The 144179-nt window shown below is 35.8% G+C and overlaps 10 protein-coding genes, 1 long non-coding RNA gene and 1 pseudogene across 13 annotated transcripts; 10 read left to right on the top strand and 2 right to left on the bottom strand.

Annotated features, from left to right (window-relative positions):
• Positions 1-3591: 3591 nt before the first annotated feature.
• LOC142639937 (protein AGENET DOMAIN (AGD)-CONTAINING P1-like) lies at positions 3592-3999 on the top strand. The gene has a single exon (XM_075814062.1). The coding sequence runs from the start codon at positions 3592-3594 to the stop codon at positions 3997-3999; it is 408 nt and encodes a 135-aa protein (XP_075670177.1).
• A 1003-nt stretch (positions 4000-5002) lies between these two features.
• On the bottom strand, positions 5003-10488 carry LOC142637898 (protein CONSERVED ONLY IN THE GREEN LINEAGE 160, chloroplastic). The gene is made up of 9 exons (XM_075811861.1): positions 9910-10488; positions 9286-9335; positions 9100-9178; positions 8927-9022; positions 8600-8680; positions 8377-8468; positions 7711-7803; positions 5867-5935; positions 5003-5326 (listed from the first exon to the last, which is right to left on the bottom strand). Exons 1-9 carry the CDS (start codon positions 10222-10224, stop codon positions 5188-5190), a joined length of 1014 nt encoding a protein of 337 aa, XP_075667976.1. The 5' UTR covers positions 10225-10488; the 3' UTR covers positions 5003-5187.
• A 14010-nt stretch (positions 10489-24498) lies between these two features.
• On the top strand, positions 24499-25037 carry LOC142638590 (heavy metal-associated isoprenylated plant protein 28). The gene is made up of 2 exons (XM_075812626.1): positions 24499-24574; positions 24682-25037. Exons 1-2 carry the CDS (start codon positions 24508-24510, stop codon positions 25035-25037), a joined length of 423 nt encoding a protein of 140 aa, XP_075668741.1. The 5' UTR covers positions 24499-24507.
• Positions 25038-28970: 3933 nt separating this feature from the next.
• On the top strand, positions 28971-30385 carry LOC142638011 (uncharacterized). 2 transcript variants are annotated; one of them, XR_012844956.1, is made up of 4 exons: positions 28971-29070; positions 29153-29207; positions 29351-29417; positions 30054-30385. It is a non-coding gene; the product is annotated as an uncharacterized LOC142638011 (long non-coding RNA). The 2 variants fall into 2 exon arrangements; XR_012844957.1 differs by having other exon boundaries at positions 30049-30385.
• Positions 30386-42996: 12611 nt separating this feature from the next.
• LOC142637891 (protein DETOXIFICATION 19-like) lies at positions 42997-53348 on the top strand. Its single transcript, XM_075811854.1, has 7 exons — positions 42997-43281; positions 50897-51441; positions 51853-51939; positions 52028-52084; positions 52428-52666; positions 52762-52880; positions 53038-53348. Exons 1-7 carry the CDS (start codon positions 42997-42999, stop codon positions 53167-53169), a joined length of 1464 nt encoding a protein of 487 aa, XP_075667969.1. The 3' UTR covers positions 53170-53348.
• A 28603-nt stretch (positions 53349-81951) lies between these two features.
• LOC142639936 (14-3-3-like protein C) lies at positions 81952-96607 on the top strand (annotated as a pseudogene).
• A 1293-nt stretch (positions 96608-97900) lies between these two features.
• On the top strand, positions 97901-104164 carry LOC142640439 (14-3-3-like protein D). 2 transcript variants are annotated; one of them, XM_075814539.1, is made up of 7 exons: positions 97901-98271; positions 99684-99990; positions 100083-100170; positions 100991-101100; positions 101194-101342; positions 103592-103647; positions 103787-104164. In XM_075814539.1, exons 1-7 carry the CDS (start codon positions 98208-98210, stop codon positions 103787-103789), a joined length of 777 nt encoding a protein of 258 aa, XP_075670654.1. In that variant the 5' UTR covers positions 97901-98207; the 3' UTR covers positions 103790-104164. The 2 variants fall into 2 exon arrangements, with proteins under 2 accessions (XP_075670654.1, XP_075670655.1); XM_075814540.1 differs by having other exon boundaries at positions 97957-98271; positions 103595-103647.
• Positions 104165-107031: 2867 nt separating this feature from the next.
• Positions 107032-117338, top strand: LOC142638835 (bifunctional riboflavin kinase/FMN phosphatase-like). Its single transcript, XM_075812896.1, has 10 exons — positions 107032-107194; positions 107301-107490; positions 112037-112167; positions 113667-113736; positions 114081-114146; positions 114820-114971; positions 115055-115132; positions 115495-115631; positions 116632-116724; positions 117003-117338. The coding sequence occupies exons 1-10, from the start codon at positions 107113-107115 to the stop codon at positions 117132-117134; spliced, it is 1131 nt and encodes a 376-aa protein (XP_075669011.1). The 5' UTR covers positions 107032-107112; the 3' UTR covers positions 117135-117338.
• Positions 117339-120570: 3232 nt separating this feature from the next.
• On the top strand, positions 120571-127757 carry LOC142638834 (ubiquitin-conjugating enzyme E2 35-like). The gene is made up of 8 exons (XM_075812895.1): positions 120571-120843; positions 120962-120989; positions 123374-123460; positions 123765-123823; positions 126472-126513; positions 126602-126675; positions 126995-127092; positions 127352-127757. Exons 1-8 carry the CDS (start codon positions 120808-120810, stop codon positions 127387-127389), a joined length of 462 nt encoding a protein of 153 aa, XP_075669010.1. The 5' UTR covers positions 120571-120807; the 3' UTR covers positions 127390-127757.
• A 1068-nt stretch (positions 127758-128825) lies between these two features.
• On the bottom strand, positions 128826-130769 carry LOC142641562 (uncharacterized). Its single transcript, XM_075816009.1, has 3 exons — positions 130592-130769; positions 130449-130493; positions 128826-129720 (listed from the first exon to the last, which is right to left on the bottom strand). The coding sequence occupies exons 1-3, from the start codon at positions 130727-130729 to the stop codon at positions 129283-129285; spliced, it is 621 nt and encodes a 206-aa protein (XP_075672124.1). The 5' UTR covers positions 130730-130769; the 3' UTR covers positions 128826-129282.
• Positions 130770-132680: 1911 nt separating this feature from the next.
• On the top strand, positions 132681-134641 carry LOC142639935 (uncharacterized). Its single transcript, XM_075814060.1, has 3 exons — positions 132681-133196; positions 133413-134516; positions 134606-134641. Exons 1-3 carry the CDS (start codon positions 132681-132683, stop codon positions 134639-134641), a joined length of 1656 nt encoding a protein of 551 aa, XP_075670175.1.
• Positions 134642-141954: 7313 nt separating this feature from the next.
• LOC142639933 (uncharacterized) lies at positions 141955-142347 on the top strand. Its single transcript, XM_075814059.1, has one exon. It carries the CDS (start codon positions 141955-141957, stop codon positions 142345-142347), a length of 393 nt encoding a protein of 130 aa, XP_075670174.1.
• Positions 142348-144179: the final 1832 nt, after the last annotated feature.

The raw sequence follows: 144179 nt of genomic DNA, 5'->3' as shown, positions 1-144179 counted from the left end.
AACAACATGTGATGGGATATCTTCCATCCATACTTGAAATTTTGGTATGCGTATAGCATGTTTCGCCAAATTATGAGCTACACTATTGCCACTTCTCTTAATGTGAGAATACGACAATCTTACAAAATTATTTACAAACAACTTCACATCCTCTACCAATAAACCCAATGGGGACAGATTATGGTCCTTTGCCTTCAAAGCTTGAATCAGACCAAGCGAGTCCCCTTCGAGTATGGCATTTTAGAGACCTAGGTCGTACTCAAATTGCAATGCCACTGTTAGATTAATCAATGTTTTCCATTAAAGCACTAATCCACCACCCCTTCCCACTCTTGGAACAACCCATCTATGATCAAAACCATTACTTCTTTGAATAAACTCTAGCCTTGCATCGTCTGTAAGCATCTCGGCTAAAAACACCACAACAGGATCTTTTGCTCGAATAATTTCAACGAGCTCCCTCCCTATATGCAAGTTCCCAAACCCATGACAATTCCATACTAAACAACTAATTGCTTCTAGCAGGGTTGAACATCAGCTCTAGCCACTACAAAAGGTGTGTTGTCTTCACTTAAATCCGCCTAATATATTTTGCTGACAAACCAAAGTGGTCTACTTCTGATTCTACTTCTCTCTTTTTCCCATGAAGTTGAGAGCTTTTTGCCGTTTTGTCCTTATGCTGGTTTCTTTCTCTGCGAATCTAGGTAGGTATTACACGGGTGGCTGATTTTTTTTAGCCCTAACTTAAATGCTCTCTTCACTATTGTCTGTTACTTCTTGTGACTGCTTCAATGTTCTTCCTCTACCAGAACCTGAATTCCGATCTGAATCTCCATCATCCGATACACCTAAACTCATCTTCTTCTTTGCGGCGTAGAACCTAGGGACCATAATTGAGCTTTTCCTTGCAGCAACGAACGATGGAGCTCTCAAGTGTGGTCCAAACTCACGTTGCTCTGGTGTAAGTGTGCCCTCACTATCAATCCACAACTCACAATCTCTATCATCGTGGGTAAGTCGCCCACACCAATAGCATAGGTTTGGCAGCCTCTCATACTTGAATGAGATCCACATCTACTTACCTCCTGCCCCTATAGATATCAATCTTCCACGGCACAAAGGCATGGACAGATCAATAGAAGCCTGAATACGAATGAAGTGACCACCATAAAAAATCTTTGGATTAGTCGGCGCGAAAACCTCCCCCAATACACTACCAATTTTCTTTGCCGCCTCAATGGTCATATATTTAATCGGAATTCCATGAATCTGAACCCATAGCTTTGTTTTCTCAAATTTTATATCTTGCAGTAGGGACTCATTCTCATATCGACTCATTACCACCAGGTGTTTGTCAAAACTCCATGGTTCACCGTCTAAAATTCTTTCCACATCGTCCTTTTTCTCAAAGGTGAAAAGAATTTTGTGGTCTCCAAATCTCTGCATCTTGAAACGTCTCTGGCTCTCCAAAGTGGGGTAAAGGTCTTAGCAATAACTTCCATGTTAATGGCTTGCTTAGTTAGAAACTTTGCAGCAATGGAGAATGTCTCAATGTTGTCCCCATCAAGTAAGCAGCAACCCGACCCTTCTCTATCTGAAAGAGTAAGCCAATTCCATGATTTAGCCAGATCATCCATCCTCACACTTACTCAAAACTGTTTCCCAAACCCCCGAAAAAGAACCCAACAAGCCTAGAAATAACAAAGTTATTCCCATGATACTAATGCACCTTCATTGAAGGGACACACTAATTCTACTGTGTAAAAGAAGTTAGAGAGGAAACCCACTTCTAAACACAGATAAACTCGGCTCCTACTGAATTATTGGTTGACACAAGAGGCCATTCTATTTGCATTAACTATATTAAAGTTAATGCAACTCTTTTAGCCTGTTTTTTTAGTTGTTCCTCCACCTGACTTCCTAGTCTATGTTATGTTAAATATAAATGTCTCTTTAAAATCCATCACTAGTTGGGAATTTTGTTACGTTTCGAGGAACTTAAAACTTTTTGGCCCATAACATTTTACTTCTTGGGCAACATTTTGTAAATGGAATGGGTCTAGGCCGTTTCTCTTCCTTCTTGATACAATTGTTTTTAATTACAGAAAAAATTACAGGTTTATTGATTTTTGTGAAATTTATTATGTATCCAATGCTTTATTATTAGTATTTATATTTTTGATTAAAAGTTCAAATATTATTCACACCTTACAATCTACTAACCGACTATCTTATTAAAAAAAAAAAAACTACTAACTGACTATACTTTTTCCTTTTTAAATATTTAAGAATAAACCACAGTTCAACTTTATTTATATATTTATTTTTTTTTAGAGTTCTTTCATTTTTGGGACCGTTTTTAAAAGAGGCAATTTTTAGAGTAACAGTGTGAGGGAGGGAAATATAGTAAGTTAACACACATTTGAAACGAATTAAGAAAATAGCATCTCGAGTTTTAGAAACTCAAGTTTCATTTTAAAACTCGAGTCCCAAACACTCGATTTGTACTTGATGACTTGGACAAAAAATGCCAGGAACGCCACATAGATCTCGAGTCTTAAAGACTCGAGTTCTAACAACATACAGACATCGAAGAGACCTAGCAAAAGAAGAGAGATGAAGCCCAGTAGAAGAACAGAACGAAGATGATGAAGAAGAAAGAAACCCAGGAAGATTGAAACCCAGAATGATCTGAACGAAGATGATGAAGAAGAAAGAAACCCAGGAAGATTGAAACCCAAAACGATGAAGATTGAAACCTAGGAAGATTGAAACCCAAAACGATGAAGATTGAAACCCAGAACGATCTGAACGAAGATGATGAAGAAGAAAGAAACCTAGGAAGATGAAGAAACCCAGAACAATCTGAACGAAGATGATGAAGAAGAAAGAAACCTAGGAAGATGAAGAAACCCAGAACAATCTAAACGAAGATGATGAAGACGAAAGAAACCCAGGAAGATACGATCTGAACGAAGATGCTGAAGAAGGATTTGAATGAAGATGATGAAGATGAAGAACCCCAGGAAGATGAAGAAACCCAGGGAAAATGAAGAAGAACGCTAGGTCTGACTGAGATGACGAAGGATGATCTGAAAGGGAAAATGGTGGAACTCGAGATTCTAAAGCTCGAGTTCTACGGGAAAGCGAAAAATGGTGGAACTCGAGTTTCTAAAACTCAAGTTCTACGTGGAACTTTTTCCACATCAGATTCTACCTCTTGGGTCTCGAGTTTTAAAAACTCGATTTCTAATTAAACTCGAGATGCTAGTTTCCCAGTTTCTTTTGCAACAAGACAACTAACTATATTCTTAGAAAATTAACATTAAATAGAAAAAAAATTCGTTTTTAAAAATTCAAAACAATGCATGGTCAAATGTTTCCTTGTACCAATAGGAATACCGAATACTAAACCGACTTAAGCTCAACAGGAACACCACCGACTTAATATTTGATTAAATCTATAAATATCACCACAGTCCAGTCCATTCCCATTCACATCAATCCTTACTATCCTTAATTTAATTCAAATTCTCTCCACTTCTCTGTTCTCTCTCTGTTTCATGAAGTGATTCTCTGTGTGGTTCAAGAATGGCGTTGATCTTGACGGGTGATGAAGTTGAAGTTTGCAGCAAGCAAGTTGGTTTTGTGGGTTCTTACTACGCAGCCACTGTGATCAACAACTATGGCAACCAATCCTATGCCGTGCGCTACAAGAACTTGGTCTCAGAAGACGATGAATCTCAGCCACTCATTGAGATTGTCTCCGCAGACGAGGTCAGGCCCATGCCACATACTGTTTCGGCTACTGAGTTTTCTCTATATGTTGATGCTTATGATAATGATGGCTCGTGGATTGGCACGATATCTGGGAAGCAAGACTCCGATCACTACTATGTGTTCTTCGACACATATGGGGTTGAAATTCAATATCCACTCTCTCGCTTGAGGCCTCATCGTGAAACCAATGGCATGTGGGTTACAAAGAAAAGGGTCTAATGGCAATATTTTGTTCTCTCATCTGATGAGTGCTACTGGGTTTTAATTTAGGGGAGTTTCTTTAATTAGGTGAATATGTAATGTAATCTTGCTGTAGTTTTGGGTCTTCTTTGGTGTAAATGTTTTTCTATTCTAGTTCTCTTCGGTCTTCTCAGGAAAATATGTAATTCTTTTGCTTTTTAATGAGAAAATATGATTTCGTTTTCCTTTTGGTGTCTATGGTCTTTATTTATTTATATTTATTTATTTTCTTAATACTCAGTTTTCGCTTATATCTTGTACTCTTGTATCTTGATGCACTTTACATGATATATATTGGTCTTTCTGAATCTGATCGAAATACAAAAGTTCATTAATCTGATATCTTGATCCAATCTGGTATGTTGAGTAGCTTTCATCCCAAGAAATTAATCCAAAGGTAACAAGACCAAATAATTCAAATATTACAAATTTTCTTTTAGTTGGGTGTTGTGTTAAATGGGCTTAATTACGCTTACTCAACTTTTGTATCCATCCATCTCAATGATTTTTTCTTTTTGTCGTTTCTTTTTTTGGTTTTGGATACATGGGATGGTGGGTATGACCTTTTGAAATCTGTCAAGTGACAATATCATACATCATCGAGAAGATCAAGATTAATAAGAAAATTTCCGCTGAACATGATAGTATCAAATCTTGGGGTCGTCCTGATAACATACAAGGTTTAATTGTATATTACGAAAAATTTACACACAAAATTCTGCTGTATTCAGAAAAGCATTTGAAATCAGCAGCAATCATGAGTAAATGGATATGATGATTCTCCCATTGATCCAACTAAAATGTCACTTCCTAGCAGCCTAATAAAAATGACATATCACGTTATTAATCAAAAAAAAGTGCACTGAGCGTTCAGATGCTATGATCTTTGTAGGTTATGGTCTGAAAATACACCAAATTTACGTAAGTACCAAGTTAAATCTAAAGCCATAAACATGCCGAAGGAGGATGAGTTTCAGGGATATTTGGTGCAAATCCTTTTTCTTTTTTTTTTTTCCATTAATTATCTGAAATTTGAAAAGTTGGAAATACAAACTATATAGCTCAATAAGATGAGGTTGAAAGAATTTGGCTGTAAAATTGTGCCATGAAATTTTGTAACATCAGATAAATAATAGAACTCCCAATGATGTATGAAGTGGATCTATCTTAAACTTCGCTCTTTCCCCCAACAATGTCAATTGCCTCCTCTATAGCTTGAAAGAAAGTTGCAATCTTGTAAGTGAAAAACCCCACTAACATTGGTATCAATTCTAACTGCATATATCCATATTCTGGAACAAGGATCCTACACCAAAAAATAGCTTTGTCAGAGGTATAGTTGCTAAACTCATGCTCAGACCATAGCAAAACAGCTTCTCTGAAAAATAATACTGAAGTTATCCATGGGGAAACATATTACATTAGTTACAGAAGCTAACAAGCAAACTAAATACTAAAATCACTTCAAATCGCAAAGTATTTCATCTTTGATAGCTAAGGTCCAGTGAAATTGATAACTTAATGCTTGAAAGCCTGAAAATCGACATTGTGAAGGGCCACAAATGTGAAGAACAAGCCTTAGAGTAAGTGCAGTGAAAATGAAGCAAAATAAGAAAATGAAGAACAAGTTAAAAATTAGTCAAAAATTACAATTTTCTTAATTGGTAAATTATATATGCACCCTTGACTTCACCCTCCATCTTAGTCTTATAAGGAGAGGAGGTGCCATTTAAGCTAGAACTCATTGCTACAAACATAAGTTGGGTTACAGAGAAAACAGTCCATCTGCTTCAAAAATAACAGATGAAGCATCATTCCGAACAGAGATGCAACCAAAGGCACTTACCCATTCCACCGGTTATAGATCATGACCAATACAACAGGAACCAAAAGCCTAGGCTGTGCGATTGCTCCCCTGCCAAAAAAGAAAGAAAGTATAGTACGCCAAATACCAGAAAATTCAGTCGACATTATTTAATAAATAAAATAAAAGGATTAGGACGAATATGAATCCACTTCCATTTGTTAACCATGGGGAACTATTAAGAGTATGCAAAATTGGTGTTCAATTAATGTCTTCATAAATGGCTGTCAACTGCACATCTAACATGGGTACTACTGAGCAATGCCCACTCTTAGATAGCATCACACTTGATTCCAATTATAAAAAAAAAACATAATAACCCACTAGAGTATTCTTGATAAGGGAAACTGCTACACTATAAATTTCATATTTTTCTCAATCACCATCATTTGACCCCAAAAATATGCACAAAAAGTTGCTTGGCATGACTCCAATATTTGATATGGAAAAAAAAAATCTGAGAACACAAGATGGCCATGGCCCAACCAATTAACTATTAACATATTGAATCCTCACCAACTGAAACCATGGAATGCACTTCATTCAAGTTCATACAAACATGTTATAATCATTCAAGTTCATAAAAACATGTTATAATTCCGTTCTTTTAACAATGTACAAACACACTTATGCCATCTTGAATACAGTCAAGAAATATACATGCAAATTGGCCAAATTTGCCAAATAGCACAATTTTAGCAATATTTTAGGAAAAAAGCGCCTTGACAAAGTTTTTTAGTTATGTAGCACATTTTTGGAACTTGAGTTTGACAAATTGTAGTTCCAAGCAGCTTGCGTGGCACGTCAAGCAGTGGAGCCCATATTGGAACTCGAGTTTCAAAAATGTGCTACATAAACTTTGTTAAGGTGCTTTTTTCCTAAAATATTGCTAAAATTGTGCTATTTGGCAAATTTGGTACATGCAAATTCAACCAACTGAAATCCTACAGCAACAGCGATATACAGGAACAAGCCTAAATCATGCCCATATGTGTATAAGTCCTCCAAGTCACTCTTTAAAGTTATATCTATTCAAATATATATTAAAAAAAAATCAAAAATAAAAAATAAAATTTTTTTTTAAAGAAAAAACCTCAAATTGTGAGTAAGTTTCTTTGTAAATGCAGGTGAAACGTTCAAATCAGAAGCATTAACTTTTACAATGCATTAATAAAGCCACTAGTTAAGAGCACTATGCTGTAATAAGATACTGGAGCAATCTCCCTCAATCACATTGGAAGACTCCATCTCAATGCATACTTACAAAGGCTACAACACTTGGCTTTTACAGTATTAGTTCTAGATTAAAAAAAAAAAAGAGAGAGAGAGAGAGAGAGAGAGAGAGAGAGATAAAACCTAACTATTTTAGCAAAATAGATTATATAAAAAAAAAAAAAAACATGTATAATGTTTTCCAGGGGAGGGCGATAGGTAAGCAGGAAGCACATGACACCTGCACTTATAAATTGACCATCATCAAAGAATGTGGGGCATTACTAGCAGCCAGCAGCCCAGCTGGCATCTTCATGTGAAAATTCAATATGCCATCAAATAATTTGCCACAAGTTGCTATTAAAATCTGAGCAAATTTTAGAATATCATAAAACAAAAATAATTGCACATGCTTTGAGAAAATAGACAAAATATATTCAGACGAATTGAAGTATGCATATTGAATTTAAGGAATTCAAATTATCAATAAAATTTTGGCATGAATTTTATAGAAGGTACAGTATCAAGCATGCAATGTGATGCAACATGTATGCTATAAGATAATGAACAAATATATAAATAACATCTAGCGTCAAGAAGTTGCATGCACATACTTGACGACCCCCCTTGCTCCATCTGCCATTGAATCCACACTACTCCCCAGCATACGCATATACGCCAAAGAACCAAGCAACCCAGCGCCAAAGCTGAATACATGAAAGGATAGCAGAACATCAACTGTTATGAAGAGTGAATAATCTTTTCAATACTCCTGTTTAATATCATCAGATGTTATGAGAGATAGTCAATGCCAAAATGAACTATCCTTCACTGTGAGATTGCATTAGTGTTATCATGAAAATTGACAAATTGTGGGCTAACAACTTCAATGTTCAAAAGGAACTTTGGTAACTTATTCTACTGGTAGAAATAAAATAAAGTGTTAGGCACAAAAATTTTGAGGACCAACCATTTGGAACTAACACAAAGAAAAGCTACTTGTAGAAATCATTTTCAAGTGCACTTGCAGAAAAGCCGCTTGTGGATGCCTAAAAAATAAAACTGAGATGCACAGTGCACCATCTCTTGTGGAAATTAGTGAATAAAACAAAATTGGCTTTCTAATTTAAAGGTTTCAGTAGAGAACAGTCAGGGTTAAAATTAAACTTACGTAATTAAATTTCCATAAAGTATCTGGATTAACAAACAACTGGCTTACACATTAAGATTTCAAATCTTTTTTCCTATTTTTCTTTTTCATAAGGCTAAAATGTGCATACCTTGCAGCAATTTCAGGGGAATAAGACATGTACGCAGAGACTAAACCAATTCCACCTATACCCAAAGTGAGAATCTGTAACCTCTTCTTTAACTGCAGAAGCAAAAACATAGGATTTGAAAAAGAAGAATAATCAGAAATTGTTAAAGCAAAGAACACAACGAGTACACAAACGTTGACAAATGCAAGATGGGGTGACACTCCCACATACTGCAACTAAGTACCTTAAAATACTGTTCCCTTGACTGAGCAGCCAACACTTCTGGGTCCCCACGAGGTTTCCTTATTTCCCGAAACATCACATCCTACAGGTTAGCACTAAATCAGAACTTCAAAGATACAAAGCATCCTCACCAATATTACTTGGTCCAATAAATACATTTAAAAGCTTTTCTTCTTCCTAAAGCAAATATCAAACTCTTTTATTTTCCAAAAGCTAGAATACTCTTTAAATGATAAGCAATTAGCTTGAAATCAGAAGGAATTTCATGCAATAATGAAGAATGGAAGTTCTCTGAATTTTAACAAAAAAAATGATACAAATGACTTACACTGCCTCCAGTTGCAGCCTTGGTTGCTCTATCCCACTTCTCTTGCTCACGCCGTGTTGGCACCAGTTTCCATCTAGGTGACTTGCGGCCAACACTCTGAGAAAAGTAATTGTAAATGCACAAGTTCGCTGAGATAAATAACTCAAGTAAAATTTTCCAGACGTTTATCATACTTGAGCTGTAGCCTCAACTTGCTCTTCTAATGCAGGCTTCAAAGGAGCTGTGAGTTCTTTGCTCAAATCAACTTCCAAACTAATGCCCATATTTTTAATCACATAAATGGAAACAATTACAATTTCATAAATAAAAACCAAAGGGTAACTGAAGTAATTCCAAAGAATGATGAGTTGAAAACAAACCTGTCAAGGCTCATGACTCTGTTTAAACTTAGAAACCCAGATGGCTTTTCCTGTATACACGAAAGCAATTTATTCACCAATGAAAACCAAATTTTCATTCACAAAAACTGTGCTTGGTTGCTGAGAAAACCAAGGCAAAGAATCTTAAAGTCCAATATAGTCTGCTTGTTGGTTCCAAAGAAAATAAAAGTTTTGCACTCAGATTAATTCAAATGACTAGGTTAAATAAACTTCATTCTGCAGGATACCAAGTCAGTGAATAATACAAAGTTTCAGTTCTCCTTTTCTTTCTTTTGCCCAATCTTCTCAGTAACCAAACTAAACAAAAATTCAAAGTAACTACAAAATCACATTGTTTATAGAATAAAAAAGCTCATAGTTTTGAATTCAAATTAAGCATTCCGTACACAGAAATCTATTACCAATTTAACAAAATAGCCCAACCGGAGGGGAACAAAACCAAATAAGCCCATTAATCTTCAAACAGCCAAATTCTATACTCCAGAATTAAATTCAACAACAAAGCCACAAAATTCAATCAAGAAAGAGACAAATACACTCAAATAAAGGAAAACCCAGATGTCTAGTAACCAAGAGCAAAGGCTAATACAACAAAAATACTACCTTAGTAGGAGTGGCCTCAGCAGAAGACTCAGGGTCCTGAATCAGTCTTTGATAGCGAGCCATGAAGTCCTTGTTCCACAAAAACTCATCAGAACTCAAAGGGTCTTCTTCCTCGCCTCCCCAGTACTTTCTGAGCTTAGTCGTGGTGGGTGGGCCAGCGTAGTCACCTGGAGCCACCCCAGTGGACCATTTGAGAGGCTTCTTCTTGGGGAGGATGACCTTGGTCTGCCTGGGGTCTGGTACAGATGGAGTTGGAGAGTCCTGAGATATGGGTGTGGCTGTAGAGGTCACTGACATGTAGTTTAGAACTACCATTGTTGTTGGTGATGATAATTAATAAGGAGCTTGCTTGAAGTTTAGGTGCTAGTGAAGAATCAGGAAATGTAAAGTTAAAGAGGAAAAAATATCTGAGTTTTTGAAAGTGTTTGTTAATGTGATTTTTGTGCTTGATAGTTTTCCACATATGCTTTGTGTGATCATGTGTCTGTGTTTCACAAAGACATCAGCTTTGGTTGGAAAAATTTATGTTTGTTTGTGGGTAATTAAATTCACGGACAGGTGAGTCTGATATTATTATTGTCACTGGTAGCGGTTACTGGGTAACGGGTACAATTACAAAGCCAAGGAGTGATACAGGAAGTTCTAAAACAGATAATGTTCGATTTTACTACGTTTGACTGTTAAAATCTAATACAAACTTGCAATTGTTTTTGGGCCCATAGGTACAAATATGAAATAACCCAAGGAAGATATCGTCAGAATACACACTTGGATCAATTTCTTTTTAATGAATAACTTTGTTACTTTTGAAACCTTCAACTTTCATCTATACACTCTTAAACTATATGGTTTGAAATTTAATTTTTCTTTTTTAGATTAAATAATTTAAGATTTCAATTGAGTTTGATTTTTATTAAGCCAATATTTTGAGAGCCTTATTAGAGGTGGGAGAAATAGTGTGCAACTCACTTAATCACTTATATAGATATTAAATTTGTTATGAAACCAGTTAATATAATAATATAATTTTGGATGCTTTTTTTTTTTTTTAAGGGAGACATGGGAGCTTTAGGCCTAGATTTAGAGTCGACCCTGTTTCAGGTTAACCATTAAGGTGTTATTGACTTATTTCTTCCATTTCATATTTTTATTTTTTTAATAGTGTATTGGCTTTAAAATGAAATGTTAATTAATATTTCAGGTTAAGGTGTATTTTTTTTAAAAAAAGTAGTGTTTCTTGTTTTGTTTGGGGTTTATTTGAGTTATTTGGTCCTTATTTTTTTCTTTTTTTTAAAAAAATCTTGATAAAAGGTAAAGCTTCGTTGAACCAAAATTACAAAATACAACCAGAATCCATCAAGACCTTATCAGAGAGTCTTGGAGTTTCATCAAAAAAAGAAAAAGAAAAAAAAAAAAAAAAAAAGAGTCTTGCAGAAAAAAGGGAAGAATATCTCATTCAAAAGTATCTCTCAAATGCCCAATTACAGAGCACAGGAGCGGGCATCCAATTAACCCAACGAAAAGAAATTCTTTTATATTTGAATTATTTGATCTTGTTGTTTTTTATTACATGGGATGAAAGACACTCCCAAAAAATTAAAAGGGCTTGCGATGAAAGTTGCCCCCCAAAAATAGTGGCAAAAAATAGAATAATTTTTTAATTTAAGTGTTTTGTTTATCTTCAGAAAAGACAATATATAATTACATCATGTCAATGCTTATACCAAACTTTGAGTGGAAAAAAAGAGACCATAGCAAAAATTGGTTTACCAACTTGTGGGTCAGTTACCATTAAAAAAAAAAAAAAAAACTTGTGGGTCAGTTAGTTCAGTTGGTAAAGTCTCTAATGGTTGTATAAGAGATATGGGGTTCAATCTCTGTTTACACCAAAAACTGATTGGTGTCTTGGTCTAATAATAAAGAGCTATTATCAGGAGCAAACGCCATAGGTTGGAACTCTCTCCAAAAAAAAAAAAAAAAAAAGGAACAACCAACTTATATCATGTAAGTGCATAAAGAGTACAAAATTTAAGCCGAAAAAATTGAGTAAAAAAACAGACCATAGATATTACAAAGCAAAAAAGAATTACATATTTCTCACTAAAAAGAAAATGAATTACATATTTTCATGAGAAGATTGAAAAGAAACCAACTAGAAAAAACATTTACGTTCAAGAATACCCAAAAAATTCACATTTACATTCAAGATTCGCCTAAAGAAACTCCCATATTAGTAAGACCCAAAAATATAGCAAGATTATCTTCCCCTTAAGAATATTCTGCCAAATTAACGTGACCCCTAAGAGAGAGAAAATTAATAACACCCAAATTATAGCAAGATTATCTCAAGTTTAATTATACATTTCCCAAAATAACTCTCCTAAATTAAAACTCAGCAGTACTCAGTACTCAACTCAACAGATGAGAGACGAGTCCAAATCTTCTGTACCACTTTTTCTGCTCCACTCTATACTCCACTAATAAAAACTTGTCACGTGTTCACCTAATTAATTAAATACTACTATTAATTAATAATCGTAGCATTAATAAGTCAATAATGATAGTATTTAATTAATTAGATGAACACGTGGCAAGTTTTTATTGGTGGAGTATAGAGTAGAGCAGGAAAAGTGGGACAGAAGATTTAGACTCGTCTCTCATCTGTTGAGTTGAGTACTGAGTACTGCTGAGTTTTAATTTAGGAGAGTTATTTTGGGAAATGTATAATTAAACTTGATTTAAGATCAACGCCATTCTTGAACCACACACAGATTCACTTCTTGAAACAAAGAGAGAAGAGAGAAGTGGAGAGAATTTTTTAATTAAATCAAGAATAGTAAGGATTGATGTGAATGGGAATGGACTGTAATGTGGTGATATTTATAGATTTAATCAAATATTAAGTCAGTGGTGTTCCCCTTGAGCTTAAGTCGGTTTAGTATTCGGTATTCCTATTGATACAAGGAAGCACATTTGGGTATGTTTTGTTTTGTATTTTTTAAAATGGTTCCAAAAATAAATAAATAAATAAAACTCTAAAAAAGAAATTTTAAATTTGAATACGAATTAGGGGACTAGAGTGGATCAGTGGACTATGGTTTATTCTTATATTCTTAAAAAGAAAAAGTAGAGTCGGTTTAGTAGCTGATTCGTAGGGTGTGAATAGTATTCTAACTTTTAATTAAAAATATAAATACTAATAATTGCATTAAGAATAAAGGGGAATCAGGCCTAGATCTCTACCTTTTGGGTCCATCCCATTACAAAATGTTGCCCAAGAAGCAACGTTATGGGCCGAAAAATTTAAGCACTTAGCAACATTTAACATAACAATGACTTAGTGGAAGGGAACTATAGTCTATAGAGCCTCAATAATTGTGCTTGAATGACCTTCAAATTAAATGTTAAACTGTGTACAAATGAAGATTCACATACAGTTTTTCCGCTCTCTCTCTCATGGTTTCCTTGATTTTCACCATTGTTGAAGATGTATGTGCTTGAATTCTAACATGGTATCACAGCATAGCTAGTTGAGAGCTTTTGTTTTGGTACTCTCTGAATTTGCTAGTTCACTTTTTTTTTCTTTTTTTCTTTTTTTTTTTGTATTTTTCTTCCAGTGCTTAGTATTAGATCAAGTAGAAATTCTTCTTCTATACTCTCTCTTGATTCTTGCACTTTTTCTTTCCCTTTTGTTTTGCTTTCTTTTGCAATTCTTAGCAAATTGATCAAAACTTAGGGTTTCAGTAATTGAATTTTCATCTGGATCTTGATTTGATCCGTGAAATTTGATTTCTATTCTTGTGAAAAGAATGTTAGGGTTTCTTCAATTGAATTCTCCATCTGAATCTTGGCTTGATCAGTGGATTTAGATTTTATTCTCGTTTTGAGAATCTTGAGGCTTTAGTTGCTGTTCTTATTGAATTTTGGTTTAGAATCTATCAATCTTGATTGAAGTGTATTAGTTCTTGATTAGATAAATTCTGATTTGAATATATGGGTGATAGTACATCAAGTACTTCCATTCCAACCATTTAGCCATGGGAAAATTCCTCTAGTCCATATTTCTTGTCTAACAATAACAATCCTGGTGTGTCACTTGTTGTTCAGCACCTCACTGAAAAGAACTATAGCACTTGGAGTAGAGCTGCTCTTGTTGCCTTGGATGCTAAGTCCAAAGTATGCTTTATTGATGGTTCTATGCCAAAGCCTCAGTCGATTGATCATCCTTGCTACACTGCTTGGTGCAAATGTAATGGCACTATCCTAGCTTAGTTGTTCAACTCCATCTCAAAGGATCTTCAAACTAGTGTAGTTTACTTCAAGATAGCTAGGGAGGTTTGGCTAGATTTTCAACACAATTTTTCTTAGGAAAATGGGCCTCGCATCTTTGAGTTGAGAAAGGAAGTTTGTTCTTTGGTTCAAGAAGATCTTAATATCAATAGGTATTACACCAAATTTAAGGGATTATGGCAAGAACTCTCAGATTATAGGATTTGTTCTTGTGGTCATCAGGTAGAAGATTGTGTCATGTCTTTCTTAATGGGCCTCAATGATACCTATACTAATGGACCCCATTCCTTCTTTGAGCAAAGTGTTTTCTCTTTTGCTTCAAGATGAGAAGCAGAGGAAGGTAGGAAAGAAAATCAACACTGAGTCTTCTACTCTGGTAGTCAAGACTAATGGTTCTGCTAAAGGTTTTAACAAGGCTAAATTTGGGAGACCTCAATGTACTCATTATAAAATTTTGGGTCATGTAACTGATAAATGCTACAAGTTACATGGTTACCCCCTGGTTATAAGTTTAAGACCAAGGGTCCACAAGCTAGTTCCTTTGCCAACAATGTTGTAGCAGCTGAAACCACTTTTGATGAAAGTGTGAATCTGACTCGTTTAGAATATGAGTTTGCTGAATTCTCACAACCACTTTGGTACTCAAGCACCACTAGAAGGAGGTTCTGACACACACCAAGTTGCCAATATCATCACTCAGTCTTCTATTGGTCTTCAAGGACATGAGGTTTTAGGTATGTAGTCTACTCCTTCCTTAGGATATTCTATTTTCTCTTCAAATGCTATTACTAATCATATTAGTTCCACTAATTGGATTCTTGATAGTGGTGCTATAGATCATATGGTTCATTCCATTCAATTTCTTTACTTCTATAACTTCCATAGTTCAAATTTTGTTAGATTACCTAATGGAAATAGGGCTAAGGTCACACATATTGGAATTGTGAAAATTTCTCCTACACTACTCTTAGAAAATGTGCGTTGCATTCTTAGTTTCTCCTTCAATTTGATTTCTAGCAGTAAACTAACTCAAAATCCATCTTATTGTTGTATCTTTCTTTCATAATTTTGTCTCATTCAGGACTTACAGCTTTGGAAGATGATTGGGTTGGGTAAGAAGCAAGGAGGTCTCTACATACTGCAAAGCAACTCTTATGTTTCACTGCGAGCATCTATTTTTGTTGTTCTTTCTAAACTTTCTAAGTTTTCTTCTTTCGGTTTCAACTCATGTATTTTTGAAGTTGATAAGACTAGCCTATGGCATTATAGGTTAGGCCATCCTTCCCCCACAAAGATTAGTCTTGTTATAATCTCTTGTACCAAATGTCATTACATGCAATATTAATAAAAGCTTTGATTGTTTTGTTTGTCCTCTTTCCAAACAAAAAATGTTGCCTTTTCACTCATTTGTTTCTTCTTCCTCGTCTTGTTTTGACTTGATTCATGCTGACATTTAGGGGCCTTATTCTACTCCTTTAAATGGATCTAAGTATTTTCTTACTTTAGTGGATGATTATAGTAGATGTACTTGGGTCTACTTAATGAGACACAAATCTGAAACTTCCTACTTGATTCAATCCTTTTATAATATGATTTTCACATAGTTCAAGGTCCCTATCAAGATCATTAGATCTGATAATAGACTTGAATTTGCTTTAAACTCCTTTTATGCCTCTAAAGGTATCATACATCAGCTTAGCTGTGTGGAAACTCCACAACAGAATTTAGTGGTTGTAAGAAAGCATCAGCACCTTCTTGCCATTGCAAGAGCATTGAGATTTCAAGCAAATCCTCCTTTAAAGTTTTGGGGAGATTGTGTTCTCATTGCAACTTATCTCATTAATAGAATACCTAGTCCTCTTTTGCATGATGTTACACCTTTTTCAAATGTTATTGGGTCATACTCCTTACTACAGTGACCTTAAATCATTTGGTTGCCTTTGTTATGCTTCCACATTGGCTAGAGACAGGTCCAAATTTGATCCCAAGGCAAAGGCATGTGTATTCCTTGGTTATCCCTTTGGTACAAAAGGTTACAAGTTTTATGATTTAGCTTCTAGAACCTATTTTGTATCTAGGGATGTTATTTTCAAGGAATCCATTTTCCCTTTTAAACACTGGTTTGTAAAAGCCAATTCCATTCTTTCTTCCACACCTTCTCATTCAATGTTTCCAGAACAACTTGTTCTTCTAGAGTCTTATCCACCACCGGTTTCTGCAAAGTCTAGTACACCTATTGTTTCTGCAGAATTTACACCTCCTTATACTACATATATAGTAGCACCTCTTGATGAGTTTCCTAATCTTGTTCTTGTTAATTCTGACCCAAAGCACTCTACTTCTACTCCTACTGCTCCTATTTCTCCACCAGTACCTCAACCTCAAAGAAAGTCCACTAGATCTCATAAAGCCCCTTTTTATCTTCATGATTACCACTGCAACTTTGCTTCTACTCATGTGTTAGCTTTAGCTTCCCTTACTCAGCCACATGATTCCATTGCCTCTAATGATTCAGGTATTCTCTATCTTATCACTTCTACTCTAGCTTATAATAAACTCTCCACTGGTCATAGGGCTTTTGCTCTTGCGTTATCTGTTTCTAAGGAGCTTGAATCTTATGCTAAAGTCATATTGGATCCTAGATGGCAAGATGCAATGAAAGCAAAGATTGATGCTCTTCAAGTTAATAACACTTGGATTATGTGTCCATTTCCTCCTGGCAAGGTTCCTATAGGGTGCAAATGGGTGTAAAACGTGAAATTGAAGGCTGTTGGTTCTGTGGGGAGGTATAAAGCTCATTTAGTGGCTAAGGGGTTTACTCAAACTGAGGGCATTGATTTTTATGAGACCTTTTCTCTTGTGGTCAAGTTTGTGACAGTTAGAACTTTGCTAGCACTAGCTACTGTTTATGATTGGCATTTGACACAACTTGATGTCAACAATGCTTTTCTACATTGTGATGTTCATGAAGAGGTTTACATGCTTCCACAACTTGGATTTGGCATCAAGGAGGAGGTTTTTTGATTGATTAAGTCTCTATATGGACTTAAACAAACTAATTGATAATGGTTTGCAGAATTGTCTTCCATAATTGTCAATCATGGATTTGTTTAATCCAAATTTGATTAATCTATCTTCACCAAAATTCAAGGAGGTTCTATTATGATCATTTTGGTGTATGTTGATGACATATTGATTGCAAGCAATGATGTGGATGCAATGAACTCCTTCAAGCAGTTTTTGGATAATAAATTCAAGCTTAAGGACCTTGGACTTTAAAATACTTTCTTAGGCTTGAGGTGGCTAGAACTGCAAAGTGTTTGTCCTTATGTCAAAGGAAGTATACCTTGGATCTTCTTGCTGATACAGGTTTGTTGGCTAGTAAACCTACAAGCATACCTATGGAGCAGTTTGCAAAATTCAGCAACTTTATTGGTGAGCCAGTTTCAGATCCTTCACAGTATAGAAGGCTAATTGGCAAGCTTCTTTACTTAACTTTGACTAGGCTTGATATATTCTATTTAGTGCATAAATTAAGTCACTTTATGTGTTCCCCTAAGTACCCCACTTACAAGTAGCTTACAAAATTGTCAAATACTTGAAGAAGACACCAGGACAGGGTTTGTTCCTTTCTGCAGATTCAAGCTTACAATTGAAATCTTATTGTGATGCTGACTGGGCAACTTGCCTTAATACAAGGAGGCCTATTTTAGGTTTCTGTGTGTTTCTATGGGATTCATTAATTTCCCTGGAAATGTAAAAACAACAAGTTGTTTCAAGATCCTCAGTTGAATCTGAGTATAGGGCTATGACCACAATGACTAGTGAAATTGTGTGGTTGATTGCTTTGTTCAAGACCTTTGGGGTGAATCATACACAACCTGCCTACCTGTATTGTGATAGTAAAGCAGCTTTATACATTGTTGCCAATCCCGTGTACCATGAAAGAACATAACATGTTGAAGTAGATTGTCATTTTATTAGAGAGAAGATTCAAGATGGTATATCAAGACTTTCCATATTCCAACAAGGCATCAAATAGCACATTTCTTCACTAAAGCTCTTGGGAAATGACAGTTCTTTCACCTTCTTTTAAGATGAACTTGATCAATATATATACAGTTCATCTTGAAGGGGAGTGTTAAACTGTGTACAAATGAAGAATGGAAGAAGAATTGCTTAAGCTACAAGTACTTTAGAACAAATATGCTTAAATTGCAAGTAGTTTTGTATATAGAATTAGTTAAGTTTTCAATTTTGGCAGTAGTCAATAGTGTATTAGCTAGATTAGAAGTTAGTTATAGATGTTAGTTGTTTCCCACCTCTGATCCTCATATATAAAGGACAAAGCTTAGATATTTATGTATAGAAGAATTCTATTCACATACAGTTTTTCCTCTCTCTCATGGTTTCCTTGATTTCCACCATCGTTGAAGATGTATGTTCTTGAATTCTAACATCAAACAAATGAGATGTTATGCATGGCAGACAATTTCAAGGTTAAAAGAGTCCCATTAACTTTTCCAAGAAGAAGAGTGTGCAAATACCATTTTACCATTGTCTTTCCTGTAAACAATAGCTGCCATGGAGATGTTGGGTCTAATTGCTACATCAATATTGATCTTGACCCAGCCTTCAGGAGGAGGAAGTCATTTAGAGGCTAGGACTTTGGGTTTTTGAGAATTACCCATGCTTCGAGATGATCATGTAAGAATTATTAATTTGGTCGACAACTGATCTTGGATATGGTTTGTGACTTGAAAAATGGTTTGGTTTTGGATTCTCCAAATGTTGTCACAAAGATGTTGCAAAAGAGAATGAAATTGCATTTTATGAACCAATTTTTTTTTTTTTTTTGAGAATTTTTATGAATCATGTGAATGTATAATGGTATAAATAAATAAAAAATGCATGAAGACAGAAGGTCTAATATTACAAACACGGTCACAAAAAAGATTGGAACTGTCAAAAGATTAAACAAAGATAATTTGGGGGAGAAACAAAAGTTGCAATCATATTACAGTAGAGCTCCCTTCCTTGCAAAGGCACCAACATAAGTGCATAATGATTAGCAATTCCCTATGACAGTGCTTAAACTTGATTTGTGAAATTAGGCCGAACAAGTCAACAGCACCCTGCAATCATCAATAGGTGTAGCAAAATCACCATTAGCTACAGAAGTACTATTAACAAAAGAGACTACTAAACTAGCATCAAGCTCTACTACTAAATTTTGAATATTCAATTGAATACATCCACAATCCCACAATTCAGCAACAACACTAGTACGTCCAACAACTCTAGAAAACTCAACTTAATCCATATCTCTTCAACAAATCTAATGAGCCCTCCACAACACTTAAAAGAATTTTGATTCTTAAATTGTAAAAGGAGAAATCATTTGCATTAGATGCATCAAAACTAAACTACATTTTAGTCCCTTCCAATTTAGGGCCGACCACATAATAAATCTTTTTTCAATTAATTTTAGTGTCTATTTGGTTTCTCATATTGAAACTATACTTTTTTTTTTTTCAAAGTACAACTTTTTTAAAGTTCTTTATTTTTTTTTCCCCTTAGATACAGCCTTTTCAAATAGCCCATTTATAATTTTTTTTTTTTTTTAAATCTTACAAAAAATTAACTATACTAAACAAACTCTAATTAAGCTAGTAAAAAAATCTTGAAAGTCTAAACTCTATCCTGAATTTCCTTCACTTCTCATCTTTTTCTCTCACCTCTCTAGTACGTATAATAAAAAATTAAGTTGGATTTTCAGTAGAACTAAAAATAAACCAACTCAAATGTGGAAAATAATTTACTTAAATAAAAATTGATTTTTTGGCATTTGAGTGCTAGAGAAAAAATTGAACTAATTTTTTTATTTTATTTTATGAGAAACTAATTCTTATTTGATATGTTATATATGATTAATATTTATATTAAGATTTGTGTCCCACGACCGAAATTTTATTACTTAATTGTATAGTCTAGTTCCTGATCCCTAGAAAGAATTTGGGTTTTGAATACCTATCCCCCGTGCCATCTTATAAGAAAAAATATATAGGTCCCACCTTTGAAGATTGAAGGCATGGGATTGGAGATTTTATTTTTGTTATAGTCCTAAAGGAGAGCCTAAAACCACAAAATAGGAAAATCCAATTATATAATTTGGAGAGATTGGGAAATCTCTGCATTTGAATCGTTTTCTTAATCCAATATTGCTATTTCTCATTGACTAATTATCTGTCAGTAGGAATATCAAAACGCCATAGCTTTCTTTGCATGGAAAACTTTGAGTGGAAGGACAATGAGGCCGAAAGTATCAAACATGATCCGGTAAGGTCGCTATCATATGCGTTTCTCGACTTATATCCCCAGCACCAACGGTCAACTACAAGCCAATCTTTTAGTTATTCGATTATGATATACAATTAATTAATTATGTGTATACTCACTTATGAAAATATCAAATTCAACACCATTGTGGAGCACGTAAAGATGGTATCCTATTACTATGAATCAAGGAAGACGATTTCATATCATACTGACCAATACAACCAGTATATATCATACCAGTTAATAGACCTATATAGAAACACTTAAGTTTCATGTCGGTGTAAATACCGGTCATACCAGACCTGTTTCGTCCGTACCAGGATAAATACCTGACTTCAGCTGATTAATAGATACCAGACGGTATTGAACTTACACACAAAAATGCCGATTTCTCTCTCCTAACGTCAGACTGAACTGTGTCTTTCCATCTCTTTTTCTTCCTCACACTGGCAGTGGGCGACGGCGCATTGAGAAACAAGGCTGAGAGAGAGAGAGGTGAAAGTGAAACCATGGAACTGAGAGAGACAACAAGATAGATCTGTAAATGTGTGAGCTGAAGAGAGTCAAGAGACTGAAAAAAATTTGAAAGTATGAGAGATAATGAGTGTGAACTATAAAGTAGTAGCTTCCATCCAAAATACGTGTGAAGTAGAATGAAAAACCAAGGACATATTGGAACTTGGAGTGACAGGCTATTAGGCATAGGGAGTAGTGGTTGAGTGAATAAAAAAAAGAAAAACAATAAATAATATTTAAATTTTTTGTTGTGAGTAACTTTTGTTTAAACATCATACACAATAAACTTTTTTTTTTTTTTTTTTTAAGAATCATGTACAATGATTACTAAAATAATATATTAATCTTATAAAAGTTTATCCCTAAAGAAAATCTTTTAAAAGTATTTATTTTAAATATCAAAGAAAATAATTGTTGTAAATAATATATATATATATATATATATTTATATAAAGATAGGTTCAAGTTACACATGGTGTAACTCTAAATAGTTACACATTTTTTAAACCATTGAATTTAAGTAGATCCAACTATAAAAAATAGACCATTATTAATACAAATATTTTAATTAATCTCATTTATTATCTCTTATTTAATACATTCCGTACTTAATTCTAAACCCAAAAAAAATTATAGGTCTGACTCTCTCTCTCCACTACACGACTCTTTCTTTCTCTTTTGCATGTATTTCTCTCTGATTGTTGGTATGGCTGTTCAGTTTTTAGCCGGTGACATCTTTTTTCTTATAATATTGGTGTGGAATGTGATGATGCTGTGATTTCTTTGAAATCACACATGGAGGAGAGCAATTACGCTGAGAAATTAGGTTTGAGAAAGTGGATGGATGAGAGTGATGTGGCTGGAATGGTGGATAGGTACACTACTAAGTGTTACGAAACTGTTGGATCACATTGATAGTATAGCAAAGCAGTATAATATGATTGAGCTTGTCACTAGGATTAAGTATTTTGTGATAGAGACACTAGTTAATGATTCTATGAATTTGAATTCAACGTCTTTGGTTGAGTCTTTGCCTTATACTAAGAGATCTTTGAGCCTAAGGATTAGCCATAACATTGTCGCCTGTGAAACTGCTAGTTTTTCTATGACAAAGATGTTTGGATGTGTTTCAATTAGTTTTAAGAAGAAAAACTGTTTCCATTCTACCTTAAAAAATTGCCTTTGTTTGCTATGACAAAGATGCCTGTGATGTTCAGCATTTTCATTGGTAAATCACTATTTTCAATTGTAAATCAAATATTGAACGGGAGTCATTCTCATCCATCCACTTCTTCAAACTTAATTTCTCAGCATAATTGCTCTCCTCTACATGTAATTTCAAAGAAATCACAGCATCTTTACATTCCATGCCAATCTTATATGAAAAAAAGATGTATAAATTTTTTTGAGTTTAGAAATAAGTATTGGGTTTATAAATAAGTATGGAATGTATTAAATAATAGATAATAAATGAAATCAATTAGAATATTAGCATTAATGAAAGTCTCTTTTTTATTGTTGGATCTACTTAAATCTAGTGGTCTAAAAAAGGTATAACTATTTAGAGTTATATCAAGTTTAACTTGAACCCATCTCATATAAATTAGCGATAACCCAAAATGGTACACCAGTACTGAAATATATCATTTTTTTAATTAAACCGAAACGGTTTCTGGTACGAAATTGACTCTCTTACTATGAACTAAAGAGAATTGTTACATCTAGCTTCTTCTCACATGACATATCATACGACCCAGTATTCCACGTCTCTTATATATGAAAACAAACATATCTTATTTCACCTTACTTTAAATTTCTATATTGAACTACTGATTCTCAAGATGTAAAGAACAATCTTCTCATAAAAAAATTTTAAAAAAATGTAAAGCACAAAGTTGTGCATCGATCATGTTACCTTTCCTTATTCATCAAATTATTGATCGAATAATGTTTGTAAAGAAATTAAGCACCAAGTCAATGCCCATGTGTTATGTCACCTTGATTACTTGCATTATGGGACTAATAATAATTGAGGCAATATTATTCAATTTGCACAAAGTCAATGCCCATCTCTAAACGTTATAGACTTATAGCTGGTATATGTATATGGATGCCCATGCAAGAAATGGTGGCTTTCTAACACGTGGCTCCTGCCTATTGGTTAGAAAGGGCTTCATTCAAAGTAAATGCCTCCTTTGCTTCAAGTTCTCACTAATACCAGACACTTACAAGTGAAAGTCGGTGCATTAAATCATAATTTATACAGACCGGCCAAAAGGAAATAATAATAATAATAATAATAATAATAATAATAATAATGACTTGAAAGAGAACAAGAGAGAGGGAGGTGTGTATATATAGGGGAAGTCCTTTATTTGCATTTCATATTCATACTGCGAATTATATCATACACAGCAACTCAGAAAGCTTAGCAGGGATTTTAAACAGTTTACTACTAGCACTTCTAACAAGCAAAATGACGGTAAGTAAACCTATCTTTTTGTGTGTGTGTGTGTGTTTGTGTGGAAAGTTCTCTTTGTTTAATTAGTGTGTTCGATCAATTTGAAAGTGCAAATTAAAGTTTTTGTCTAATGCCCTTCAGACTTTAGCATGTATATTTATGTTCTCATATAATCCATCCATTAGTTTCGTATATCTTTTTTCTTTTTAGATAGTGTTTTCTATGAATCAATGACAACATTGTTTTTGTTATAAGAAAAAAGACAAAATTGTTTTGGTAAATAGATTTTCAAAATCTTTCAATTGTCTATTTAGTAAATATTTTCTAAACCTAGCAAGATAATAGAAAAAGAATGGCATGGCATTGAGATTTGAGAGTCACTATTAGTCCGAATTAGATAAAAAAAGATTTCAAATCTTAGCAATTTTAGTGAAAAAAAGGGAAAAAAATATGGAGATTTACATGATTTAACAATGTACCTACATTTACAATTAATAGTAAATGACAAAAATATTTACTATAAAAAATAAGGGTCCACTTAACAAGTGTTCTTAAGACATTTGTTATAAACCATTTTAAGAAATTTTTTATACCACTTACATAGAAAATATAAAAAGTTGTAAAAAAAAAATCAATTTTTTTTTTTCATTTTCTTATAAAAACTTTTAAAAATATTTTCAAAACCTATGTATTTAAGGTATCCGTTAATTTTTTCAAAAACATAATCAGTTTACAATGACCTTAGAACGCCTCCAAAAAACTCATAACTTACTTTGTTATGTTTCTTGCATTTAGACTAAAAATGAGTGTAACTTCTAATTTAGAATATGAGCCATTATCTCTAACAGAAAGTATGAGAGTACGTAAAACAGCTTGAAACCAGGACAATGTTGACAACTTGACATTGATTCATGATTCATCACGTACGTAAGGAGATTAATTAGTTAGTTCAACATTTCTTTTTCTTTTTCGTTTTTCTTCAGATCATAGAGATGCGAGTGCACATGGACTGCGCTGGATGTGAAGGCAAGGTCAAAAATACACTTCAAAAACTAAAAGGTATATAATTAAATAAGACCACTAAATCAAAATGACCATGTACTTCATGTACTTGCAACTCTTCGTATCTTTTTGACCGAAACATCTTGGGTTTTGTATGTGCGCAGGTGTGGATGACATTGAGATAGACATGGCTACACAAAAAGTGACTGTTACTGGATGGGCAGACCAAAAGAAGGTTCTTAAGGCAGTCAGGAAGACCGGACGGAGGGCAGAGCTGTGGCAATTGCCATACAATCCAGAGCACCAGGATTACACTTATCATTACTACAATCAACATAATTGCAATGGTCCACTCACATTTTATGCCCCTCAGCCTGCATCTTCCTACAACTACTACAAGCATGGATACAATGGCCAGGCTCCTAGTTACCACCAAAATCCTTCACATTCCACGATTTTTGGTTATCAGACCGGTGCTACGTTTAGTGATGAGAACCCTAATGGTTGTTCTATTATGTGATGATGCATCGGGCCTTGATGTGATAACAAATGTTTTTCACTAAAAGCAATATGTCGCGGGTTTAAGTTCAGAAATCAGTTTCTTCATATAAAATTAGGGCTAAGATTGCCTACTATAATACCTTTCAAACCCTGTAAAAGTGAAAGTTTTGTGTACTGGATACAATTTTTTTTAAAGTGTACTTTTTTCCTCTTTTGTGATTTCTTTTTTCAATTTGTTCTTCTAAGTTATAATCTCATGCAAAAGCATGGATTCCCAACAATATACAACTGAAATACAATATTATACAACGTCAAAAATACACAATTTGCAATTGCAATTATGATTTTCAAACAATGGGCTCTTAGTGCTACATCTTCTTTTCATGGATCATAAGTTTTGAGCTTTGGATTCCACCTTATGGATGCCATGCTTGTATCATTGTTCCATCACAGTGTTCCACTATCTTTTTCAAGTTTATTAACAAGGTCCCGTAGTGTAGAAAATCATTTTAGGCGATTCCACATCCATGCATGTGATGCTTCAATGCCCCATTCGATGAGTGTAAGAAACATTTTGGGGATGGGGTCGATCTCTCTTCACATAATAGTGTCAACCAAAGATCAAAGCATCTTAGCAAACGCCTTAGAGAAATCCCTAATCATTTTATTGCTTCCTTTGAGACTCCAAAAAAAGGACTTTTTTCTTTTCATTTAATTTTCCTTATTGGAACACATAAGATTCATCACTAAAATAAGAACAAAAATTATAAGATAATCACAATCTCATTCATTAATTGTAGAGTTTTGAACTAATATTTTGTAGTTCACATAAGAGTCCAAATTTTTTGTCTCAACTTATATGCTCTGGCACTTAATATTCAACCAAACAAATTAAGCCACGTGAATATTCCAAAAAAAAAAAAAAAACTCACAACGTCACCATCAAAATACCCGACAGTCACCAGACTCCACCACCAAATTAAGCCACTGCTGGAGAAGATGGCAAGGGTTTTAAAATGCTAAGATTAATTTCAAGTTTTTAATCTTAGCATTTTATTGATCAAACCACTTGAAAATATTATTATAGTGGGTACAATACCCAAAAAAAAAAAATTATATACTATAAAATATTTCATTTGATATATTTGATTTTTAACCTTCAGTATTTTGTCCCATGAATTGTCATTCTTATTAACATAGACAAAATCAAGATTAAAAAATTGGGGGTAATATTACAAAAGAATTATTTAATTAAAAATTATGGGGTTTTATATATAATAGTAAAGGATAATATTAAAGGTCATAGGGTTTTTCTTAATATTATAGGGTCTTAATATTTCGTTAAAGATAATATTAAATTAAGATAATAAATGTAATTAAAACTTAAAGCATTTCAAGAAATTTCGGGGGCCATGGATCCAATGCGACCCCTCCATACAAGTGCTGCTGTAACAAAGGCCCAATCTATGAATGCCAAACATACTTCAAGCGTTGCAACTTTACAATCGTAAACGCGATTCACTAACTAGTATCTAACTTGACCGGCACTGCAGTTATTTTCTGCCACTAAAACCCCAAAGTGAAGTCCTTCCATAGTTCAACCAAACCACTTTCCCTTTGGAACAAAATCTGCTCAATACAAATCTCTGACTTTTCAGAATAACCCGGCCCCGTTTTCTCAGACAAAAGCAAATCATGAAATCAAAGAAGACCAAAGCCAGTCGATCTTCGCCTGCACGTTCAGCCAACAAGTCTCGTTACAAGCATCGTCGGAAAGTCCCCCGAGAAAACGCATACAAAGATGATAATTATTCAGATGCTTCACTATCTGAATCAAATGAAAATGGATACGAATATGAACGACCCGCCAAAGATGATGATAATGATGATGCTTACATAGGTTCTGAATCTGAAACCAATGCACCTGGTGATCGATTTTCTTCACAATTGCGTGACCCGGATTCACAAAGCGTTAATCTTAGTACAACAGCCTTTCCAAATTCGACATCCAACTTTCCGAAAATCTCACAGCCGCCCAGTACCCCTTTGGCTTCGTACATGAACATTGCACCATTCCCAAGCTTCCATGGCAATCCTAATGAATGCCCTGTTAAGCATGTAAGCCGTTTCGCCAAAGTTTGCGTCGCCAACAATGTGTCCACCACTGACATGATGATGAGCATCTTCCCCGTTACACTCGAAGACGAGGCTGCCCTTTGGTACGACCTCAACATCGATCCGTACCCATCTCTTACATGGGAAGAAATCAAGTCCTCGTTTTTGCATGCGTATCACAAAATTCAAGTAGTTGATCAGTTGCGGTCAGAGCTTATGATGATCAATCAAGGCGACGAGGAATCAGTGCGGTCCTACTTTTTGAGATTACAATGGATATTGAAGCAATGGCCGGATCATGGAATCCCTGATGGTCTACTAAAAGGTGTGTTCATCGATGGATTAAGGGAAGAGTTTCGAGATTGGATTATTCCTCAAAAACCCGATTCGTTACATGAAGCGTTAAGGCTGGCATTTGCGTTTGAGCAAGTGAAAAGCATAAGAGCAGTGAGGAAAGAGTTGAAGTGTGGGTTTTGTGATGGGATGCATGAAGAAAGGGATTGTGAAGTTAGGGAGAGAATGAGAAAGCTGTGGAGAGAGAGCAAGGAGAAAGAAGAGCCGGTTGTTTTGGCAAAGAGTACTAGGAGTGATGATGAGTTAGGGAAGGAGTTGGTGAGGTCAGTTTCCATTGGAGCGAGCAGTAGTGTGGGAAAGAATAATGAAGGGGAAGAAGGAGGGTTTATGAATGGGAAGAAGAACCAGTTTCAGTATCGGAAGTATCAGCGTTGGATGAAGAAGCTTGAGAGGAACAATAGCCTTATTTCTGCAATTCCTGACGCAGAGTAATTTTTGTTTTGTTATGCTATGTTGTTCTTTTTTCTTTTTTTTCTTTTTTTTTTATAGGATTTGTTATGCTATGTTGTTTGTGTGTGTGTTTTTTTCTTTTCTTTTTTTATTTTTGAACGTTCATAAATCATTCTCAATATGTTTGCAGAAAATTAATATACCCCCTTTAATTTTGTTTTTTTCTAAGTTTTTCTCTTGACATCAATTTTTTTCCCATAGTATTTTGTCATGCCTGAGGAAACATGAATATGACGATGAAAAAGTTGAATGTCTGAAAAAATTCTTGTTTGGAAAACATTCTGACATTTGGGTGTACGTACTTGAGATTCACTATTATATATCTAGCTTATGGGTTCTAAAAATGTTGGAACGTTGGATAAATAAATCTAATTTCTATAATACAATGGGTACAAATGCCATCTAAGGGAATTGACACTTGTAAAATGAAGAGGAAAAAAAAAAAATGTTAATCATAGCATTGGAAGATTCCAAATAATAATAAAAATATAAGGCCATCTATTAACGAATAGAATATGTTTACATTTTAATTAAGGTCCCAACAACAATGAAGCCCCTTTATTGTCCATAGAAATAATGGGTGGCAAAATAAGCTTAAACCCACTTGCCCACCCAAATTAACCCAGCCACTTTAATTGAGCTCAAACACATACAGTTATTATTTGAGTTAAATGAATATCAACTCAGTTAGACTCATTAATGATTAGGCTTTAAATAAAAACACGTTAAGGCTCTTTTAACTAAAAGCAATAAACCTAAATTTAACCCAAAACTTACCATAAAAGAAAAAACCAGCCCTGCCCCTCTCACTCTCTCAGCCTCTCGACTCTCTGAGTCCGTTTGGATAGAACTTATTGCTGAAAACTGAAAACTGAAAATACTGTAGCAAAATAATTTTTAAATAAGTAAAAAACACTGTTCAATTCAGAAGTTACTGTTCATTGGCCTAAAATTACTGTTCATGGCCAATGAACAGTAACAAGCACGCGTTAAAAAAAAAAAAAAAAAAAAACACGGACGCAGCTGGAAAACGCTGGATCCAAACGTATTCTCTCTCTCCCCAGTCCTCAGACTAGGGTTTTCAAATTTTAAATTTTCCTTCATTTTCTTAGCCTCCATTCATGTTTTAATCGGTAAGTTTGTCGTGGTTCTTCAAATTGATTACTAATCGTGTTCGTGTTGATTAAGATTTCACAGTTTCCTTCATTTTCTCAGCCTCCATTCGATTTTCTCTTGGTTTCCCAGCTCTCAGCTGCTGTATTTTGCTCAGGTGAGCACAATCTCTATATATATATATATATATCTCTCTCTCTCTCTCTCATTTTTTACTTGCACCGGTTGAGATGGTGGTAACCCCAACTGGGTCTAATGTGGATTTTGTTGGGTCTAACTAATCTGGTGAATCCACTGTAGTTATGCACTTGGGGTGTTTGATAAAGAGTCCCAGAGCTTGAAGATTGTTCCTGTTGCCTTTGACATGGTGGAATTTTCTATTTGATTTGCTTAAAAAGTTTTAAAATTTGGGTTTTTTTGTTTACTGTTTGGTTGCTTTGAAAATGTGGGATAAGTTTGCTTATTTGCTCATTTGGTAATGTGCTGTTTGGTGGCTAATGGGTTGTGGAATGTGCAGTTGTTTACTGTTGGGTTGCTGATGAAATTTTGGAGTTTAACTTGGCTTTTGTTGTGGAAATTTGAGCTTGTTGTCTTTGAGTACTGAAGTAATTTTATTACATACTGAGTAATGGGTAGGAGGGAGTTTATGTTTGCGTTTGGTTTGGGAATTTTAATTCGGTTTAGATCATTTGAATTTGTTGATTTCAATCAAGCAAAAAGTTTTGAATCTATATTTAGATCATTTGGCTTATTGTACAGTCTCTTATGTAACATTCTACTTTCTATTTATTAGAAGCTAATTATTGAAATGTATTGTGTTGTCCATTATGTGTGATTTTGTGAATTTTGAATGCAATGTGTGGTGAGAGTTTCATTCCAATCATATAAACAAAGCTTATTTAATTATTGTTCTGCTCATATTTCTTTCAAAAAGTTTCTTAATGATTGCTGTAATTCTTATACATATTAAAGTTTAACTGGTCTATATATTCATCCAGCGCAGATGGCCATTGCTTCCCTTGCTTACCTCTACGTGTTTCTGGCAAAACCTTATGAGCTATAGGGGACCGCTTCCCTGGAAGTATTTCAGTTCTTAGAGACTATTCTGCTGACTATCCTTATGAGTTTGATGTGATGTTTAAGTTATTTATTTTTCATAAAGTCAGTGTTTTGCATAGTGGGAGCTTTGTCTATTGAGTAGACAACCTCGGGGTCTGTACAAGTTTGGATTTTGGCTTGTGGGTTTTGGAGGATAATATGACTAAGATGGTCAGATATATTGTTGTGACAAGTTTTGTACTTTATTGTATTTCATGAAATGGAACAACATAGGCTAACAAGGGTCACGAGTTTTTTTTTTTTTGAAAACTGATATAGATACTAATGTATGATTCATAAACCTTGTTGTCTTTACTCTGCTATCTGTGCTTCAGTGCAATTTAGTTTTCTGGTTTCATGTATATAGTAACTCGCATTCATGTTGAACACCAAAGCACATTTCTATGCCTATGATTCACATGGCCTAAAAGCTGATTTGTCAATGTCAAATTAACGATCACCAGATTGGTGTCTAGTTATCTTGATAGGTGTTGCTATGCATTAGGAATTTTGTACCTAATTAGCAGAACCTCCCAATATTTAGTTTGTACAATATTGGCAGGTTCATAGGAGTTAGGACCAAATCCTCAGGGACTGGATTATCTGAAACTGAAAGAGATGGGAATGGATTTTGTTAGTAAATTCTGGGAGGAGACTCTGGCTGTTGAGGTCAACTAGGCTAGAGCTGATCATGGGCCCGAAGAGGCCATTCGTATGGGCTTGCCCAAAGCCCTTTTTTTTTTTTTAGAAGATAATGCCTAGTTCTAGACTTCTAGTTGGTAAAGGATTACTCACCTTCTAGATAATATGATCACTCATAATTTGTTCTCATCATTCTAAAACCTCAATATCGGTTGAAATACACGTAAAAGTAATTTATGGTCATGAAAAATACTCTTGGTCGAGTAAGACAACCAAAAAGAATGTACAAAAGAAACAACAGTCTCCAATCTCTAATTGGTGCTTTTGCTAGTAAAATAATCCTAAACCTAAGAGCAAGCCTAGGCTGGAAAAGTTATTAAAAGAAAAGTTTGTACTTGGGGTTCTCAAAGCCTTGCAATTGGATACTAGAGGCTCCTATTGTCTGCCACCATACACTTGCACTACTAATTGCCACTTGTCAACCATTCAATTTACTAAAGTTGACTAGTTGCTTTTTTCAGTTTCCAAATACCTACTCCGTCTACCTAAACAACTAAAAATATAACAAAATACATAAAATAAGAGAAATGTAAATCTTCCATTAGTTAAATTATAATTAGCTCGGTAATTTTTTGGGTGTCGGGGTATTTTGGTCATTTTTTGAGTTTTGGGGATATTTTGGTAATTTTAAGGTTTTGGGGCTATTTTGGTCATTTTTAGATTTCGAGGGTATTTTAGTCATTTTTTGGGTTTTGGAGGTATTTTGGTAATTTTATAGTTTTAGGGTATTTGATTATTTTATAGGTTATTTTGGTAATTTTTTGGGTTTCAGGGTTATTTTGATCATTTTTTTGGATTTTGGGAGTATTTTGGTAATTTTAAGGTTTTAGGGGGTATTTTGGTCATTTTTTGAGTTTCGCAGCTATTTTGTTAATTTTAAGCTTTCGGGGGTATTTTGGTCATTTTCAAGGTTTCGGGGTTATTTTGGTCATTTTTTGGGTTTTGGGGGTATTTTGGTCATTTTTAGGTTTTAGAGATGATGAGGAATGAAGAAAAATTAAAGTACTTTAGACCGTCCATGTTAAGGTACTCCAGACCGTCCATGGTCATCCACACCAGCAGTCGTCCAAAAGAAAGCACCAAGACGAGGCTAACGTCCATGGTCGTCCATAGACGAAAACACACCCGTAACACTCGTCCTAGGAAAGCTATCAACCCCGTCTTGAAGGGGTTCGTCCACAAGAGGACCCCTGGACGAGCCCCTTACACTTGGGAATTCCTGAGTACATGTCACCACTCCGTAACATACGCATAACTTCCGATGACTGTTATATGAGAAAATATAACTCCTAAACGGTTGTGGAAGTTATCCTTAAACCCTCGCACCTCCTTAAATCCAGGGGAGGTTACAAGCCCAGTAACTGTTCCTAGGACACTATATAAATACCCATTCAAACCAGAAAAAGGTACGCTTGATATTTCTCAAAAAGTTGGAACTCCGAAAATATAGAGAGAAGACTAACTTTGCCATCGTAGGGTTCTTGGCCGGCAATCCCGGTCACCTTTGATCGCTTTTCTTTCTTTTCCAGGCTATCGAAGAAGCAAGCAGTCCTGTCAAGTCCGAAGCATCCAGCCTACTGATTTTCTTCGCATCATCAGTTGGCACCGTCTGTAGGAAAAATTATTCACAGTTCTTTTCGTTCGACTATTTGTTTTTGTTGTCAACGATTAGCCTTTCCCAGACAAAAGGTTGAATGGTTCGAACAAGATCAAGGGCTACCAGCCCAAGCCACCAAGAGAGTAGGGATGCTTCTAGTAATCCCCTTCGCAATCGTAGGTCAGCGCTTGTCATGCAATCGCCTTCTATTCAACATATACAATTCATAGCTGCCGCTATGGCAAAACTGACCCGTCAAAATTAGGAGTTGAATAGGGAGATCAGCCTTAAGAGGCAGCGCCAAGATGGGCACGCGGAAGGATGAGCCTAGAGTCAGGAAGGTGGAGGAGAAAATGTTGAGTCCGAAAATCAGACAAGAGGTACCGCTTCAAGAAGAGTGCTACACTTGGAAAGATAGATGGACCAAATGAGAAAAGCCATGGATGAAATAAGGGAGAACATGAGGCGGGCAAACCCAGTGGATGATTTAGTTCACTGAACGGACTCCCCTTTCACGGCTTCCATCAACAGTCATCCCCTACCTCCGAAATTCAAAATGCCTTCTTTGGATTCGTATGATGGAAATCGTGACCCGTGTGATCACATTGCTACTTTCAAGACGACCATGCACCTTCAAGGGGTCCCGGGCGAGATTATGTGCAGAGTTTTCCCTACCACACTTAAGGGACTAGCACGGGTGTGGTTCAACAAAATACCCCCAAACTCAGTGGGATCATTTGAAGAGTTAAGTAAGTTGTTTATCAATAATTTCATTAGAGGACAACGCCACAAGCGTTCCTCTTCTAGTTTGCTGACTATAGAGTAAGGGAAAAATGAGAGTTTGCGATCCTTTATCACCTGGTTTAATAAGGAAGCCTTGACGGTAGATGAAATGGATGACAAGTTATTGTTGGCCGCTTTCCATAATGGGGTTAATTCTAACTTGTTTATCCATAAGCTCTACGAGTAGGAACCACAAACTATGGCCGAACTCGTCCATTCAGCCCAGAATTTCATGAATGTTGAGGACGCTATTATAGCCAAGAAGAGAAAGAAAGCAGAGCGCTCGAAAGCAGGTCACCAGCGTTACTCAGATCAGGGACCTCGTCCAAAGAAGGCTCGGGTAGATGAGAGACAAGACAAGGATGGTAAGAAGGCAAGTTCCTCAATGAGAAATCAGCAATACACACCCCTGACTATGCCACTAGAGCAAGTTCTTATGCAGATCTAGGATGATCCGTCCTTGAAGTGACCAGATAAGATGAAAGGAGATCCTAACAAGTGCAATAGGAGCAAGTATTGCCGCTTTCATAAAGACCACGGGCATGACACGGACGAGTGCTTTGATTTGAAACAGCAGATAGAGAATCTCATTAGACAGGGAAAGCTAAGGAATTTCCTTGGACGAGACCAGAGAGATGAGAAACTGAAAGCTAAGGTGGAAGAGTCATCACGACCCCCACTAGGAGAGATAAGAGTAATTATCGGAGGAAACTCGACAACGCAGTCATCCAAGTCGAGGAAGACATACCTGAAGGTGGTGCAGAACATCCAGCTGTCTAGACGACCTCCTAAGACGAAGGAAGTAGACGAGCAGACCATTACGTTCACAGACGAGGACGCAGGATGACTTCATCACCCACACAATGACGCGATAGTCATCACCCTACTCATTGCTGACTACATGATCAAGAGGGTGTTGATAAACAATGGCAGTTCTGCGGACATTCTGTATTACCCCGCCTTCCAGCAAATGAAGCTAAGACGAGATCAGTTTCGACTAGTGAATTCGCCATTGGTGGGATTCGGAGGAATGAAGGTGCAACCAGTGGGCACCATCACATTACCAGTGGTCATTGGAACATATCCATAGTAGATAACCAAGGAGGTAAATTTCCTTGTTGTTGATTGTGCATCGTCATATAATGCAATTATTAGAAGACCAACTCTGAATAATTGGAAGGCGGTAACCTCTACCTACCACTTGTCCATCAAATTTCCGACCGAGCACGGAGTGGGCCAAGTACAAGGAGATCAATTGGCCGCCAGAGAGTGTTACTTAGCCATGCTGGCAATCGACGAGCATATGCAGGCAATGAGTATAGACGAGAGACGGATCGCAGCGGAACCTACTAAGGTGTTAGAAGACGTCCCTTTGGATGAGAGCCATCCTGAGAAGTTCACTAGAATTGGGGCGAGCATGGAAGAAGAGGCAAAGCATTCTTTGGTCCAGTTTTTGAAGAAAAGCCTCGATGTCTTTGCATGGAGTCATGAAGACATGCTTGGTATTGATCCAAGTATTATTACTCACAGCCTGAACGTGTGTCCTTATTTAAAACCAGTGCATCAGAAGAAAAGGGTTTTTGCTCTTGAGCGAGACAATGCCATCAAGGAAGAAGTCTAGAAGTTTGTTACCGCGGAGTTCATTCAAGAAGTTTATTATCTAGATTGGTTGGCGAACGTAGTCATGGTTTAGAAAGCTAAAGGCAAGTGGTGAATATGCGTAGACTTTACTGACTTAAACAAAGCTTGCCCCAATGATAGTTACCCATTGCCACACATTGACCAGCTGGTAGACTCGATGGCAGGTCACAAGGTGCTGAGCTTCATGGACGCCTTTTCAGGCTACAACCAGATAAAGATGGACGAAGCGGATCAAGAAAAGACCTCATTCATTACGAGCTAAGGATTGTATTGCTACAAAGTAATGCCCTTCTGTTTGAAAAACGCAGGAGCGACTTACCAAAGACTGGTTAACCATATGTTCCGTCCTCAAATCGGGCGAAATGTGGAGGTTTATGTAGATGATATGCTGGTGAAAATCCTGGACGAGGGCAATCATCTGGACGACCTTCAAGAGACTTTTAATACACTTCGGCGTTATAACATGAAATTAAATCCAAGCAAGCGTGCTTTCGGAGTTTCGTCGAGGAAGTTTTTGGGGTTCATGGTTTCACACAGAGGAATCGAAGTAAATCCAGACAAAATTCAGGCGATACTGAATATGGAACCACCGAAAAATATCAAGGAAGTCTAGTCTCTTACTGGACGAGTTACCGTCCTTAACAGGTTTGTGTCGAAAGCTGCTGACAAATGTTTGCAATTCTTTAAAGTCCTCAGGTTGGCATTTGAGTGGACAGACAAGTTTCAAAAGGCCTTCCAAGACTTGAAGACATCTCATGACAGCGCCATTGCTGAGTCCGTCTGTACCTGGAGAAGAGCTGTATTTGTACTTGGCGGTGTCCCCACACGCAATAAGCTCGGCGTTGGTCAGAGAAGAAGGGAGAATCCAAAAACCGGTTTATTACACAAGTTGTGCGATGAGAGGAGCAGAAGGACGATACCCAATGATGGAGAAGCTAGCTTTTGCCTTGATTACGGCTTCTAAGAAGCTGAGGCATTATTTCCAAGCTCATATTATCAATGTCCTCACAGATCATCCCATAAAGAAGGCAATGAACAAGTTGGAAGCTGCTGGACGATTAATACAGTGGGCTGTGGAACTTAGCGAGTTTGACATTAGGTACCTTCCAAGGAGTACAATAAAGGCGCAAACATTAGCAGATTTCATCGTAAAGTTCACCCCCAGCCAAAATGAGCTGGACAAAGACGAAGAAGTTGAAAGGTGGGTTATTAATATAGACGAATAGTCCACACTATACGCATGAGGGATTGGAGTCATACTAAAGTCCCCAAAGGGTGACAAGCTAGAGTATGCAGCCCGTCTACAGTATCAAACCACCAACAACGAGACTGAGTACGAAGCTCGACTCAAAGTATTGGAATTGGCTAAGTCTTTAGGGGCGGAGTCAATAATAGTCAGAGGAGATTCTCAGCTAGTCATCAACCAAGTAAATAGAATGTGTGATACCAAGGAAGATCGGATGAAGAAATACCTCAGTAAAGTGAAACGACTTGCACGAAAGTTTTTAGCAGTAAGTTTTGTTCAACTCCTTAGGGAGGAAAATATGGAAGCAGATGCCTTGGCGAAAGCTGCTTCGACAGGAGGAGTTACAAATGAGTACGACAACGTTCAATATATGTCAAGCATAGACTTTCCGGACATACAGCAGATAGGAGGGGGAGAAAATTGGATGAGTCCAATAGTAATCTATCTTAAAGATGGAAAGCTTCTAGAAGATAAGGACGAAGCTAGGAAGTTGAGAGTCAGGGCAGCCAAATACGTCCTCATAAACGAAGTGTTGTACAAGCGAGGTTTTTCCCAACCTTACCTAAGATGCTTGGCTCCAGACGAGTCAAACTATGTTTTGGGGGAAGTTCATGAAGGAGCATGTGGAAATCATTCAAGAGCAAGATCACTAGTCCATAAGGTCATCCGTGCAGGCTACTATTGGCCTACAATGCAGGCAGATACTAAGGCCTATGTTAAGGTCTGTGACTAGTGTCAACGCTATAGCAATGTCCCAAGACAGCCGTTAGAGTACCAGACCCCAATGATGGCCCCATGGCCCTTTGCACAGTGGGGACTGGATATCTTGGGTCCCTTCTCTATAGGAACCAGACAAATGAAGTTTTTGGTAGTAGGGATTGATTACTTTACCAAGTGGGTAAAGGCCGAACCTCTTGCAACAATCACTCAGCAAAATGTTAAAAATTTTGTATGGAAGAATATTCTATGTAGGTTCGAAGTACCCAGGGTACTAGTATCAGATAACAGACGTCAGTTTGACAACGCACCCTTTAGGGACTTTTGCAAACATTTTGGAATCAAGAATCACTATTCCTCACCCTTCCATCCATAGGTGAATGGACAAGCAGAAGTAGTGAACCGATCCCTGCTGAAAATCATCAAGACTCGGCTCGAGGGGGCAAAAGGGATATGGCTAGACGAGTTACCAAGTGTTCTTTGGGCCTACAGGACGACTGTACGAACTCCGACAGGAGAGACCCCCTTTAAGCTAGCCTATGAAAGTGAAGTCGTCATACCAGCAGAAGTTCATATGGCTAATCATCGAGTGATGAAGTATTAGGAGAGAGAGAATGGGGAACAACTTCGTCTTGACCTCGATTTTATTGACGATGTAAGAATGGATGCGGAGCAAAGGATAGCAAGATACAAGAATCTTATGGCTAGGTAGCATGATACCATGGTAAAACCTAGATGATTTAGTGTTGGGGACCTTGTTCTCAAAAGAGTCTCCCTAGCAACTAGGAATCCGGCTCATGGAAAATTGGGACCCAATTGGGAAGGACCCTACAAGGTAATCAACTACAAGAGGCAGGGGTTATACTACCTGGAGGCCCTGGACGGACGGAAGTTAGAGCACCCCTGGAATGTGGAACACTTGAGGAGGTACTATCAGTGATGAACTTGGACGAAATAATCCAGGGACGAGGTTGATACTATGGATAACTACAGCCACGATCTATGTGTTTACTTATACCTATTGCTATGTTCTTATTACTACTATAGTGTGTACTAAGAATAAAAAGTGCACTAGTTCTTAAACTTTTGCACCGTCTACAGACCAGTTTGTAAAAGACGAGGTTATGTATTTTCTTAAGAGTTTTAATAAGGCACCAGCTTCTAAGTGTGCCATATTTGTGGACAATGTTCATGCAATAATATGGTTTGGATTTCTGATATACTTAATCTAGTTTCCATAATGATACCCACAAGGGGGGCAAAAGCTTAAGACGAATGAAAATCTCTAGACGCAGGAATATAACGTTCATAAGCTTTCCTTGAAATGAGGATAAAAAAAAGCTAAGGCATACTCATCTAAGCTTTCCTTGAAATAAGATAAAGCAAAAAGAAAAAAGCTAAGGCATACTTGTCTAAGAAGTAGATAGATAAGAAAAAGGCATACGTTGAAGCATAAAGTTTCAAAGACAAGCATCTAGCCAAGACGCCTTAAAGTCTTAGGACGAGTAAAACATTATAAGCCTCTTGCAAGGAGACGAGTGATAATTGCCCAAAGGCCGAGGTAAAATACTGGCACAGTCATCATTGTCGTCCTAAGACGAGTTACACTTGTAAAAATTTGACTAGCTAACAAAGACGTCCATGCCTAGGTGGGTCGTCCATAAGAAAATCACATGGACGACCATTCAACACTTAGAACACTGTTTAAGAGCCAATGAAATAATGGTGAAAATAGTGGATAAACTCATCCATACAATAAATAATGGATAAAAGTAAATATTCATTAGTCTAAAGAGGGTAGACGACCACCGTCCAAAAACACTTATAAAATAAGCCTTAAAAGGCAATTGTTAATAAACTCGTCCAGAATACTCTGGACGAGATAATTGTACTCAAATACATCTTAAAAAGGGTCCAAAAAAATAACGGACCAAAAGAAAGGCAGAATAACAATAGCACTCTAATTTAAAATTTTTGTCTTCAAGAAGGGGGGGCATCGACGTTGGGGTCATCCTGAGATGGTTTGGTGGTGGCATCATCCTCAATATTAACATCATCTGAGCCTGTTTGGAGGAGGGAACTTGTAGCAATGCTAAGGTTGAGTTTAATGGTGCTAAAGTCAACCTTAGGAAAGTTTTCTATAGCATCCATTCTAAAATCTTCAAACCCTGCTGCATAGTTCGTGTCCAACAAGTCGGTGAACTCCTTAAACGCTTTGAACTCCTCCACTGCGTCGTCTTTAGCCTTCTTGAGAAGGAGACTCAGCTCGTCGTTCTTCTTTTGAAGAAAGTCAAGACGGTCGTCCTTCTTAGCAACATCAGACTTCAGCTCCCCCACCAAAGCATTCAACCCTTTAAGCTCGTCCTTGGCCTTATTCGCCACCTCGGCCCAAGTTCTGCAGTTGTTTTTATCTCCTCTATTCTTTTTTCAAGAAGGATCCTCGTCTTGTCCATCTCCGTGGCTTGCCTGGATGCAGCTATGAACTTCGACATTGCCTACATAGAAGACAAGAAGGTTCAAGAGATAAAAATGACAATAGATAACATTGCTAAGGCAAGACGAGACAAAGGTGCTCACCTTAAAAAGATCGTGGACACCGGAATGCTCAAACTCCTTCAAAGACATGTCGTAGCACGCAGCCACGTCCTCACCTGTTACAGCCTCTTGGAATCGTTCCCAAGCCAAATCCTCATTCTCTAGTAAGTTCATAAAAATCCTCTAAGGAGGCTCGGACGAAGCAGGAGCATGGGTTTTGGACGGAGTGACACCAACAGGCGTAGACGAGTCAACATCAATGATTGTTATGGACGGCAAGGAGGAAGGAGGGTCAGACTTAGCAGTTTCGGGCCTGGACGACCCATGCTTGGTCTTCTTCACCCGATGACTGGGTAAGCTTCCCAAGTCCAAATTTTTGGACAAGCTTTTCCTCTTGTCTCCAGCAGCAGGACGAGGCTAGGCTTGAACTTCAAGTCCGATCGTCTCGTTGATCACTTCCTTCCCCTTGTTTTCTTTCATGGTTGCCATTCCTAAAAAACACATGTACACACACACACACACACACACACACACACACACACACATATATATATATGATTTCAAAATTTCAAATAAGAAAAGCACTCACGTCTATGGACAGTTTGCTTGTGCGCAAGGGCTGCAGTAGATGGATTAGGGCCAAGTCCCCACTTGTGCAAGCATCGAAGGGTCACCAACGAGTGAAAATTCCTCTCGGGGTGTAGACAAGCTCTGTGGATGCAGTCGCGGTGAAGCTTACTTAAAGAAGGACGTCTAACAGCTGAGAAAAGAGAGGAAAATTAAGGTTAGACAATTGTCTAAAGATAAAATATAACAAAAGAAATAAAAAAAAGAATGAAGGAAAAACATAACATACCTTCTTGACAAAGGTTCCCTAATTCTCCAGTATAAGGGGCAAATGCATCTCTACCAACCTCAATAGGATGCCCCGCCCAGAAACCAAAGACAAAGAAAAATTTCGTCTTCCAGTTTCTATTAGACGAAGGCAAAGACTTAATCAACCTACAGTCATTTCCCCTAGCTGTGAACTGATAAAAACCTAAAGATTGACTTATCTCGGAGGGTTTATAATAGTAGAGAAACGTTCACGGTGATAGGACGGTTCCTATCAAATACCTCCCTCCATAAGACTTGCATAGAGACAATAAGTCTCCATGCGTTGGGGTTAAACTAACAAACTCTCAAGCCCAGCCTAGTGAGTAATTCTCTAGCGAAGACATTCAAAGGTAATCTAAGACCCCCTAGCAAATAAGCTTCGTAAATACCTATTCCAAAATGGGGTTGGCAACACCATTCCCCTCGGACAGCTAACCTAGGATTCAGATCGTCTGGGATTTGGAACCAACTCCTAAGAGCATTTAACCTCTTCTCGTCCGTCTTAGAAAGGATTTCTATAGCACAGCTATACACAGTTTCTTCTTCGTCCAAAAGGGAGGATGGCGGGACACTCGTCGAGGTATCAGCTCCAGAGGCTGCCCTCATCCTAAGATTTTCCTGTAAGGTTTCAACGGGAATTCCAGGAACACCAAAGGTATATTCCTTCGTTGTGTGGCCACTACTACTACTACTATCGTTACTGGAAGTGCTATAACTAGAAGAATCATGATACTCGTCTATGGCCTTGTCTACACTGTCGCTAGATGAACAGGTAGCCATTTCAGACGTCCTAAAGCTTAAAAAGGAAAGCTTGAGAGTGAAAGTAAAGGGAATACTTGGCTCTAGAAGAAAGATACTAAGGACGCTGAGAACACTCCTAGACGAGGCGACGGACGAGAAGTGTCAAAATAGAAAATTTGAAAAAATGAGAGGGGCACGAGAGGAAAACCACTATTTATAGGTAGAAAAGTCTTGGTATTCACAACGACGAGACCAATGAGAAAACAACACGTGGCATCTGCCTCGAGGAGGTAAATCGACGCGACCAACTACCTATGAAAGCATGACACGTGGTACGCTGTCTGAAAAATAAATAAAATAGAAAATAATGATAGTAAATGTTCATGGAAAACTCGTCCTGAAGTTTGGACGATGTACTGCATGACCCCTAGAAGAAGGGGCAACTGATGAGGAATGAAGAAAAATTAAAGTACTCCAGACCGTCCATGTTAAGGTACTCCAGACCGTCCATGGTCATCCACACCAGCAGTTGTCCAAAAGAAAGTACCAGGACAAGGCTAACGTCCATGTTCGTCCATAGATGAAAACACACCCGTAACACTCATCCTAGGAAAGCTATCAACCCCGTCTTGAAGGGGTTCATCCACAAGAGGACCCCTGAACGAGCCCCTTACACTTGGGAATTCCTGAGTACATGTCACCACTCCGTAACATACGCATAACTTCCGGTGACCGTTATATGAGAAAATATAACTCCTAAACGGTTGTGGAAGTTATCCTTGAACCCTCGCACCTCCTTAAATCTAGGGGGGGTTACAAGCCCAATAACTGTTCCTAGGACACTATATAAACACCCATTCAGACCAGAAAAAGGTATGCTTGATTTTTCCCAAAAAGTTGGAACTCAGAAAATATAGAGAGAAGATTAACTTTGCCATCGGAGGGTTCTTGGCCCGCAATCCCGGTCACCTTTGATCGCTTTTCTTTCTTTTCCAGGTCATCGAAGGAGCAAGCAGTCCTGTCAAGTCCGAAGCATCCAGCCTACTGATTTTCTTCACATCATCAAGAGATATTTTGGTTATTTTATGGGTTTCAAAGGTATTTTAGTAATTTTTTAGGTTTCGGGGGTATTTTGGTCATTTTTTGAGTTTCACGGCTATTTTGGTAATTTTAAGCTTTCAAGGGTATTTTGGTAATTTTTAAGGTTTCGGGGTTATTTTGGTCATTTTTGGATTTTGAGGGTATTTTGATCATTTTTAAGTTTCGGAGATATTTTAGTCATTTTATGGGTTTCGAAGGAATTTTGGTAATTTTTTAGGTTTCGGGGGTATTTTGGTCATTTTTTGGGTTTTGGGGGTATTTTGGTAATTTTTAGGTTCTAGAGATAGTTTGGTCATTTTTTGGGTTTCGAAGGTATTTTGGTAATTTTTTAGGTTTCGAGGATATTTTTGTAATTTTTTAGGTCTTAGGGGTATTTTGGTAATTTTTTAGGTTTTAGGGAATTTCGGTCATTTTTGAAGATTTTAGAGAACTTTGGTCATTTTTACTTCAAGGGCATTTTGGTAATTTTGATAATTGGGTAATTTGGTGGGTTGAGGTTTACCCATAATAGTTAGGTTGGATTGGGTTTGGGTTGAAAGCAATTAGGTAAAGGGAAATGTTTGCAAGCACAAGGCAGTGCTTGTTAAGATTTCCTTTTTTGTGTTTCACTTTAAAAAAAAAAAGGAAAAAATTTGTTAAAATAATTGCCAAAAGAGATAAAAAAAAATTACCAAAAATTGAAATACTGACAAAAGTTGAAAAAGTCATCCAAAAAATTTCCAAAAATGTGTTATTAACGGGAACACAACCCTTAATTAAATGGGTAAATGAGTTTTAAATACCCAACATAATTATGCCCACCAACCCATTTGACACCCCATTACTCAATTCGTAACGCACCTAATAGCATTTAAGAACATTATATGGAGAAGAGGTTGTAGAAGAAAAACAAAAATTCTTAAACCAAATATGTCACCAAACACAAGTTCCGATAGTGCTGCACCCTCATTAGAGGCTAGCGATCACCATCACAGTGAAGAAGAAGAAACAAATAGAGGGTGTTGTAAGAATGTGTTGGATGTGGTAGAGGCCAAGACCCAATTGTTGTTTTCCCTACCAATGATTCTCACCAATGTTTTCACGTACTTAATAACCTTAATATCTGCCATGTTCGCCGGCCACCTTGGTAAGCTCGAGCTTGCCAGTGTAACTCTTGCAAACTCGTGGGTAGCTGCCACGGGCCTCGCTGTCATGGTAACTCTTTCTATCCTGTTCATGTCTTTCATTTCTTTTATTTATCAAGTTTTCCTACAGCAAAGATTTTATAATTTTTACCTCTTCATTAAAATATTATTTTTTAATTATTTTTTATTATCAATCTCATCTCTTCCTGTCTCTTTCTTCCCCTCTCTTTCTCTGTGTATTTCTCTTTTTCCAAACAAAAATAACCAAAACCACCCTCACCACAATAGACACCACCAGCCACCACCCCCATCAGAAACCCACTGCAAAAACCAAAACCCACTGCCAACCACCCATAACCTCAACCCAAATCAAAACCCAAAATCCACCAATTCAACCAAAAACACCAGATCAACTAAGACCCAAACAAAACAAAAAATTATCAGCAGCGATCCAACCACGATCCACGATCCAAAACCGGATCAAATCTCAGCCGCGATCCACGATCCACTGCCACCACGATCCACCGGTGAAAAGGAAAGAGAACCCATATATCACCAACCCACAAAACCACGATCACCGACCCATGATCACCATCACCACCAGCCCGAAAAAAAACCCACAAAAGCCATTACCACCCCACCCACAACTAGCACAAAACCCATCACCACCACAAAAGAGAGAAACAAATTGAAAGAAAGAAAAATAAAATTGAATAAAGAGAGAGTGATATTTTCAGCCATAGCTTTAAAAAAAAAAAAAAAAAAAAAAACTGAAGGTCCACATGACTAGAGCTATTCCTGCGATACCAACCTTACAAAGTGCAGCACGCGTTCCGTGAAGTTAATAGAGTAGCAGACGCATTGGCTAAGCTAGGAAGTGAAATGCAAGAGGATTTTGTAATCTGGAATATCTCTCCATCTGATGTAATCTCTTCTTGTGTATTCTGACTCTACTGGGGAGAACTTTTGTAGGCTTACTGCCACTAATTTAGCCATTTTGCCCTAGTTAAATGAAATTCCTATTAACCCAAAAAAAAAAAAAAAGTCCTGCGATACGAACCTCGAATAATATTTAATAAATTATAGATGGTTTTACAAGTTTAGAAAAGTTAAAAATAGTAAATTTAATTATTTAACTATAATTTTATACCTTTAAGAGTATTTCTAGCAGATTTTTCAAATTTTTATACTGTTTCATTCTTGAACAATGACTTTTACCTTTTAACTACGCACTTTTTCAAATTCACTTTCCAACAAATTCTCTATCTCATTTAAATATTATTTCTTCATTATTTTTTTAATATTTTTTTATTCTTTTTTTAATATTTTTTTTATTCTTTCTCTATTCATTCCCAACAGCTATATTTTTCAAATTCTCAACAGCTATATTTTTAAATCTCCCAACAATAATATTTTCAAAGCTACACACACAATCTGAATGAGATCCCCTGTATATGGGTAGCACACACACACAATCTGAACGAAAGTCCTGTATATGGGAAGCATGAAATTTGAACAAAATAACAAAAGCTTTAACACAATCAAAGCTTTAATACAATAAGGTTGAACATCACCCTTTTTTTTTATAAACTGCAATTTTATTAAAAGACTAAGAAGGACTACAAGCAGAGGCATCTCCCTTACAAACTGTCTCAAGTGAGGGGGGGAGATTACCATCAGAAAAACAAAAGGGGAAAATAGAGTTTAAAGCAAATTTCGCAGCTTCATATGCTGCAGAACAAAATGAAATTACGCAACTTCATGTGCTGCAGAGATTACCATCACCTTGGATATACAAATATAGTGCAATAGGATCACATTGTAGCAAAACAAAATGAATGGTGCAACAGGATCATATTGCAACAAAACAAAAATGGGTGACCCAATATATAAAACAAGTTTAAAGAGCTCTTTTAATCATATACAAAATAAGGGCATTTATGATGATAATAGTCTAAGAACGAGACCTTCGTTTTTCAAGGATTTCCATATGGCATTGATGAATATATTCTTGCTACACTGAAGACAACATACTTACATCCATCATTATCAGCTCTTTTTCTTCCTTCATCTGATTCATTCTCAATTTCTCCATTTCATTGTCCTCCTTCAGCCTTTCCATTCTCAATTTCTCCATTTCATTGTCCTTCTTCAGCTTTCCCATTCTCAATTTTTCCATTTCATATTCCTCTTTTGATCTTTTCATATCCAATTCCATTTTCATTCTTTATTTCAAGTTTTTTATCCTTAAGTTGAATTCGTGCCATCTTATGCTTCTGGTCTACAAGACGTCCTTTCTCAATACAAGTCATTTTCATCTCACTTATTTTTCTTCTTTCTTCCATCATGACATTCAATATGTCTTCTATATGTGAAGTCGTGCCTTCTCTCGACTTTTGTTTCTTCAATCTTTCTTTTTCGACCTTCGCCCCTGGTGGTCTCTCCAAGTTTATAATTGGAACCTATGGAATATCATTATCCTCTAAACTTATTGACTTTAGATTAGAAGGTGAAGATGCCTCAGATCTCCCTCTTTTTTTTGGTTGCTGATTGTTACCAATAGCCAACCATTTTGGTGAGTACTTTAATAAATTCCAGCAATGTTCACATTGAAATTTGGTATGCTGCAATACTTGATAGAGCTCTTTTGCTGCATTAAGCTGAAAAATTAACAAATAGCTTATAGTTACTATCTTGAAACAGTTGGAACAAATTAGCAAATTAACACAATTTCTTTATAAGATTTACCCTGTCTTCAATAGTCTTACCACTTTCATTCTTTGATTCAATTTGTGTCAAACACCCACAAAACTTATTGGTGCAAAGTTGAATCGTTGACCATCGGTTCATTAGAGAACTCATCGTATACTCAGAAGTGAAGGTCTTCCACTAGTGGTAATACTCCCAAATTCTTGACCAATATGTGGTTAGTGCTTTGCACTACATCTTGGTTGATGTTAAGAAATGCAGACACAAGAAGCACGTCTTCTTGTATGGAGACTTTGCTGCCACGTTGTAATTTCTTAGCTGTGGATTCAACTTGGGGTGGAGACATTTGGCTAAATACTTGAGCTTGTGGAACACTATCTTCACCACTTATATGTGAAGATCCTGACATATATTCATCATAACTATCTTCTAAAAGATTAGTGAAAGACGTGTCTCTTGGAATACTCGAATCCATTCCTAGTAACAAAAACAAAAACAAAAAAACATAGTCCTCAAATAAATGATAAATTATCACCATTTCAATCATATAATTCATTACAGAAGCTACAGTGACACATCCCCTGCCTTTTATTTTCATACCAACAAGACAATCGTAATTAAGAACAACAAGAAATATATAATTATGAAGGAAAAAATATCTATTGGTGGTAGATATTGAGGAAAGGAATACGTACTCTCTCCAAATTTGACTCTATAAATAGAGATAGGAATAGAATAGGATTCTAGCCTATTATGTACCTTAAAATAAACATAGTTCTTGAAAATTCCTTATAGAACCAATAAAGATGCCAATCCATTAAAGATTGAAACACCAATCCACTTATAATTCTACAATGTGTAAAGAATCCCTTTCATTCAGTTCATAGTTTATTGGCATCAAACTCCCAATTCTATCACAGTTTCAAGCAATTAACAATAATTTATCTCAATTACACAAAAACCATAAGGACCAAAACTACAATGATCGGCACATTCTAAAAAACTCAACCTCAAAGCTGTCCATAAATTTTCATTCTCAGCCCAAAATATTAACAGCACAAGAGATATCACAATTAAGACTGTACATTCAAAAACAATTTTCACAAAATCTCATGGAATCAAGCAACAGAAATTACCACATTCTAGAACTACACAACTCAATGCAACATGAACTCTTAGATTAGTCACTTACATTTTCATTCACAAAATTATTTACACACACACAGCTTCACATGTCAATTGCAACAAGAACTATAAGATTTTCACTACTTTTTAATTCATGGCCCACAAAATTCAATGCAACAGGAACTCATACATTTGTCAATAAATCTTTTAATTTTTAGCTATAGAAACACACATATTCATGCATTAGCAATATAAATCACATTCAGAAGCAAAAATTCACAGAATCATATGGAAATTATGACAATGCTCTTTAAAAAGAACAAAAACAAGAATTCCTAGAAAACATTTTCCAAAAACCATTCCAACCACATAGATATCAAAAACCCACCAAGCAAAAATGACAAACATGCAAAACCCAATATGAATTCAGCGATCAAACATCATTGCCATTACCAAGAATTCTTTAAAGTCAACGTAGTAGAGAACACAACTACAATCAGTGGGGTTGACCCCAACTCAAGAAAAAAAAAATTACTGGATCAAAAAATTTTGATTAGAGCTTGAAACCCATCACAATTTCAGCTACAAAAAAAACCCAGAATTCAGATTCTCAATATTTCCACACCAAAAAAAAAAAAAAGCAGAGATTGGTGGGAATCAAATGAGGAAAACGATTCTATTTTCTTTTTTGTTGTTTTTTTTGTTTGGGTTTTTTTGTTTTTCTTGGTTTGTGTGTGTAAAAGGGAATCAGATTAGTTTACTGACTCTAATAAGATTAATTAAATAGAAAAATAGAGAAAATATCAATAACAGAGTGAAAGACGGACAGAGACAAAAGAACAAAAAACCTAAACCCAAATAGTGGTGAAGAACAGTAGAAAATTATTCAAAACCACCAAATCATCAACGCATACGATAAACTAATAAATTCAAACATGACAAAAACCATATTAAATCAAAATTTTGGGTACCGATATTCAAGGTTGAGCCAATGTTTTTAGAATTCCTATCTTCATCACAGGTGGTTGAGCGAACTTCGATTGAAAGACACAGTGCGAGTGTTTTGTGAGAGAGAGCAACGGCAAGGGTTGATTTTGTGAGAGTGGAGTTTTTGAATAGAGAGAGAGCTGTGTTGATGTATTCTGAAGAGAAACCAAGAGAAGAAGTAAAAACGTTTGGATCAGAGAGAAAGAATAGTAAATTAATACCATTGGGCAATTTTTTAAGATAAAATAAGGTTATAGAATTGCTATAGTGTTCTCTAAATTAAGAGAATTATTGTAGCAACTTCAAAAAAATTTGGAAAAGTTTTGTGTATAAAGAACCTATTGGAGTGTGAATAGTAGTATTTTACTCCAAAAAATAGAGATACAACATCTGTTGGAGATGCTCTAATGTAGTGTTAAAAATATTGAGTTCATGACAGAGTCTAGGTATGTTTGATTGAAAGTAAAATATGATGGATAGAAAATAATGGAGAAAAAATAGAAGAGAAAGTAGGTTTGTGTATTGTTTGGTAAGGAGGGAAGGAAAGGAAATTTTTAGGTGGGGCCAAGCATTTTTCACCTAGGCCGGCACAAAATTTGCCTCTCTGAAATAGAGAGAAAACAGGGGTGAAAATGTCTGTTGAGAGAGAAAGACAAAAGTAACCCTCCTTTTTTGCTCTTACAATTTCACCCACCCCACCTAATTCCCACTTTCCTTGCTCTCATCATCAATCTTCTCAGACTCCTCTTTACAAGCATCTTCACACCTCAATGGTAATAATCAGAACATCTATTTTTCTTTTTTTCTTTTTCCTTCTATGGGTAATAATCTCAACTTAATTTTCTTTGTTTTTTTTTCTTTTTGTTTTGCTTAGCAATATTAATTTTCTGCCCAGTATTAACTCAAGTTAAAATCTTTGGCTTAGCAATATTAATTTTGCCCATGCTTTTTTATGATGTTGCCCACGATTTTAACTAGATCTTTTCTGCCTAGTATATATGAATTGTTGAACTTATATATTCAAAACTTTGTTGCTCACGTTTTTCTTCCCAGCAAAGTTAATACATAATACAATTTTTATTGCCCATAAAATTTATATTATATATAATAATAAAGAAAAATAATAAAAATTTGTGTAATGTAAATTTTTATATTATTTAATGAATATAAATAAATCTATTTCTTATCTATTAGGTAACAATAGCATATTAGTCAATTTATATAAACTACATTTTCTATTCTCTTTTTTTTTTTCTTCATCCAAACAAAAGAGTTTTTCACCTTATCACTTTTTCACCTCTACAACTAAACACACACACAAAAAAACAAAATTTTTTTTATCCTCTCACTTTTTCACTCCCAATCAAACAGAGCATCAATCTATTAAGAGAATGATTAAGACCAAATGAGGGTGATCATACATACCATTGAAGTGACATAATTCTTACTTTTAAATTTATTTTAATGAACAATGAAAATATTTCATGATCAAAGCACTGTGGTACAGTTGCATGAGCAGACAAAACAAGAAAACACAGAAGGAAACAAAACTATACCTGCAGCCAAAGCTGACCCACTAGGCACTAGCAAATACTAACACAGAAGAGGCCTAGACTAACAGCTAAAATCAAACACAGAGTACGGGGATGGTGATCCAAAGGGTACAAAGAACTCTGCTTTGAATATTGGTATGCTTAATGTTCATCTTTTGTACAAGACAATCTTGAATAGAACTCTCTGCACCAGCTGATCTTGAGTGCATATGAGCCTGTTTGGAAAACCAATTTAAAACCAGTTTTATTTATTTATTTTATACAAAAAGTGGTGGGTCTCATTCATGTTGAAGTTGTTTTTAGAATTTTGTTCTCATCCTTCTCTCATTGATTCTAGCAAATTCTATCAGCCACGTGTCACATGTGTAAACCATCCCACACCAGACAAGCTTACAAACAACCTTGCTGGAAATTGTGACCTTCGAGCTTATTCACAGCCCAAACCATTTCAGAGTTCCAGTCCCTAATAGACTCGTTGGTAAGACACGTTTTGTGCTCTCGGAGAGAGAGCACTCAAAAAATAATTAAGTGATCCCTTGCTTCCGGCTTGCTCCAACAGAGACCACAATCCACAGCAAGGTTATCTTTAGTGGGGAGAGCCTGTTTTGAATGGCCGACCAAATAAATAAATGAAAGAGTGCTTGGGGATATTATTTGTAAACCACACAATCTTACACCAGTTATTTTGAGGTTTGCTCAATCAAACAGCCTTCTTGTGAAGGATGAGGTTATTTGCAACAGCTTATTTTGCTTAGAATTTAAGCTAGGAAAATAAATAAAATAAAAAAGTGAATTTTTAGGAAGTGTTAGCTCGTAGCTCACTCTATTGTTAGCAGCATAAAAAATCAACTGGTCATCAACAAAACATAGGTGAAACAGATTCACTATTGTTACTTTTAGGATGGTACTTGAAACCTATCCATCCTGCTCTTTTTTGCAATATGAAACTTGTGAAAACCGTTATAATCAGTACAAAGAGGTAGGGGGACAAAGGATCCTTTTGCCTCAACCTCTTTTTCACTTCAAAATATCCAAATAAGCCACCATTTAAAGCTATAGAGTATTTAGGGTAGATATACTTGTTAGGACTCCTGCTGGAATGCCAAAGAAGATTTTGATAGAAATTCACTGCCACACTTGTTATTCTGGTTCATAGTTAAGACATATTACTGCTCCAACGGTTTTGACCGAAATTGACGTTGTCCACCTGAAACGAAACCGAACCGAACTGTGGTTTCAATTGAAGGCTAACTATTCAATGATACTCCATAGTTGACTCTTACATTATAATTATTTGTTTTTTCATTCTAGATTGGGTTAAGTGGATCACTTGAGACACTTTGCGGGCAAGGATTTGGAGCAAAAGTATACAGACTGTTGGGGATTTATCTACAAGCTTCTTGTATCATATCCTTCCTTTTCTCTATCATCATAGCCATTATCTGGTTCTATACAGAACCTATACTAATCTTACTTCATCAAGAAACTGAGATTGCAAAGACAGCCGCTCGCTATATAAGGTGTCTCATTCCTGGATTATTTGCATATGGCTTCCTGCAAAACATCTTGAGGTTTCTTCAGACACAATCTATTTTGTGGCCCCTGGTCATATCCACAGGTCTACCATTGGTTATTCATACTGGCGTTGCATATGCTTTAGTACACTGGACATCTCTCGGTTTTGTGGGAGCTCCATTGGCAGCTTCAGTTTCATTATGGCTATCAGTCCTTATGTTGGCCATGTATGTGACTTGTACAAAGAGATTTGAGCATACATGGGGGGGATTTTCAGTGGAATCATTCCAATACATTCTTCCAAGCTTGAAACTAGCCCTTCTCTCTGCAGCAATGGTATGGTAAGTGTGCTTTTAATTCTATTGTGTCCGCTATTCTAAATGATTATGCTTTTTTTTAATAATTAAAAAAAAAAACTGTGACATAGCGTATTTTGATATGAGAATATATTTTAGAATGACAAAACATAAGGCAGTCTTGTTAAGATAGATAATATGAACTAAACACTCACCAATGATTGATGAAGTGTTCTGAATTTCAGAAAATTTTCTTTATATTAGTGATATACCATGGCCAAATGAAATTCCAAACTGATCTCAAATTAAACAGGCTAAAAGAACCCGGTCCATACTGAAATTAGCGTTATGACCAAAATTACCCCAGTACATAAGTTGAGCCCTAAGACATGGTATCATAAGTACAGTCATGACCTTATAACTTTCACAAGTCCTCTAATTAGAAAATTTTGTCAATTTGGAGTACTGGGCTTTCGATATTCTGGTTCTCTTAGCGGGATTGTTGCCCAACTCAGAAACAGCCACTTCATTGATTGCTATGTGGTAAGCTTCACGGTCATTTTCCCTAGCTGTATCAGTTACAGACTTGATATTTTTGCTTTAATAATTCTTTTTTGGATTAAAACTTCAGCGTGAGTACAGATGCTATCGCTTTCATGCTCTCATATGGTCTCAGTGCTGCTGCAAGGTTAGTTTGTATAATACCGTCGTTTTAAGTTGTCTTATTCTTTTTAAGCTCTGCATTTCCTTTGACAAAACTTAAAAGGAAAATTCCTCCAACCCACTATGTATGCCATGATTGAAATAACCATCAACATGTACTTTTAATCACATGAATTTTTTAATAGTCATGTGACTTGTTAAGATGACTTGTTAAGAAGACTTAACAAGACCTGTGATTAAGTACATGTGGATGGTCTCTAAAAGCCACATAATTTGTTGGCAGAGATTCTTCAAACTAGTTTAGAGGAAAATTTTGTCTTTTCTCCGGTATGTTCCAAATATTGAAAAAATTTAACTTATTGTGACAGCACAAGAGTGTCAAATGAGTTGGGAGCAGGCCATCCCAACCGGGCAAAGAATGCCATAGGTGTGAGTCTAAAGCTCTCTCTCCTTGTTGGGGTCACACTTGCTTTGGCTATTGCATTTGGTCACAATATATGGGCTAGTTTCTTCAGTGATAGCTCTGAAATCATTAAGGAATTTGCTTCAATGACTCCTCTGCTTGCAATTTCAACACTCATTGATTCAGTGCAAGCTGTCATTTCAGGTCTGAATCATACAATTTTCTACAATACGCTCTATCTACCTCATCATTACAAATTTACATTTTCAGTTTCAAGGCTAATGGTTTTGACACTGCAGGGGTGGCCAGAGGATATGGTTGGCAGCACTTGGCTGTTTATGTTAACATGGCGACCTTCTATATCATTGGTTTACCAATTGCATGCGGCCTTGGATTTAAGACGAATCTGCAAGCTAAGGTGAGCTTATATCATGATACGGTGAACAAAGTATCTACACATCAGTTAACATGTCCGCATAGACGTACAAAATTTGATTTTTCTTCTTCACAAATTTGAGAAACAATCAACTAAAAAATTTTTGTAATGTTTCCTTTGTGTGCATTATGTTATACAGGGTTTTTGGATTGGCTTGATCTGTGGCCTCTCCAGCCAAGCTGTTGCCCTCTTTTTAATTACACTGCGAACCAAATGGGCTAAACTAAGCCTCCCCGAGAAAGATAATCTAGAAAACCCAGTTTTGGTTTAATTGAATGACAAGCTGCGGAGAAGAGATGAACAACATGGCCTGCTTAGGTGAACTAGGCTGGGTTTGGATAGCACTAAAAAGGAAAACCCAGGGCAGCTCCTTTTTTTTCTATGGGTCTCGTGCACTGTTCACGAGACTCACAAGTACGGATTTTAGCAAATTTTACTTTAAAATTAGGCCCCACGATACAATTCATACATTTAAATTTATTTTGTTATAATGTTTTCAGTTTTCAATTTTCAGCAATAAATAGTATCCAAATAGACTCCTAATAAATGACCAATGACACAGATTATGTTGCACGTGCATTTTGTAGTGACAAGTTTTAGCATGTGGTCTGGCAAATATTTCACCATATTTGACAGAGATCCCATAGAATTTAATAGATCTTTGCTGAATTTGGTGATAACCTCTATTAAGCATGGGTGTGGATTCGGATTCGGATTTTGGTGCGGGTACGGGAGTTGGCAATTTTTTAAAAAGTAGGGTGCAGGTGCAACAGACTGTGGCGATTAAAAAATTATTAAAAATAATTTTATTTATATTTTTCTATATATTGCTAAGCTTATCTTTTTATATAATGGTAAACATATACCAATTTAAGAGTAATGGTAAACATATATTAATAAATTTAAAAGCATATTCATATATATTATTATAATGTTTACACAACCCCAATTTTAGCCCAATAACATATTTATAATATTAAATTATTTTCCTTCAAAATAAAAAGTAATGAGGTGATAAAATCAAAGTATTAAAGAATAATAAAAACTAATGGGTAAAGGTGATAAAATCAAAGAATCAAAACCTGTATTTTTACTAGTTTCACAAGTTTCAACATTTTCTATCTTTTTGACTTTTCAATTTTTTCTTCTCTTAGAAGGCCACATGAAGCAAATGAATGGAGGCCGGCGACATGGTGGCAGCCCGTTTTGGTTGGAATTGGGCTGTATCGGCCATTTTGGCACCTGTTTCCGCAAGAATCGGCCTAGTTCAGCATGAATCGGCCTGAATTGGCGTGAAATTGAAAACGGGGGAAAAAAAAAGAAAAAAAAAACGCGGCATGGACACGTTGTCAATCGCATCGCGCACCGCACACTGTGTTGGGTGCGAGTGCAACGACCCTGGAGCCGCACACATACTTTCTAGGATAACCTTCACGGATCTAGTGACAGGTGCATAACTATGTACAATTGTGGGGGCCTTCGCCCCCCAGAAGTTTTAAAAATATCTCCATTATTGCTAAAAATTAGCCTCATGTCATTAGGTTTCTTAGCATTATAAAGACTATATATAATGATGGCAGTCGTATAGTTTGTGCCATCATCCTTAACAAAGAGTTTTTTATTTTATTTTATTAAATCTAAGCAAAAATGGCTATAAAATCTTGATAGGTACAAAATTCTTCTTCAATTTTTCTTTTATATTTATTTAATTTTTTTTAATGATTTTTCCATTTTAATTTATTTAACAAAATGATAGGGACTTTATTCACTAATTTTATCTAGTATATTCTGGCCTTAAATTTGTCTTTGGAATAACATTTGGAGAAGCAAATCTATAAATTGATGTACCATTGTGCTAATATAAGAATTGGTACATTCAGACTTAGAAATTCTCAATATATTACGAGTTGGATGATATTGGTTGTTTAACTTTGTTAGTATTTTGAGTGCTAATTTTAATGGAAGATGCTTTTTTTTTTTGAATATTTTTTTTATACATCTCTATAGTAAACTAGATAATGTCCCTCGCGATACGTGGATGCTTGGTAATTTCATTTGAAAATAATTTTTATTCTTTAAAGACCCATATATAATATTCATTTTGTTATATTGTATTTATGATATTTCCTATAATATTGCTAAATTCTTTGAAGTTTAATATTTTTAATTCATATTTTATAATTTTTTCTTATCCTAGAAGTAATTTCCGACTATTGAGTGGGTTTTCTTTACTAATCTATATATAAGAGATTCGAATTGCATAGTTATTAGAAATTTCTAGGAATCTATACCATAGTATAAATTTAATATTTAAAATAATAAAATAACATCTTGATAAAAGGTAGACTTTATTTCTAAAACCGAACACTTCCTCAACCACTTCATTCTCACCACCAAATCTCAAACACTTTGTTCATAATCTAAAAGAAAAAATAATAATTATTTGTGTACCAATATAAAGAGAATGTAATCAAACAAAGAAAAATTGGTTAAATATACTTCAATTCATCAATTTTAATTGCCTCTAATAGGACCTTTATATCCTTTTAAAAAAAAAAAAAAAAAGTAGAGAGAGAGAATGCTAAAATTCAAGAAAAGTATAAGCTAAAATTGGGAGAACTGATCTTGTATTATTAATTTTACACATGAGCTTTGTCTTTATATATAGAAGTAGAGCATACTAACTAACTTACAATCGTATATCAAAACCATAACAGAAAATTAAATAATTTGAAATTAATCCTAACAAACCGCAACAACTATAATCAACAACACTAACCAAAAAAAAAAGATTTAGTTGGATAAGTATCATACATAAAAGATACATGAGAAAGAACATAAAAATTATGTGAAGAACAACTTAATTGTAGCTTTGATGGAGGGAACTAACAATATGATTGTAGTTTGTACACCATTTGCACACTATTTTTAAATAATTGCAACTAAAGCTGAAATAATCTTGGTTCACAAAGAAAACTCCAAAATAATTATAATTTTTTACTTTTATGGTCGAGGATAATACCAATACTACACTAAATAGTAGTCAAGAATTACAAAGAAATGAAGAAATTGTGAGGGCTAAAACAAAATAAAAAAGCACCTAACCTATGGCATGAAGATTAAAGGTCTATTTGGATACCGCTTATTTTGTTGAAACTGAAAACTTATTGCTGAAAGTACTGTAAATAAAAGTAAAAGTTAGTTAAAATAATACAGTAGGATCCATGAATAGTATTAATAAGTGCAGTGGGGCTCATGAATAGTAGCAAAAATAAGCTGAATAGTGAAATAATTTTCATTTTTTTTGGTATCCAAACGGAGGCTAAAGGCTATGGGTAGGACCGGTAGGTATATATAAAGTAGCAAAAGTGCAAGAAATGAAAATGGTGAGTGGAAACATGAAAATTTTTGTGCTTTGTGAGAAAGAGGAAAGTCTTGAAACAATGAACCCAATAACATAAAGAGTCCTTATCTTTTAAATTTTAATTAGCCCTTATCTCTGACGTGGCACTTGAGGAATGTCTTGATACAATGAATCTAAGAGAATAAAGTTTTTTTATCTTTAGAATTTTAATTAGTCAATATCTCTAATGTGGCACTTGAGTAAAGAATTTATGTGAAAAAAAATTCATTGTCAAAGAGAGCGCCACATGGTAGAAATTCATGCTTTCTCACATGTGGTCACTACTTTTATATATACTAGTTTATGACTCGTGTGATGCACGAGAAAATTACTGAAAATGAATTCTAATGAATACTAAGCAATTATGCAAAGTACCATTTAAATTAAAAGACAAATATTAGTGAATGTTGTTATCCTTAGCTGTTTTTGTTACATCTAGAGTTTCATATCTAAGTTACTACAATACTACTTGTAGCAACTGAATATCACAATATAAGTATATTAGAAGAGGTCAAAACTTATATTATCTTCAAGCTCCCTTTAGCCTTATATAGTCCTCAACAAAATTTATTTTGTATTGAATTTGATTTCAGAGGGCTTATTCAAAATTATTTGAATTAAACCTCAGAAATTAGAAAAAAAAAATATAACATTACAACATTATAGCTGATTAATATACAAATAAACTACCAATTTAATATGATAAATCACTATTAGTAATTTAGTAAGCAAAAATTAACAAAATTAAAGTTGTTACCCATTTAACCTAAAACTTTTCATATTCTAAAGTTGTCAAACACCTATTAACAAATAGCTATTGATATAAAATATTCAGTAATTTCTTCAGTACCGCAAGTTGTTTATGCTGTAAAAAATTTAAGAGAATAACACAACAAGCATCTTAAACTCTTTCTTGCTTGGATCCTACAAAACAATAAATATATATATATATATATATGTAGGGAGGCAACCAATTATGATAGTGTTGGAGGCAAAGTAAAAGATTAGAAGAAAAAAAATTGAAGAAGCAAGCAGTTTGGCTAGCATACCAGCTAGTTAATTTATATCAAAAGACATAAAAATCTGAGAGGCAACCAATTATGATAGTGTTGGAGGCAAAGTAAAAGATTAGAAGAAAAAAATTTGAAGAAGCAAGCAGTTTGGCTAGCATACCAGCTAGTTAATTTATATCAAAAGACATAAAAATCTGACAATCAAATAGAATCCATCTTAAAAGTAAATAAATACATGTGGTACAATTAGATAAATAAAAGTTATGTCAAGATGATCAAGTTTGGCAATGAAGACGATGCAACAGCTATTGGTGAGGGTAATCTCTATCTTAAACTTGTGATAATGATGAAGATGCAGCAACTACTAATTATGCATATCTAATTTTGATTCAACTACAACAAAAATGACAATAATTACCATAAAAAAATTATATAAAAAAACAGTCTTCTTTGATATAGCACATCAAGGGGAATAAATAATAAACAAACCTATGAACTAAACAAATTTCAGACACATATAAACAAAAGTAGAACACCCACTAAAGTGTTTCATTTCCTTAGACAATGTGGCTTAAGTCACAGTATGCCCTGAAATGAAAAATTATGAAGATAAAAAAGATATTGTGACACTTCACAATAAAAGTTGGGTAATAATGATAATATTTAAGGCACTGTGAGAAATGATGTAGCGCTGGGATCCCAACATAGTCTTTTTAATGGAGACTAAATTGAAGATGAGTTCCATGAAAAGAGAGAAGGAGAAAGCTGGTTTTGTTTTTGGTTTGATTGTTCCAAAAGCTCAAAATTGTGGAGGTTTGGCAATGCTTTGGTAGAGAGAGATCAAGTTAGAAATCATGGGATATGGGGGAAACTTCATTGATACAATAGTTACTGATGAGTCTTCTGATTTCAAGTGGAGAATAACCAGGTTTTATGGGCACCCTGAAACGCATAGAAGAAAAGAGTCTTGGGAATAGTTAAAAAGCCTGAATAGAAGATTCCAACTGCCATGGATTTGTTTTGGAGATTTTAATGAGATTTTGTCAGTAAATGAAAAATGGGGAGGGGTGCAAAGATCCCAAAGGCAAATGGAAGGGTCCAGGTCAGCAGTAGACTCCTATAAATTCAAGGATTTGGGATATACTGGTCCAGACTTCACATGGTGTAATATGCAGAAAGGGGATGACGGAATTTATCTAATAAGACTAGATAGGGCTTTGGCAACACAAGACTAGATTGAAAGATACAAGGAGGTTCGAGTGCACCACATTGTGGACTCCACATCTAATCACTTTGCTCTACTAGTCTCGGATTCCTTTACTCCTCGACATCCTAGAAAATGCCAGTTTCACTTCGAAGCAATGTGGATAAAAAAGAGAGAATGCAGGGACATAATTGAGGCTGTTTGGGAAAATAGTAGAAATCAAAATACCCCTTGTGGTATGGTCGAGAGACTCAATCAGTGTGCAGCTGAGCTAAATAGGTGGAATTTGGCCACCTTTGAGAAGGTACCAAAGTAGATCCCGAAAAAAAAAAAAAAAAAAAAAGGCTCTTAACAATATGGTAGCAAGAGACACAGATGGTAGTATGGGAAGAGAAATCAACAAGCTAAGAAGGGAGATTATGTGGCAACAACAAGCAAAGGTTCAATGGCTTGGGCTTGGAGATAGAAACACGAAGTATTTCCACTCTAAAGCATTGAGGGGGAAGAGGCCCATCTATTTTTGGGTTAGACCATGGAATCATTTAGTTGATTTATGGTGTAGGTGTAGATGAGTGGATTGTCATGGAGTTGGTCAGTTGTAAAATCACAAAAATAACGTGTAAAGAGAATATATGCATACAACAAGTTTTGTGACAATTTTGTCATGTAGCAACAAATATGGTTATATATAATTGTGTAAATATAATATGTGACACTCGTCTATAACGAGTTTTGTTTTTGCATTTGTGACAGAGGATTCAAAATTCTCTTTGTTTATGCCCCATAAGTCAATATCTTTTACCATTACTATATATTATTGCAAAAGCCAATTCCTAAATCTCCTCCCTTACATCTCTCAATTGCTTAAACACAAATTAAACTTATTCTAAAATCAACATATTTAAAATAATATACTAAGCAATTCTACTTTATACTGACGCAAAATAGAAGGGGGAGAAACCGATATAAACACAGCATAAAACCTTCCAAGAGAAAGAAGATTTAAATTTTTTTTTAAAACCTTTCTTTCCTAAGCACAAAAATGAAGTGTCATAAACAAAACTAAACTCTTGATTTGTGGCATTCCGAGTTCAAACTATAGGAAATCCTCCAATAGTCCACAAAGAATTGATGCATATGATTAGTGTTAAATCTCTTTTGTGCAAATGCAAACATTTTACATGCAAAGTGCAATAGTAATGTAACTTCTTCTTTTTTTTTTTTTTTTTAAGAATACTAACTATTAACACACACACTCACACGTGGAGAGGAGAGAATGTTTTTTTTGTAAAAAAACTTACAGTGATGTATATCTAATGTAACTTTTTTTGACAATGATGTTTTCACTTTCCCTCATTTTAGGTGGATGATATTAATCGAAGTCATTGTACGATTAAGTGGATGGAAATAATTGAAGTTATCACAGAATAGGACCTTTATTCCCATGTCTTTTAATAACGGTTTTCCTCATAGCCACATGCATTTTTCAAATCCATTGATTTTTTTTTTCTACGTTACCGAGGAGAAAGAGATTTGAATAATTGAATCTTGAAGATTTTTGTTAGAAATACTAAAAAATGCTGATTAAGTTACACCTATCTTTGCAGTTATAAAGTATCTCTAAATGAGTTACCCAACATGCCACATGCCACATCATCTTATCATATATTTAAGAATAACAGAATTATACTCAATCAATTCTAATATCCATATATAAATCCAACCAAATTGGGAATTTATTGAGATGTTATTAAGTGTGGAAGGATGTATTGAATTTTAAGTAAAAAACTGATGTGAAATCACTTATTGGATGGTGTAAAACATGAGTTTTACACCCTAGCTTATAGAATTTAATCTCTTTCTAAATTATTTTTCAACTAAAAGAAAGTTTGATCAATCTCTGTAAACCTTAATTAGAGATTTTTTCATTGTTTCCTCCCAAATAAAGGATAAGTACAGAGCAACATGTTATAGTCAACAAAATGAAAATTATTATTTTTTCATTAAAAAAAAATCTCACATTGCATCAACGTCTCATTAAAAAACAAGAAAAAAAACAACTTCCGGATTGAGTGGCGCATTTATTTGATTGGGCCGCACGACCATGTCAAAATCAGATTGGATCCGGTGCAATTGCTAAATGCAATTATACTGAACAATTTACCTAATCCCCTCACAAATTATTTTTACTCTTTTTGATATTGAATAATAGAGATTAAAATTTGCTTTTATTAGAGATTTTTTCATTGTTTCCTCCCAAATAAAGGATAGGTACAGAGCAACATGCTATAGTGAACAATATGAAAATTATTTATTTTTTCATTAAAAAAAAATCACACATTGCATCAACGTTTCATTAAAAAAAAAAAACAAGAAAAAAACAACTTCTAGATCGAGTGGCGCGTTTATTGGATTCGGCCGCACAGCCATGTCAAAATCAGATTGGATCTGGTGCAGTTGTTAAATGCAATTATACTGTACAATTCACCAAATCCCCTCACAAATTTTTTTTTTTTTTTTTTTACTTATTTACTTTTACTTTATTTACTTGTACTTATTTTTTTATATTGAATAGTCAAGATTTAAAGTTGCCTTTTACAACTTTAAATTTCAACCATCCATACCAAATGCATCAGGTACCATACAAATGAAGTAGCGGCCCATTGACAACAAAGGGAATTTAGTAGGCTATAGTATAGATATGGGCCTAGTCTTTCTGCTATCGTGCTCTCACGAGTGCTTTTGATAGATCAACTGTAGTATCTGATACTGGGCTTGGGTCACCCATTAATTGCTATAAGGGATTTCATAACTGCTTCAATTTGTGCTTGAACGGATACTTACTCCCATTTTCACCTTTCACCCTAGAACCCCTTTTACTAAAAAAATGCAATGGTCCAGCATTTTCTCACCCACCCGAAAGGAGAGATCTGATTAGAAGTGATTAAGCGGGAAAGGGAAGTTGTGAAGTTATTCCCTTTCATAAAGTCAGTGTTTTGCATAGTGAGAGCTTTGTTTATTGAGTATACAACTTCTGGGTCTGTTCAAGTTTGGATTTTGGCTTGTGGGTTTTGGAGGATAATATGACTAAGATGGTCAGATATATTGTTGTGACAAGTTTTGTACTTTATTGTATTTCATGAAATGGAACAACATAAGCTAACAAGAGTCACAAGTTTTTTTTTTTTTTTTTTTTGAAAACTGATATAGATACTAATGTATGATTCATAAATCTTGTTGTCTTCAGTCTGCTATCTGTGCTTCAGTGCAATTTAGTTTTCTGGTTTCGTGTATATAGTAACTCGCATTCATGTTGAACACCAAAGCAGATTTCTATGCCTATGATTCACATGGCTTAAAAGCTGATTTGTCAATGTCAAATTATCGATCACCAGATGGGTGTCTAGTTATCTTGATAAGTGTTGTTATGCATTGGGAATTTTGTACCTAATTGGCAGAACCTGCCAATATTTAGTCTATACAATATTGGCAGGTTCTTAGGAGTTAGGACCAAATCCTCAGGGACTGGATTATCTGAAACTGAAAGAGATGGGAATAGATTTTGTTATCAAATTCTGGGAGAAGACTCTGGCTGTTGAGGTCGACTAGGATAGAGCTGATCATGGGCCCGAAGCGGCCATTCGTATGGGCTTGCCCAAAGCCCATTCTTCTTTTTATTAAGCAATTTTTTATATCCGATTTTATTTAGGAATAGGATAGCCAATATTTATTTACACGTATCAAATAAATTCAAAACCCTCTTTTTTAGTTCCTCGTTTTTTTTTTTTTTAGAAGATAATTCCTAGTTCTAGACTTCTAGTTGGTAAAGGATTACTCACCTTCTAGATAATATGATCACTCATAATTTGTTCTTATCATTCTAAAACCTCAATATCGGTTGAAATACACATAAAAGTAATTTGTGGTCATGAAAAATACTCTTGGTCGAGTATGACAACCGAAAAGAATGTACAAAAGAAACAACAGCCTCCAATCTCTAACTGGTGCTTTTGCTAGTAAAATAATCCGAAACCCAAGAACCAAAGCCAAGGCTGGAAAAGTTATTAAAAGAAAAGTTTGTACTTGAGGTTCTCAAAGCCTTGCAACTGGATACTAGAGGCTCCTATTGTCTGCCACCATACACTTGCACTACTAATTGCCACTTGTCAATCATTCAATTACTAAAGTTGACTGGTTGCTTTTTTTCAGTTTCCAAACATCTACTCCAGCTACCTAAACAACTAAAAATATAACAAAATAAATAAAATAAGAGAACGGTAAACCTTCCATTATAAATTTATAACTGGTTCGGTCACTTTTTGGGTGTCGTGGGGTATTTTGGTCTTTTTTTTTGTGTTTTGGGAGGATATTTTGGTCATTTTTACAGTTTCAGGGGGTATTTTGGTCATTTTTAAGGTTTTGGGAGAGTATTTTGGTAATTTTAAGGTTTTGAAGGTATTTTAGTCATTTTTCGGATTTTAGGGGTATTTTGGTAATTTTAAGGTGTCAGGGGTATTTGGTCATTTTATAAGTTTTTGGGTTATTTTGGTTTTTTTTTTTTTTAGGTTTCAAGGTTATTTTGGTCATTTTTTGGATTTTGGGGGTATGTTGGTAATTTTAAAGTTTCAGGGGTATTTTGCTCATTTTTTGAGTTTCGGGGTATTTTGATAATTTTTTGGGTTTCGGGGATATTTTGGTCATTTTTTGGATTTCGGGAGTATTTTGGTCATTTTTTGGGTTTTGAAGGTATTTTGGTAATTTTTTTGGTTTCGGGGTATTTTGGTCATTTTATGAGTTTTGGGGGTATTTTGGTCATTTTTTAGGTTTTTGGGGTATTTTGGTTATTTTTTAAGTTTCGGGAGTATTTTGGTTATTTTTTAGGTCTTGGGGGGTATTTTGGTAATTTATAGATTTTGGGTATTTTGTTGTTTTTGAAGATTTTAGAGTACTTTGGTCATTTTTACTTTAGGGGCATTTTGGTAGTTTTGATAATTTGGTAATTGGGTGGGTTGGGGTTTACTCATAATAATTGGGTTGGGTTGGGTTGGATTTGGGTTAGAAGCAATTAGTTAAATAGATTTTAATGGGTAAATAAGTTTTATATACCCAACTCAATTATGCCTACCCCAAACCCACCCATTTGACACCCAATAATAAAATGTAATGTCTATACTCTATACGTCCCACAACGTAACAAACAATTTTTTTTTTCTTTCTACACCGTGCTTACTTTGTTGCTCTCCATTTTGAGCTCAATATATGTTATAAAATTGCGAGAGGTTTGGGTCCAATGTTTTAATGCACCGGATCCGATCGAATGATGATACGTGTCTAAAAATAAATGTGTCATAATCCCAATAGGTCCAATATCACTGGACACTAGACCTAAGCCGAACCCTATAAAATTAATGTGTTTTTAATATGTGCCTCATTAATTGTTAAGATAGATAATTTATTTTAACTGAACTTTTTTGAAATTCCAAGTGGCCACTAATTATTATGATAGTTTTGATGATAGTAATAAATTTTTTTCTTTATTCACATATAATTTTGTTTATTAATCTGTGTATCGCAAGGGCTTACAAATAGCACTATAAATTATAAAATTAGTTTATGCCAGTGCAATGCTTAATTACAAATTAGAGGTGGATAATCAATTTTAAAAAAAGGTGGATAATCAAAATTATATATATATATATATATATATATATATATATATATATATTTGTTATGAAAAGGTAATAGGAATTTATTTGTTCAATGTCACCGTTTATAATGGGAAAGACAAAAGAAGTGGTATTGAGTATTCTTAAGCAAAACAATGGTCTCCTCGTTTCTATTACATTTTATAGGAACAATACTAACTAAAGAAATAAAACAAAAACTCGTGCATAATATTGAATATCTACTGAGATCCATGTAATTTTCAAGGGATAAATATTCTCTGACTTTGTAATACACAACTACGAACTATTAAAATAACTATGAAAGAGAAAATTCATTTAATCGTGTAAAATATTCCTTGAGGCTTAAGAACAAGGGGTTGTAGAAATAAAAAGGGGAAAATGCCTATACACCCCTCTAAACTTTTAATTACTGGCCAAAATATTCTTTAAACCTTTTTATTTGTCAATTTACTCATAAATTATATATATATATATATATATATATATATATATATTTATTAGTTTGGCGTTAAAAAACTATCAGAATAAAGCATGCAACGATCATTTTGATGACTATTCATTCAGCGCAGCACAAAGTAGATCAGTACTACTCTGCTGTGTCCCAACCTGATCCAACAAGATTTTCTTTTGCATTTCCCAGGCCAAATTATACAGAAACTGTGCCATGTGACTGTCCATTTGTAGACATCAAAATATTATGATGTATTTACAGTCGTTTGATTGATCATGATCAAATACTTGTGGTCAAATTAGTTTGCATTTGATGACATATCAACAACGGACAATCAGCAAATGAAATCAGCCATATGCCAAGTCTTTTAGTTACCATGACTCACATATAAATGACACGTGTTCAAGCCACGTGGCGATGTCAAATGAAGAAAGCCATATGGCAATGTTAGAAGAAAAGTCTTATATGGAAAGTTCTTATTAAATGAAAAACCAAATTAAATTCATAATTAATTCTCAATAAATGCTGAGAAAAAATTCCAAATTAAATACTATTGAGTTGCCTATAAATAGGGGATTCTCATATGAGAAAAGGGGAGAAACTTAGAGTGAAAAACCCTACTGACACTCTATCAAAATAGAGAGTCATCTCTAAGTCCAAAAGAACACCCTTGCTCCCTCAAAATCAAGGCTTATTTCTACTTCTTCAAATCAAAGTAGAGATTTTCCTTCAATAGTTCAAGATCAAGCCAACGGCCCTCAACTCCAAATCAAAACCCAAATACATCCAATCACACATCCAACTTGGAGACATCAAAGTTTGTTACACTATTTTGTGATCGTGTGATTCTTCTTTTATGAAAATTTTTTGTACACCATTATTCCCAAATTACATGGCTAATATAGAATCCTCAAAGACTAAATCCCGTTCACAGAGTGCACCAAAGCAAAGGCCACCAAACTCAATTGAGAGACAACCTAGTCAGCGTATATCAATGGAAGGTAGGAATGTCTCAAGGCTGTGCGGATGCAGCAATCTTCTTCACATGTAGGTTCAACTACTCAAAACTACCAATATTCACTGTTAATCAAGCTTGACAAATCCACAGTTTCACTCAAAGACAGCTAGTGTGGATCCACCAGTACAGTGCTCAAACCTAGCTTTCTCTTATTTCCATTGGTTTCAAATTAATGAAATTGAGTTTGCTAATTTTTAAATCTGTGCATCTCACATGCTTTTATTTTGTTACTTTTTTAACACCAAATTAATAGAGGTATTGATTGAGCAGATGTGTATAGTTTATGGAGTGAATTAGCCAATAAAAAAGTCCAGGGGTTATATGGGTATTTTTCCCAAATAAAAAAGTAGAAACGATAGAAAGAGGGTATCAGGGACATTTTGTGACAAAGGCCAATTTTGCAAAAATGAGCCCAAAAACTCCCCTTAGGTTCGTTAAATTCGTTAGTTATTTGGAAAGCCAAGCCCAAAATTCGCAATGTGAGGTACACAAAGGCTAATGGTGCTTTATGGAAAAAGAAACCAACACAAAAAATGAAAACACAAGAAAGTGCAGAAACTTCATAAGTCAGAAATTTAAGCCTGCAGTCACCGAGAGGAAGAAATTGAGGGAGGTCCCGAGCAAGAGAGGGAGAGTTCCCCTATATCAGTATTTTCACCTCCAGGCCTTCAAATTGTCCATACACTGGGTAGCTGATTGGGCTGTTGTGTCAAAATTTTGGGTTTGTAGGGAAAACATTGTTCCTTTCTTGTGGGCTAGTGATGCATATTTATAGCAAGCTTTAGGGGATGCTTGTGACCAGTTTTTTAGTTGGGAGGAAGGCCTTGGACCTTTCAGATGCTATATCTTTGAATTGGTGTATTATGTTTTATGCTTAGGGAAAGGTTTGGTTGTTTTTTGCATGATTTTGGAAACAAAGTTGTCTTTCTTCATAGTTGATGCCTCTAGTCTTTGTAGCCCTTGGAAAACTACATTTGGATGGCTGAGTGGGCTAGGCTGTTCAGCATTTTTTCTTAGAGTCAGTTGTGCCTTGGTGTGGAAACATGAAGCTGAGTTGAAAATTAGGGGCACAGTCACTTAGAGCATAAAGCCAAATCTGGGGTAGAAACTTCTGCCACTGGACCTCCTTCATGGGCCTTAAATGCCCCAAGCGTCCTTAGCCCACTTCGTGGCACATATGGGCTAGGCCTACGTAAAGAGTCCAATGGGTACTAGCCCACACCCACTGAAATTATTCCTACTCAATTTCCCAACCATTTGCATGGGCTTAGGCCATGCAACAAAGCTGAATTCATTGATAAGATTCATTAGTCGGACCCGCTAAGCAATTGGACTTAGTCATTTCTTTCGAAACCATAAAATTTGTCGCAAAAATTACCATTAACATTAGCCCCCCTCACACGAGTGGTGCTTGCAGTATACGTGTAAGCTTCACAGAATTTTCACAAGGCCCAAACATCTTAGTGGCTCACCATTATATCCTTTACGAAACAAAATCCCCCTTTCAACAAAATAGCGCCTAGCTAGCTTCTTGAGGTAATAAGCCTCCTTCTTGTTAGTAGGTAGGACTCCTTCCAAGATGCATTCCAGAAATGGTGTTCTCCAATCAGCCATCTGGAAGATAGCATATGATTCTGCCTTATCAAACACATGTTGGCATGTTGGGCAATGGCTTTGCACCTCGCTTGCTTAGGTCTTCATATCAAGCCAAAAATAACCCAAGCGTTGGAGGCGTCAATAGAGGGGGATTTTGTTCTCGACACAGCAGGTCCTCTCATGGACTTCGCTCAACTTCTTCACTGCTTCTTCTAAATTTACACACCTTGCTAACACTCCTCCAGGTAACCTCCGATAAAGCTCGCCAGCAACAAGCGTATAGTCTCAGACCTGTTTCGCATCAATTTCTATTCGTCGTTCCAATTAGGCATCACTCAAAGGTGCTCGCCAATCTTTAGCTCTTTTGGTCCTATTTTTAAACTCCTCTTGCAAAAGTAGTGTAATAGGGACACTTCTTTTGAGGATGGTAACTTTGGTGCTTTCTCCTTCGAACATGATTTTGGACCCAAGCGTGGCTAAGGCATCGACATGGCGATTGTCCGATCTTTGCATGTGTTCTATGGTCAGTTTGTTAAAGTGATCCTCCAACCTCTTAGCCATTGCTCAACCTCTTCACTACTTCTTCCAAATTTACACACCTTGCTAACACTCCTTCAGGTAACCTCCACTAAAGCTCGCTAGCAACAAGCGTATAGTCTCAGAGCTATTTGGCATCAATTTCTATTCGGCGTTCCAATAAGGCATCTCTCAAAGGTGCTCGCCAATCTTTAGCTCCTGTGGTCCTATTTTTAAACTCCTCTTGCAAAAGTAGTGTAATAGGGACACTTCTTTTGAGGATGGTAGCTTTGGTGCTTTCCCCTTCGAATATGATTTTAGACCCAAGCGTGGCTAAGGCATCGACATGGCAGTTGTCCGATCTTTGCATGTGTTCTATGGTCAATTCGTTAAAGTGATCCTCCAACCTCTTAGCCATTGCTCGATACAGGGCCAGTGAGTGCTCTTTGAGAGAGAAATCACCCCTTGCTTGACTCACCACAAGATTTGAGTCTCACCGCACCTTGAGCCTCTTGATTCTCATTTCTCGTGCTATCGCTAAGCCAGTAAGAAATGCTTCGTATTCCGCTGCATTATTAGAGAAAAGAAAGTCTAACTTGAAAGACATGGATATGGCCTCGTTTCCCCCATTAGCTAGGACAATACTAGCCCCTCCGCCAGTGGAAATGGAAGATTCGTCAAATGTCATCTTCCACAAACATTTATTCTCCTCTAGGCATGCCACCTCTGCGACTTCTCCAAGCACTTCATCCATGATTTGCGAGATGTCTTCTCTGGGGAATTGGGCTAGAAGCTCCGTTATTGCCTAACCCTTAACTGCCCTTGGCATGACAAACACTATATCATATTCGGAGAGTTGGAGTAACCATTGTGCCAGCCTACCCGAGAGAATGGGCCTTTGCAAGAGCGTCCTTATCGGATTGGACTTTTTCATTAACTGCATCGCATGGGCTAAGAGATAATGTCGTAGTTTTTGCGCTACATATATCAAAGATAGACAAGTGTGTTTAGCTCTTGGGTAACGCGTTTTTGCGTCTCTAAGGGCTCTACTCACGTAGTATATTGGCTGCTTAGTACCATCTTCACCCTTTTGCGCGATTAGAGCCCTAACAACCTTGTCATTTGAGGCAAGATAAGTCACAGTAGCACGCCTGGCATTGGTGACTTCACAGTAGGTAGGTTGGTCATCGTCTCTTGCAATTTTCGAAATGCTAACTGGTGCTTATTGCTCCATTGAAACTTCACGCCTTTCTTCAATAATGGGGTGAATAGGGCGATCGTTGCCGCTAGCCCTGGTATGAATCTCCAAATGTAAGAGAGCTTTCCTATGAAGGACTTCAACTCTTTGACTGATGTTGGGGGTTTCACTGTGACTATGGCTTTCACTTTCAATAGGTCCACATCGATTCCCTTTTGATGAACAAGGAATCCTAGAAATTTTTCAGCTGTCACCCCAAATGCGCACTTCAAAGGATTCATGCGCAGTTTGTAACAACGACATCTCTCAAAGACTTTCTAGATGATTCTCATATGACTTTCTCTAGTTTTAGACTTTATGAGTATCTCGTCGATGTAGTCCTCGAGATATCAATGCATCATGTCGTGGAAGATAGTGGTCATAGCTCTTTGATACTTGGCACCCGCATTCTTAAGCCCGAATGGCATCATGGTGTAATAGAAATTTTCGATAGGAGTACGGTATACGATCTTTGCTGCGTCTCTTGGTGCCATTTTGATTTGATTGTAGCCACTAAAACCATCCATAAAGGAGAACATCTCATGACCCGCGGCTGAGTCAATAAGCAGGTCCATATTAGGGAGAGGACAGACCTTGTTTAGGTCTCGAAAGTCGACACAACATCTTATCTTTTCATTCTTTTTCTTCACGGAAACTATGTTTGAGAACCACTGTGGGTGTTCAATAAGCTTGATAAACCCTGCTACTAACAACTTCCTACTAACAACTTCTTAACCTCTTGAACAATTTGAGCTTCAATGTCGAGATGGAAAACCCTCCTTGGCTGCACCACTGGTTTAGCCTCAGGTTCAATATTAAGAGCATCAGTCACCATTCCAGGATCTAGACCCGGCATTTCTTCGTACTGCCATGTGAACACAACGCGATACTCTTTAAGCAAAGACACTAACTCCTTTTTGTCTAGTGGTGTGAGCAAGGGATTAATGGAGATAGGTAGCTCCATGTTATGATCATCGCCCAAATTGACTATTTCAAGTTCCTCATTGATTGGCAACAGCTTAGGTAGGGTCAAAATTTCTTGCAATATCGCTTCTTTTTTAGTTGGATCAAATGTTTCTTCTAACAGGCAGCAGGAGGTAGGACAACCACCCTCTGTCAATCCAAGGCCCTCTCGCTTGGCGCATTTAGGCCCCGCGCACCTTCATAAATGATAACCGATGCGCTCATCAGGCAGCTAAATCTTCTCACTTCTAGGAGCATCATAGGCCGTCCATGGCCTTCCTAATAACACATGGTAATACACTGACAAATAGAGCACATGGAACTTGGTGAGCCCCACGAGTGGTCCGACCTTTAGTACTAACTGAATGTGTCCAATGGTATGCTTGCATCCTCCTCTGAATCTGGTAATCTCCATTAGCAATCCTTGTATTTTTTTTTTTTTTTGGGAAATGCCTACTGCGACAAAAGTACTTAATGGAATAATATTGAGGGATGAGCCGGTGTCCACGAGGGCTCTCCTAACATGAACTTCATTTACCATTGCTAGGACATATAATGGCCTCTTATGAACGAGGTATTGGACTTCTATGTCCTCATCGGTGAAGGTGACCGCGTTGGTCGTCTCTAGAAAGGCTCAACTTGTGTGAGCTTCTACTGTAAAACAATGGGATCCAGATGAGGATGCAATGCCGACTATAGCTTCTGTTGCTATCATTCTAGCCTAGGGGGTTAATCCCAATTGGTTGAATAGCAAATGAAATATGGGACTTCTTTGAAATGTTTTAATGGCGACTGGAGTAAGTGTTGCAGATATCATGGGATCCTCTTCTTCATTGCTAGCATGTATGACTACAGCAACTATCCCATTTCCCCTATCATGCTGAGGCTAAGGATTTCTTTGTACACCTTGAGCACCACGGCCTACTTTGAGAATGTCGTCTACCAATTTCTCATGAAACAACCTTCGTATGTAGCGAAATTTCACATTTGGGTGATGAACATATCTGTGGTTCTCTTGTCTTCCTCGGTCGGCTCTCTATCAATCTTGTACAGTTTTACCACTCCGTTTGCGATCCACTGATCAAGGATGATACTCAATTCCTCTAACGTTCATAATATGGGCGGATATTCTTCAACTGCCTTGCCTTTCTCGAACTTCTTCTTGCTAGCGGGCTCATTGGCAGCCACCAAGAGCGCTTGGGGAGCATTCCTCTTATTAGTCTTTGACCGCTCACTTGTTTTCCAAGATCTCTCATTTGTCTTCCAAGATGCTGGGTTTTGTGGGCCTTTTGAAGTAGCGGAGCAAATTGCTTGATCTCCAAATTCTCAAGGTGAATTTTGTACTCAGAAAACATATTATCAATGTAAATTTCAACCAATTCATGCTCCTAGTACTTCACATGGCATTTGAGGGCTATATCTTGGAATCGCCGTATATAATCGAGTAAATCTTCACCAGTCCTTTGCTTAGTGTTGCGCAACCCAATCAATGTGACCTCTTCTTGCTTTTGGTAATACTTCCCACAGAAGCACTCCACCCTGTCCTCCCACAACTTGGTCGATCCAGCTAGGATCATGATGTACCATGAGTAAGCCTTGTTAGAAAGCGACTTGGAAAACTCGTGAAGGCGTAACTCCAAATCACTAGCATATAGGCAAATAGTATCTATGAACTTGCTTACATGCTCAAGAGCATTTCCTTGTCGTCCATCATAGAGTGAAAATGTGGGAACTTCATAATTTCGGGGATATGGTTTGTGCAACAGCTTAGACAGGTAAGGAGGTTGGCGAACGAATTGCCTTGGCACTTTGGAGACTTTTGCTTGTTCCTTCTCAATGAGCTTTGCTACGTCAGCAAGCGTGACATATTGAGAATCATTATTAGCATCAAGAGCATCACTAGCTTTGTCTTGCCTCATCTTTTCATTATTATCCACCACCTTTTTATTTTGACCTTTTTTGAGCTTGAGCTCCTCTCGCCATGGATTTTCCTTATCGCGAGCCTTGTTGGATTCTTCAATGTGCTGGATAGCTTGAGCGAGGTTGTCATGGTTCCACTGCATGCCTCACATCATTTCAAATAATTCCTTCATTTGCAGAGGGGCTTGTTCAACCTCCTCCTCAAGACGTGTTTCCCTCAAAGAGGAAGCGTCAGCGGCTACCCCTTGAGATGGAGCAATGGTGTGGGATGTAAGTTAGTTTTTTGACTTGGGAGGCATGGTTTCTCCTTCCTTAGCTGCTTGACTCCCTAGTGGAGTCGCCAAAATGTTGGGGACATTTTGCGACAAAGGTCAATTTTGCAGAAATGAGCCCAAAAACTCCCTTTGGGTTCGTTAAATTCGTTAATTATTTGGAGAGCCAAGCCCAAAATTCACAATGTGAGGTACACAAGGCTAATGGTGCTTTATGGAAAGAGAAACCAACACAAAAAATGAAAACACAAGAAAGTGCAGAAACTATATATTCATAAGTCAAAAATTTCAACCCGTAGTCATCGAGAGGAAGAAATTGAGGGAGGTCCTGAGCAAGGGAGGGAGAATTCCCCTATATCAGTATTTTCACCTCTAGGCCTTCAAATCGTCCATACACTGGGTAGCTGACTGGGCTGTTGTGTCAAAGTTTTGGGTTTTTGTAAGGAAAACGTTGTTCCTTTCTTGTGGGCTGGTGATGCATATTTATAGCAAGCTTTAGGGGATGCTTGTGACTAGTTTTTTAGTTGGGAGGAAGGCCTTGGACCTTTCAGATGCTATTTCTATGACTTGGTGTATCCTATTTCTATGACTTGGTGTATTATGTTTTATGCTTAGGACAAGGTTTGGTTGCTTTTTGCATGATTTTGGAAACAAAGTTGTCTTTCTTCGTAGCTGCTGTCTTTGGTCTTTGTAGCCCTTGGAAAACTGCATTTGGGTGGCTGAGTGGGCTAGGCTGTTCAACCTTTTTTCTTAGAGTCAGTTGTGCCTTGGTGTGGAAAAATGGAGCTGAGCTGAAAATTAAGGGAACAGTCACTTAGAGCATAGAACCAAATCTGGGGTAGAAACTTCTGGCATTGGACATCCTTCATGGGCCCTAAATGTCCCCAACATCCCTAGCCCACTTCATGGCACATACGGGCTAGGCTTGCGTAAAGAGTCCAATGGGAACTAGTCCACACCCACTGAAATCATTCCTACTCAATTCTCCAACCATTCACATGGGCTTGGGCCGTGCAACAAAGCAGAATATATTGATAAGATTCATTAGTCAAACCCGCTAAGCAATTGGGCTTAGTCATTTCTTTCAAACCATAAAATTTGTCGCGAAAATGACCATTAACATAGGGTAAATAGAATAAAGGGTTTTTGAGTGGTGTTGTATATATAGAGTATGTAGTAGGTTAGTTTGGTTTAAAACTCTTCCCTAATTTAAAATTTTCTCCACTCTCCCTTAAAAGTTACCATAATTTTTTAGTGGAGTTTGTGGTATGCATTTGTGTTAGAACCAATTTCCTTCTTCCTTGTGTGTGTGTGTTTGTTTCTCAACAAAAAAAAAAATAGTAGTTGGTTTAAATCTCATCAATTTGCGGAGTAGTAGTCAGTTTGAAAATCTCCTTTTTACATAACAAATAAATTAATAAAAAAATTGATGTGCAAAATTATTGGACTACCAAAACTTATTTGGCAAAATATTAGAAGGTTAACTAATAGTCAAACATCTTTGGTTTAGTTTAAAACTCTCCATGTTGTTGAATAGTATTTGATTTAAAACTCTCAATGTTACACAGTAATAGTCAATTTAAAACTCTCCATATTATTGAGTAATAGTTAGTTTAAAACTCTAAAAAAAAATTTGAGTGATTGTTGGTTTAAAATTCTCATTTTGACATTATAAATAAATTAATAAAAAAATGATGTGTAAATTTATACAACTACCAAAATTTATGTGTCAAAATATTAGAAAATCAATTAATAGTCAAATGTCATCACAATGGTACTTTAAAAATATGATTTTGATGATGAATATTAAAATTTAATTTTTTGAAATTTTTTTGAAATTGTTCGTAATAGAATTTTTGGTTGAGATAGGATTTTAAATTTCTTTAATATAGTAGTTATTGATTTTAGGATAAAATAAAAGAAGTGAAAAAAGAAATTGATATCTGTTGAAAATTTATGTAATTGACAGCTATACTACATGGGCTAGGTGGACCTTGTTGTGTACACTTGCCATGTCCAGCTTTGTCTCGGTAAAAACTCAGCCCTTTTTGCCACCAAATTGATCCAATTATATCCCACAAGGTTCAGTAAGAAAGTTAAAATCAACCGCATGCAAGAGTCTATAAATTTGGGCATGATTGTAAAGAAAGGCAATATATAACCTTCAGCAGAAAAGTTGCTGTAATTCCTGCAATAAAAAAGTAAAGTGGATTACCACTTAATAGAAAAAAGCCATATTCTCCTTTAGCTATATTTCTTGCAATTACTACTTCCTTTTCTTCTTCTTTTTTTCTCTTTTATTTTATAACACGTTATCAGAATGACGTTCTAGCCAAACTCAGAAAAGAAGTTACCATTATTTTGCCTCTTGAAGTAAAAGGTTATTTCTTTGACACTTCAACTTAATTCACATTTGTTACATGATCTATGTAGAATAAGTTTACAAATAAATTATGTAGAGCAAATATTGTACGTGTTAATTAAATTTTACATGTTATAAATATTTATCTATTGCAATTATTAATATTGTTACATTCCTGTCATACCTATAAATCATGTCAAACTTGGCAAAACTTGAATTCAATGCTCTTGATAAATCGGGCAAGAATTATCAATCATGGGTCCTGGACGTAGAGATCCACCAGGAAGCAATGGCCCTCACAGAGACCATTAAAGAAGGCAATAGAGCTTCCTCACAGAATAAGGTGAAGGCAATGATATTTATTCGCCATCATCTCCAAGGAACTGAAAACTGAGTACCTCACAAAAAAGGATCCCTTAATCCTATGGAATAAATTAAAGGAAAGGTACGAATACTATAAGAGAGTAATCCTCCCAGAAGCTCATTATGAATGGATCCACCTAAGGGTGCAAGATTTCAAAAGTGTAAGTGAATATATATATAGCTCGGCATTATTTAAAATCACTTCTCAGTTGAAATTATGTGGTAAAAAAGTCACTAAAGAAGATATGTTAGAGAAAAAAATTACTACATTTCATGCCTCGAATGTGCTTCTGCAACAGCGATATTGAGAGCACAAGTTCAAGAAGTATTCTGAATTTATATCATGTCTTCTAGTGACTGAACAAAATAATGAACTTTTATTGAGAAATCACCAATCTCGTCCAACTTGCTCCACACCATTCCCTGAAGTGAATGAAGTATTATTTGAAAGAAATGGAGGAAATAAAAGTAGAGGGCGTGGACATAGACGTGGTAAGAAAAATCAAAACAGGAGGAGATATACTCATAATTTTCAGAGGAGCATAACAAACCTTATAAAAAAAATGTGGTAAAAAAAAGAAAGTGGCAAAGGCTTGCAAAATAAACCTTCAAAAGGCCATGAAAATATATGTTTTAGGTGTGGAATGAAAGGGCATTGGTCACGCACATGTCGTACTCCTAAACATCTGGTAGACTTGTACCAAGCCTCTTTGAAAGAAAAGGGAAAAGGAGTTGAAGTGAATCTTGCCGAACCTAATAATCCTAAAGATTCAAAGAATCACCATAGTAACTCAAATGAAGTAAACATGACTCATCTTGAAGCTTTTGACTTCTTTGAAGATATAGATAGAGAGTTTAAGGATATGATTGGCAACCTTAATGTTAATACCAATTAAGTATTTTCTCTCATTGTATTATATTATGCTATGTAAATTAAGTATGTGCTAAATATTTCCTTTCATTGTATCATTATATTATGCTATGTAAATTACGTGTGTTTAAATTAATGAAGTTCAATTTTCCGCATATACAATCTTATTGAATGATTAGTCTATAAAGACCCTATGATTCAAAAAATCACATGAATCACTTAGACACACCCAGAAACCTATTCATTGTTCACATGAATGGCTTATCAACCATACAGCCAATACACTAATTGGGGGGGAAGGGGACAAGAATCTGAAAGCAATATCCTAAGTGATTCTTTGCTTCAGATTTAAGGGATTTTGTCTCACAAATGATAAGATCCCAGTTGCCAAAGCCCCTCCCCTTCCCTCTATATATACATGTGCAAACATTCATTATCAAACACACCAAAAAACCAGAAGAGAAGGCAGAGATATATACTTGGTATCAGCAATATGCTTTTGTTATTTTTCCTTTGTATTCTCCTTATGATCTTTTTATATCTCTACATGTTAATTGTGCAGTATCATTACTCTACTTTGTATATAGATTATCATTAATGAATTTAAAGTTGCTTCATTATGTGTTTATTTTATCTCAAAGTATTAAAACTCAATGAACACATTTTGCATATTTTGAAAAGGCATGGATCCTACTAATAGATTTAATTCCAATACGATTAGGGAAGATTTGTGTTTAGCTGACAGTGCAACAACACATACAATCCTTAAAGATAAGAAATACTTTTAGAATCTAACATTGATCAAAGCTAAAGTCCATACCATATCTGGTTCATCAAACACGATTAAGGGCTCTAAAGAGCAAACATCATGTTACCAAATAGCACAAAATGTTGCATTAAAGATGCTTTGTGCTCTTCTAAATCTAGAAGAAATTTACTAAGCTTTAAGGATATATGTGATAATGGCTATCATATTGAAACCAACAATGAAAGCAGTCAAGAATATCTTTATATTACTTCAATGGGTTCAGGTCAAAAGCTCATATTAGAAAAATTGTCTATTTTCTCTTCTGGGTTATATTGTACCACCATGAAAACAATTGAAGCAAACGTTGCAATACAAAAAAAGTGCCTTGACCCAAAGATCTTTATGCTTTGGCATAATCGTCTTGGACATCCGGGATCAATAATGATGCGTAGAATCATTAAAAACTCTCAAGGACACCCCTTAATGAACTAGAAAATTCTTTCATCAAGTGACTATTCTTGCTGTGCTTGTTCTGAAGGAAAATTAATTGTTAAGTCATCATCAACAAAAATTGTTCTTGAATCCCCATCATTCTTAGAGAGAATTCAAGGTGATATTTGTGGGCCTATACACCCACCTTCAGGGCCATTTAGATACTTTATGGTCCTAATAGATGCATCAACAAGGTAGTCACATGTTTGCCTACTTTCTACTAGAAATGTAGCATGTGCTAGATTCCTTGCTCAAATCATAAGGTTGAGGGCACAATTTCCTAATTATCCAATTAAGAAAATCTACTTAGATAATGCAGGTGAATTTACATCTCAAGCATTTAATGACTACTGCATGTCAATTGAAATTGATGTAGAACACCCTGTTGCGCACGCGCACACACACACACACTCTTAAAATGGTCTAGCTAAAGCACTAATCAAAAGATTTCAATTGATTGCTCCTTTTTTGCATTTGAAAACAAAATTACCTATTTCTACTTGAGGACATGCTATATTACATGTTGCATCATTAGTTCACATTAGACCAACTGGTTATCATAAACACTCTCCAATGCAACTCGTTTGTGGTCAACAACCAAATGTTTCTCACTTTCGAAGTTTTGGTTGTACTGTATATGTTCCAATTGCACCTCCACAACGTACTAAAATGGGTCCTTAACGTAGGCTTGGAATTTATGTTGGCTTTGATTCTCCATTTATTATTAGATATTTTGAACCACTAACTAGTGATGTATTTACTACATCCTTTAATGATTGTCATTTTGATGAAACAGTTTTCCAACCATTAGGGGGAGAGAAGTCGTTGTTTGAAGCACGACGAGAGATAACTTGGAATGATTTAGCATTATCTCATCTTGATCCTCATACAAATCAATGTGAACTTAAAGTTCAAAGGATCATTAATTTGCAAGGTATTGCAAATCAATTACTGGATGTATTCACCGACAATAAGAAAATTGTGAAATCTCACATTCCAGCTACTAATACTCTAGCAAGGATTGAAATCCCTAAGAACAAAAAATTAATAAAGCAGTGAATGAATCAAAACCATGTCTGAAACATGGGAGGCCTATTGGTGCTAAAGATAAAATTCCTCGAATGAGAAAATTACAAGAAATCAATTTGCAATCCTTGAAGAGACTATACCCACTAAACAAAAAATATGAAGAATAGATCTATCTGAAATTTATGAACAAAAATCTCCTGACAGGGTCCTCTGAAAAGGATCAACTATCTGAAAATAATGAGATCTCAATACATTATGTGAATACAAAAGATATATGGGATAGAAATAAAATTGTTGTCGACAACATATTTTCATTTAAAGTTGCCATTGCCATTGACATTACTAGAAGTGATGATCATAAAACGGAGCTACAATCTGTCGAAGAATGTTGACGTAGAAATGATTAACCAAAGTGGTTAGAGGTAATTTAGGCAGAAATAAATTCACTAGTAAGATGTGAAGTGTTTAGGCCTATAGTACAAACACCTGAGGGTGTAATGGCTGTAGGATATAAAATGGGTATTTGTAAGAAAACATAATGAGAAAAATAAAATTATGAGATACAAAGCGCGACTTTTAGCACAAGGTTTCTCACAGAGACCTGGTATTGATTATGATGAAACATATGCTCCAATAATGAATGCAATTACATTTAGATTCCTAACCAACTTGGTGGTTAGAGAAAATTTAGATATGCATTTAATGGATGTGGTCACAACATATGTATATGGATCATTAAATAATGATATATACATGTAAATCCTTGAAGGGTATAAAATGCCTGAAGCATATAACTTCACATCCCGAAACATGTATTCTATCAAGTTGCAAAGATCTCTATATGGGTTGAAGCAATCCGAACGCATATGGTACAATCGCCTTAGTGAATATTTATGGAAAGAAGGATTTGAGAGTAATCCAATTTTTCCATGCATTTTCATTAAAAGATCGGAATCTAGATTTGCTGTTATTGCAGTATATGTTGATGATTTAAATCCTGTAAGGACTTCAAAAGTGCTCATAAAAACCACAAATTACTTAAAGAATTAGTTTGAGATGAAAGAACTTGGTAAGAAAATTTTTTGTCTTGGACTGCAAATTGAACACCTTTTAAATGGAATTCTTATTCATTAGTCAACATATACAGAAAAAGTCCTAAAGCAATTTCTCATGGACAAAGTTCACCCTTTGAGCACTCCAATGGTGAATAGGTCACTTGATTTCAAAAAGGACCCTTTTCGTCCTTGAGAAGATGATCAAGAAATTCTTAGTCCTCAAGTGCCTTATCTTAGTGCAGTTGGTGCTTTAATATACCTCACAAATTGCACAAGACCCAACATAGCATTTTCAATCAATTTACTAGTAAGATATAGTTCTACACCTACTCGAAGACATTGGAATGAAATCAAACATATATTACATTGCCTCTATGGAACAACAAACTTAGGATTATTTTATCCAAAATGATCAAAACTACAATTGATTGGATATACAAATGTAGGTTATCTTTCAGACCCATATAAATGTCGGTCACAAATAGGATATCTATTCACCTATGGAAACACTGCCATATCATGGAGATCTATCAAACAAACATTATCTGCTACTTCCTCAAACCACTTAGAAATTATTGCAATCCATGAAGTGAGCCGTGAGTGCATTTGGCTAAGATTAGCAATACAACAAATTCAAGAGAAATGTGGATTGTCATCAATCAAAGATAGTCCCACAATCTTATATGAAGATAATGCTGCTTGCATCACCCAGATCAGGGGATGCTATATCAAAGGTGACAGAACTAAACATATTTCACCAAAATTCTTTTACACACATGAGCTTTAGAAGAATGGTGAATTTGATATCTGGAAAATACAATCAAGTGACAATTTTGTAGACATATTCACCAAATCATTACCAACTGCAACATTTAAGAAGATAATGCATAGCATTGGCATGCGACGACTTAAAGATCTTCCATGTGCTCATGAGGGGGAGTAAAAGCTCAACATAATATGTGCTGATTGTAATCTTTTTCCTTCGCTTAGGTTTTTTTCCACCAAGTTTTCCTTTGCAAGGTTTTAATAAGACAATCCTAAGGCACTGAAAAGTTCACAAGAATATTGTACTTTTTTTCATTCATCATTGGTTTTCTCCCACTGGATTTTTCCTTGGCAAGGTTTTAACGAGGCATATTCTTCAAAAGTGGTCATCCAAGGAAGAGTGTTGGAAATTTATGTAATTGATAGCTATACTACATGCCATGTAGTACATGGGCTAGGTGGACCTTGTTGTGTACACTTACCAAGTCCAGCTTTGTCTTGGTAAAAACTCAACCCCTTTTTGCCACCAAATTGATCCAATTATATCCCACATGGTTTAGTAAGAAAGCTTAAATCAACTGCATGCAAGAGTCTATAAATTTGAGCATGATTGTAAAGAAAGGCAATATATAACCTTTAGTAGAAAAGCTACTCATGGTAATTCCTGCAATATAAAAGTAAAGTGAATGACCACTTAGAAAAAAAAAAAAAAAAAAAAAAAAAGCTATATTTCTTGTAACTACTACTTTCTTTCTTTTCTTTTTTTACTTTTTTTTTTATAACAATATCTACAAAACTTGTATATATATGATGACTGTGGGGGGTAAAAATTCTCGAATAAACATTTAGGCTTTGGGCTTTATTGACGGGTACCAATTTGTTTTTGGTTAAAGCCTCCAGGCCCACAAGTTAGTCTGCACTGCAAAGGTCCAAGGAGTTGTCCAAGGAGTTGTCCAAGGAGGAATGTCTCCTCGGACAAGCTCGGCAATGACCCTTGGACTTGCTAAAGGGGTTAGAGGTAGGATTCTGGAAAAACTGATGGGTAAGAGGGTTATCCAAGCACCCTTTAGGAGTAGGGATGTTTGAGAAATATCTAAGGAAAAAACTGCTATCACCACATGAAAGACCCTGCATCTACCTCCATGGCCGCATTAATGGGAAAATGACTTCTAAACAGTAGAATTCAACCTTCCTGCTATTATTTAAAGATTTCAAGAAGGTGGCGGATGGGACAAGTATCTAAGGGGAAAGATTTGTATGACACGTGGAAGAACCAGTAAAGAAGAAGAAATATATAAAGAAACGAAAGAGGAAAGAGAAAGGGACCGGCTCCTGAACTAAAAAAGAACTAAGAATTGTAAACTTTGGCCTAGAAAGAGAATATTTATACAAATCGTCCTCGGCTTATGTCCGAGGAGTTCTATTTGTCATATTCGTTCATCATTTGCACACATTGTAACATTCTAGCTTGCTAATCAAACCTCTAACATTCCGAACCTAGATTTCAAATTCATACTCTACAAATTTTATTGCATAAGGCTCATTGAGCCTGAGCCCAACGTTCGTTTTTGGGTCCAGGTACAATTGTGCACTTACAATGACTACAATTGGGACCTGCCCAACTAAATGGACAACGTAGGTGTCATATCAACTTGATTACGCAAATCGGTATATAGTTACGTGGTGCATAGCAACAAGTCTCCTCGGAATTTTGGTCTAGGACTCCTTACATTAATAGAAGTACAGTATCACTCAATGATTGCCTGCAAAACCACACCAAATTGACCTTAAAAACTAAATTCTAATCCGCTTCGAATACAGGACTCTCTCTCTCTCTCTCTCTCTCTCTCTCTCTCTATATATATATATATATATATATATATATATATATATATATATATATAGATTTTGCTTATGTGTGCCCTTAAATATATATATATATATATATATATATATATATATATATATATATATATATATATATTTGACAAATCAAAGACTTCGATCACACTCTCTATATATACTACAGCAAATCAAGTGCAAAGACTAGAGAAATTCACTACAAAAAAACCCACTGAAAGATCAGTCATGGCTTCCCACTGCAACTTAGTCTACACTGCCAAGCTCGCAGAGCAGGCCAAGTGCTACAATGGTTAGGGTTTTCTCTATTGCAGTTATCTATTTGCATCTATGCGCGCGCGTGTGTGTGTGTGTGTTTATTTATTTAAGGATGGATATATGTGTGATTTTCTACACTGTCCTTGTCAAAGTAATTAGTGAAACTTGAGGCTCCAAGTTAGAGTCAGGTGGTCGCAGGATCACTCTGGCCAGAAAAAAAAAAAAAAAAAAAAAAAAAGTCATTATTATATATAAAATTTAAAAATTTATGATTTTTTTACTTTAAAAAAAATGTGACCACCTCAAATTTTTTTAGGTCTAATATAATTAAACTTTGGACAAAATTTAGGAATGAACTTGGTTGTACATTAAGGCTACAACTACACTCAATATTTTTTTTTTTTTTTTAGATATGAATTTTAACAATTCCATAGTTAGATTACTTTTTTTTTTCTTCTTATATCTTTCATGCTTGCAAAACTTCAAGAAGATTAAAGATAAATAGCTTATGTCATCAATCAAATATTTAATTTTTAAGTTTTTTAGTCTAAAATTATACGCAAAAAAATAAATTTATGGATTAAATAGTAAATGACATCCGATTGACATGTATTTTAAGAACATAAAAAACTTATAATTCAACGGTTAGATTTTCAAAATATATAGTCGTATTTATTTGTTTAGTAAAAGTTGTAGTTTTAGGCTACAACTAAGTTTGTAGTCAAATTTTAGTCATTTTAACAATATATTGGGCCTTTACAAATAAAAAGAAAAATCAAAGAAAAATTTTATGCAACTAAAATTTTGAAAGAGATAAGCTTGCAGCATTGATAATGAGATATAACTATCTTTTTTATTAAATATTGAATAATTTTAATTTCTTAATGACCACCCTGAAAAAAATTCTTGGAACTGTCACTGGAAACTTGAGATTAATCAGAGCATGTATGCATCACTCCAGTCTCTAAGTGCATATTATTTTGAAAAAAATATTATAAGTTGCTAAAAGTAGTTTTGATGAATAATTCGTTTGAAGTTTGAGGAATTTAGGTATGGTTATAATTATTATCCCAGTCAAAAAAACAAAAAAAAAACACTTGAGGAACTAATTATGTTTTGTTACTGATGGAACTGACGAGACCACTCCTTGGACGAAATAATGAAACACCATTGTCCACCTACAAAGTGGCATCGACGAGGACAAACAAAACATTAATAAGAGAATTCAATACTTTAGACAGTTACTAACTAGCTCTCAGATCGTTGGAACCTCATGAAGACCTGCATTAATAAGCCCTAAGGCGTTATAAGAAGAGTATTAAAACCACAATCAAGGCCCCAATGGCTAGAAACCCCAAAGACTATGTATAAATGTTCATTAGAAACATAGAATTCTTACCCAAAAAAATACTTTTACGCTTCTCACTTCTCTCAAAAAGATTTACACATACTAACTTTGGCATCGGAGCCATTGTGGCAGGCACCACACCAATAACCACCTCAGGAAAGCCTTGGTCCCATTTTGCAGAAGTAGTGACAAAGGGTTTGGCATTATCTGGACGAACCAACTAGACTGACGATTCACGCATCATCAGTTACTTTTGTATTAATTAGGTTTTGTAATGATTAACGGGGATTTCTATATTTTCAGAGTTTTAGTAATGGCTATTTCTACTTGTTGAATAAGATTGTTTCTTAATATAGCTCAAGGGAGAACGTTGTTTTTATGCATAAATTTTAATATATTTTCTGCTCTTTTTGTTTGTATGCAAACTACTTGCTAAAAATTGTTGTGAGAAAATTTGACGTATATACTTAGTGAGTAGGACATTAGGGTTTTCTCTACTTCAATCGTCTATTTACATATGTTTATATGTGTATTTTTTTATCTAATTAATTGTTATATATGTGCGTGTATAGAGAGAGATTCTACGCTGTCTTTGTCAAAGTTATTAGTGAAACTTGAGATTAATCAGAACATCACTCCATGTAAATGTCTATCTGTGTATTTCAATTGGAAGTTTGAGATTACTTAATTAAAATAAAAATAAAAAACTGAATTTTGTAAAAGTTTTTTTTTCTTGGGGGTTGGGTTTTTTTTTTTTTTTTTTCTCCTTCTTAATAGGTTATATCATGTTTCTTAATAAAGTTCAAGGAAAAAATATAGGATGGTTTATATCACGTTTCTTGATAATTGCTCTATGCATGAATTTATTATTTCTTGGGATCGTTTGTTTGTATGCAAACTAGTCGCTGGAAATTGTTCTCAAAATTGTCAATTTTCTTTCTTCATTTACCTCAATGGGACTCATATCCTATTCCAAGCATACAAACATGCCGAGGGACTTTCTTAGTGACTAGCAGGACTTTAGGGGTTGTTTACTTAACTATGCTTTTTTTGCTTATATTTTAACAGAGGTTATTGATGCAATGAAGAAAGTTGCAAAGCTTGACCTTGAGTTGACAACTGAAGAGAGGAACTTGCTCTCCATTGGGCATAAGAATGTGCTTAATTCTAGGAGAGCATCAATGAGGATGCTATCCTTAATAGAGCAGAAGGAAGAAGCAGAAGGAAATGAATACCGCGTGAAGCATGTTAAGGAGTACAGATAAAAGGCTGAATCAGAGATATCAGCCATTTGTAATGGTATAATGACAGTGATTGATGAGCATCTTCTTCCTTCAGCTTCTGAACTTGAATCAACGGTGTTTTACAGGAAGTCAATACCGTACCGGAAGCTGTACCGATTTGGCCACCGGTACGATATACTTCGGATACCGGTCAATACCGGTGTACCATTTCGGGTTTACCGCTATATATATATATATATATATATATATATATATATATATATATATATTATATACACACCAAAATCTCTAGAACCATGTTTATAAGCATATAATATTTTACTTATATTATAGTAAATATAAAAGTTTATCATAAAACATTACATCAATTCAGAACAAATTATTCATAGTTTTAAACTTTAGTATCAATTAAAAGGGAAAAAAAAACACAATATAAAAAATAGAAAGCTTAGTTGTTCATTGCATACTAAGAAAACAAATAATACTAATAAGTTAATGTAAGTAAGTTACCATTATGCCCTTACAAAAATTCAAAAATTACAAAACTAAAATAAAAAAAATAAAAAAAAAAGTTTTTTTTTCTGTACCAGCCAGTATGGCCGGTACGCGGCCGATACGGCTGGTATTTTTCCCGGTACAAAATAAAAGTGTACCGGTACCGGTACACTGGCGGCTGGTACTGGTACGGTATCGACCACTCTGGTTTTACTACAAGATGTGAGACCTAGTTTTCAAAGAATATACAATTATTTTTCTTGGTCTATTTAGATTCAAAGTTTTCTAGATTATTAAAATCTTATTGGTTGCAGGAAAGGAGATCATTGTCAATATCTTGGAGTTTAGAATTGTTGATGAGAAAAAAGAGGTTGCTGATAAGTCAATGAAATCTTATAAGGTGCATACATTGAAATTATATCCTTTTATTAATGTATATATTTACGTTTCAATATCAATAGGTGCACCTTTTTTTTTTTGGCTTAATTGTAAATTAAAATTTGTGCAAGTAAAATATGGTTAGGGTTTTCATAAAAATCATTTCTTAAAAAATATATATTTTTTTTTTTGTAATAATGATACTCTCCTTAATTAGACAGTTTCTTCTCACGTAAGGTGAGTTTTTTTCTCTTCATGGGAGTTTCCTTCTCACTTTCTATGTGAGACGTACTTGAGTGCCTTTGCCTTTGGTTGTTTGTTTTTTATCAAACTTCTTTTAGTTTACGTTTCAAATATGGATTCGGATTTTGTTCAAAAATTAAAAAATACTAGTCGCTAACCCGTGCTATGCACGGAAACCTACCTATTTGTGAGATAGACTAAAATTAATAGTCTAAAATCTAAATTGATTAAAAAACTATACCATTGCATGATTTGCTCTTTTATAACTTCAATTTGTGTTACAATTTGATGAAAAAACCATTACTTGAACTTTTGAAAGATCAAAAAATATTAAAGAATTAGATGATTCACAGCTTAGAAATTATTGAAAGAAAAAAAAAAAAAAAGACTAAACAATAGAGAAATATAAGAGAAAGAATAATAATTCAGATGTTAAAACTTTTGAAAGACCACAAAATATTGAAAAATCATAAGATTTACTTCCGATAAATTTTTGAAAAAAAAATGTATATGATTACATGATACAGAAATATAAATGAAATTGATTACCTTCAAAAGAATAATACATAGTATAGTCATTGAAATCTACTAAACATGTCCAAATATTGCAAAAACTAATACAAATTCAGATGTTAAACTTTTCAAATGTCAAAAAAGATATATAATTAAAGAATAAGTTATTGAAACAATTCAAAAAATATATGACTACTCAAAAGAGAAATATAAGAAAAAGAAAAAAGTATACAAACCCATAAAGCAATAAGTTTTAAATTTTAAGGGGTATTCCAAAAGTCACGGCTTTAATTTGTAGCAAATCATGGTTTGATACACTTTCACAACTTCACATTGAGAAAGCTCCCTAATAAGTACAAATGTTCCGAGCTATGCTGCCTAATGATGAATGAAATAGCAGAACCTTATGGTTCATAACAGCTTAATCGGTTGTAAACCATGTACGTGGGTGTTGCACTGAATTTTTTGTATCCCTTGATGACCTTGTCCACTGCATCAAGGAAATCTGTCTCCGTCACAGAGTTCCTTTGTGCTTGGATGGCAAACATGCAGACCTGAAAAAAGGGGCAATCGAAATCCACAACATATCAATTTGGCTTTTTAAAAATATATATTACTGTTTTTATAGTGTTCATGATTAACCTAGCAATTTTGGAGATAAGTTATTGATATTTGAGTTTGAATTTAAGTTGGACTTATTAGAGAGATAGAATTTCATTCCTTGTTAATTTGGAGTTATAAAATAAAAAAATAAAAAAAAAGACATACTCGATTTCCTGGAATTATACTTCTTCTCAATATTCCAACCCTGTACTATACTTTATTTTGGAAGATTATAAATATCAAAGTTGGTTTAGTAACGTATCCTTTGCAGAGAAGGAATTGGAGTTGAAAACAAATTGGCTAAGTCAAAGCTGATTAAATTGGTATTGAAATGTCCAGCTAAAAATTTCAACTATTCCAAGTGGTTAACGTATCCTTTGTTTAAGAGTTTTATCAGTTTTTTTTTTTTAATTATAAAATATCATATTTACTTTTGGGGATGGAAGGGAGGTTTTTTAATTAGTTTTTTTTTATTTATAAATATTGTGCTGACGTGGAAAATTGTGGAGAGAGCAGAACTTCAGTTTTATATATATAGATTACTTTGACGGACGGAAGAGGAAGGAGAGGTTATTAGGGTTGGGACAATGCATAGAGATAGGATGTTGGAAGAATGCTCTCTCAATCTATTGGGGAAATTTCTCACAAGTAGTTCGTTCAACCAACGTGCAGCCAAGGCCTTATTGCGTTCTGTGTGGAAGATGGGATCAGATGTTTGTATTATTGATGTTAGAGATGGCGTATTTCAATTTAAATTCTCCATGGAGAGCCAATTGAAGTGGGTGCTATCAAATGGTCCTTGGAGCTTTGAAGATCATCCTTTAGTTTTGTGTAGATGGGAGAAGGGTATGACTATTAATTCTGTCAATTTTACTTCAATTCCAATGTGGGTTCAGGTATGGGGTCTTCCGTTTGATCTGTTGTTCGAGGAGGTAGGGAGAGATATTGGTAATGGATTGGGTACGGTTGTGGAGGTCGACTTAAAAGCCTTTTCGTCTGATCAAGCCTGTTTTCTTTGTGTCCGGGTTGAATTTCCTTTGGAGAAACCGCTACACCATGGTGGTGTTGTTGCAAGCCTGGAAGGGTATAAGATATGTGTTGGTTTCAAATATGAAAGACTAGTTGGTCTCTGTTTTAAGTGTGGCAGGATTGGGCATGAAGCTAGAGTATGTTCCTTTCAAGTTGATCCTCAGAAAAGTCTCCCTTATGGTGAGTGGTTGAAGGCTGGTTTTCGTAAAAACTTCTCTACTGCAAATTCTGGTAGCAGTGCCGAGAGAAAGGAGGTTAGTGAACGACAGAGTCCGCACCATGGAGTTTCACTTCAGCAATTTGACAGGGGTAATGCGACACCAGGGATGACCGATATGAGTGTGGATTTAGTGCAAGATCACCGCCGAGATGAAGGTGGATATTGTGCTGGTACGCCGGTGAAGGGTGGGGTTGAAAGTGGTTCGGCTGTACAGGTTAGTCCGATTGCATTAACTGCTGGGAAACATCCTCCTAATTTTGAGGATTTAATTTCTGAACTTGATCAAGCTATCCAATCAGAGCTAGTTATTTTGAATTCAAAATCTATCCGAGTGGAGCAGTTGAAGGATAAGAGTATCATCTCTTTAGATTTGGTTGACATAATGGTAATGGATGAAGATTTAAATTGTTGCCAACATGGTTCAAAAGGCAAACAAGTGGAGCGTAGGTCCCTATCGGGTCTTAAGAAGGCTAAACTTAATTTTGAAGTTGGTAAGGGAAGTGGGCATGTAATTAACAATCCAGCTACAAGTAGGCCCAAGAGAAGTGGAACAAAAAATAGGAGTGGGTTGCTCTCTCTACAAAGCCCACTCTCTATTAGTTCAGAAGCTATATCTAATCAGGCCATTTCAAAGGAAAATATTTCAACTGCTGCCGAAGAAATTGGGCTCACGAAAGGGACTTGGAAAAGGAGTCAGAATACGTCACGGCATACTTCAAATGTGGCTCTTTCTAATGTGCTTGGCCCGAAGAGAACTAACAGTGAGGTTTTAAGTGAAGCAGAGAAGGAAGTTTTGGCAAAGAAGAAAAATAAGGTGAGTAACAGTGATGGTTTAATTGCTCCTTCTAGTGTTGATCAGATTTTATTGGCGGAGGTTGCTACGCAACCCCACCGGGCATTATGAGTCTATTGAGTTGGAACTGTTGTAAGCTTGGGAACCGGCGGACAGTTCGTGCCTTAGAAAAGGTAATCAATAAACAAGATCCCAACATTGTCTTTTTAATGGAGACAAAATCTGGTTTGGATTGGATGCTTAAGGTCCGTGATTGGTGTAAATACAAAAATGGTTTTATTGTGCCTAGTAGAGGTAGTAGCGGTGGGTTAGCTTTATTTTGAAAAAAGGAGACGAGGCTTGATATCCAGACTTATTCTCATTCTCATATAGATGCATGGGTGGATGGGGGAGATGGTATTGGTTGGTGGCATCTTACTGGATTTTATGGTGAACCTGATACAGCTAAAAGAGGGGAGTCATGGAAAAAATTAAAATACTTGCATGGGACATCCTCCTTACCGTGGCTAGCAATTGGAGATTTTAATGAAATTACAAGTATGGCTAAAAAGGAAGGCAAAAGTAATAGAACAAGACAGCAAATGAAATATTTTGTTGACACTATTAACTGCTGTGGTCTTCAAGAAGTTCGATTCGTGGGACCGTTGTTTACTTGGTTGTATCAAAAAGAGGATGGGTCACAAATTAGGGAAAGGTTGGATAAAGCTTTGGCTATGGTGGAGTGGTTTCATTTATTTCCAACGGCTAGGCTTACTCATCTTTCCTCCTCAGCTTCAGATCATTCTCCTCTTATTCTTCAGTTGTTTGCAAACCCAAGAAAAAAGAGGATGGGTAAGGTTTTCCGATTTTAATCAATGTGGTTAAAAGATCCTAGATGTGAGGCTATTGTGGAGGAAGCATGGGATGAGGGTTTGTATGGAGGATCGAGTAATGTACTTAACAGATGCTTTGAGAGTTATCATGCTAGACTTGAGGTGTGGAATGGTAGTGTATTTGGTAATGTGGGGAAAACAGTGGTTGAGCTACAAAAAAGATTAGAATGGTTAGGGCTTCAACCTTCAACACCAAATATGATTCGATCTTTGAAGAACACTAGAATTGAGTTAAATTGTTGGATGGATAAGAAAGGTGATATGTGGAGGCAAAGATCAAGAATAAGCTGGCTGCAATCCGAGGATAGGAACACTAGGTTTTTCCATGAAAAAGCTTCTGCAAGGTACAAAAAGAACTTCATTGAAGGTTTGTTGGATGATGAGGGTAGGTGGTTGGTTGGTGATGAGCATGTGGAGGAGTTGATGGTGCAGTATTATGAAAGGCTTTTTACTACTAGTAGTCCTATGGATTTTGAAGAAATTTTAGATGCAGTTCAACATAAAGTCACCCTTAGGATGAATCAGTTACTTGTTAGGGAGTTTACAGATGTTGAAGTGAAAAATGCCATTAAGCAAATGTACCCTTTAAAGTCCCCTGGACCGGATAGCATGCCTCCATTGTTTTATCAACACTTTTGGTCCAAGATTGGTGGTGTGGTGACTTCAACCGTTTTAGCATTCCTCAACTCAGGTATCATTCCCCCAAATTTTAATCATACACACATTGTCCTTATTCCTAAATTTAAAGAGCCAAAATATGTGACTGATTTTAGGCCCATTAGTCTTTGTAATGTGGTTTATAAAATTGCATCAAAAGCCATAACTAATAGATTGAAAAACGTTCTTCCTTCTATTATTAGTGATACCCAAAGTGCATTTGTGCATAGTAGGTTAATCACTGATAATGTTCTTGTGGCTTATGAAATGATGCATCATATTAGTCAAAAGAAAAGTGGAAAAGTGGGTGATTTGGCTTTAAAACTTAATATGAGTAAGGCATATGATCAGGTTGAGTGGATATGGCTGGAAAAAATCATGCATAAGTTGGGTTTTGATAATAAGTGGTGTGCTTTGATTATGAAATGTGTTTCTACTGTTTCTTATTCTATGAAGATTAATGGTAAGCCTAAAGGGCATATTGTTCCAAGTAGGGGAATTCGACAAGGTGATCCATTATCCCCATATCTTTTCTTGTTATGTGCGGAAGGACTTTCTGCTCTTATTAAAAAAGAGGTGGTGAATGGAAGTTTGGGGGGGGGGGGTTGCAGTTTGTCGTAGGGGTCCTAAAATATTCCATCTATTCTTTGTCGATGATAGTGTGATTTTTTGTAGAGCTTCTTTGGAGGAGTGTAATGCCCTTCAGAGGGTGTTGAGGGTGTATGAGTGTGCTTCAAGGCAGCCATTAAATCGTGCTAAAACATCCTTGTATTTCAATAGTAATACTCCTATGGAAACTCAAGAAATCATCAAAGCTAGATTTGGGGCCCAAGTGATTAAGCATCATGAAAAATGTCTTGGTTTGCCATCATTGGTGGGAAAGAATAAGAAGAACACTTTCAATTCTATAAAAGGATAAATTAAGTAAGAAGCTTGCTGGTTGGAAAGAGAAATTATTTTCTAAGGCAGGGAAAGAAGTGTTGATAAAAGTTGTGGCACAAGCAATTCTGACGTACACCATGAGTGTTTTCAAATTACCTGATTCTCTATGTGATGATTTGACGAGTATGATTCGCAATTTCTGATAGGGGCAAAGAAATGAAGAGAGAAAGTTAGCTTGGCTAAGTTGGGAAAAATTATGTACTCCGAAATCTTGTGGTGGAATGGGTTTTAAAAAGCTGAAAGAGTTCAATATGGCTTTATTGGCAAAGCAAAGGTGGAGACTTCAACAAGGACATGACACTTTGGTGTATAAATTATTGAGGCGAAGTATTTCCCTACATGCGACTTTTCACAGGCTGTTATGGGTAATAATCCATCATTTACTTGGCGGAGTATTATGTTTGCTCAACCCTTTGTTAAATATGGTTTAAGGTGGAGAGTTGGAAATGGTGAAAAAATTAAAATTTGGGATGATAAATGGCTGCCTAAGCCTTCTACATTTATGGTTTCATCTCCCAGGTTGTTTATGCCAGAAGATATGAAAGTTGGAGAATTGATTAACAAGGAAGAGGCTTCGTGGAAGACTGAAGCCGTAGATGCCCTGTTTTTGCCGTTTGAATCAGAGGCTATAAAAGCAATTCCCATAAGCTCCAATCTACCAGAAGATAAGTTGATTTGGGCTTGGAGCACCAATGGGTCTTTTTCAGTAAAAAGTGCATATTGGGTAGCATCTCAGATGTGATCTTTCTCATCCACGGTCTCAAGCTCTGATGGCAGCCAAGAAAAGAGTTTTTGGAAACGTTTATGGCAGATTAATGTGCCCCATAAAATCAGGCACTTCGCTTGGAGGGCTTGCGGAGACATACTCCCTTTGAAAACTAACCTTGTTAAAAGAAATGTTTTGCAGGTTGATACATGTGATGGATGCAACGAAGAGGCAAAGAGTTCAATCCATTTCTTTTGGAAATGTTCCCGCGCAAAAGAGCTTTGGTCTTCGTCGAAACTGCTTTTTCCTAGCGTGATGGACCAGCTACATTCGTTTAAGGAGATACTGTGGTGTCTAATGATGGATGAGAAGATTTCGCCAGGAAATATTGAGCTGCTACTGACTTGTGCGTGGGCGATGTGGGGAAATAGGAATGATGTTCGTCATGGCGGAAAGCGAAAAGATGGAGGAACGCTGATGCAATGGGCTGTGCAATTTTTGGAGGAGTATCGGGCTGCTGTGGAATTATTACCGACTACTCAAGTATCAAATCAGCTTGTTCCAAGATGGATTGCACCACCTGTTACGGTTTTTAAATTGAATGTTGATGGTGCAGTGCTTTCAAAGCTGAATGCTGTGGGAGTAGGAGTCATAGTGCGGGACTGGACAGGGCAGTTTGTAGCAGCTTTATGCAGAAAATTACATGCACCATTGGGGCCTCTTGAAGTGGAAGCGAAGGCTGTTGAAGTTGGTCTACAATTTGCAAAGCAGCTTGGGATTACAGATTTCATAATTGAGGGTGACTCGCTAATTGTCTCTAGAGCGTTGAATCAATCTTCCTCAGTTTCGATGTCGATAGATGCAGTGAGTATGGGCATTGGTGAAGCTTCTATGGAATTCCATAATGTTGTTTTTTCTCATGTTAAGCGAAATGCAAATACCTCTACGCATTTGTTAGCAAAGTATGCCAATGGCATAGTTAATCAGTGTGCATGGTTGGAGAATTGTCCTAGTTTCTTAGAATTAGCTGTACTCCATGATGTAGACAATATTGTTGTTTGATTAATTCATGCTGTGTGATTTCCTATCAAAAAAAATATATTGTTAGGGTTTCAAGTCCTAACTTTTTTCTTTTTCTTTTTTTTTTTTTGGATAGAATGTTCACGAAAACTTATTTCCCTAGCTATTTTGATATTGATTTGATCTCTTTGCAGACTGCTTCCACTTTCGCTGAGGCTGATTTGGCCCCTACAAATCTCATTCGATTGGGTTGGGCTTTAAACTTTTCAGTTTTCTATCATGAGATCATGAATTCAGTCGAAAGGTTTGTAAATGTTACCGCTAGTTTTGCCCTGGATATGTAGAAATATGATTTTTAGATATCAGTTTGACGTCAAAATTGCTTTCCTGCTCTCTTTTTTTATAGGGCCTGCTACCTTGCAAATAAAGCTTTTGACGAAGCTCTTCCAGAGCTTGACAACCTCGGTAGTGAGTCTTACAAAGAAAGCTCCTTACTTTTGGGGCTTCTTGGGGACAACCACAACTTGTGGACCTCGATCTGAATTGCCAGAAGACAACATCAAGATGTGGACTTGTAATAGTTATTCGGGGATAGTCATGTAACTTAGTTTTTATTGGATGGTATTTAATTTCTGGAATTAGTTTGTTTGTTTTCTAAGGTCAAAAATAACAACAATTCTATTCTAGTTATATTTTTTGTAGAGGATTTTTTCGTATTAGATTGTTTCATTGCATTGATTTTGAAAATCTCACCCATCTCATTAATTCACAAAGCTATAATTTTAATGCAACAACCCTTCCAAATTCCTTAAAACCCAGTATCCATGAGAATTGCAGCACTCCCAAATTCCAATCTTCCATGGCAATCCTAATGAATGCTTAAGCATACAAGCCTTTTAGCTAAAGTTTGTCGTGCCAACAATGTGTCCACCATTGACATGTTGATGAGAATATTTCTTGTTACTCTTGAAGACTAGACCGCACTTTGGTACAACCTTAACATTGAACTGTACCCCTCTCTTACATCCGAAGAAATCGGGTGCATATCACAAAATTGAAGTAGTTGATCAATTGTGGCGGATCATGGAATCCCTGATGGAGTGATGGTCGACTAAAAGGGGTTTTCATTGATGACTAGAAGAGTTTCGAGATTGGATTATTCCTCAAAAACATGATTCATTACATGAGATTCAGCATTGTGAATCTCATGTTGGATAAATAAATCTAATTTATTTTCTTTTTTATGGAATAAATATAATTTCTGATACGCCATTTTAAAAAAATGCCATATTGTGTACAACTAAAACGGTTTTTAATTTGCTTGAAATTTTTGGTTCAAGTAGAATTTAAATTTCTTCAATGTAGTAGGTATTGATTTTAGGATAGAATAAAAGAAATGTAAAAAAAAAAAAAAAAAATGAACTATAAAAAGCATGAATATATGTTATACTATTAGTTAGAGAAAGATAGCTCCAAACTGATTTGATAGTAAATTTTTTTTTTATCAGCATCATAATTATCAAATTTAATTTATATTTAGATAAAAAAAAATAAAGAGAAAAATAAATTTTGTCAGCCTCATGAAATTTTAATAGTTAAACTTTTGAATCCTCATAATTTTCCACGTAGAAGTTTCATTTTTTTTTTAAGCTACATTGCAAAATTTACCCTTGAAATTTGGGGAGTTTTGGATTTTACACCTTAAAGTTTTAGATTTTTTATTTTACTCCTCTAAGTTATATTTTGTTTGTATCTACAACCTATTTGTCCATATTTTTTGTCAATTGTCACATAAGTTTGTTACATGTGTTTAGTTTATCCAATAAAATAATGGCACGTCAGTATCATTATGACACGTTATTTTTATTCTACCACATGGCATCATTCTATTGGATGAATTAATCATACGTAACAATCTTATATGGCACTTAACGGAAAATATGGATAGAGGGACTACAAATGCAAACGGAATAAACTTCAGGGGTTAAAATTCAAATTCTAAAATTTCAATGTGTAAAATCCAAAAACCCCCCAAATTTTAAGAGTGTATTTTACACTTTAGCCTAGTTTTTTATTATCAACTATTTTGCCAATTATGACTACTTGAATTAAAATTTATTTGCCACACTTCATATGCCAAATTAAAACTTTAAAACACTACTTCGATTTAAAAAATAATAATTTCTCAATTAGAAGTTAGAACTCTACAATTCTGCATTTGATATTTCCTGCCCTTGCTAAGAGAGTAATTTTATATGCAAATTTAGATGTGTGGGCAAAAGAACTACTAACGGATTTGGAGTCCATGTTTCGAAAAGATTTTAGTCAATAAAAGTTTGCTTGCCTTTTCTTTATTAAAAATAAAAAGTAAAACAATAAATGAATTAAAATACATTAAAACAATAAATGAATTAAAGTAAAAAGTTATCTCCAATTAAAGCAAAAAGATCCTACGTATACCAAATAGTCAACTACTATGCCAATTTGTTGCTACATCAATCTAAATTTGGGTGCCAAGCATAATAATATTCAGTATAAAACTTGAAATAATCATTTCACTCATCTAGGTAAGATAAGTTCATCTTATCATTACTATTGTTTGAATGTTTATGTGGATAAGTACAAGTTACAAACTAGTTATATATATAAGCTAAACCTGAGAAAAAAAATTTAATTTGATTCTAAATTAAATTTCAATTGAGATCCAATTGTGGACGACTAAATTTCGAGTTTGAAATAAATCAACAAGTAAAATAGTTTCACAACAAATTTGTATTGATGAATGTGTGGTATAACTCTCTGTGATTACAAAATAGTGATCATCTTATTCTATCTTCTTGAAAGACTTATCGATTATAGTTGTAGTGTGATTTTGACTTGAACATCAAATATCCTTCAATTTGTTTGAAAGATGGATCAAAGACCCTTGAAACAGAATTACAATTAATCTCTAACTATAAGCTTGTTAGAAATTCTTTATTCTTCGTGTTTTCATTGTGTTCAAAGGTTTGTGGTGAAAATTCTTTGGAGGCTTGAAGCTGTAGAGCTTCACCAATTTGTGGTTTCTTGAAGTTTCTAGAGGTTTTTGAGCTTGATTCCAGTAAGTTTGAGATCTTAGAAGATGATTTGGATGATTTCTTTTTGAATGTTCTTCGTATTCCAAAGGTTTGTGGCGGAAGTTCTTCGGAGTTTTGAAGGCTTGAATTTATAGAGTTTCACCAATTTGTGGTTTCTTGAAGTTTCTGGAGGATTTGAGTTTGATTTTAGTAAAGTTTGAGATCTAGGAAGATGATTTCTCTTTGAATGTTCTTTGTATTTGAAAGTTTGTGGCAAAAGTTCTTCGGAGCTTTGGAGGCTTGAATCTGTAGAGCTTCACTGATTTTGTGGTTTCTTGAAATTTCTGGAGGCTTTTGAGCTTGACTCTAGTGAACTTTGAGATCTAGGAAGATGATTTGGATGATTTCTCTTCAAATGTTCTTCGTATTCAAAGGTTTGTGGTAGAAGTTCTTCGGAGCTTTTGGGGCTTGAATTCGTGGAGCTTCACTGATTTTGTGGTTTCTTGAAGTTTTTTATGGCTTTTGAGCTTGATTCTAGCAAACTTTAAGATCTAGGCAGGTAGTTTGGATGATTTTACTTCGAATGTTCTTTGTATTTGAGGTTGAAGTTCTTAAAGCTCCTAGAGGCTTTAGGGCTTAATTCCAACAGAGTTTTTGTACTTCTGAATCTTCTTTAATGCCGCTGGTGGCATGGATGCCTTGGTGTGTTGGTGTCTTCCAAGATCTCTTCCAAGATGTGTCTTGGTGTGTGAAAATGTCTTAGGAAAGCTTCTATTTATAGGAGTTTGGGGGTGGGGTGAGCGACATGTGGCGGAGTCTGATTGTTGACACATGTCACAGCCTGATTAGAGGAGCATTAAGACTTTTCCTCTAAGACACATGGCATCGTTTGAATGGCCGAAATGTCTTGATTTTCAAGGTGACACATATCAGCACTCAATTGAACTGCTTATGTCATTACTTACACGTGTCGGTGTGTGATTGGCATTTTGCATGCTTTTTTTAATGTTTTTATTCCAATGACACTTGACAAATTTTTGTTGGTTTCTGAATGGTGATGTTAAAAACTAGTAGCAGTATGTAGTGCTTTGTAATTGGCCACATGTTGTGGACTTGATAGTATGAAATGTCAGCTTGTGATAGGTTGAGAATTTTTTCCGTCTACACCAATTTTGTGTCTCATGTTCATTTTAATTTGTTTAACTTTTGTCCCAATCTAATTATTAATTAAGAAAAATGAAGAGTCAAATATTAAATGAACCATACATAAAAACCAATATTCACACACACATAATTTAACCATTTTTTGTGTGTAAATACCTATGATCTAAACCAACTAAAGGTTGATCTTAGGATAATATGTGACATTTTATGGACTATATAATATACTAGAAGCACTATATGGGCAATTAATAAGATTCGTAAAAGTATCCAAAAAAATTATAAATATTTTTTATTGACCAAATTGTAAGTATACATGAGTAGGTTAAGATTAAAATGAAATTATATATATTAAAATTATATTAAAAAAATATTTTTTAATAAATTTTAATTTATATCATCTGCCCCCGACGAATTGAATTAATAGGAAGCACACCAAAGAGATTTAGACAGTAAAGAAAAACAATTGGGCCAAGTGGTTCTTGACAAGTGAGCGGGTTAGAGGTTACAACGTAGGTGTCATGTCAACGCAATTACGCAAACTTGGCGTGACCAGTTTGGCATTGTGTCGTATCCAGATTGCAACAAGTCTTTACCTCTCTCAAATCAACAAAAGTCCAATGTACAGAGTAACGTGGCACACTCTAATTGGCATCGACAGCATAGGAATTTTGGTCCTTGACTCTCGTAAGATTAGATCAATACAAGTACAGTAGGAGTAATCAATCCAATGATTGGCTACAAAACCAAATTATACCTTAAAACTAAATCCTAAATCCGCATCGAATTCAGACTCTTCCAATATTTAAATCCTGTTTTGAAACACAGTACTATATACTACTATATACACTACACTTAGATTGTACTTCGATCACTCTCTCTCTCTCTTTCACTGCGAAAAAACACAGTACTAGGAGTGAATTCACATTTCTCTTAGAGATCGGCCATGGCTTCCCGCTCGAACTTAGTTTACACCGCCAAGCTCGCCGAGCAGGCCGAGCGCTACGATGGTTAGGGTTTTTGTCTATTTACATATATTTATGTGTGTATGTTTTTTTTTTTTTTTTTTATGTGTGGATATATGTGCGATTTTCTTCTCTGTTGTCCTTGTCAAAGTAATCAGTGAAACTTGACATTAATGGGTGTGTTTCAGTTGGAAGTTTGAGTTTACTTAATAAATAAATAAATAAATAAACACTGAATTTTGTAAAAGTTGTGTTTGGTTCCCGAGAAAATAAGTGTTTGAGAAACATTGTTTTGAGACAAAAAAAAAAAATTTATAAGTTGCTGAAATTAGTTTGACGAATAATTCGTTTGAACTTTGCTCAATGGTTATAATTATTTTCCCAGCCAATAAAAAAAACAAACAAAAACAAAACAAAGCAAAAACAAAAACAGAAAAACTTGAGGAACTAATGTTTTGTATTGATTGGGTTTTATATAAATTTAATGTTTAACAGGGATTTCGATATTTGCTGGGTTTTCGTAATGGCTAGCTCTGCTTGTTTGCTAAGATTGTTTCTTCTTCTTGTTTTTTAATTTTTTTTTTTTTTTTAATGGAATTATCTACTGTGCAGTTAGGACAATTTATATTATGTTTCTTAGTATAGCTCAAGGGGAAAAAAAATTGTTCTATGCATGAAATTTAATATTTCTTGGGATCTTTTTGTTTGTATGCAAATTAGTCCCTGGAAATTGCTATGAGAAAATTTGATGTACTCCCTCTTCTATACTTAGTGACTAGGAATTTTAGGGTTTTCTCTAATTCAATCCTCTATTTACATATCTTTATGTGTGTGTATTTGTTTTTATTTATATATCTGTGTATGTGAGAGAGAGAGAGAGAGAGAGAGAGAGAGAGAGAGATTTTCTACTCTGTCTTTGTCAAAGTTATTAGTGAAACTTGAGATTAATCAGAGCATCACTTTATGTGTATGTGTATGCATGTGCTTCAATTGGAAGGTCGAGTTTCGTTAAAAAAATAATTAACTGAATTTTATAAAAAAATTTATTGTCTTGGGGGTTGGATACTTTTTTTTTTTTTTTTACTTATTCTTCTTCTTAATGGTTTACATCATATTTCCTAATCAGCTTTCTTTATAAAGCTCAAGGGAAAAATTGCACTGTGCAGCTAGGATAATTTATATCATGCTGCTTAATGAAGTTCAAGGAAACAATTGCTTTATGCATGAAATTTATTATTTCTTGGGATCGTTTTGCTTGTATGCAAACTAGTCGCTGGAAATTGTTCTGAGAATTGTCAATTTTCTGGCTTCATTTACCTCAAATGGGTTTCATATCTGGTTCCAAGTATACAAACAAGCCAAGCGACTTCCTTAATGACTGGACTTTAGGGGTTGTTTACTTATCAAGGTTGGAAATTTTGATTCTTTTCTTTGCTTTTTTGCTTATATTTTAACAGAGATGATTGATGCAATGAAGAATGTTGCAAAGCTTGATGTTGAGTTGACAATTGAAGAGAGGAACTTGCTCTCTGTTGGGTATAAGAATGTGATTGGCGCTAGGAGAGCATCATGGAGGATCCTATCCTCAATAGAGCAAAAGGAAGAATCAAAAGGAAATGAATACCATGTGAAGCAGATTAAGGAGTACAGACAGAAGATTGAGTCAGAGCTATCAGTCATTTGTAATGATATAATGACAGTGATTGATGAGCATCTTATTCCTTCAGCTTCTGCTGTTGAATCAACAGTGTTTTACTACAAGATGTGAGACCTAGTTTTCATCGAAAATAAGATTATTTTTCTTGGTCTATTTAGATGCAAAGTTTTCTAGGTTATCAAAATCTCTTTGGTTGCAGGAAAGGAGATTATTATCGATATCTTGCAGAGTTCAGGACTGGTAATGAGAAGAAAGAGGCTGCTGATCAGTCAAAGAAAGCTTATGAGGTGCGTACATACATATAATATTTTTTTATTAATGTAAATATTTACCTTTGTATATCAATAGATGTGCCCTTTTTTTGCTTCATTATAAATAAAAACTCTAGTGGTGTTGCATATAAAATAATGTTGGAAGTTCAAGTCCTTGGTTTTTTTCTTAAAAGATATTTGAATATACCCCTAAACAAAGTGGAAGAAATGTGAGATATACAGAAAAGCAAATGAAATCTTATGCCATTACTCCGTAAACGAATTTGAAGAATTTTTTATGGTTTTCATGCTTCATTACTTAGAGAAGGGAAAGGTTATTTGATTCAAGACTCTTATGATTGATGGTTCTGGTTTTGGTCATTATAAAAACATTGTGATTGTGAAAGAACTAGAGGCCCAAAGAGGATCTGCTTTGGATTATTCTTCAATGATGTTGTAGTAGTTTCTTTTTTCAGTTTTAGGTTAGTTGCAAGATCCCTCGAGTAATGTAACAAAAGATTGCTTTTGTTTATTATTTGTTCTTTTTGGTTCTGTAATAGTTTGATGTAGGTGATAGTACAAATTTTCCGTCTTTCTAATAATTGATTGGAAGATGGGTCCCCTCCTCCCCCCTTTTCTTTCTCCTATCCCAGGTACACATGTTATTCTGTTCTTCTCATACTATTTATTTTCAGTGTTTCCTATTAATATCTTGTATCTCTGAAAAAAGCATGTCCCATCTTTCTAGTTCCATACATGCATCTGGTTTGCCGTTTTTTTTTTTTTTGGTTAGAATGCTCACATGCATGTCTCAAAACTATTTTCCTATTTTGATTTTGATTTGATCTCGTTGCAGACTGCTTCCACTGCAGCTGAGGCTGATTTGCCCCCTACAAATCCCATTCGATTGGGTTTGGCATTGAATTATTCAGTTTTCTATTATGAGATCATGCATTCAGCTGAAAGGTTTGTAAATTACTATTTTTTGCCCTTAATCTATAGAAATTTGATTTACTTGTCATTTTGATGTTTAAATTGCTTTTTTCCCCTTCTTTTCAGGGCCTGCTACCTTGCAAAGGAGGCTTTTGATGAAGCTATCCCAGAGCTTGACAACCTCAGTGAAGATTCGTACAAAGATAGCACCTTAATTTTGCAGCTTCTTAGGGACAACCTCACCTTGTGGACTTCTGAACTCCCAGAGGATGGAGGTGATTTTACTCTCTTTATATTGAATAAACTGACCACACAGGCTGAAAGCAGTTGGACCTATGGTTAAATGATTAAATTTTCAATTGCCTAATAGCCTACACTTTTGGGACAATTGGAAACTTATCATGGTATGAACCAACTGTATTTCATGGCTATATATATATATATATATATATATATATATATATATATATATATATATATATTCAAATTATTTTGTTGCTATGGTGAAAATCCATGAGTAAGAGGTATCTCCAAATCACATCTCTTCGTGCATAAAACAATTTTAGGTCCTTCTTGACTTGCCAATTTTAATGAGTGGAGAGTATTTGTCATTAAATTCATTTTAACAACTTGGTTTGTGTTCATCTGATTCGGTTGGTGCATTACTATGTTATGATAGTACGTTTCCAAGAGCCTTGTGATTTTGTGATATTGCCTGGATCTTTCCATGGGAAGAATATAGGGTTATATCTCTCTTCCATTGTAGTAAGCAATATATATATATAAGGTGTTTTTAAAATTGGTCAATGCTCTAGTTGAGATGAACTTTCCTTCCCTAAGGCCAGTTACATCAAGATGCCTTGTTTATAGCAGCTTATACTAGGTTGCCGGGAATGTTACAAATTAAATTAGGCCACCCCTTCTCATTGTGACATCTAAGACTTATATCAAAAAATGAATTTAGTGCCCGCATTCTTTAACATAAACTATCTTTTTTTTTTCTTTTTTTTTGATAGATAAGAAAGAACATAAACTATCTTTTAGAGACCTCAAATGCAAAAGAAAACAGGTTTATGAAAACTGACTTCCTCAGGTGTCTTTTCCCTAAAAATAATTTGTTTGTTTTGGATCCCATTTTATTCACCCTTTGCAATCTTGACGGCAGCAAAACAGAGTAGTAGCAGATATCTTGTCAGTACTCTGCTAAAATGGGTTATCTTTTTAGTTCTATGAAAAGGAGGTGTGAATTAACATGGAAATTAAAGAATAGAAACAATAAAATACATAAGAGTCAGCACTGAGGGCTGCTTAGAGTTATCACCAAGCAGGACAGAAAACATAGGAGTCAGAGGTTGGCTGGAGTCAGCACCAAACTGTTGAAAAATTTCAAGAGAAATTTCATCAGTCAATCAAACTATAAACTGAAAAGCGAACCTTTAACTCCTAGGTTTTGATGGTTCCATTGACACAGGGGAAGCCAATTAAGTAACTCTGGAGTTTTCCTAGAAGTGCAGAATGCTTTCCATGTCAATAATCTCCTCTTAATGGATAGCTGTAGCTGAAATTCTTTTTTGGGATGGTTAAGGAGATAAGCAAAGAATTTCTATGAAAAACACTGGTGATGATGAAATGGGGATAAGAAATTTGAGATCAAACACAAAAGACCGGTGACTGTTTCACCATTGAGGAATTTGTGAGAGTTACTTGGAGGGAATGGTGTTGGTTATTTTAGATACTCTGTGCCTTTTGTCAAAGTAGTAAAAAAGGACATGTTTATTAAGGAGGTAACAAAGAATATTACTTTGGATAGAATATAATGTGGAAAAGAATACATGTGGCCGATCTTGGTTAGTCTACTAAGGATTCATAGCCGACCCCAAAATTTGGGTCTAAGGTTTGGATGTTGTTGTTGCTGCTGCTGCTTTTGATAGCATTGGACTATATGTGGCAAATCAGATTGAACATATCTTTCTGACTGCTAAATATGTAAGCCTCTTTTTTGGATTTGTCAGGATTTCCGTTTATGTTTGAATGTTTGTTACACCTTTAATAAACTGTACATTCTTAAGTAGTCATTCTTATCATTTTTCAGTAAGTTCTTCTTAATGACATCAATGAGCTTAAAATGAAATAGATGTTATAGTAAATCTAGTGCTAGAGATGAAATGAGGATTGGACTGATGGACAACAAGCTTACATAATTTGCTATCTTTTATAAGTATATTCTACCATATTTGGGGCCTTTTCTTATTCCTAATTTTGATATTGAAAAAATGAAGCATTGCACAGAAAGATGCATGAGAAGGAAGATTGATGTAGAATAGGGAATATGTTTTAGCAATCTTTCTCATCTTAAATATGCTAGCAAACAAAGTTTATGATGTGAATTCATATTGTATTATTTGCATTTGCAAAAGGAATCAATCTCATTCTTTGCAATGGACCAATTACCTTGCTGGTATTTTTCTTCTTCTATGCATCAGTTTTTTATGTTTGTATTTCTTTACACCTCTTACAACTACAGAAGATGCCCAGAGGATTAATGGCACTGCCAAGATTGGCGGGATGGAACATGCAGAGGTGGGTTTCTCACAGACCTCTTGGCTGTCATTCGTATTTTGATGCTTTACTACTCTGTTCATGCTATTTGTTTTTTTTTAGCTGTCATTAGTATTATAATGTTCTGCTATGTTCATTATATTTTATTGTTCTTCTGCAGTGATGTAAATGGTGGCTTACAACTCTGTGTATCTGGGGATGGAGCATAAGACCTATTCTTGGCTGAAAATAGGGCTTATTGATCTCTTCTTCTTCTTCCTTTCTATTTTTTACTTATCCTTTTTCTTTGGGTGTCATATGATTGTTTGGTTTATTATACTGTGATGTCTGGACATGGTCAGTCCAATTTGCCTCTACTCAATCTTTTCCTCCCAGTCATGGTGGATGGAGTGGTAGAGGATTGACCCAATTGCTTAAGGTGATTTTCTTGTTTTGATGAAAATGCCACAGCCCAGATAGAGCATTTCTATTGTTTGTATAACATGTTTAGCTTTCTACCATACAATATGCTTCTATATGTGATGTCTATTTTATCTTAGTTTTTTATAATTTGCTATCCTTGATAAAATTAAACGATCTATTTGTAACATTTTTGGGATTTTGTTGTTGATTAATATTCTCTCAATGAGAATGCATAAAAATTGGAGTTAGTGTAGGTCCTAGTGCTATGCTGAACTGCATTTCAGTTTTCTCACTTACAAAGCCAAGGTAAAAGCATGGAATGATGTATGGTTTAATTAAAGGTTAAAACATTACTTGGGGCTGAATATAATTTCTTGGTTGGAACTTGGAACAAAGAGGAATAAATTCTAGAGCAAGTAGTTGAAAGCTGTGATTTGTAGTGGGCAATTTATTAATTTTATTGCTCAGTGTAGCATATTCTTTGGCAAAATTTGGTGCTTGATCTTCTCCTCTTATCTCTTCTATTCCAAATAAAGTTTCCATCTTTAAGCATCTCCTTCAATTTTTTCTAATCTGTAAACAGATATACATAAATACATGTATGTATGTTTGTTCATTTTGGTAAAATATAAATATTTTTCAATGTCAAATTAAGTTCCCCTTCTGTCTTTTCCTAGTATATTCGATTTCCTAGTATTTTTGCGTAATTTTCTTTAGTAGATGACAGTGATATATGTAAATTCTAGATGTGAAAATAATAAAATATGAGGAGTTTATCCATGAAAAGCAAAGCTTGAAACTAAAACTAATGGGTATAGCTAGAAAAAAAGGCTAGACATAAATCAATGGGCTGAAATATTCAGCCTATTGATAGGCTGAAATATTCTTATATAAATAAAATAAAATAAAAAAATAGGCCGAAATATTAACTAAGAAATGGGATAAGGTCCAATAAATTATAAGATAAAAAAAAAGTCATAAATAATATAAATAGAGTTCCTGTTCGAATTCGATAGATAATATTGCTAATAGTCAAATGGACAATTTTCTCAAGATTTTTATTGATCCACCTAAGATTTTGAAAATAAGTTTCTTAAACTTGAAAAGTAACGCATTAAAATTGAATAAATAGACAATTGAATTGGATTTGATTGGAATGGATGATACCAATGAATTCTAGTGTAGTGTGATTTGTAGTTTCTTGAAAATGGCACAACAATAAGATAGAAAACAATAAATAAAATAAGAGAAAAAAAAAATGGTATTAACTTAGTAAAGAAAGTGAAAAGCAATAGACATTTACAAAATATTTTCGGACAAGATCTTCTAAATATTTATGGTGTAAAATAAAGGTAATTTTTGTAAAAGTTATACTGAGTGTAATTTGAACTATTCTTATATCAATTAAGGGTTCAAGTTATATTTATTTATGCATGTACAAAAAGTCTTTCTTTTTCTATCTCAAAAAATAAATAAAGTACAACTTATTCAATTTGTATTTTACTTCAAACCCCCCTAACCGTGCCTTTGAACCGGAATGGTCAATGTAAAATGGGGTGCGTTAATGGCTACGTATTAAATGTATTACAATTAAGAAATAATGTTGTGGGTTCTAGTTAGCTTAACTAGTAAGAGACTTAGGGTTCAATCCTCGCCTACACTTATTTTTTTTCTCCCCTTTTTAGCACTATATTCATAGAGAGAGAGAGTAAAAAATTAATATATTTAATGCGTGGCAATAAACATGGCAAAAAGAGGCTATCAAATTTAATCCGCCTCTTTTGACTTTTTATTTATTTATTTGGGTTTATAAGTTATAACCATATTTTTTACTTTTCAATTCTCCAAACTTGGCTTTGCTTTTCCCTTCAAGGTATCATATGAAATTAACTACTTATATAAAAACTTAAAATACTGTTTGCAAACAATATTTTACTTGAAAGTTGAAATTATACTGAAAGTGTTTTTCTTTTTAAAAAAAATTAAATATTGAAATCATGGTATCAAAGTATCCAAACGACTTTAGAAAAATGTTAATTTAAATAATTAATATTAAAAAAAAAATTTAATTTTGCCCATACTCCTTCCTCCATTGTCAAGAATCAAGATGCAGCTATATATTTAAAGTCAAATACGAGTGGAGTGTGGTCCGGCCTCCAATTCCAATAATGATGAACAGGGTATATCCTTCACCAAACAAAAAAGAATAGGGTATATCCTTTCAACATTTAAGGGACATATTCTGCCAATTCGGGCCTGCTAAATGACTCAAGTGTGTTCAGTATCAAATTTCCTAAAGGCTAAAGTTGCTGGTAATTTGCTTCCCACTATGTGACTATGTCCTCTTCTTTCCCAAAAAGTATACAAATAGGAATAATACTTTTTTTTAAAAGAAAAAAAATTATTAGGGCCTGTTAATTTTAATAATTTCTTTCATTTCTTTCTTTGTGATAGGGGAACATGTTTGATGTTGTATTGAATTCAAGGTTCAGCACAAAAGAAAAAAAAAAAAATTTGGGCCGGTTATCGTTTCTCTCTTTGAGATTGGGGAACATGTTAGATTAGATATTCTATTGGGTTTATGATTCAGAAGTTGATTTTATATAATACTAATTTTTTTTAGTCTCACTTCTAACAGCCATCTCTCTCTTTCTCTCTCTCTTGGAAAGTAAATAATGAAAACTATCCACAACTTTTGTTACTAACAACTTAATTATACTTTAACAAAATTCGAATATTCTAATTACAAGTTACAACTCTCATTCGTGAGTGGCTCAACTGACTTGAGATTGAATCGACCTCTCAATCTAAAACTCACATTCCAATCACAATTTGCACGAGTTTTCCTACGCTACAGAGGACCCAGGGGCCAGCACAATGGCTTTAGGCATGCCTTTCATTCCTCATTATGGGTATTTATTCCTCCCTTCGCCTCCTTTTATGCATAAATTCTTATTAATGCTTTATATATATACCTTTCTCATTTCACTTCCCACACACATTTTGTCCCTCTCTCTCTCTCTCTCTCTGCCTCTCTCACACACACACGTACACACAGACACACATTTCTTATTTGGCTTAAAGATGAGTTGCTGTGAGTCTTGCAAACCAAAAACCAAAATTTTGGCTGTAATATTTGACTTGGATGGAACCATTTTGGACACAGGTCTGTAACTACAATTTCATGTTAAAAACCACACCTCTTTCATTTCTCTCAAATAACGAGTTTCTCTGATATATATCTCTGTGTCGTTTGTTATTTGTATGTATAGAGAGACTTACAAAGGGATTGTTGAAAGAATACTTAGCCAAATATGGGAAAGAAGTGGACATGGAAAGGGAAGAAAAGAAGCGAATGGGAATGACACAAAAGGAGTCAGCTGCTGCAATTGTTAAGGACTATGCCCTCCCATTGACACCTGATCAATATATCAAAGAAATCACTCCCATGTATCGCCAAAAGTAAGCCTCTCTCTTTTTTTGAGATAATTTTTTTTATTATATACCAATTACAAAAGAATATAGCAGCCGCAAAAAAACAAAAAAGTGAAAAATTTTGATACCCAATTTTTTTTTCCCCTAATAACTGATTAGTTATTAAGTTATAAACTATACATGTAAAATAGCTTTTAAACCAAGAACCTCACACTTCATCCATTTTGGTTGTAAACATATTTGAAGCTCAAGGCTCCAACCACCAATAAAAAGATGAAATTTATTTGTCATGTTTAATGCACATTACTCATTTATGCACATGACTTGACACAAAGGATCTAAACATTTTTTGAGTTAACATTTGCTTATTCTAAAATCATTTTTATCTATTGTTTCCTTTATCCTTAACACTATGATGTAAGATAAGCTTCTTTTAAGTTTGAATCCTAATATACTTTTTTTTTTTTTAAATTTCACGCGTGAAATATGCTAGATATATAGGAGTTATTTTTTTCACTTAGCTATCATAAATTATACCTATACAATTAATGGAATTTGAACCAAGAATCTAACACTTCATCCATTCTATTCTTAAGTCATTTTCATCTATCTTTTTCCATAACATTATTAACACTGTTGTAAGATAAGCATCTTTTCATCAGTGTGGTTGATAACTTAACATACTATTTTTTTATGAGAAATGATATGTCCACAACATTTTTACAACAAATCCTAAGTGGCAAGTTGTTACTGGTTGTTATTGTTGGGACAAAAAAGTAATCTTAGTGTTAGATTCAAATTTGAACCTATAACAACTAACCACCTATGATTTGTTGTAAAAATGTTGTGGACGTAGCACCTCTTTTTTTTTATTTCACGCGTGAAATATGCTATCATAACCATCCAAGTATATATACCATCTCTTTCTCAATATATATATATATATATATATATATATATATATATATATATATATATATATATATATATATATGTGTGTGTGTGTGTGTGTGTGTATCCCATCTACTAAATTAAACAAACCGGCTCTGAGTGGAAATATAGTCTTGCAACATTTATTATTATTATTATTATTATTATTATTTTCATAAATAATAAATTTTGTTTTAATAATAAATGTTGTTTTATCTCGCAACATTTATTATTAATATACTTTATTCATTGATTCTGTTAAGGATCTCATATTTTTCTCAATCTTCATTAGTGCTTTTATTAGTATTCTATAGTCTTAAGTCTTAACCATGCATATTTGTTATCATGGGTTTTACAGTCGCCCTTGTGTGTATCTTTGTTTCTAAAATAAAATAAAATAAAAAAACAAAAACCATCCTTATTTGTTCTTTGAAAGAAAATTCCAAGAACCTTTTTCTATGTGGATGAGAGCATGCCATTATAATATTACCGCACAAACATGATTAGTGTCATGCATACTCTCTGGAACTAAAAACTAATACAGCATAATTTTGCTTAATAGGGATAAATGTAATGTTATAGTTACAAACTATTTTATAATATTTTTACAAAATGTTGATGTGACCAATCTTTTACTGGTTTTCATCTATACCTACCATTAATACAACTTTTTATTTACTAATAATCACTCGCTACATCAGTAGTTTATAAATTTTTTTGTAAAATAGTTTATATTTCTAGCATTATTCACCAAGTAAAAAAAGTAAACTATCCATAATAAATAACTTTAAATAAGGGAATAAAATCCAATAACATTAAGTCCTAAAAATCAAATAAAAGAAAACATCAACTAGCATTAATTTCCATCATCCAACCATGTAACGGAAGCCCCATCAAGTGTAGCTCCTAGCAGCTCTTGAAGTACTCTCTATCAAGTTACTATCAAGTTAAATTCAAGTTGTAGTAGCTTGATTGTGGTGCTCCAAGTACAATCTGAGTTTGGTCGTCCTCTCCAATGAACTAAGAAAAGTGTTGAATTCCTTTGTCCCTAATGAAAACAAATTTGCTCATCCAAAATAACATCAATATATCCTTTACGTGCTGGTGAATAATAAGCTCAGATTTATTGGGTCATCATCTCATCTGTGATGGGTATTGTTGGTTCTTGCAAGCTCAGATTTTTTGGCCCATTCATAGCTTCGAACTCTAGCATATGCTTGGGCTAAGGTGGTGAACTGACTTAGAATAAGCTCCCTCTTGAGCTCCCTATTTAGTCCATTCCTAAACCTAGTCAAGGTCATTCTCTCATCTTCAACTACATCGCATATTAACATGTATTCATCAAATTGGTCCATGTACTCAGTAACAGGTCTATTCCATTGTGTTAGACTGTTCCACTCATCCAAAAGCATAGCTTTATACCAACTTGGTAGATATTCCTCTCTGAATTTTTCCTTCATTTCTACCCAATCGGTTATGGGAGGTTGGTTTCTATTAGCTCTTAGTTGTTGGGTACACATCCAGAAAGTTTTAGCTCTACCAATGAGTTTCATTGTGGCGAACATGACCTTTCTTTTGTTGTTTGGAAAGTTGTACCAATCAAAAAAGTTGTCCATAGTAAATAACCAAGTAACGAGGTCCTTTGGGTCTTGGCCATCAAATGTGGGTGCTTCAATATTGAAATGTGCAAGTATTCTTTCATCTAGGTCTCTAGATTCCCTAGGGTCGACAACATCATGGTTCTGATGATGATGGCCTTGATTCCTATTATTATTCAAATTGCCTTTGTTTAAATCTAATCCGGCAAAATGTTCCATCAAAGATTATTGGGATCCAAAATTGGGCTATGTAAATCTAACCAAACCAAGCACGTAGAGAAAAATATTGATGGAATATTTTCAATGGCAAATTGAGACCAATAGATCTGACCTGGGCTGGCCCAGGTCTTAAATAATTTAGTTGAGGAATAATAAATAAAATAAAATAATAATAAAGTTGTACGAATTAGAATTAGAATTAGAATTAGAATCAGAACAAGGAAAAGGACCAAGTGGACTCACCAGAGCTGACCAGACCAGATCCTTCTTGGTGGCTTGAAGATTGGAAAGTGCGATTTGGTGGGTTTTGTTGTGACGGGTGGAATAATTTGTATTTCCGTGGAGGCGATTCAATGAGAGTATTTTCTTTGACTCAAGAATGTTTAAATAGGGTGGAGTCCAATGTCCTTCTATACGAATAGGGAGAGGAAATAGTACTAATTTCGTGACCTATAAGGAAACGAAAACAACTCCTATTTAAATTTCATCAAACACGGAAATAAATTCAATCTAGCCTCATGTATTTGAAGTTTGAAAAGAATATAAAAAAATATTTTAAAAAAAAACAACAATGTGAAATTTGCAAAGTGCTACATTTACAATATTTTCATAGCACTTTTACAGCAAATTTAACTAGTAAATTATTATTTGTTCTCATTTTAAATCATCACTCAAATTATTTTTTGCTCAATAGTAACAATTTATAATAATTTGTTGTAAAAATGTCATATACATAACATTTCTCTTAAGATTATTTTCTTTTTAGCAAGGTATATATGTAATATGTTTAAGAAGTTGTGAATTGTGATTGTTTATAATCAAAATTTGATTAGATAGATAATCCCAAAAAAAAGTGATCATCTACTAAAGTGGATGATATCAATCTCAATTCTATGTATATTTCTTTTTTGAGGGAAATCTCAGTTAGTCAGTTCTATATTGAGATAACCTTGAGTCCAAAAAATCACATCTTTAAAAAAATTTAATATAAATCATTATTATTTAGTCACATAAAAAAAATCATTATTATTTGGCATGTGATCCAAAATCTGCATCGGTGTCTACAGTACACCAAACCAACAGAGTCAAAACCCAGAACAGGCCCTTTTTGGCACTCTCAAAAGTCAAAACCCTGACCAGGCCCTTTCTACAAACAGAGTTTTATATTTTTGACCAGCCTAGGTGCTAGAAAGTGGAAACAATAAATTATGGTAACAAAAGAACATTTCTTGTTTGGTCATTCAATAAATTATGCCAATACAAAATTAACTAAATCATGAATGGAAGGTCTCAACGATTTAATATGGTCCATTTTAATATGATGAAGCTTCAGAGTTTACTGAAGAAAGAGTTACTGATTTTGCTAATTGGCATGAGATGAGACAGTGGATGAGAGACATAATTTTTATCTCAACAGTCTACCGCCAAAACTTTGTTGAGCCATTAGCTGATTTGCTTTGGATTTTAATGATTTTCTTCAGAAGAAATCTTCCATTGTGTTCATTGTTTCTTGACATAACAGTTTTGGTTAATGAAACTAGACTAGTTTAGTTATAAATAACTAATTTAAGTACTACACCAGTATATGGCAATATTATTCTTAGAGAACTTCAATTGCTTCCAAGGCCCTTACATCTTAGCATGCAATGAAATGCTTTCGCATGCTTGAAACTGCTCTGAAGCAACACAGAGAACTTTGTTCACCCTTAAATGCTTCAACTTTTTAATGTTAGCATGGAAATAACCTTTCTTGTACCGAACATACTTGTATTTACATCTCTGCATCGTTTGTGTAGTCTTCTAACTCGTTCATTGTATACCTTTAGGTGGCTGCAAGCAAAACCACTTCCTGGGGCTAATCGACTTATGAAACATCTCCATAAACATGGAGTGCCATTTGCTCTTGCTTCAAACTCTTTAAGAGAATACATAGATGCAAAAATCTCTCTCCAAAAAGGTTGTCTTTCTTGACTTTCCTGGATATTAGTTTCAATCAAGCCTTTCTTTAATCTCTGATTCGTGTTCTACCAATTCACTTTATTAATATTGTCATTAGAAAAAGAAATATCTGACCTGACATTGAAATTATTGTTGTCGCCAAATGATTTATCATAGCTCATAATACTTGTCGAAGTTGTTTAACAGATTTAGAGTAATTTGATCTGTATAAACATAATGGACATTTCTTGTAGAGATCTTCTTGAAGCTCCCCCTTATGCGTAGATAAAATGAGCTGCTGTGAAAATTGATAAACATGGATTTGAAAGGTCTCTCTTTGTTGTGTGTGGATCATAGTAAGTCATGCATGTTGTTCCAACTGGTGCTTTTCATTACAGTGAAGTGCCGAAGTTTACAAAATATTTTGTATATTTACAATGTGTCTGACTGTGACATTTTGGGGATACAAAAGGATTACACACTCCTGATTGAGTTTCACCATCATCATAGTTTCCCTTTACATTTTCTGAATCAGCAATTGTTGGACAAACGCACAAGTGCAGGAATAGAACTTTAGTAGTTGTTCTTAACTTCTTAAGCAGAGGATGTAAGTGTCCTATCAATTTTTTTGTGCTAGAGTTCTTCTGGTTAAATAAAAAATTAATCAAATCTACCAATCACTGAGAAGCAATTTACATAAATTACTGCTTTCATGGAATGATGGAAATCTTTTTATTCCAATTACTTTCCTTAAAGTTTAGTAATCTGGGGTGAAAGGGTGTTATATTGCATTTTTTTGTTAATATAGGTCACTGAACCCTACCAAATCAAACAACCAAATAAATAATAGTTGTTTAATGTAGAATATAAAAATCTCAGGCTAGTAGTCACTCGGTCCATAGTATTGCTTGATTTCATTACCAAGATTTTTTTCCTGCTTTGACATTTCCATCCTCTTATATTTTGTGTATGCCTGAATTAGTTGAATTATGTAATTTCATTAAAGCACTTGCTTTTTTCTCCATAACTATCTCATATCTTGGTGGCTAATTGCATGTAATGCTAATCTTGGATACTAGAGGCCAAGTCCATGGTGAAGGTTCTGAATTGAGTCTAGCATCTACAATGGCTGTGGTTTGAAATAAGATAACATCATTGAGTTATTGTAAATTTACCTATAGAACAAATTATAGGCAGCCAACATTCCAGCATGCACTAAAAACCAAAGTTAGGACATGTTTGAAGTATGTAATCCTAATGTTAATCTTGGGTCAGAGTTCTATTGGCAAACAACTTCTTTTTGGATTATTCTTTCTGTTTCTGTTTTGTGTTTGTGTGTGTATTACTTTGAACAAGTGTATTATCCATTAGAGTTGCAGGGCATAGCTTTCTCAGTTGTTTGTATTTCCTCTTTGTTCTCTTTTGTTGCATAGCAATTAATCTCTTAATAGATGATTGGTTTTTCACTGCACTATTTCCACATCAATTTATTCTTTTTCATCTAAATTATTTGTTTAGGTTGGAAGGAGTACTTTTCAGTAATTCTTGGAAGTGACCAGGTCAAATCGGGAAAGCCCTCTCCAGATCTGTAAGGTTTTTTACAATTTCAGAGCAAAATTAAGGCTGCATTGAATTTGTATGGAAATGGAACCTTCCATACATAAAACCATTCTAGAAGGTGGTTCTGTCACCATGAGTAAAAGTTTAAAAAATAATTAGATTTTTTTTTTTGGGCGAAATTCTGAGATGATTCTCAACATGTGAAAGAAAAAATTTTGTCAAATCCAAAGAATCTCATGTATGAGAAGGGAACCATTTCCACCGGATATCCAACTACCTCTGTTTTTTCTTTTCTTTTTCATGAAGAAATTTCACTTTTGATTGTCATTTTAATTTTTTTCTATAATCATATGATTCCCAAATTGTTAACAGATTTGAAGAGGCTGCAAAGAGAATGGGTGTAACTGCAGATCACAGCCTGGTGATTGAAGACTCTTTGTAAGTTAAACTAGCAATTATCTATATATAATTCAAAACAAAAATGCTGCTAAGCCTCTCTAATGAAATCACTTATTATCTCATCAAAAAAAAAAATTATATATATATATATATATTATTATCTGTGCCATACTCCAGTGGAGTTTTGATTGAATAACACTTTTTCCCCTCTCCTGTGCATGTTCAGAATAATCTGACTTCTGATTATTGCTAGAAATTTGCAATCAAAATTTATGAAGAACTTGTGATAATGTCTGAATTTAAGAGCCTTACTGCAACTGTCAGTACAACATATATTTGTTACATAAGCTTCTCAGTGAAAGACTAAACCAGCATACCCAACATTCTTCAGTATACAAATTACAATTATGTCTAATAGCTTGTGAATGCCAGCATAGTGATTTGTGATGGACTATCTGGATGATGTATGTTCTACAAAATATATTTCTGATCTGTATACATCAATAACTGCATGGCAATATTGAGTGGATCATTTGGTTTTTCTAATAAATCTAATGGTAACTTTCTTCAAAGAATTATATTCATAATTGTTAGAATTAAATACATTGGGGAAAGGTCGTAAAAGTCGTACCCTATGCACCAAGCTCTCACTTCTATGGGGTTATTATATTTGTTACACACAAAACCAATACTGATCAATACATTTCTATAGGGTTGGTGTTCGAGCAGCTAATGCAGCAAAAATGAAGGTAGTTGCTGTTCCATCCCATAGTGAAACTGATTGTTATGCCCTAGCAGATTCTGTGCTTCATTCGCTTCTCGAATTTCAACCCGAGCAATGGGGTCTTCCACCATTGGACGACTGTAAATATTTCATCTTATTTAAATTTATAGCCCTATGCACTTCATTTCCCTATTGAATGATTTGGTTTAAATAATGGTTTCAGGGGTAGATAATGCATTACCTATTGAACCAATTCATGTGAACATTGTATCTGTCAACGGCTCTGTGTGTGAAGTCATAGGTTTGTTTTAACTTCTTCACCTTGATATTATTTGAATAGCAGTTTGATAACATTAGTATCATAGACAACTTACTTTCAACTCTGGGTTTTACTTTATGTCTCAAGTTCCATACATAATTTTCTACTTCATTGAACAGATCAGAGGCCAATCTGACCTTTTAATTGTCAACCAAAGTCACTGCTTTTTCCCCTATGGTTGGAATTAAGAAACCTGAGGATTAAAACAAGATTTAACATATTTTTAATCATTTTTCTTGTTTGACTATGGCATTCATTAATTTTCAGGCTCCTATGATTCTCTGGTTTTAATATTGTAATAGTATGTATTCTGTCTTCTTAATAACATTGAAACATATATCCAGAGAATGGAGTATCTGCTCTTCCAGACCAAATTTTTGGAGTTTACTTTGGTTGGGCCAAAGTTGATCCGCATAAAAGGTTCAAAGTTGTGGTTAGCATTGGATGGGATCAGTGTTCCTGTATTTCTAAGAGAAAATTTGTGAGTACTCAACTCTTGGCCATTCGATTAGCTTTTGCTTTCATGTCCTTGTATGTGGACACAATTCGAAATGGGTCTATATTATTATTAACAAATTCAATGCAAGTTTTTTCTTTCCTCGGCACTTTTAGAATAAGCCCTTTCCATTATTGAGTCTAAAGTTGTGGTTAAGCTATTAGCTATGTCTCCCTCTCGTGATCTAGTTGGGGTCAACATCCTGAGTTTGAATCCTCAAGAGCATGAAGTTGGTTTGAAGATATCTACTGGCTGTTACTACTGAGACATCGGTGAAAATGATTTTAATGTAGCTGAACTCACCTGATTAACTGCCTGTAATCCACCATTCCTGTTTAGACCCCCACAGGCATTGGTAATTTACTAGGCAGGTATTGTTATTGTCATTTCTAGGCTTGGTCTTCCACGTATTGATCACTCCCTAGGGAAAATAATGTATTGTCATCAAGTCCCACAGATGACCAATTCTCACTTAGTTTCTCAGATGTCCCATGTGTGCTATACTGAGATCACCACAATGGTGAGCAATTTGATGATGGTCTCCCTGTACTCTTAGAGTTGGGATGTAATACCCTTCAAATGAAGAAGTAGAACGAATATTCAGTAACAACTAACAAGTTGAAGTTGGTTGATGAGCCCAATAAATCCTCACAGTATAGTTTTCTGGGCTGTCCCTCCAATTATAGTGTAGTGTAACTAGTTGTGGAGAAAAAAAAAATGTATAGTGAATAATTTTTTGGGCTGACCCTCAAATTATATAATTTATATTTAAAGAAAGAAATATAATCAAATGGGATGACTATTTTTTCTGATTATCTGGTTTTTCTTTACTTGAAAGTTGAAAATAGGTTGGTCTTGAGGGCCCTTCAGCAATGATTCTACTAATTTTTATGTGATCTTAAATTTTTTTCTAAAAATGCACCCAGGTTGCTTATTGTAAGTCAACACAAAATTAATCATGTAGGTTTTGGTTCTCTTTTTGCAGCATATTTGCATAATTGATGGAAACATTGACTGCATATCTGGCCAGCAGACCCAGCTCACACTTGTTGGCTACATCCGTGGATTGAACAGCAAGGTAAAAAATTAATGACATAGTCAGGAACAAAAACTCAAATAAAGCATAATATTTCTTTTATGTACCAGTTTGTCTGGGAGGCTTCTAGGTGTTATTCGCTCTAAAAGCTTTAAAATGAAACAATGAGCACATCATGCTTATGTGAACTGATAAAAAGCTCTGCAACCCATGAGATCTCATATATTGAGGCTGAAGAGACTTTGTTACAATAAAATTTAAGTTGGTTGCTTGCTTGTACTTTGATCCTCTTATACCTGAAGATGTGCAATTATGTACAGGATATTACATCAATGACTGTGGAAGTACTAGAAGAATATAAGTCCGTTGCAAATGCTTCAATGGATCTGCCTATGTTCGTCCACCATTCCTGTGAACCTCTCCTTTCGGAAGCTTGTGCTCTGGAGGACTAATTTGGCTCTGATGAGAAAGAATAATGTTGTAACCTATAATTCCTTGGATAGTACTTCAACAATTTCACACCAATAGAAATGGTGAACTAAAAATAATTTTTTCTCTTTTTGTTGACAATTTAGGGAACATGATCCCTTGCACGAACACACATTATATGCACTTCTATATCAATCAATTCTTAATCACAGAAAAATCCCTTTTTCCCAGAGAAAATGTTGCATTATTTGCCTTTTCAATTTAAATCATTTGTTACCATCCCATTAGCTGTTGAAATATCTCCCTCCCCCCCCCCCCCTCTTCTTTTAGTAAAGAATAATCAACTTACATAATAACGAAGAAAAGTGAAATTGATTCAACTCAACAAATTGTTATCAATATCTTGGACAGGAATGATTATACATTGATCTTGAGAGACTCTATCATATGCCACTGGTACTTGTAACTTCGGAGTGGAGAAGTTCTGATATTTTGCCATATTCTAGTACCACACCTGTATTCCTGCCCTGGGTACTACGTTTATTTATTATTGTGAGCTTTATGCCTGATGCTGCATAACCTGCATGCTTCTGGTGTAATTACCCTTGATAATCTCTAAGTAGACTGGAAGCAAGAGTCTACGTATAGCAATTGTATAACTTTCCTGGCAGATGCTGATGCCTGTGTTATGTTATGTAAGTACCTTGATATGTGTACAGATATCTTGTTACTAAGCTTTACAGGGTGTAATACCCTGAATTGTCTAAAGTTGTGACGGATTTAGATTGTGAAGATGTTGTATAGACACTGTTGAATATTCCCACATTGAATGTGTGCTAGGTCGATCTAGACTATATAATTATTTACGAAAAATACTAATAATTTGAGTTGGAACACAATTATGGTCAGAGCCTTCTTTATGTCAAGAGAATACCTCATGATTTTAAAACAATTAATTTTGTATTATTAGTCTTTTTGTTTTTCTTATTTTGATAATTGGATAGTTAAGAGGAGAGGGATTTTAACCCTGAACTCCTTTGTTAGAAATATTGAGTGGTGTTAATTTAACTACAAGGCCCTTGGTAGATTGACACCAATTGAGTTCAATAGAGTTAGTGGAAAGGTTATGAATTTATAGTCCCTTATAACAACAAAACTAGATTAAGCTAGATCAACCAACCTATCACGCTTAGCATAAAGCAAAACTAGCTCAATCTCTCATGAGTTTCATTGCCCAAAGTTCAAGTTCTTCTAATACCCACTATTTCAAACAAGCTCTTCCTGATTTCTAAAGGATATTTTTACAGAACCTGAATACTGTTATAAAAAGCAAGGCTAGTTAAGAAGCCATCTACATTAACTTACCCAACCGAACTTTCTATTTCTATTTCATTTCATTTCCATATTAAAACCTTCATTACTTACATTCAAAAAGTCAGTAAGTATTATGATCATTTGTTAAGAGTCTTGCAACTTAATTTACACTTCATTGTACGCAAAGTGCTTGAAAGTTTATAGGAAAAAGAATTCGAACTACGGCGTTAACAGTATATTGTAATTATTATAAGTATCTATAAAAAAATAAAAAAAAAGTATTACGATCATTTGAGTAGCATAAATGAAATTCTATTTTTCTTTATCTTCATTTAATGTCCATCTTCTCTAATTAATGCAAATTATTACTCATCTCGCTCTCTCTCTCATTTGAGTAGCAAAAATGAGATTCCCATTTTCTTCGTCTCCCTATGTAACGTCTATCCTTTTTCATTAATGCGAATTATTATTCATAGTCATCTCTCACTCTCTCTCTCTCTAATCATCGTTGCTTCCCTTGCTAATATGAGCAATGAACTCAACCTCTCTCTATCTCTCTAATTTGAGCAAATGTAATTTCCTTTTTCTTCGTCTCTCCATGTAACGTTTGTCCTCTCTCATTAATGCGAACTATTACTCATATTCAACTCTCTCCCTCCTTTATCTCTCTCACTCAATTAGCAAAACAATGAGTGCATTAGTAATGTCATTGCTTCTATTGCTGATGTGAGCAATGAACTCATCCCCATACACGAACTCACCAATTATAGTTCAATGCGTGACAAGACAATAGAAATGATTTCACACACGATCTCTCTCTAAAATAGGTGATTGTCATTGGTTTCCTCGCTAATGTGAATTGTGAACTCAACCCCTAGGCATAAACTCGCCAATTAGAGTTCAACACATGACAAGACAACAAAAAGAACCCACAAGAAATTATGTGGACAAGTAAGATTACATGAACTATTAGGTGGGCTTTTAAAAAGTTCTAAAAGCTTTAGTGGTGTAATCACATGATTTTAGAAATTTATCATCGACCCATGTGAAAAGATATGTACCTATGTAATTGAAAGTTTGGAGCATTTGGGTTTGGGAAGAAAATTATGCGAATGATTGAGTTCATCTAACCCACACCCCCCCTCCCCCCCCCAAAAAAAAACAGAGTTTATCGAAGGCCCTGCTCCTAAAAAACCAAGGGGTGTCTTTTAAGTCTTTAAGTCTTGACTTTTGAGATGGGGTTTGATAGCTCCTAAAATTATAGGGGAGTCTTTTAGTTCTTGACTTTTGAGTTCAAAACAACCCTTGACCTCCTGACATAGGGTTTGAAAGGAAGAAGATTATTGCATTGGGGTTGCCCAATGTTAACACACACCCACACACAAAAAATACTCTAAAAAAAAACAAGATTATTGATAATTCAATAAATTGAACCTAATTTCTTCTAATGTACATCATTCTCCAGACCAATGAGCTCACCATCCGATAGATCTTAATTAGCTAATTTTTTTTAAAAGGAATTAGAAAATTTATTTACTTAAATGAGTCAAATTATTTAAGCCTAGGATTTACCACAAAAATCGCGAGCTCGAGCTCAAGCTTGAAAACAATGGAAAGATAAGCTACTTCAACTGTATATATATTTATGTTCTTCAATATTATACATTTTGTTAATATATATATTTGAAAACCAAAATAGTGCTCAATTTGGATCTTCTACAGGTTTATGGCTTGATTCAAATTGGAAAAATTCAAACTTTTTAATTTTTAATGAAAAATAATCATGGATCACATTTTTAAGGTAAATTATGGGCTTGTAAACTTGAAAATTTTCAAAGCTTACTACAATCAAATATGTATTTTCTGATCTTTTTACAACATTAAAAAAAAAAAAAAATAGTCTAGTAGCTGGAGCTGGAGGGTTTGGCGGATAAAAGGTGAAAAATGACATTCTATAATATAGATTAAAAAGTTCTAATAAAGATTCTAACTTTCAATAAATAAATAAAAGTTCTACATCTACATAAAAGAAGCAAATAGGGTAAAGTAGGTTGATTGGTCAGTGAGAAACATTAGGTACCCAGCAAAGTAAAACACACACTGTCCCCCAAAAAAAACAAAAAAAAAATGAAAAAACAAATAATTGCCCATTTGGCCATAACCCACGACTCACGAGAAAGAAAGAAAGAAAGAAGAAAGAAGAATCAAAATAAATAAAGGAATAGGAACCACTATATAAGAAGACTTAGCTTAATTAGCGTGCCTTTAAAACTTTTAGATCCTTCCCCATATAATTCTCTCTTTCTTTCTGCGTTTCTCTTTCTTCACCTGCAAACTCCTCTCTCTCTCTCTCTCTCTCTTCGCCAAATCTTCGAAGAATCAATGGCGAACAGTAATCTTCCTCGACGAATTATCAAGGTTCTCTTTCCGATCTTATACTATTCTCCCTCTCTCTCTCTCTCTCTCTATGTATGTATGTATGTATGTATGTATCGTCGTTTGTGGTTTTGATCTTTGATTGTATCTGATTGAACAGGAAACCCAGCGGCTTCTCAGTGAACCAGGTCTTTTTATCTCTCTCTCTCTCTCGCTCTTTGGTTGTAAATTTGTTTATTTGCGGTTAGATTTGTTGGTTTAATTTATGCTAGATTATGTGTTTGGAGCTGTTGAGAGTCAGAAACTCTCTAATTTGAGCTGATGCCTTTGCTTTGATGGTGGTGGTAATTAGGTTTACGCTTTGATTCCATGGAATTTTTGTTTAATGTTTGGGTACTTTTTGAGAATATTTCTAAACCCGGGTTTTAGGGCCTAATATCACTTCTTATAACGAGGATTTAAAGTTCCTGGAAATTTTTTTTATATTTCCTTTATAGTTTGTGAAATTTTGGTTTATAAGAAAAACTGTACTAGGGCCGGTTTTGTGAGTGGGGTGATTCTCAGTTATTGACCATAGTTTTCCAATGCATTTGACTGGAATGTTACCGGCTGTTTAGTTTGCTGAATCTTAGATTATAGGATTCATATCAAACTCCTGGAAATGTAGGGTTCCTACGTTTCGTTCCTATCAGATTCCTTGGGGAATGTATTACGACGGTATGTCAAAAGGTTTTGTGGAGCTTTTAGCAAGTTGGAAAGCCAAGTTTGGCAGTTGAGTAATGATGTGATTTGGAGCACGATCCCTCATTTCCTCATGTGGGGTCTTTGGCGAGAGAGGAGCTCATGATCTGAAGCATTTACTCAAGATTTTATTGGAGTGGATAAATGCTTTGGGTTTTTTTTTTCTTTCATTGCTTTGCTTGATTTGCTTTGATCGATGTAATTTTATCCTTTAATTTTAATGTATCAATTTGTACACTTCCAGTGTACTTAGGTGGTGCCTTTTAGTGGCCTTTTTTTTTAGTGAATTTTACTTATTAAAATATAAAATTCTTGAAAATAATCTACTTAATAATGATAAACAAAAAAGTATCTTGAAATAATCACAACTTTTATCTTGGATTTCCAAAAGAAACTCCATATATATGTAAGGCTATTCTTGTCATTTCATAAAAATCCTTGCATGTAATAACATAGATAAAAGAAGTGGAATTATCTTAATCTGAGATTACAACCGTTACACATGCTAATCGCATTCAAATAAAAGTTAAAACATTGTATTGCCATATCTGTAGGAAGGTGAGGGGAAAAAAGTTGTGTAAGAATGAACCAAATTTGGAAATGATATTACAGTCATGGAAAGTAGTAGGAATCTTGATAAGATTGCACAAATCAAATGCCCCTTGAGACTATTAAAAGAAGATATTTGTCTTATGGTAATGTTTCACTGGTTTTCATGTTTTCTTTTATTATAAGTTTGATACTAATAGATGATTGTGAAAGGGGTGAAAAAGTGGTAGTTGTATGTTAGTGATAGGTTTTGGGAAATCATGTTCAGGATGGAGTAGCATTTTTTCTTTTTGCATTTGACCCTATGCACAATTGCTGGTAAATATTTTCAATGGATATATTTCTACCCAGGTTTGGGATAGTAGATTCCTGTGGACAAGCAGCACGTTTTCTCATGGAAAGTGTCAAATGGAACTATATACTCCATTGTATTTGTTTTTTATTGCACGTTAGGCTACCCTGAATAAAGGGGGCAATTACAGGAACCTGAATTGTCATTGTCTCCATGGTATTACCTAGATAAGACTAGGTCTTCAGTCAGACCACCTCAGACCTTTTGTTCCCAACAAAACTTGGTTTGAGTTTTCTACCTCTAATAGTATCTTCCATTGTTCCATATTACACCCAAACTGAACCACACTAGTGATAATAGTAGTCAAGAAAGTAAAAAAACCAACAGCTTTTTTCACTAATTACAGAGTAGGGTAACCTAGAAATGCAAGTTTACTGTAGTTTGTTTCGGGTTACAATATCTTACTTGCCAAAAGGATCTGTGCATCATAGCAACATCAATTTCTCAATTTGGAAGGCATCCAAAGTACAATATGAGTTCATAGAACTGAGTTAAATTTAGCTAGAGGTATGAATTGATTGTTAGAATTTTAATGTTCCCATGGGCTGCTATAGCTATTTAAAAAGAATAGAAGTAAAATTCTTTAATGATTGGAAATCATGAATGACACTGCCCTCTCTGACCCAACATTTAGTAGCCATTATTAACCTTGCAGTAACTGCATCACTGTACTAGATCCTAAGTTATCATTTCCATGTGTTGGCCAATGTGGGGTAGGCAGGGGCTCAAATTTTACAAAACTAATTATTATGTCAAGAAGCTAGAAATGATTGGTCACTTAAGCCTTCTTTAGCTATATCATGTATGGGATGGTTACATTATGAAGATTAAACCTGTTTTGCTACGTTGTTGTAGATTCTTCTCATAAAATGCCAGTTCTAATCAAAGAGCTTAATTGTATTATGCATGTTTTGTGACATTTGTATACAGCTCCTGGAATAAGTGCTTCTCCTTCTGAGGACAACATGCGATACTTCAATGTTATGATTCTTGGTCCAGCTCAATCTCCATATGAAGGTAGTTATAAAAATAGCAATGTTTCTCTTGTTGACTGCATTATAGGATTTTTCCCCCCTACAATTATTCTTTGTTGGCACTTTTGAATTTGGAATCCTTCATTAGTCCTATGGATTATAATATTTTTTTATTGCCTCTTTCTTTGTGAATGATCATTACACAAAGGACATCCATATAACTGATAATATCCTGCAGATTTTTTGGAACCTAATAAAAGCATTTGTTATCACTTTGTCTCTTTGATAACTTCCCTTTTGATCTACTGATATATGATCTAATTTCTTATATCTTGATTTTTATATAGGTGGAGTGTTCAAATTAGAATTGTTTCTCCCTGAAGAATATCCAATGGCCGCTCCTAAGGTAATATGATATTTAGGCATATTTTGATGCCGTTTTATGCTATCTCGTTGAGGTTCTATGGTTGTTCATTTTGTCGGACTATGAGTTGTGCCATTTCACCTCAAAACCAATTGGTGATGAGGAAGGCACACTCAAATCTTTTATGGCCTTCAACATCACACCACGTGGGCCTGTTTTTAGAGTAGTTGTAGGGAGTCAAATTGCGGTCCCCCAACAATCCCTCCCTCACAATGACACACCTGTGACTCAAACTCATGACCCTGGCTCTTGTACCATTTGTCGAACCATGAGCTACGTCATTCCACCTCAAAACCAATTGATGATGAGGAAGACGCACTCAAATCTTTTATGGCCTTCGACATCACACCACACGAGCCTGTTTTTAGAGTGGTTGTAGGAAGTCAAATTGTGGTCCCCCAACACATTTGATCATTATGAAGGCATTCATCCGCTATCTTGCTTGAGAGCCCAGATGCAGTTATATCTGCTGTTTCATATGGTTGCTTGTCTGAAGAGATGTGTGGCTTACATTTTCTAATATTTTCTTTTCCTGTCTATCTGATTGTGAATGTTTAAACAGGTCTAGGCCATGATCTGTTTGCTGTTGTACTTTTAAGTAAATATACTTTTGGGACTTGAAGTCTAATGGTAATTTCCATGCAACTAATAGATGCAAACAAGTTGCACTTTCAAAGTGGCATGTTTGTTGTTATCACATTTTCTTGTTTAATTGTGTTATGCTTCTGTAGAGGTGACACCTGGTATGCCAAGAAGTTATAACCAAAAACTTTGTCATTTTTTGTTGTATTAATTACATCTGTTTAGCTATCACATGAATGTTGGCTACTGAAAGCTTATACATTATGTTTGACCTCAAAAGAATGAAAAACGAAAATAAAAATGTTGGGAAGTTAATATCTTTTATAATATTATTGGATAATTTGCCTTTTGTGGATGTTGGTCAATTGGCATTTAAAATGAGAGTATTGTGAATCCAAAATCTCACTGGTTGCAGTTAATTAAAATTTTCTGAGTCACATGCATTTTCTTTTTCTTTTCTTTTTTCATCTTTATGTATATAAACTTTTTTTTCATCTTTGCATGCGTAGACTTTTTTGGGCCTGTTTAAACTTGTACCAGATTTCTCTCAGCCCAGCATGTTAAATCTATGCTTTTGCATTTTTTGGTTATTGCATAGTCGTGATAAGCACTTAGAAGTTTAGTAACTAAAAAAATTAATTGGGTTTTACCTTCCATTAGCACCATCTACTGGAGAAAGAAATTTACAGGACTAAAATATTTGAGGTTTGTAAGGTCATTTTAGTAAAACTCACAGATATTTGAGATCTGTATAGCAATTATTATTAGTATCTTAGTGCAGGATATATGTTTGAAGCATCAGATAGGTTCTTCAAGCATAGATAAATAATTTTACTAATAAAGTCCATGTTCAACACAATATATGTTCCATATATGAAACAATTGATGGTTTGAGCTTACACTCAATATCGTGGAGAAAAGCTCTCCAGATTTTGTTTTTCATTGTTCAAATGAAGGGTAGAAGTTAACTTACATACAAGTAAGTTGAAGCCTGTATGATAAAATTGTTAGTATTTTGCAGTTTTATATAGGCTTTGATTGGTCCACTTAAGAATCAGATCTGAAGAGCTTTCAACATGGTGTTGAAAGAGGCTGGTTTGTAGTAATTGCAATGTCAAATAACATGATCATTGTAGAAAGTGTATTGTATGAGCTGTATTGACACTCCGAGTACTTGGGTTGTGACCCTATTGCACTTTTCAATGACTTATTTATTTATCAAAAGGGAAATGTATTGTATGAGAACGGCAGCATTATGACATAAAATTTACTTCATAGAAAAGGAAGCCATTGTCCATCTATATAAGACATGCAGAGTTATGAACATGAATCTGCTTCATTGTCTAGAATGACAGTGGTGGAAGTTACTTAGCTATATCATGTGATAAACTTTTCCATGGTACTAAACTAATGGATACATCTGGCCTATTTTCCTGTGGAGGGACCAATTGATTTAATGCCTTGCTGAATAGGGTAAATACTAAAGCATAAGCAGGAGGGTTCCAATTAATATTGGACTTGTTTGACTTCAAAATATCTGAGATGCATGCAAAGATTCTGCTGAAATGTTACTGTTACAATATAAATATTGATCTGTGACTTGTATAATTTATGCTGATAAGAACCATTCAAGTTATAATCTCCCGATTCTTGATTTAGGCACTCAGTTTTCTGTTCTTTTCTGTCACTCATGTAAAAGTGTTTCCATTATAGTAAAACACATTTTGCACTGCTGTGTTTCAAATGATTTTCTTTACTAGAGTGGAAGAAATCAGTGTATCTTGTAATATTCCATTCTGTTTGTTTATCCATTTTTCTGGCCCATACAGAAACCAAATAATGGTTGAATTTGTGGCTGTTCTTTCTTTAACATAGCCATTAAGTATATTTTATTAATTTTAATTTCTTTTGAGGAAAGTCTTAGTTTAAGTTTCTTCTACCTGTGTGCTTCTTAACTTTTTTCCCTTTGCTGTAGTTGGGTTGTTGCTTACCAACCTTGGGTTTTTTTATTTATTTTTATTTTTTAACTCATTCAGTTTTGGTAACAGGTTCGCTTCCTGACCAAAATATATCATCCTAATATTGATAAGGCAAGTAGTTCCTGCTCCCTTTAACTCATTTCCTTGGCCAGAAATTAGTTGTTTTTTATTGCTGAATATAAGGGGTATTTTCATGCAGCTTGGAAGGATATGCCTCGATATTCTTAAAGATAAATGGAGTCCAGCCCTCCAAATCCGAACAGTATTGCTTAGGTGATTTGGTGCTTCGATTAAAAAGCTTACATAAAGTAGTTTTCCTTCATTAGAAAGTTTGGAAAATGTCTACTTGTCTCTCCCCCACCCCCCCCACCCCCCCCCCCCCCCAAAAAAAAGGAAAAAAAAAATTAGAGGATTGCTGTAATATTAGGATTATGGTACTTATGTTTCACAAAAATCTAACGTTGGTCACTTGGAAAAGAAAGGTAGTTAAAAAAAATTTGATAATTTAAATGATGGGATCTTGGGTCGTGATATGGTATTTAAAGCAAAGCTAATTGAGTTTATTTCAATGTTGCATTATTTACTGTGTCAGCATCCAAGCTCTTTTGAGTGCTCCAAACCCTGATGATCCACTTTCTGAGAACATTGCAAAGCATTGGAAGACAAATGAAGCTGAAGCTGTTGAGACAGGTAATATGAATAATCATATTAGTTATTCCATTAGCTTATACCAAGATGTAGCCATGTGACCTAGAAAAGTTCCATAGTTGATACTTTTTCATTTATCTTATACCCATATTGATTGTTTTTATGTAAGGATTAAAAATGTTTTATTTCACCCTAAAATAATTGATCTGATGTGATGAAATGATTTCAGTTGAGTCTACAAGGCATTATTGTCATGTGCATCATTACTTATTACTGGCCCTTGTTTATTTGAATCTTGCAGCAAAGGAATGGACCCGTCTGTATGCAAGTGGAGCCTGATGAGCTTGATGGTCAACATATCAATCTCTAAAATGTCTGTTAAACTTGATGGTTGGTTTGTCATTTGGTATTAAAAATATGAATGGAAAAATGATCTATGACTTGATCTATGAAAGATGAATCTTCTTGAGAACATCAATTAACTGAGAGTCATCATCAGGAATGAACAAATGATTTCTGAATTGATCAATGAAAGATGATTCTTGTGAAGAACTTCATTTATTTGATAGTCATCTTTAATAACTTGAAAGGCTTTTTCATCTTTTGAAGAGCCTGCATGATTATATTGAAGTTTAATATCAATTTTTTGTGCACTTCAACTTTAATGTCAGATGTTTAATTTTTAAATATATTTGTGTGTTACAAAACGTTTATGGCTGCTGCAAATTTCGTGAGTTATATTTTTATTAGTATCTTGAACAATTTTGGAGCAGAGTTTGATTTGAACTTGTATTTATCTGTTAAATGAATCATTTATTTTTCTGCAGCATGTGCTCTCCCTCTTTGGGCTTGTACCGTTGGCGTTGTCCCTTACCTGATAATAATGCAGGGCACGTGCTTATCTACTGCTAAAGAATAAGTGAAAGGCAGAGAAAATTGTTGAAATACTTGGCAAATCTTTAAGTAATTCAACAAGTTTCGTCTATCTTCTTTCGTCAAAAAAAAAAAAAAAGTTTCGTCCATTTGCCATTTTGCCCTCACTTCTAATTTCCATAATTCTTACACAAAACTTAGTGTCTCTCTCTCTCTCTCTCTCTCTCTCTCTCTCATTTTTTGTTTATTTACCAAGAAACACCTTATTTGGGGTTGAAAATGTTTTATATTCTTTAGGGACGTAAAATATTTTAGTATAAGACATTTTCAACCTTAAGAGAACAAATCATTTCTCAATCTTTTTATAAAATAACCAAAATACCATGGAGACCTCTAAAATGATAAAAATGCTGTTAAAATTTTCATAAATGACCGAAATACTTTGTAGTCTGTACACCTCCAATGCTTGAAGTATACCTAAATAATAATAATAATAATAATCAAACTACCCGTAAAACCCTCCAAAAAAAATAAATACCCCAAATCTTCAAAATGACCAAAATATCATTAAATGCAATTCATTTGAGTAATAAGACATTAGTGACAGCCACAATAATATGTCAAATCAATTTTTTTTTTTTTTATATAATCGGACTACCACCAGTGATGACCAAAAAATTATTAATACAATGCATAGCCTTAGCGATATATCAAATCAATACTATGTCATATAACTTGACAACCACTAGTGATGACAAAATTCATATAACTTTAACAACCACTAGTGATGACAAAAAATTAATGCAATTATCGTTTTTAGGCAAATATATAGTCACCATAAACTTCACACATACTATCCCATCTATTGGATTATCCTTAAATCCTCACGTCAAATCTGAAACATTTTTGCTCCCCACCAATGAATGATTGCTGTAATTCTTGACTTCGGATTTAGGAACATAATTGACTCCTGCAAGTTAATCTCAGATAGTTTGTACATGCACAATGGTTTCAAGAATAGAATGCGAATTATATGGTACAAAAAGACAATGATCGAAAAAAATAACCCTTTCTCAAAGCAGAGGCGTTCGAATTTTTTTTTTGTTTAACTCGATTAAGTTTGTTTCGTACTTTATCACGCAACAAGAGCTGTCACTACTGTGCAAGTGTGAATGAAATACCCTTCCTAAATACAGAAACACCCAAATTCCCAACTAGTACGCAAGTCTGAAGTCCTTAAACGAAGGTGAGAATACTTGAAAGACAAAAATACCCCTATTTCTTCAACAAACCACAGATCTACCACCGCACACCCCAGACTTCCCGCCAAAACGCAAGAAATAACCCGACTCGATCCATTCAGCAGGACCCGAAAGATCCGACAGAAACGCAACCCGAAGGGGGGCCACCAACCCCTCCTTTCATCAAATTCGATCTCTTCCTCTTAGGCACCAGCTTCCCAGCGCCGGACCATCGCTCCGATCCCGAGTGCTCCGACCCGACCACGCACGACGACTTGGATCCTTCTCCGCCGTATACGTCAACGTCAGCGACTCCTATCGGATCCGAAGCCTTGGGCTTAATCGGGTCGGGAGCACCACCCGAAACGACGCCGCAGTGTTTCCAGGAGTTGACGGTTTGGATGGAGGTGACGCAGCACTCTTGCCAATTGAGGTCGTAGAGGTCCAAGATTACGTCCTCCAGCGTCAAGAACGCGAAGCACGAAACGTTGTCGTTTAGTGTTGATCGCGACGGATCCACCAGATCCAGTGTGTTCACCGCGTCCGTCAGCACTTTCTGTAACGATATCGTCATTAGGATCCGTTTGGTTACTCTTGCTCAGAAAAACGTATTAAAACTAAACTAGAATTATATGCAATTCATTGATTGTTTTTTCAAGTCTGAGATTTTGGCCGAGTTTGTTGAGCTGAAACTGAAACTTCTATTTTCTTCCCATTTTCTCTACAACCAAACAGATGCTAAGAACTTCATTGATGGTTCAGTGCAATATAGACAGAAACGTAAAAGAAAATGTACATATGATAGAATAACACTTAATTGAGCTTTCGAAAGTACGAAAAACACTATTAAAATAAAAATTATATACAATTTGTTGTTAGTTCTTAGTTGATTCCAGTGTGAGATTTTGGCAGAGTTTGTTGAGCTTTCAACTTTTTCTGGAAACGAAAATATCACGTCAAGTCAATAGTACTCATCAACTTTTTTTTTTTTTTTTCCCTTTCATTTTCTCTAGAACTAAACACAGGCTAAGAACTTCATTATTGATTCAGAGCAGTATAGACAGAAACGTAAAACAACACTCCTATTCTTTGCTTAGTTCTCTGGGCAGCCAAACAGTGGTGTTAATTAAGGCATTTCCTGATATAATTTGATTTACAATTTATTTCACATCTAATTTCTCAGCAATCAAACAGAGGCTAATACTAACATATAGCTAGTTTCAGTAATTGAGAGAGAGAGAGAGAGAGAGAGAGAGCGATTAGAGAGTGTGATTTCATTGTCACCTTTTGAAACTTGTGGATTTTCTTGAACCCGTGCATGTTGATAATCTGCAAAATTCAACAAAAAACATTCACCGAAATTGGAAGCAAGAAATGAAATTAGAAGAAGAAGAAGAAGAAGAAGAGAGAGCGAAATGAGAGATGACTTGGTTGAGGAAGTTGACGGTGAGATCGATTTGCTTGTTAGAGAGAACGAAATCAATGTAATTCTCCAGTGACACCTTCTCGGTTCTCGTTTTCACTTTCACTTTCGACCTCATCCCCTTTTCGCTCCCAAACTCCATTGCCAATTTCTTCTGTTTCTGTTTCTGTTTGGCAGATTTTGATTTTTGATTTTTGATTTTTGATTTTTGGAAAGACTCTCTATGACTTATACATATATACGAGTCTGAAAGTGAAAAAAAACAAAGGCCAGTGAGATTCGATTCGTGAGTTTGTTGCACAGTTCGTTAGCTGACGTGTCAGCCTTAGCCACTCGTCCTGCCACGTCAGTATCTTTCCATCATTTGGAGTTCGGTTACCAAAGTTTAAAAGCTTGTATATATATGACCCTCTCTTGAGTCTTGACTAATCCTAGATTATTAGGCTACTCTAATATCAATTGGAATTGTGGAATGAAATCACAATACCTTATATAGTAGAGACCAATAATGGTCTAATAATGCTCATGTTCCCAGGGTTCAACAAATAGCTTAGTAGACAATCTCTGTGATCTATACTCTATAGCGTTCAAACCCCCCCTCCCTCCCTCCTATTTACCTAGGCTCCTCTAAAGAAAAGCCTTTGAAATTTCTATATTAATTAAAGAAGTTAATACCGTACCAATACTAGTTTTATTGTACCCTATTATTCATTATACCAATACCAATAATATTAGAAATGTATTTTATGAAATACTAGTATGTAGTGATTGTATTAGAGATTTTTTGAATGTTTTGGTTGGTATTGACGTTTTGATCAATACAATAAAAAAATTATTAAAAAATGTTAGAAAACATTAAACTAATAAATTGAATTAATATACTTAGATTAATATTTGGGTTTATAAAATATGTTTCATAAAAAAAAAGTTTATAAAATATGTGAATTTTAAATTATTTGTGTGTGTTTTAAAGTATAAAAATAGTGGTAACTTTAAACGATACTTTGGTAATAATCAATACAAAATTAGTTTTCTTCGCCAAATCAAAATGGTCTTTGTTACTGATGGGAATGACGAGAATGGCTCACAGACGGGTATAATGCTACAGACGACCTATACTCCATGCCGAGAGAAATATTCCCACGACACTGACGAAGGCACCAAAATGGTTCAATGCCAGCAGTAATACCTCGAGCGGTTACGACACCAGCTTGGCAGACCGTTGGAAACATCTTAAAGAACCATTACTCGGCCAGGAGCACAATTAAGTCAGGAATTAATGCAGCAATGGCTAGACACCAAAAAAAGGTATATAAAGGAGAAGCACCATCCACATAGGGGACACAATTGCATAAAGAACAAATTAATTCCTTAGAGAAACTCTATTTTCTTTTTGGGCTAACTTTGGCATCGGAGGTGTTGTGGCAGGCACCACACCGGTGGCCGAGTAAAGGAACTTGTCTTATTGCAGGAGTGACACAGTGATCGTCTGGACGGACTCACACCGGCTGGTATTCATCTGGACGAACCTTCCTCAACTGACGATATTCTGCTTTAACAGTTTGGCGCCGTCTATGGGAACGACGTTCTCGCACTACGATCCGAAAGCGCAGTTCCTACCAACTTCAACATCCAGATGGAGTCCAACCAAGATCCAGCAGCTTTGGCTCAGCAAATTCAAACCCTTGTGGCCACTGTGGAAGAGCTCACCAGACAGAACGAAGAAATAAGGCAAAGGCTTCAGCAGGAAGAGAACCGATCGAGAGCAGTCCAAGAAGACGAAGGAGATAGCCATGGGAGAACTGATCGACGAAGGACCATCACTCCGGAGGAACAACATTCCGATCTCCTCCAGGAGATGAGAAAGGAGATGAACGAGCTGAAAAATGCCATCAAGGAGAAGACGGATCGGAGCTTAGATAAAATGGTCAGGGCAACAGATTCACCCTTTACCATGGCAGTTTTGGAGCGGCCAGTGCCACCAAAATTTCGATTACCTCAACTCGAACCCTTCGACGGACTCAAGGACCCCCCAAGACCACCTTAATACCTTCAAGACGACATTGGGTCTTCAACAGCCCCCTGACGAGATAATGTCTCGTTCCTTCCCTACCACGCTGAAGGGGGCTGGTAGGGAATGGTTCACGAGGCTGCCCACATCATCTATTGACAACTTCGAACAGTTAAGTAGCGCCTTTCTGCGCCATTTTGTCGGAGGGCAACGTCCCAAGAGACCCGCGGACCACCTACTCACTATTAAGCAAGGTGAAAAGGAGACCTTGCGCTCGTACGTGAAGTGCTTCACTCGAGAGACCTTGGAAGTGGACGATGCAGATGACAAAGTACAGCTGACGACATTTAAAGTCGGGCTTAGGTCTCGAGAATTCGTTGTCTCATTGGCAAAGAATCCGCCCCGAACGATAGCAGAAATGCTCCTGAAAGCGCAAAAATACATGAATGCCGAGGACGCACTGGCAGCCATTATTGACGAGGGCAGATCAAAAAAAGAGGGAAGGCACGAAGACGAACGTAGAGGGCAAAAGAGGGAGCGTCCAAATCGTCGGGGAAGTGACGCAGACAAACGAAAGGAAGAGAAGACGCCACGAACGGTAAAATTTACCCCTCTGATTATGCCTATTGACAAAATTTTGACACAGATCCAGGATCAACATTACCTTCAGTGGCCAAAGCCTTTACATTCATCCCCTAACGTGCGGGACAAGAACAAATACTGCCGATTCCATAAGGATCACGGCCATTACACGGAGGATTGCCGAGACCTGAAAGGACAGATAGAAGAGTTGATACAAAAAGGAAAATTGCAGAAGTATGTCAAGAAGGGAGAACCCAGCAGGTTCAAAGACGAAGGCAAGGGCCAGCGTGAGCCTTCGATAAAGAATGGGGCCAGCAGTCCTCAACTACCGCAAGACGTGATTGGAGAAATACACACGATTGCAGGAGGGCCACCGTCGGGAGGGTCGTGCAAGTCCCTCAAAAAAGCATGCCAGAGGCAAGTGAATAGCGTCCATATGCTGCCCCCATTCAAGCAGAGACGAACAGATCATGACATATCTTTCAACGAAGAAGATGCGCGAGGAGTAAGGCAGCCACACAATGACCCCCTGGTTATAACACTCACGATCGAGGGATTCAACACGAAGAGGATACTTATAGATAATGGCAGTTTTGCAGACATTATGTACCTGCCAGCCTTCCAGCAGCTGAAACTTGATCCCAAGAGGCTGCGCCCCTTCGACTCTCCTCTCGTTAGCTTCAGCGGGGACAAAGTATACCCCAGGGGTATAGTAACACTAAAAGTCACGATAGGAACATACCCACTGCAGCAAACACGTCAGCTGGACTTTCTGGTTGTAGACTGCCCGTCGGCGTACAATGTAATCATCGGTAGACCTACGCTCAACAGATGGAAAGCGGTCACGTCCACATATTGCTTGAAGGTGAAATTCCCAACTGAGGACGGAGTTGGCGAAGCTAAAGGAGACCAAGTCCTGGCTAGGGAATGCTACCAGGCTGTGGTGGCCACAAAGGAGAACCATACATGGACGATAGAAAAGAAGAAAGAAGACAAAGCAGAGGCTTTGGAAGCCGTTGAGCTCGTGGAGGGGGAAGTCGCGAAGATGACGAGGATAGGGACAGCACTAAGCCCCGAAATGAGAACGAAGCTCATTCAATTCCTCAGGAAAAACCAGGATGTCTTCGCATGGAGTCATGAGGATATGCCCGGCATCTCGCGACAAGTGATTCAGCACAAATTAAACGTAAATCCCGAAAAGAAACCCGTCCAACAGAGGCGCCGCGTCTTTGCCCCCGAACGAAGCCAGGCGATCAACGACGAAGTTGACAAATTGTTGCAGGCAGACTTCATCAGGGAAGTGTATTATCCCGAATGGCTTGCCAACGTCGTGCTGGTAAAGAAAGCAAATGGAAAATGGAGAATGTGTGTAGATTTCACGGACCTAAACAAGGCATGCCCAAAGGATAGTTTCCCCTTGCCTAGGATAGACCAGCTGGTGGATTCCACGGCCGGGCATAAAATCCTGACGTTCATGGACGCCTTTTCAGGATACAACCAAATAAAGATGGCTGAAGAAGATCAAGAAAAAACCGCCTTCATCACGAGCCAGGGGCTCTACTGCTATAAGGTAATGCCTTTTGGACTGAAGAACGCAGGGGCAACGTACCAAAGGTTAGTAAACAAAATGTTCGGCAAGCAAATCGGCAGAAACATGGAGGTATATGTGGACGACATGCTCGTCAAGAGCAAAAAAGAACTGGCACACCTAGATGACTTGGAAGAAACATTCAACACCCTCAGGAGATATCAGATGAAGTTGAATCCTAGCAAGTGTGTTTTTGGGGTAACATCAGGGAAATTCTTGGGATTCATGGTGTCACAAAGAGGGATAGAGGCCAATCCGGAGAAGGTGCAAGCAATACTAGATATGACGTCACCGAAGTCCGTCAAAGATGTCCAGAAGCTCACAGGGAGGATCGCTGCACTGAATAGGTTCGTCTCCAAAGCAACGGACAAATGTCTCCCCTTTTTTAAGACGTTGAAGCAAGCTTTCGCCTGGACTGACGAATGTGAAGCCGCGTTTCAAGAGCTCAAACGCTACGTAAGCAATCCACCCCTATTAAGTCCGTCAAAGGAAGGGGAAAGCCTCTACTTATATCTGGCAGCGTTAGAATCAGCCGTCAGCGCGGCCCTGATTAGGGAAGAAGACAAAAGACAGCTGCCAGTTTATTACATAAGCCAAGCCTTCCAGGGGGCAAAAGCCAAATACCCCAGGATTGAAAAAATTGCATTCGCCTTGATAGTAGCCTCACGGAAGCTGCGACCATACTTCGAGGCGCACCCAATATTGGTAATGACGGACCAACCGATCAGGAAGTCCATGAACAAGCCAGAGGCAGCCGGGAGAATGGTTCAGTGGGCAGTGGAACTTAGCCAGTTTGATATTGAGTACCTTCCCAGAACTGCCATCAAAGCCCAAGCGTTAGCGGATTTCATTGCCGAGTTCACCCCTAAAGATGGCGACAATGGCGAAGATGCTGCAGAACGATGGACAATCCAGACTGACGGATCGTCAGCCCGAAGAAGGGGAGGAGTAGGGATCGTTATAACAACTCCCGACGGAGAAAAACTCAGGTATGGAGTTCGACTCAAGTTCCCAGCCACCAATAACGAAGCCGAGTATGAAGGAATACTGACAGGGCTGAGACTAGGGAAGGCAATCGGAGCAAAAAACCTGGTCGTCCAAAGCGACTCGAAGCTAGTAGTAGCACAGATCAAGAAGGAGTACGAAGCGAAGGAGGAAAGAATGCAGAAATACCTCAAGATAGCAAAGCATTTGGCCCGGGAATTCGACAAACTAGAGTTCATGCAGATCCCAAGAGGCCAGAATATGGAAGCAGACGAGATTGCAAAGATAGCCTCATCAGAAGATGAACCTGCATGCACGGAGCTGACCACGGAGATACAAGAACGCCCCAGCATCGAAGAAATCTCGATATTCACAATCCAGGGAATAAACAGATGGATGACGCCAATCATATCCTTCCTCCAAGACGGGCACCTCCCCCAGGACCCCAAAGACGCCAGGAAAATCAAGCAAAAAGCAACCAGATTCACCATCCTGAATGACCGATTGTACAAAAGAGGTTATTCCCTACCATACTTGAAGTGTGTCGACGAGGACGAAGCCAGGTACATCCTAGAAGAAATACACGAAGGCATGTGCGGGAACCACGCTGGCCCCAGATCCCTCGCGAGCAAAGTCATCCGAACAGGTTACTTCTGGCCAACCGTCCAAACAGACGCAGCGCAACTCGTCAAAAATTGCGACAAGTGTCAAAGATTTGGGAACATCCAGCGACTCCCAGCGGAGAAATTGATGACCATATCATCCCCGTGGCCATTTGCACAATGGGGAATCGACATCGTCGGGCCGCTACCCCCGGGGAAAGGACAGGTAAGATTCCTACTCGTCGCAATTGATTACTTTACAAAGTGGGTGGAAGCCGAGGCAACGGCATCCATCACCGAAGCACGAGTCCGAAGCTTCGTATGGAAAAGTATCATCTGCAGGTTCGGGATCCCACGGACGATTGTCACGGACAATGGGCGACAGTTTGATAACCAAGGCTTCAGAGATTTCTGCTCCAGCCTCGGCATCAAAAATCAGTTCTCATCCCCTGGGCATCCACAGGCGAACGGGCAAACGGAAGTAACGAATCGGACATTACTCCAGATGATCAAAACCAAGCTGGACGATGCGAAGGGTGCCTGGCCGGAGGAATTACCCAACGTGCTATGGGCCTACAGAACCACAGCAAGAACTGCAACGGGCGAAACCCCATTCAGGCTTACATATGGCACTGAAGCAGTAATCCCGGTCGAAGTGGGAGTAACCAGCATCAGGCGAGAAGCATTCCACGATGAAAGCAATAACCAACAGTTACGAGTAAACCTGGACTGCCTGGACGAGGTAAGAGACAGAGCCTCGAACAGGATAGTAGAATACCAGAAGAAAATGACCGAGTACTACAATAGAAGAGTGAGACTCAGACGACTCCACGTTGGTGACCTCGTCCTGCGGAAGGTGACGACAGCAACCAGAAACTCCACCCAAGGAAAGCTCGGCCCCACATGGGAAGGACCTTACCGAGTCACTCATTACTCCAGGCAGGGCAGCTATCACCTGGAAACCATGGACGGGAAAGCGCTTCCTCGACCATGGAACATTGAACATTTAAAGAAGTACCATCAAAAGGTGTAACAAGCAAATGTATTCATGTTTCTGAAATTAATAAAAGCATTGCCGACAGTCGTGCAAACAGACCAGTCCACATTATTGACGAGGCACAAAGAATGTCTCCGAAAAATATCTAAGTAATAAAATTCCGCATCGACGGATGTATATCACTGACGAGGCACAAAGAATGTCTCCGAAAAATATCTAAGTAATAAAATTCCGCATCGACGGATGTATATTACTGACGAGGCACAAAGAATGTCTCCAAAAAATATCTAAGTAATAAAATTCCGCATCGACGGATGTATATTACTGACGAGGCACAAAGAATGTCTCCGAAAAATATCTAAGTAATAAAATTCCGCACCGACGGATGTATATTACTGACGAGGCACAAAGAATGTCTCCAAAACATATCTAAGTAATAAAATTCCGCATCGACGGATGTATATTATTGACGAGGCACAAAGAATGTCTCCAAAAAATATCTAAGTAATGGGATCTTGCACCGACGGATGCACATTACCGACGAGACACAAAGTGTCTCCTAAAAATCTAAGTAATGACAGGTGTGCATTACTGACGAGATAGAGAGATGTATATTCTAAGCAAAACAAAACAAGTAGCTACAAAACCAAGAGCAGTGAGCAATTTCTTTAAAGCAAAAATAATATTCTCAAAATATGAGTAAAATTGTTCTCAAATTAAAGCCCAAAATACAAAGGGCACACCAAAAAAAAAAACAAAAAAAAAAAGCAGAAATTATAAAAAGCTTTCATTCGTCCTCTCTTTCATCAGCAGGAGGGACTTCAGCTGGGGTACTAGCATCAGGAGCAGATTGCTGCACAGCCTCGTCAGCAGACATCTCCTTATCTACCTCCTCCATGTCTAGCATCTCCAAGTCTACTCCAGAGGGGTGTTTGATTAGGTATCTCCGCAGCAACTCGAATCCCTTGAAGTACCAGCTGAAGAGGACAGAGTTGTACTCTTCAGTTTGCTGGAATCCCTCTATGGCCCTTGCAGCAACCCCTTTCAGCCTCTCCCGAGCAGAAGCAAGTTGTTCGTCCTTTTCTAGAACCAACTGCCGCTCGGTCCTGAGATCGTCCTGAACCTTCCTGGCCTCCTCCTTGGCAGCATTAGCTTCACCCATGACGGTTATAAGCTCCTTCTTCAGCTTTGAGTTGTCCATCTCCAAGACCGATATCTGCAATAAAGCAGACTCGACCTTGGCCTCTTAAGCTAAGTACTCAGAGGAAAGATGAATACTCTCCCCCAACACCTGTAGAACACATAGGGAGGTCAGATTAAAAAAAAAAAAAAAGGAGGAGGAGAAGGAAGAAGTGAACGGGCATATAAAGCAAAAATGACACAAGGGCATTACCTGGACCAGCTTGTGCAAATGACGACCCACAAGGTCCTTTGCTGATGAGTCTGAGAAGACCCTCAAGTCCTCCGCCGTCACCACCTCACGAGCTCTGTCCACAGCAAGTTTCTCGTCGTCCCAGATTGATGACGAACGGGAGTCAACTTTCTCCTTCCCCTTGTCTGAAGTTCGCTGCTTCTTAGAAGCAGGAGTGGGGATCTCCTCGATAAAGGCAGCAGGAGAGGCTGACCTCGTCGTGTCAGTCCCGGAGGCGAGATGCGTGACAGAAGCTGCAGGAGTAACCGGAGGGCCCTTCCCGGTAATACGTACCACCTTCTTCCCAAGGTGGGATAAAGGTTCGTCCTTTTTTGCCCTCATCTTGTCATACATGCCTTTGTTAAATTTGGTCGTCATCTCTGCAAGAAAGGAACATATAAAAAAAAAAACATGTGAAAAGAACATACATGAGAAACAAATACACGAGGCGAAAATTACTTTTTTTGCCTTCAATCCTGAGGTTACGCAAGACGAAAGCAGAAGGTTCAGGGAAGAGACAATAGAACGCGAGAGTGCGCGGATCTACAAGGTCGTCCCAATCCACAATTGTCCGCGCGTACTCAATCGCCTTCTCCACACGTTCCTTATATCTGCTTTTGAGCTTAGGGCACCTTTTTACTGCGCAAAACAATGAACAGAGAAGTTAAAAAAAAAAAAAAAGGGGGAGAAAGTCAAGTTCAACGAAACTCGGGTGACGGGGATAAGTAATGACGCACCTAAGTTTGGGGTCCTCCATTGACAAGATAGCCTCGGGAGTTCACCCCAAACCCCTCCAGAGGGGGTTTCAAAATCGTCCCCCGACACAAAGAAGAACCGGGATTTCCAGTACCTGAAAGACGAGGGTAGATTTCGGACGATCCGAGTCCTCTTTTCCCATGGGACTAACTCATAATACCCGAACTCTTTGGATTCCTTTAGACGGTACAAATAGGTGAGCTCGTCCACCCTAAGCTCTCCACCGTCCGTAGCGGCCAGCCATATTCCCATACAGCTGACCAATATTCTCCAGGAGTTAGGCATGAGTTGCCCCGGAGCAATGCCGTAACGATCTAACAACTCCATAAAAAAGGGATGGACCGGGAGCCTCAACCCGCAGATAAAGGAAGACTCATAAAAACAGACCTCCCCAAGGAAAGAATGACAAGCCCGATCCTCCTTGGTCGGCAAACGAACCCTAACCCGCTCCGAGAACTGAAATCTTTCCCTAAATCTACCTAAAGTCTCAGAATCCAGCCCACATACCTCTCTAAGGGCGTGGAAAGCCCTGACCTCCCGGAAGGAAGAGACGGCGGTATCTCCCCCCACTGGGTCGTCACTGGATGACAGCCCGGTCTCGAGTTCACTCGTCCTCACCTCAGACATCCTTTCCCACTCCCTTAACAAATTCCCCAACCAATTGATGGATAGACGAAGCAATGGCAACAAATCGGCCACCACTACTCCCAAACCGTTACCCTCTGAGATAAAACCCTCAAATTTTGGGGAAACCCCTACAAACCCTCCTAAGCGTGCGAATAGGAAAGAAACCGAAGGACAAATAACCCAAACCTCAGAACTATCTATCATAGAAAGACCAAAGAAGCTAAAAAAAAAAAAAAGGAAAAGAAGGAAAAAGGGGGCATCAGAATCTCATTATCAAAAAGAAAGGGAGAAGCAGGAAAAAGAAAGAAAAAATCGAGAAGGAAAGAACGCACCTTGGATAGAGAAGCTAGAGAACCCTGCCTTGCACCAGCTTTGGAGGAATGGAGAATGCGCACTAACTCACAGAGAAAATCGAAGGAATAGGAAGGAGCACAAACAGGAAATTTTAGAAGATGAGAAACAAAAAAAGGAAAAGTGGGAGTTTTTAAACAAAGCTTAGAAAAAAACCGCAAATTAGCGGGAAACCCAAGGGTCGCACAAAAGAAACAGTAACTGCACCCACCAGCAAGCGCCACGTGGCAACAATCAGAATGGCGCCGCCACTACGCCTTTATTACAGCACGAAACCCCAAAAGTCATCTGTAGTTCAAGCGATTCGCATTCTGTGGACGACGCATCCGAACGATTCGCATCCTATGGACGACATGACGTGTCACGACGACCACATGATCCGGGGGCATCTGATGGGAATGACGAGAATGGCTCACAGACGGGTATAATGCTACAGACGACCTATACTCCATGCCGAGAGAAATATTCCCACGACACTAACGAAGGCACCAAAATGGTTCAATGCCAGCAGTAATACCTCGAGCGGTTACGACACCAGCTTGGCAGACCGTTGGAAACATATTAAAGAACCATTACTCGGCCAGGAGCACAATTAAGTCAGGAATTAATGCAGCAACGGCTAGACACCAAAAAAAGGTATATAAAGGAGAAGCACCATCCACATAGGGGACACAATTGCATAAAGAACAAATTAATTCCTTAGAGAAACTCTATTTTCTTTTTGGGCTAACTTTGGCATCGGAGGTGTTGTGGCAGGCACCACACCGGTGGCCGAGTAAAGGAACTTGTCTTATTGCAGGAGTGACACAGTGATCGTCTGGACGGACTCACACCGGCTGGTATTCATCTGGACGAACCTTCCTCAACTGACGATATTCTGCTTCAACAGTTACGAAATTACCTTCCAACATAAGATTCAATCCCTCTGGCCTCGATCTTGCACTTGAAGAAGCCTTATGGCTCTTTTTATTTCTCATTCTTCATTTTTTTTTTTTTTTTAATTGTTCTCTCAATTTTCTTTTTCTCTTCTTTTCTTTGACTTTAATAAATGTCAAATATATTACTAGGCTATTGTTGGCAGATTTTAAGTTGAAAACTTTCGGGTTATTTGTATTTTTCTAATAAGTTCCTTTTAGCTTTTTCTAAAAAAAATTAATTGGAGATAGACAAGATGGAAGGTCAGTTATTAGGAAAAATAGTAACGTTCTTGTAACTTGCCCTTGTAACCGGCACAAAAATGTGAATAGAAGCTTGTTGACAAGGAGAACAAAATTGGTGGATCAAGCCGCCCGACGACTATAACAATGAAATTAACATTGGTTTCCACCACTAAGTTCGTCCCATATATTTGACCTCTCTCATCCACGAAGTATATAAAAAGCCAGTCGCATCATTTTCCTCTTGCAACAACATTCGAGCAAAGTTACAAGACTTAAAAAGCTACCAAAGATTTCAACAATGGCAGAAAAGGAAGGAGGCATTGTCAAGAAAGGCCACAAAGAGGGACTGAGATTGGCAACCTCTCTTCTCCAAGAATTTGAACTCACTTTGGGACTTCTCCCTCTAGCCGACGTGATCGAAGTCGGGTATGTGAAAAACACTGGCTACATGTGGATTGAGCATGAGTTCAAGAAGATTAGCAAGCTAGTGAGCTATGACACTGAGATCACTCGCTACGTTGAGAAGAAGAGGATCAAGAAGCTCAAAGGAGTGAAGGCTAAGGAGTTCATGCTCTGGCCTCCAGTGAGTGAGATTACAGCTGATGATCCACCAACTGGGAAGATTAACTTCAAGAGTCTTGCTGGAATCACAAAGAATTTCCCTGTTGAGGCCTTTGCTGCTGGCCAGTAATTTTGCATGGGCTTGTTGGTTTGGCATTATATGCATGGTTAATTTGCTATTTTGTTAAGTCACTCCTTATCTATATGGGCCTCTTTGGGTTTAGCTATACGAAACAATCGTTGGCTCATTGTTTAAGTTAAGGTTAAAGTGACAATTGTCGGGGTGAAAATAAAAGTTGAAAGTATTTTGAACCTTTGTCATGTTATAGGATTTGATTACATGTTAAATGGATTTCAATTGTTCTGATTTCTAGTGTTCTTTATCTAATTTTTTTTCTTAATATTGAATTTAAGACATACACTAAACTAAAGCAGGTACTTGATGGTATGATTTGGCATGTGCATGAAAAAAATTTCAATTTATAGTTGCTCACTAAGCAAATGAGCTATACATGTAACTAGCAACTGTCAAGAAATTTAGATGGTGCACAATTGAATAAATTGGCTAAATTACCAATCCTTTTAGGTGTACAACATTAAAGAAAGAAGTTAGGTTTATATAGATACCTGATCACTTTCACAAACAAGTGCAAGATTAGTCAAAATTCCACAAGTCGGAATACTAACAATTTTCCACAGATAATTAAGGAGAGTTCCTTCAAAAAATTCAAAGTAAAACCAAGCCCTGATTATGGTAAATACTCTACTAAAATTTATCAAAATAAATCACTAAACAGTAATATATAAGTTGCTTAACGGTCAGTGGAAAATAAATTAAAAAGATATAATTACGTGAAAATCAATATATATATATATATATATATATTTTCAAATATTTAGATTCGGTTTGTTATGGTTGTTTAAACAACATTTTTTAGTGTTTAAATAATATTATACTTATTTTTACACATTTTTCCATGCATACGTATTTTAAAAAATTTAAAATACAAACAACGTAACTAGAAGTTTCTTACTAAACGAGCCCTTAAAATTTGATATATAAGGGTCTATTTATTTTCCCATCTCAAACTCACATTTTTACATTTTAAACAACATTACACACTTTTTTACTCACACGTATTTCAAAAAATTACAAAAAAAATTACAAAAATTCTATCTCAACCTATTCTACCAAACATCCCTACCAAACATCCTAAGTGTTGAGGACTATTTTTCTGCCGACTACACTATACGTCAAACAACATTCTATCTCAACCTATTCTAAACAACATTTTAAACAATATTACACACTTTTTTACTCACATATATTTCAAAAAATTACAAAAAAAATTACAAAAATTCTATCTCAACCTATTCTACCAAACATCCTAAGTGTTGAGGACTATTTTTCTGCCGACTACACTATACGTCAAACAACATTCTATCTCAACCTATTCTAAACAACATTTTAAACAACATTACACACTTTTTTACTCACATATATTTCAAAAAATTACAAAAAAAAATTACAAAAATTCTATCTCAACCTATTCTACCAAACATCCTTAAGTGTTGAGGACTATTTTTCTGCCGACTACACTATACGTCAAACCATGAGATCCAAGTCAACAAATGAACAAAACGAGACCAGCTATCTTCTTTTCGCTTTAGGGAGAAAAGGTGTTTCTTCTGACATGTCATATATCAGTACTTGAAGCCCAAGTAGGCAAACATGCGCAAGACCTGCATGTCTCATTTAACTTATACAGAAGACTTGAGGGCCCAGAGACACTATGCAGCCATAGATGGCACATGCCGAAAGTTATATGGCCATCTATAAACAGGGCCATAAGGCCTGCTGAAATCATATGAAATGCAATTTAAACTCCCATGCCCCATACTCATGGACAATTCAACTTTTACTTTACCTTAAGGGGGATAAGAGGATTAGCTCTAAGCGAA

This window comes from Castanea sativa, chromosome 6, assembly GCF_040712315.1.
Source record: "Castanea sativa cultivar Marrone di Chiusa Pesio chromosome 6, ASM4071231v1".
Taxonomy (NCBI): Eukaryota; Viridiplantae; Streptophyta; class Magnoliopsida; order Fagales; family Fagaceae; genus Castanea; species Castanea sativa.
Note: the sequence above shows the minus strand (reverse complement) of the source record. Positions and strands in the feature narration are given on the sequence as shown.

What these genes read in the sequence shown, in the direction of transcription:
- LOC142639937 (XM_075814062.1), top strand. Translation starts at nt 3,592, where the DNA reads ATGGCGTTGATCTTGACGGGTGATGAAGTTGAAGTTTGCAGCAAGCAA.
- LOC142637898 (XM_075811861.1), bottom strand. Translation starts at nt 10,224, where the DNA reads ATGGTAGTTCTAAACTACATGTCAGTGACCTCTACAGCCACACCCATA. An exon ending in CTGAGGCCACTCCTACTAAG is followed by an intron (nt 9,336 to 9,909) that starts GTAGTATTTTTG and finishes TCGTGTATACAG; the next exon opens with GAAAAGCCATCTGGGTTTCT. An exon ending in AAGTTGAGGCTACAGCTCAA is followed by an intron (nt 9,023 to 9,099) that starts GTATGATAAACG and finishes TACTTTTCTCAG; the next exon opens with AGTGTTGGCCGCAAGTCACC.
- LOC142638590 (XM_075812626.1), top strand. Translation starts at nt 24,508, where the DNA reads ATGCGAGTGCACATGGACTGCGCTGGATGTGAAGGCAAGGTCAAAAAT. An exon ending in TACACTTCAAAAACTAAAAG is followed by an intron (nt 24,575 to 24,681) that starts GTATATAATTAA and finishes GTATGTGCGCAG; the next exon opens with GTGTGGATGACATTGAGATA.
- LOC142637891 (XM_075811854.1), top strand. Translation starts at nt 42,997, where the DNA reads ATGTCACCAAACACAAGTTCCGATAGTGCTGCACCCTCATTAGAGGCT. An exon ending in ACTTCATTGATTGCTATGTG is followed by an intron (nt 51,940 to 52,027) that starts GTAAGCTTCACG and finishes TTAAAACTTCAG; the next exon opens with CGTGAGTACAGATGCTATCG. An exon ending in AGACGAATCTGCAAGCTAAG is followed by an intron (nt 52,881 to 53,037) that starts GTGAGCTTATAT and finishes TATGTTATACAG; the next exon opens with GGTTTTTGGATTGGCTTGAT.
- LOC142640439 (XM_075814539.1), top strand. Translation starts at nt 98,208, where the DNA reads ATGGCTTCCCGCTCGAACTTAGTTTACACCGCCAAGCTCGCCGAGCAG. An exon ending in AGTCAAAGAAAGCTTATGAG is followed by an intron (nt 100,171 to 100,990) that starts GTGCGTACATAC and finishes ATCTCGTTGCAG; the next exon opens with ACTGCTTCCACTGCAGCTGA. An exon ending in TGAACTCCCAGAGGATGGAG is followed by an intron (nt 101,343 to 103,591) that starts GTGATTTTACTC and finishes TTACAACTACAG; the next exon opens with AAGATGCCCAGAGGATTAAT.
- LOC142638835 (XM_075812896.1), top strand. Translation starts at nt 107,113, where the DNA reads ATGAGTTGCTGTGAGTCTTGCAAACCAAAAACCAAAATTTTGGCTGTA. An exon ending in TGGAACCATTTTGGACACAG is followed by an intron (nt 107,195 to 107,300) that starts GTCTGTAACTAC and finishes TTGTATGTATAG; the next exon opens with AGAGACTTACAAAGGGATTG. An exon ending in GGAAAGCCCTCTCCAGATCT is followed by an intron (nt 113,737 to 114,080) that starts GTAAGGTTTTTT and finishes AATTGTTAACAG; the next exon opens with ATTTGAAGAGGCTGCAAAGA.
- LOC142638834 (XM_075812895.1), top strand. Translation starts at nt 120,808, where the DNA reads ATGGCGAACAGTAATCTTCCTCGACGAATTATCAAG. An exon ending in GCGGCTTCTCAGTGAACCAG is followed by an intron (nt 120,990 to 123,373) that starts GTCTTTTTATCT and finishes ATTTGTATACAG; the next exon opens with CTCCTGGAATAAGTGCTTCT. An exon ending in ATCATCCTAATATTGATAAG is followed by an intron (nt 126,514 to 126,601) that starts GCAAGTAGTTCC and finishes ATTTTCATGCAG; the next exon opens with CTTGGAAGGATATGCCTCGA.
- LOC142641562 (XM_075816009.1), bottom strand. Translation starts at nt 130,729, where the DNA reads ATGGAGTTTGGGAGCGAAAAGGGGATGAGGTCGAAAGTGAAAGTGAAA. An exon ending in CCGTCAACTTCCTCAACCAA is followed by an intron (nt 130,494 to 130,591) that starts GTCATCTCTCAT and finishes TGAATTTTGCAG; the next exon opens with ATTATCAACATGCACGGGTT. An exon ending in AAATCCACAAGTTTCAAAAG is followed by an intron (nt 129,721 to 130,448) that starts GTGACAATGAAA and finishes ATATCGTTACAG; the next exon opens with AAAGTGCTGACGGACGCGGT.
- LOC142639935 (XM_075814060.1), top strand. Translation starts at nt 132,681, where the DNA reads ATGTCTCGTTCCTTCCCTACCACGCTGAAGGGGGCTGGTAGGGAATGG. An exon ending in AAGAGAAGACGCCACGAACG is followed by an intron (nt 133,197 to 133,412) that starts GTAAAATTTACC and finishes GGAAAATTGCAG; the next exon opens with AAGTATGTCAAGAAGGGAGA. An exon ending in GGCTTGCCAACGTCGTGCTG is followed by an intron (nt 134,517 to 134,605) that starts GTAAAGAAAGCA and finishes CCCCTTGCCTAG; the next exon opens with GATAGACCAGCTGGTGGATT.
- LOC142639933 (XM_075814059.1), top strand. Translation starts at nt 141,955, where the DNA reads ATGGCAGAAAAGGAAGGAGGCATTGTCAAGAAAGGCCACAAAGAGGGA.